General features: G+C 32.8%; 15 protein-coding genes across 19 annotated transcripts; 5 read left to right on the top strand and 10 right to left on the bottom strand.

Moving 5' to 3' along the window:
* Positions 1-8,162: 8,162 nt before the first annotated feature.
* On the top strand, positions 8,163-9,153 carry Bm4918 (Uncharacterized protein; the record flags this gene model as incomplete). Its single annotated transcript, XM_001898946.1, has 3 exons — positions 8,163-8,380; positions 8,597-8,729; positions 9,013-9,153. The coding sequence occupies 3 exons, from the start codon at positions 8,163-8,165 to the stop codon at positions 9,151-9,153; spliced, it is 492 nt and encodes a 163-aa protein (XP_001898981.1).
* A 3,683-nt stretch (positions 9,154-12,836) lies between these two features.
* On the bottom strand, positions 12,837-18,246 carry Bma-obr-3 (Uncharacterized protein; the record flags this gene model as incomplete). Its single annotated transcript, XM_043074015.1, has 15 exons — positions 12,837-13,004; positions 13,271-13,338; positions 13,573-13,730; positions 14,138-14,311; positions 14,401-14,504; positions 14,772-14,939; positions 15,137-15,373; positions 15,662-15,839; positions 16,066-16,199; positions 16,362-16,459; positions 16,635-16,767; positions 16,922-16,996; positions 17,201-17,407; positions 17,609-17,800; positions 18,142-18,246. The coding sequence occupies 15 exons, from the start codon at positions 18,244-18,246 to the stop codon at positions 12,837-12,839; spliced, it is 2,199 nt and encodes a 732-aa protein (XP_042929949.1).
* Positions 18,247-21,895: 3,649 nt separating this feature from the next.
* Positions 21,896-22,957, bottom strand: Bm13445 (Uncharacterized protein; the record flags this gene model as incomplete). The annotated part of the gene is made up of 3 exons (XM_043074014.1): positions 21,896-21,986; positions 22,452-22,523; positions 22,863-22,957. The coding sequence occupies 3 exons, from the start codon at positions 22,955-22,957 to the stop codon at positions 21,896-21,898; spliced, it is 258 nt and encodes an 85-aa protein (XP_042929948.1).
* A 7,748-nt stretch (positions 22,958-30,705) lies between these two features.
* Bma-daf-38 (Uncharacterized protein) lies at positions 30,706-35,556 on the bottom strand (the record flags this gene model as incomplete). Its single annotated transcript, XM_043074013.1, has 9 exons — positions 30,706-30,810; positions 30,993-31,023; positions 31,106-31,247; positions 31,550-31,615; positions 32,977-33,109; positions 33,253-33,390; positions 33,568-33,777; positions 34,362-34,541; positions 35,443-35,556. 9 exons carry the CDS (start codon positions 35,554-35,556, stop codon positions 30,706-30,708), a joined length of 1,119 nt encoding a protein of 372 aa, XP_042929947.1.
* A 9,292-nt stretch (positions 35,557-44,848) lies between these two features.
* Bm7104 (Uncharacterized protein) lies at positions 44,849-51,478 on the bottom strand (the record flags this gene model as incomplete). The annotated part of the gene is made up of 11 exons (XM_001898950.2): positions 44,849-45,023; positions 45,194-45,247; positions 47,632-47,704; positions 48,362-48,539; positions 48,713-48,937; positions 49,099-49,230; positions 49,418-49,487; positions 49,698-49,849; positions 50,448-50,555; positions 50,777-50,884; positions 51,329-51,478. 11 exons carry the CDS (start codon positions 51,476-51,478, stop codon positions 44,849-44,851), a joined length of 1,425 nt encoding a protein of 474 aa, XP_001898985.2.
* Positions 51,479-59,939: 8,461 nt separating this feature from the next.
* Positions 59,940-72,300, top strand: Bma-alp-1 (Uncharacterized protein; the record flags this gene model as incomplete). The annotated part of the gene is made up of 14 exons (XM_043074012.1): positions 59,940-60,035; positions 61,344-61,489; positions 62,147-62,309; positions 64,214-64,371; positions 64,849-64,982; positions 65,197-65,266; positions 66,571-66,750; positions 67,320-67,445; positions 68,217-68,311; positions 70,992-71,121; positions 71,336-71,522; positions 71,715-71,886; positions 71,946-72,061; positions 72,226-72,300. The coding sequence occupies 14 exons, from the start codon at positions 59,940-59,942 to the stop codon at positions 72,298-72,300; spliced, it is 1,848 nt and encodes a 615-aa protein (XP_042929946.1).
* Positions 72,301-72,600: 300 nt separating this feature from the next.
* Bm15493 (Uncharacterized protein) lies at positions 72,601-74,508 on the bottom strand (the record flags this gene model as incomplete). Its single annotated transcript, XM_043074011.1, has 6 exons — positions 72,601-72,690; positions 72,850-73,053; positions 73,163-73,390; positions 73,613-73,759; positions 73,925-74,115; positions 74,373-74,508. 6 exons carry the CDS (start codon positions 74,506-74,508, stop codon positions 72,601-72,603), a joined length of 996 nt encoding a protein of 331 aa, XP_042929945.1.
* Position 74,509: 1 nt separating this feature from the next.
* On the bottom strand, positions 74,510-76,901 carry Bm6402 (Uncharacterized protein; the record flags this gene model as incomplete). Its single annotated transcript, XM_001898954.2, has 7 exons — positions 74,510-74,533; positions 74,867-75,104; positions 75,292-75,386; positions 75,887-75,943; positions 76,143-76,245; positions 76,373-76,541; positions 76,694-76,901. 7 exons carry the CDS (start codon positions 76,899-76,901, stop codon positions 74,510-74,512), a joined length of 894 nt encoding a protein of 297 aa, XP_001898989.2.
* A 3,315-nt stretch (positions 76,902-80,216) lies between these two features.
* Positions 80,217-80,511, bottom strand: Bm4168 (Uncharacterized protein; the record flags this gene model as incomplete). Its single annotated transcript, XM_043074010.1, has 2 exons — positions 80,217-80,252; positions 80,407-80,511. 2 exons carry the CDS (start codon positions 80,509-80,511, stop codon positions 80,217-80,219), a joined length of 141 nt encoding a protein of 46 aa, XP_042929944.1.
* A 3,576-nt stretch (positions 80,512-84,087) lies between these two features.
* On the top strand, positions 84,088-87,137 carry Bma-taf-4 (Uncharacterized protein; the record flags this gene model as incomplete). Of its 2 annotated transcripts, none has more annotated exons than XM_001898956.1 (10): positions 84,088-84,219; positions 84,460-84,541; positions 84,784-84,953; positions 85,175-85,276; positions 85,558-85,722; positions 85,896-86,068; positions 86,212-86,371; positions 86,457-86,609; positions 86,771-86,920; positions 87,000-87,137. In XM_001898956.1, 10 exons carry the CDS (start codon positions 84,088-84,090, stop codon positions 87,135-87,137), a joined length of 1,425 nt encoding a protein of 474 aa, XP_001898991.1. The 2 variants fall into 2 exon arrangements, with proteins under 2 accessions (XP_001898991.1, XP_042929943.1); XM_043074009.1 differs by having other exon boundaries at positions 84,176-84,199.
* Positions 87,138-92,240: 5,103 nt separating this feature from the next.
* Bma-prdx-3.2 (Uncharacterized protein) lies at positions 92,241-95,430 on the bottom strand (the record flags this gene model as incomplete). Its single annotated transcript, XM_001898957.2, has 5 exons — positions 92,241-92,466; positions 92,600-92,679; positions 92,770-92,929; positions 95,058-95,272; positions 95,347-95,430. 5 exons carry the CDS (start codon positions 95,428-95,430, stop codon positions 92,241-92,243), a joined length of 765 nt encoding a protein of 254 aa, XP_001898992.2.
* Positions 95,431-106,526: 11,096 nt separating this feature from the next.
* On the top strand, positions 106,527-112,200 carry Bm5838 (Uncharacterized protein; the record flags this gene model as incomplete). 2 transcript variants are annotated; one of them, XM_043074007.1, is made up of 15 exons in its annotated part: positions 106,527-106,667; positions 106,760-106,887; positions 106,977-107,133; positions 107,301-107,523; positions 107,597-107,837; positions 107,982-108,150; positions 108,448-108,702; positions 108,929-109,094; positions 109,389-109,582; positions 109,786-109,867; positions 109,983-110,067; positions 110,217-110,318; positions 110,718-110,838; positions 111,026-111,274; positions 112,132-112,200. In XM_043074007.1, 15 exons carry the CDS (start codon positions 106,527-106,529, stop codon positions 112,198-112,200), a joined length of 2,382 nt encoding a protein of 793 aa, XP_042929941.1. The 2 variants fall into 2 exon arrangements, with proteins under 2 accessions (XP_042929941.1, XP_042929942.1); XM_043074008.1 differs by lacking the exon at positions 112,132-112,200 and adding an exon at positions 111,822-111,968 and having other exon boundaries at positions 106,593-106,667; positions 110,217-110,330.
* Positions 112,201-113,637: 1,437 nt separating this feature from the next.
* Positions 113,638-117,935, bottom strand: Bm2576 (Uncharacterized protein; the record flags this gene model as incomplete). 2 transcript variants are annotated; one of them, XM_043074005.1, is made up of 13 exons in its annotated part: positions 113,638-113,745; positions 113,938-114,060; positions 114,189-114,430; positions 114,781-114,954; positions 115,343-115,558; positions 115,746-115,818; positions 115,947-116,048; positions 116,122-116,171; positions 116,256-116,593; positions 116,674-116,809; positions 116,924-117,180; positions 117,320-117,529; positions 117,874-117,935. In XM_043074005.1, 13 exons carry the CDS (start codon positions 117,933-117,935, stop codon positions 113,638-113,640), a joined length of 2,091 nt encoding a protein of 696 aa, XP_042929939.1. The 2 variants fall into 2 exon arrangements, with proteins under 2 accessions (XP_042929939.1, XP_042929940.1); XM_043074006.1 differs by lacking the exons at positions 117,320-117,529; positions 117,874-117,935 and having other exon boundaries at positions 116,924-117,110.
* Positions 117,936-120,704: 2,769 nt separating this feature from the next.
* Bm14016 (Uncharacterized protein) lies at positions 120,705-122,944 on the top strand (the record flags this gene model as incomplete). Its single annotated transcript, XM_001898961.2, has 6 exons — positions 120,705-120,795; positions 120,911-121,008; positions 121,499-121,569; positions 121,805-121,892; positions 122,468-122,720; positions 122,907-122,944. 6 exons carry the CDS (start codon positions 120,705-120,707, stop codon positions 122,942-122,944), a joined length of 639 nt encoding a protein of 212 aa, XP_001898996.1.
* Positions 122,945-127,029: 4,085 nt separating this feature from the next.
* Bma-unc-115 (Uncharacterized protein) lies at positions 127,030-132,477 on the bottom strand (the record flags this gene model as incomplete). 2 transcript variants are annotated; one of them, XM_043074003.1, is made up of 12 exons in its annotated part: positions 127,030-127,340; positions 127,650-127,862; positions 127,964-128,061; positions 128,157-128,349; positions 128,843-129,010; positions 129,143-129,202; positions 129,316-129,478; positions 129,928-130,071; positions 130,287-130,507; positions 130,687-130,917; positions 131,850-131,945; positions 132,474-132,477. In XM_043074003.1, 12 exons carry the CDS (start codon positions 132,475-132,477, stop codon positions 127,030-127,032), a joined length of 1,902 nt encoding a protein of 633 aa, XP_042929937.1. The 2 variants fall into 2 exon arrangements, with proteins under 2 accessions (XP_042929937.1, XP_042929938.1); XM_043074004.1 differs by lacking the exons at positions 130,287-130,507; positions 130,687-130,917; positions 131,850-131,945; positions 132,474-132,477 and having other exon boundaries at positions 129,928-129,996.
* Between the last annotated feature and the right edge of the window lie 812 nt (positions 132,478-133,289).

Raw genomic sequence — 133,289 nt, 5'->3', positions numbered from 1 at the left:
TAGGTCGCACAAATTGTGCTAGCCGTATACCCGACCCGAATTCCTGCATTTTTTGATGAACAAATTATCCTGTTCAGTTAATTATTATATCTGTATATTATATTTTAAATATAAAACAACTGGTATATTCAGCGAGAAGTTTACTGAAAGTTATAAAATTTTCGGAGTTTTTTTTTCATCATACAACAACTAATCAACAATATGGTCAGGTAAAACGATAGAAGCCGAAAATCAAGTATCAACAAAGCTGTTAAATTTGATACAACAGGGCTATAACACTGAGGAACTCATGATTTGACAGTTCATGATCTAAGAATTTTTATAGTCTATCTTTCAGATTTTCAAGTTCAAAAAGGATGTCATCGCTTTCTTATTAAGCATGAATGAAATATGAGAAAATTTAAGCTCTTGATATCTATTTAAATGTTCCGTCAAAATTGTATAGATAGGAAGCAAAAAATTATATTTTCTGGCTTTTCATTAGAAGATCAAAAGCGAAATATAGATCAGAAATGGAGACGATCGCATAGATTTCCATTTACAGGAATCCAGAATTCAGCTCATATTATTGACAAAGGACAGCCTTAAAAGTGATTAGATAATATTCAAATAATTCCTTTATACTGATGCGGAAGATAAATTTCATTTCTGCTGAATTTTCAAGTTAATAATTAAAACTGCAGAGTACAGCATTGGGTGCAAAAATTTCGTACGTACGCTTTCCAGCGATGAACAGGAAATATCCACAAGAAATAACAATGCAGCAAAGCTACTGCATGCCGATGACTTAATAAAACTTTCCGAACGACTCATTTCCATATGTAAGCTTACCAGTCAACACATGTTTCATTTGACACGGTCTTTTTTTATATTTTTTAAATATATCTAAATATTTAAACTTATATTTCCAATTCCAGATAACATCTTATTTAAATCCTTGTCTTCTAAATATTTTGAAAGCGTTGACAAAGCATCCGTATGTTTACATATTAGACTGACATATCACACTGTTATTTATTCTAATCCACTAAAATATATATCAGATTGAAATGTGAAACATAGGTCTAATATTTAAATGTATGACAACTGCAGAAACTATATGGCTCATTAAATGCACTTTTAACTTCATCAGAAAATTAGGAAAAGTATTTCGAAGATTTAATGATGCTTTCCTATTTTTCGCAAAAAGTACAGTAATTGTATTAATGGTACGGCAATCGAAAAAATTGGAGACCACCTTCTTTGCTATATTTGATGGAGAGCTGTAGAAACTGCAAGTGCAATTACGTAAACTTTCTTCATGAACACAATAGATTTATCAGCTTGAATATAAAGTCCACCCTTTTTTCGGCTCTAAATACAGTCGGATTCTTCATTTTATTAAACAAACCTCGTTGTAATAGACTTATAAGATTTTCAATTTTTAAGACATCATTTTTGATAATCGATCGATTGTGTTAAATATTAAAGACACAAGCAAGAAACACTTTTTTAACATTCAATCATCACTGTCCTATGCTTTACTGAGCGCCAGTGGTTTGTAGTATCCAAATCGTAATATTACATGTGAGAGCCTTATTGTTGGCATTGTCAAAGCTGCATTGATCGATGTGTATATATTATTAGAAATATTTTTATTCAGAATATATCGTTCAATCCTCATAACTCATATTTCAGTTTAGTCTGTTAAAGAAAGGAACAAGCATTATAGACGAAATTTCGAAACATATTTTTTACTTTTGCTTTGACAAGATGATCATATAGCGAAACAAAAACAATTATGAGAATACTCGATGAACGCACAGCAATAGTAGCATTATTTTCCCTTGGCAAATTAAGCGTTACAAATGACAACAAATGAAAACAACTGAGTCGCGAATTCACGCTAGAAACGAAGCAAATGGTTTCAATCTGTAGTAAATTTTTCTGAATTAAGATTTTTGGTTATCAAAATAACTTACATTTTCTTATATATATATATATATATATATATATATATATACTTACATTTCCTTAGTTTATATTTTGCATTTCTAGTGTGACTATTTGCTGAACTCTGTTTAACAAACTAAAAAGTAACTGTAACGAGGCAAATCTTGTTGATTTTGGTCTTGACTTTCAAACTTTCAGACTCATTCACGCTTCTAATTTGTATTGTTTACTTTGTGCGCACTTAAAAATTTTAAGATCTGAAGAATAATTTCTGGCTTGAAAGTTGTTGGACGTGGTATCTTCACAACATTCTTAAAATATGCTACATGCAACAGGTGATATAATATTACAGTTCCACACGATACATGTGATATGATGTCCTATCAAAGAACTTCCTGAAAAACTTAAAATTAAGGTAGAAGAAAAATTGCATTTGACTCATATTTATAGTATTATAAGAATCCTGATTTGATATCAAACTGCTTCACATGTTTTGAATACGATCGTTTACGATTTGAAGAAGAAAGTACTTTGTCGTGATTGCTTCATGGATGGATGGTTTGTTACTTTACATTTCTGTATCACATAAGAAGTTAATAAAAAAATTTGGTTTGGTTAAATTAGCTCCAGATTTTTTTTCTGTACAGCGCTACTTTTAATCTTTTATTATAAGGCAACAAAAATGATTCAAGAATCGAATTTGAGAATTCCTGTAATTAATGAATGTAGTAAAAAGTCGGTTATATTTTGTACTTGGAAGTTATATTTTTCAAGCTTTTAGCATTTTAAGAAACTGAAAGGAAATTGCTAAAGTATGCTCAAATTTGCTGTTCTCTAAATCTTTCAAATTATCTACTAGAAAATTTTAATTATAAAAAATTAGGCCGCATTAAAAACAGATGTGGTTGATTTTCTAATACTAATCAGTTAGATTGATTATCAATCAGTTATATTTTCCCATTAATTAATTGCCAGTGAATTATTATTTGAACTACCGTTAACTGAACATTGTTAGCAAATAGCGCTACCCTAAAAAAGTTACTAATACTGTTAAATTACTATTTAAGCCGTGCTAGCAGTGAGAAAAAGAATCAATTTATGGCATGACTTTTATAGAAGATGTAAAATATATGTTAGATATGGAACTTGAAAGATACTCGTCACTAGTGGAAAGGTATATATGCAGGAAAGAAATAACGTTGCAAATAAAGAATATAAACTAAAAACACTGATAGTAGACATAAGACATTAAGATTGCATCCACTAATTTATTTTTTTTCAGAGACAGAGACGCTTATTGAATATACTTGGCTCTAGCCCTGGTTTTGGTGATCATTTGCTTATGATAATGAAATTCCAGTTGAAACATTTTTATCATCAATAGTAGAGGCTCTGATTTATTTTAGAATTCAAAATTAGGTAAATTAAACTTTTTTTTTTTAAAGAAAAGCAATTTTGACTAGCAGATGATTTTTAAAAGACTAATTGTACAAAAGTTAAAAAAAAAACACCTTTTAAATTATTGCATTCTCTTAGTCTAGAATCCTGTGCTTTGATTTCATAGTGTCGTTGACTAGGAGTGTTTTTTGAATGTTTACTGAATGCATTTTTTATGATCAAATAAACTTGCTTTTCAGTTTGATTTTTTTAAACTAAAATTATTTTAGTCCTTTTAAAATTATTTTTAGTCAAATTAGTATTGTATTATTGTCATTTATTGCAGAGGGTATTAAAATAATATCAACTGCAGGAAAAAGTTTTCAACCCAAGCTTGATTCGTCCACAGGACACTTTATATACAATGAATGATGTGCTAATGATTGTGAAAAGTACACTGAATAACTCTGAATGTGCAGATTATCTAAAGTTATTTTTATACATACACTTGAAGTCCGTTACTGTTCAAATTTTTGGGAATATGAAAATATACTTAGAAATACTCCGCACAAAAAAATCAATTTTCCAAAAAGCTAAAGCAATAAAATACCAGCCCTTCAGAAATTTTAAGATCATATAACCATGTAAGAACAAAAATCATTTGAAAAACCAAAACATCGTAATCCTTCATGATCGAACATACAAAGTATTCTATACGTTCAAGCTTCTCAATATGACTTGATATACTTGCATAGATATCTGATTATGACTTTTGCTAAAATTCCAACCTTCATTATTTCTCAGTTTTATGTACACTTTCAGGCTAATTTTTTTGCACGTGCAATTTTACCAATTTAACAAGACTTCTCTTATCATACAGCTAATTTCTTACTTACGTGCCAATTAAAAATTAGTATAATGTTCCGAGGATTTGAGCAAAACCAGATTACTTTTTCAAGATACGAATCAAATCAGCTAACAAACGAAAAGAGGCAGTATTTAATATTTTATGAAGAAATCAAAAAAATCACGACACTACCAAATACCTTTCCTATCCTCCTTTTCGAATAACATTAGTGCCCTCGTCGTCTTCCCTATCAATGAGTCATCAATATCTCGGCGCTAGATTGCCGATCCCATCTCTATCATCGTTCATCTTTTTCACGTGTACTGCCTTTCAGATATAAATACATATAGCATAGATATAAATACAGCACACAAACACACACACATAAAAGACATAATACAGACAGACAGACACGGCACGTTCTCATTTGATTTTCAGCCGCTCCCAAGAAGAAGGCTTTTCATTTTCATTTATTCATGGATTAGTGAATCCTTAATGACTGTGACATGCTTACTATTTGTGTCAATTACCACCTTTTATAGTTACTCATTTAATTATAATGAAATTAAAATTGAAAATAGGACTCCGGAAACAGCTCTGCTGTCTGAAGAATCAACCGATAGTGTATACTGAGGAACGGACTGAGTTTACTAGCATAATCTTGGAATTTAAAAAAGGGGAAATTTTTCGTTTTACTTCCACTGCAGTTATCATTCGAATAGGGATTGACAGACAAACGAGATTAATTTCAATATGAATCATTCATACAGATGCGTGACCTCATTATTTTGATCTTAACATTAGATTTACTGCCAGGTGTTTTAAATTACTTATTAACAGTATCAACTGTTGTTTGATGGTAGATGATTTCATAATCAAGTATGGGATCATCTTCCACTTTGTACGTCTATACACTGTCATACACTTCCAACAAGCGTTAATCGACAGTGACAAACCGGAATATGGCACTTATTTGATGTTCAAAAAAAATGGAACGAGCTTGAAGCGGCTTATTCCCTACAGTGCTTATATAATTTAAAGTCTATTTCGAAGTATTCCGCATAACTATTCCACTTTGTTCAGTTCCATTTCTTAAAGTTCATTACCGAAACATGTAAATCTGTAAACTTTGAATTCAACGCTTAATTCATCTTCACAATTTACGCTTTTAATTCTGAATTATTTGTAACTTTCACTGGAATTATGGACGATTTACAATTTACAAATTGAACTGTTTGCAAAAATGCGAACCAAAGTCGTATTATTGAAGCGTTCTGACTCCTTAGAAGTTCTGCATTACTTCACATTCACCCATGCAAATTAAATTCCTTTCTTTCATTCTCCAAACCAATGGCAATTATTACCTCCAAATGAAGACTATTGCACTCTGAGATATCATTCTTCATAACACTGCTTTGTCAATCCAAACAAAAAGTGTTCTTGTTGTGTTGGTAGGAAGGGATAAAATCTGGATAATTCACAGTTGAAATATCTTCATAGTTATCCATATCGAATAGCGTTAAAGCAGCTTATCGCTTCTCTCAAAAAAATTCATTATTTCACATTTTTCAAATCCCTTTGATATCCTTAACTATACTTCCTCATCAAATTAAAAAAATTAAAGTGCAACACACTCTTCATCCCAATTTTCCGTTTGAGTGCGAATTTTCACTTTGATGTGTTGATTCTTGCATAAATACATGCTTACTACTTACAACAGCAACTGTGAATTTCTCTCATTTCCTCGCACTATTAGTTCTAAAATAATTCAACTCTTCTTATTACGTGGAGGTGATAGTCGTTGGAAAAAGAGACCAGCAGGCAAGATGGTCAGATGTATTCCCGATGATATCAAATTTTTGCTCTAGAAACTGACATTTCAATTTGCAGTTTGTAGCGTCCATCAGACTATTTGTACAACGTTTGTTAATGGTATAACAGGTTACGTAATCTTCATCCAATGAGACTGCTAAATAAATACTTACATTAAAAAAATGCTTTGAAGTCGAACGAAACTCATTTACATATTAGAAGAAAGATATCCTTCATAAAAATGCACTCGTCTGCACTACTAACAATTTTAATGAAAGTTTGGTGATCATAAACATTCAACTTTTCTGACCACTGGACAGTTATGATTAAACGGCCATCATATCAGTTGACAAAAGTTAGATTTGTCTTAGAGATTTCGGATTTTGATAGAAAAAGTTCTATTTCCTTTTTTGGAATTTTTTCTCTACATTTGTTATTACTTCCCCTTAAATTATATCAAAAAAACTGAAACTTATCAGAAACGAAAAAAGAGGTATAATTTGTCAAATATTTAATGTCTCACTAGTTTTAATGCAGTGCCAAAAATCTCGTTTATCTTTTTTTTAGCTGACACAGTCAAGAGGTCGACTAGCTTTTTAATGCTTAATTTTCTTTTACATTTTGATTTTTTCAGTCATTTGCTTTACTTTGAGCACTGATTTCTAATCCTTCTTTAACTAATGAATTATTTAGTTACTGACCATCTTGCTGCCGTGCTATATTAATTACATATCTTAAAATTGATCGCTTGTTTCTGTCTATATTTTCCATTTCTTATTTCCTTTCCCTAATTGTTGTTCCCTTTACGGAAAGCAATCTTTCACTGCTTAGTATCAGCTTATTTTGATCTAAACGACTAAGCACTTTTTTGAAAATTGATGAAAAGCAATTTTGATCTTATCGTAAATAATCGATACGGAGGAAGCAAAAAGCAGATGGTTAAGCAAGCTGCTGCTTTGTGATGCGTAGTCAAGCAAGCATTTTTTAAAGTTTGTTTCATTTTCTAAAGGTTGGTACAATACTTAGGGAATTATTTTAGGTACCATCGGTTATGTCACTGACTCCACTGTATCAGTCGTTCCCTGTGTTTTTTTTCATCATGAATGAGGAGTCTGTTTGGGCTGCTGGCACTCTTCATTTTGGAACAACAATGTTTTCAGGAAACTCAAATTACAACAGCGTACTTAAAGTCTTAAATAGTACTTTTAAATCCATGTTTTTGGATTTTGATAAGATTAGGGAACAAACAGTTTAAAACTGTAATGGAGTGGGAAGTGTTAGTTGGTATGCATATGTCTTTTTTATGATTAAGAGAAATAGAAATTAATAAGTATTTTAGGAATCAGTCTTTAAATCGATTTTTATTTAGGCATTAGAATGAAAAGAGTGTATCGAGATGTGGGAGTACTGAGCACGCCATTCGTCAATGCTTTCGTAACTGGCATCATTGGTAAATTCTTGTGATTTTTTCTTAAATGCTTTTTATTTTAAATTTCAAATAAAATTTGAATATGCATGCGGAGAAACGACATTCAGAAATGCAAAATAAAAAATAAATTAACTGGACTGTGGGGTATTCATCAATTTTGAAAAGACGTTTGAAATTACTTACTCAAAGTTAAGCTTAGAACGTGAGAAGAGACATGTACGCATGAAGAAGGACGCGGAGCCAGTAATTGAGGCCGTTCTGCATGACATCATTGGTACGTTTGTTATCAGTTTTCGTAGTGGTTGCTGTAAATGAAAATATCTACAAAGTAGGACGTTACGGGAAGAAAGGTAATTTAAATCATCTTCCCATAATGGTAGGAATTTCTCTAAGTTATGCTTCGCCTCAATTACAAAGCGGTATGATCTCTTCTCATAAGGTAAACGGAAAAAGCATCCAACTTTGATGCAGAAATCATTGCTGATATTGCGTTTTTATTGTAAGACGAAAACGAATATCTCGTGATGTAGAAGTCGAGAACAGCCAAAAGTTTCGAATTCGAAAACTTTAATGTTCTGGAGTTAGAACTGGTTTTTGGACTCAAAACTTTTAGATTTTAACCAAATTGTCGATTCTATTAGCATTGTGTACTTTTTCACTTTATTTTGTTCAGGTTATTTTCTTTCCCTTCAAGTTCCGAAAGCACCTGTTATTTGAACTAAGAAAAAAATTGATTTGAGGAATGATAGCTGAGGAACGGAATCGATGACTTATCGTCCATATCCTTCGGATGGTGGCTGTAAGTGGTTTGGTACAGCTCCATTTTGTAGTGGACACTGTCAAGCAGAATATGACTACATCCGAAATAGCAATGGACGTTGTAGTAATTGGTGGTTTGCTGGCGTCTGTAAACCGGATCCAAGTTTTGGCGAACCATGTAGCACTATTTTGGGTGGAAATTTTAAAAAGCATTTTTGCTGCAAGTAAGTTTTCTTTTGTTAGAAAAGCAAATTTTAATATACAATGCCAGTAGACATTAACACTATACTCCATTAAGTTTTCCAATATTTCTGCTAATTACACATTGCTAATTCCATTTAACCACTCTTTTATATCAAAAGACTATCAAAATAATTAAATAGTAGCTTATTATCAGTTTGTTGTTTTTTGAATTCACAATTTCAATTTCCCAACTTCAGAAGTGATCCGTCTGAATGTACGTGGAGTGGTCGCTGGATGAGTGCATTTAGTGCGCACAATATTTACTGTCGATGCGATAATCATGGTCATTGTGGTCATCTGGAATGTTCCGTAAATCATTTCAATTATCATGTAATTTCTTCATTATGCTTTAAACGACTGTCTTTTTTTTTTTCACTTTTTTTTCTCCGTTTCACTTTTTTATATTTCAATTTCTTCACTTCCTTTCAATCAAAAATTTTCAGATTTCAAAAAGTTCCTCGTACTGAACTTGTTTATACATTAAATGAATGTGAAAGCAAATGAAATTATCCACAACCATATTTGTTCGAACTATACAATTTATTTTATTTCATACATTAAATTGTTTAGGAAGATTAAATGTAAAATTCTGCTTCGTGTTGCACCACTTCAGGCTCAAAATTCAACAGAAATAAGTGGCGACCGTTGCGATCAGATTTCACTGTTTGGTTTCGAGGGTAAAGCAACATGTGGTTATATCGCTTGGTTTGATAATAGCGAAACTCTTGTCGATAATTGGTATAAAAGCAAATGAAATTATTCACAATATTGTTTTATGCATTTTACGTATCAAATGCCTGTTTTATGCATTGTGTTGACGGCTTATCTTACAGTAATGAGGATAACAATGTATTACTTTTGAATTATTAAACCTTACGTACTACCTTCAATGTCGTATTTGTAATCTTTAATGCTCAGATGAATTATAGGACCTCAAAGAGTAGAATGAATGCTTTCTTCGTATTTATTACATTTTGTGTATTCTACTTAATTCACCAATTCCTGAATTGCTAATGGATAAATTTATTCACAAATTTACTTTGACTTATACTTTATCCTATTTTCTGTGTAGATTTTCAGTCTGCAATGTTTTGTAAATTTTAAAAAACTGATAGTGAGCAAACGTTGAAAGATAAAGAGATTTGAAATTCAAGTAGTATCTCATCAATAATGACTAAATCTCCAAATAATCTTGACTTTCTAGTAAGAGCTTTTCAACCAAGTCGGTATTAGTGCAACGGCAAAATAAGACTGAAAATTAGCTTTGGTATCTTACTGTCAAGAAATAGGGAGACGGGCAAATCTGATAGGTAATTCCAATACTTACAATCAAAAAATTACGATAAAATGGTAATAGAGACAAGATAAAACGACACTTTTTCAAGTTTGTTCAGATCTATGAGATCGTCTAGAAGAATTCTGTAACGATTTCGCTTTGATAGGAAGATTAGTTGATATTTTCAAATTCAAATTTTCCTCAAACAGAAAAATTAACTGTTATATATTTATATTTTTTTAGTTTGCAACAACGACAGTGTAGAAATTTGCTTCACAATTTTGGTAATTATACATGAAATTTTCAGTTAAATGAACAAATGTAAAGTACGGATAATTCCAGCGAAATTAATCTAAGCTTTGTTGGTCCAACAAAAGGAATTGGACCTTCAGTTTACTTAAAGTAAACTGAAGCTGGCTTAAAGTAAATTTTATTGTTGGACATAACGATGTGATTTAAGTGTTAGGTCTAACTTCAATTTCAAATGAAGTAATAAAACGACATATAAACGAGTAAGTATAAGGCCAAGATGTACTGGTTTTTTTGAAAAAAAAAATCAATGATCGATTTAACTAGTTCAGCGAATCAAATCTGAGGAGTCTCGTAGCGATTTAAAAAAGTAACGCAAATCTGATAGCTGACAGGATCATGTTCAGCAGTTGTTACTTCGCCAATTAAAAAAAACAATATCGTAAATAAGGTACTCTCTTAAATCCTCTGAATTAAAAGCTCGATCCAAATAAATCTAATTAATCAGGAAGTTGGTAACAGTAAAGAATTTTTTTTTTCATTTTTTAAAATTTTTTTTCTGATGTTATATGGCTAACTCATTAGTTTTAAATTTGAATTGTTGAACAAAAAGTTGACTTTAATGTTCAAACTTATTCAGAACTTGTTTATGACAAACAAGTGATATTTTATCTCCAATTATTATAATTGTTTTCACTAACCCAATAGGATCCAAGACCTACTTCTTCATAATGCTGATAATTGATTTAGTCTACTCGACTTAATGAAAGCTTTTGGTTCTAATTTACAGCTGGACATTTTCGAAATCTGGATTTCCAACTAATTAAAAAAATGACTCTCAACAAAATATGTTCGCCAAATAGAAGTAACTCTTTTAATGAGAGTTGTTTAAGTCAATCTTTCCTTTCTTCTCGGGCTAAAATCTATCATTTCGGTGAAATCATTGTGTATTAGATAATTTTGCACAATCGTACTAATACCATTACAAAACGAAATAAGCAGAATTTTTACTTATAACCTAATCTGACTGGCGAGTTTCTTTAAGATTTCCTACAAATTGTTTTTTAGAGTGTTTGCTGGTATGACCAGTAAGCAACTAATAAAAATTTTCCTTATCCCACTCATCTGTAATGGAAAGAATACTAGGTATGTTTGCAATAAAATTATATGTGGAGTAAGTGGACCGAAAGTGACCATAAGTTATTGGAGAGAGGTTTGACTTGACTGACCTCACATAATCTGAGTTTGCATTCTAATAGCCTAGTACCGAAAGATGAAGTTTTTAGTGGTATTGTGAGAAACAGTTCGGAAGGACTTGAAAATTTCATTTCATAATGATAGCTAGAAGATTATGCTAATTAATTATCACTTTTATGCTACACATTAGAGTGAAATGGACGGTAATGATTTGGATTGCTATTCCATAACGCGATATCGAAATGAGCTGATTTTGTAATGATCCGGGCATTTACTATCACTGCACTGCATTTGCTTGTTAAAAGTAATTTCAAATTGGAATTAGAATTTTTACTTGGAGATAAAACAGCGAATCTTTTAATTGGCATCTATTGCTTATTATATAAAGTGGATTTTGGAACTACGACGACAGAATTCGGAAACATTAGTTAATCGTGGTAAATCCATTAGCCGCTTCAGCTCGATTAAAATTACTAAGATTCACAGTGTAACACTGCTAATAACCATGAAAGTGGGAAATCTTAATTCATTAACAAAACTGCTTTCGTTCGCAATCTTTTAGACGAAACAAATAATTATTTTTAGTGCATGTCAAAGAACTATGCCAGCGTACCTTTTATAATCGAGTCACTTTTGGAAAAGGTGATGTTAACAGGAACTTCTAATGAAAGTTCTAACTTTCATCATTTTTTGAAATCATCACTTACCAATTCATCCTATATATATATATATATATATATATATATATATATATATTAATACTTAAGTTTAAAAGAATTAAGTTTGTCAAGTTTTTGCTTTCACGTATGCAAGCGTCCGTAATGCACTGAACGCATATAGTCTAAGAAAGTCTAATAACCCTTAGTAAGTTTTAAAGTTTACGAAATAGCTATATTTCGTGCTCGCCAGGACTTTTATTCTGAAGATTAAAACTTTCCGCAGTAGACCAATTTTGTTGACAGAAATTCCCAGACATAATCAGCAATTTAATTTTTCTCCTCATATATCTTTCAAACAAGATATGAAGAAGAAAATAGATCTGCGCTCCCGTATCGCTTTATTCTAGCAGCGAGCAACTCTCAAATACAACTCCTATTCCGGACACTCTCAACCGGCATAATAAATATCGGGCGAAAGATGTCGGAAACTACAAATTCCAATCAAATTGAATGAAGCGGGAATTTTCAAATACACTACATTAGAAATGTTATGTGTAAACATATTTTTCATTTATGAATAATTCTTCCATATAGCACAAGAATTATGTAATAGAAAGATAAAATGAATTCATTGTTTCATTACGTGAACAAACAGTAACTCAACCAGAAGTGAGAAACACTTTAACTGATGTTGAAAAGTAATTTATCAACAACTTTGGAAACATTCGTCCAGATAATGGCAAAAACAAAATCCTTTTTAATATACATCAGTATTAAAATTCCAATAAAGCAAAGGAAATTTCCAGAAACAGAAAATTTTAGGAAGCCATAATATAATAATGACTATAAATAAACAAATGACTTAGAAATTAGACGAAGTTATCCTTATATATAATGCAGCTGTAATAGTTATATCAATGTAAAGATTGATATATGATTAATGAACAAGCAACTAACATGATTTGTATGATCAAAAACACTTTTATGAATTTTATAAATTGGGAACTAATACTATTCATGATTAAAAACGTTCAAAGGTCCACATACTCACAGGAGTTATAGATTACGTAACGACCCAAAAAAAAGAGGCAAAATGACAGCATGAAGAATTACGAAAAAAATCATAATCACAATTAGTTGTTGTTGTGTTACGGCCACGCTAGTTCTCTTCTCAAAGCTTGTTTCCAGATGTTGCAAGAACTGTATAGTACGATCCAGAGTGTCCTTTAAAAATATTAGTCAAAAATTTTCAACAAGGACAAATTATGGAACCAACGGCGTAAAAATGCTGAACTACCATAATTTTTTTTTTAGAAAGATAAACATCAAATTTCATTTCTCATTCAAAGAAATTTAGATAAAGAAAATCTAATTTTTATTAAACTGTGACCTTTAAGGATTTAAAAGTTTAGGTGCATGGAAGCAACAACCTAAATAATTAAATGTGTAGCGGTTAAAAGAGTCAAAAAGCAAATAAAATAAGGCTTTACCTGCATTTGTTGTAAGCGATCGAAATCTCGTGAACTAAGTTGTTTTTTCTTTTCGCAATACTGCTTATCTGTAAAATTAGGACATGGAAAAATTTTCGTGGAATACAAATTAAACAAAAAAAAAAAGTAGTAAATTAAACAAAAAGACTTCGAAAAGGAGCGCTTTTATTATGGAAAATTAAGACGCGAAGAACTTGAGACATTTGCTTCAGAAATTTTCCCGATAATTCCCACTACTTTTGAGAAACTATTTATTTACAAAGATTCGAAGAGTTATTCAGTCTGCACTTAATGATTCATACTTCCGGGTGAATCAGAATCTTCAGACTGTTCTTGATGGACTGAAGTTGAACTCGGCGGTGAAGCAGTCCGTTCTTTGGTCCCATGTTTAGTAATTGTTCGTATCACGTAATCATGTTCAATTTGACGAATATCATCATTTTCATCCCATGCTTGATAACTATAAGCTTTTAAAAGAAGTAAATGTTTTTAAAAGATCTGCATTAAGTTTAGCAAGAAATAAGACGTTTACTAGCATAAACTTAACAATATCGAGTTCCAAACGTTTGCTTCAGGTACAACTCATTATAAAAAATGTTAACATAAGTCTTTGCAAATTTAATATCAATGTTGCATTAATGTGTAATTTTAAAATTATTATCCTTACGTTTCATAACAAATTGCAAAAAATTTTGACATCATCGCATTGGCAATTAATTATTAGCTCACATCAACTTTTAATTTTTTCAGTTGTAGTTCAACATCACATGCTTAGGAATCATGGAAATACTGCCATACCACGATATTAAAAAAGCAAGACTAATATAGCTTACAAAAAAAAATTGAATGAATAAGAAAATTACTAACTCAGCATGTATGTATTCATAATTTTTCGATAGCAGATCCTGTTTGAACCATTTAGGTTTGTGGTGTACTCCAGATTTAGCACGAGTGCGTTGTTCATCCTCTAATTTACCTTTTTCTATTGTTGCAGCTTTCTGATTATCTTGAGCTATCGCTTCACTTACTTTCAACCATAACCTTAATTGGAGACTAATAATTGCAATCCTCATTAACCTTATCACCAAATCGAAGACCAAAAACTTCTACGAAGAAAAAAAAAAAAACACTTCTTTGATTCCCACTCAGCCTGCTCTTCCAAAAGAACTTCGTAACGTTTAAGCCGTTTTGCAATTACATCAGGTGTTGCTGACCATAAAAGTGTCTTTATATCCTGCAAGAAAAATGGCGAAAAATTATTCATTTCACATAAACATGCCAATATCATTATTAATATCCGCTACAGGTCGCTGTGATATTGCAACTTAGTTACGATTCTGTTCTATCTTTAGCAGTTCTTGCGTCAAAAGTTCAAATGCTTTTAACAGCGGTATAATAACCTAAAGACACAAAAGCATTAAAGATGCTACAACTTACAGTCATATCTCTCTTTTGATTAAATGATTTGAAGTATATGATGTCTTCAGCAGATTAATCTTACCTTTTCACTTATATAAATTTCGCCATCCCAAGCCCCTTCAATATGTGCCACCAATTCCTTCCTACATTTGATATCTCCGGTAATAAGATTCACAGCTCCTCCAATGAATGGCTTTAATTTGAAATCAAGTTCGCATACATAATCGGTACGATTGCACTCTATTCTTACCTTAAATGAGCTCTTTTTGTATGATGTTTTGACAAAAATAATTGGCAGTTTTATGAATCCATTTAAAAAAATTTCATTCAAAATTCGAAACATTCTTTTAAAAGCTTATAAATTCAAATGCTACCTTTTAATCACTCTTATTCTGGATTCAGATTAAAAATAGCATGCTGATATATTAAAAATGAGAAGAGATTCACTTGACCACCGTACTCCATTGACAATGTTCCAATCATGATACCCTTACAGTTTGCATATGGAAGGGTAGCAATATATGTTTCACCCCGTTGCAAAAGCGTTATTCGTACGTCACCAATCATCATGGCTGATAAACTATTCCCGTAATATTTACTTTTTGCCAGTATTGTACTCGATATATTAAAACCTGCTTTTCGATTCGTAAGAAAAAGTGCCGAAACTGGCGGATGATGAGAGACCTAGAGCGCAGAAACATTTCAGTCAGTAATGGATTTCTATAAATAACGTAATTATATCTTGATTAGCTTAACATTTGCATTAAATTTGATCTCTGAAAAATTCAACAGGTCATCGTCCAAGAGTCCAGACAATTGCTAACGTTTTATGAGTAAATTTAGTGGACGATCAACATCTATATGGACCAGTAAAATCAGAAAAAGCTGTATAAAATGATTCGAATTTACAGTTCAAGAAATTTCTGTAAAGAAGCATTCAAGAAGTGTAATTATTAACATCGGAAAAGTAACCTGTTCAGCAACATAGTATGATGTCGAATTGTCGGGATGTTCCCACTTACATCGAAATGTTTCTCCTAATATCGGATTATATGGTTTCTTCAAACCTTTTGGTTTCTTGTAAAATCCGCTCAAATAAAATTTCACAATCATCTTCATCCTTTGTAAAGGATCATCCTCAGCAGCGGCTCTAGAATGAAAGCAAGAACGAAATAAAGAAAAAAAAATCAGAAACTGTAGTATTTGAAATTTTTTATACAAATTAGATAAGGCAAAAGGAAGAAGTAAGCGCTACTGACCACCTTATCTTTTTTTTATGACAGCAGATCTTGTTATCTTTGATGAAAAGATGTCAGAAAACTTGCTCGGCAATAACATATGAGTGGTAATAGAAATCTGCAAGTTTTTCGAGGAACGAACGCGGCTCCAAAATGAATGTTGGCAAGGTAACTTTTGAAAGGTCCATTCCAGGTCTTAGTTGTTTCAGTAAACTCCATATAAGACTTTTGTTTTCATCAGCAAGATCTTCGATTTGTACTGCTGGATCAAACTAAATAAAGCCTCAGAGTTAGAATCACCTGAACAACAGTGATTCTGAACTCCTTTTATAGAATCTTTTGTTTTTGTCCTTTACAAATCAGAATCATTTCAAATCCAAGTTATAAATTTTCGCCGAAAATGATAACGTTGAAATGACAGCTAGAAAGCAAACCTGTTCTGGATCTGACTGGATGTAGGAACTTTCTTCATAATCAATAGTGCCATCATCACTGTCTGATACTGTCTTCCGATCAATATCATCATTCAGGCCTTTATAAAAAACCTCAATTAATTTAGTAAACATGAAATTACGAAATGAAAAGTGCTTAGTCAACTGAAATACATCATACTGAGAGTTGCATAATTTGATGCCGTAAGACTAAATGTGATTAATGTTTAAAGCAGGACCTAACAATTATGAGTAAAGCAAAAGCACAAAATTAACCATCAAAATGTCTTTCCGCTTCAACTTCGTTAAATTCTCGACAACTTTCAACAGTATCACTATATGTAATGTTGTCAGAGATGTTCTGTTCATCGATGGTTGCTTCTTCGCCTTTCTGATTACAGCCAGAAAGCTAAATTTTCAACAGAAGATACTACTCTTCAACAGAATTATTTCCGAAACTTGCACATTAAATTGAATAGCTAGACAGCAAATATACAATGGACTACAATATTTTCTTATACCGACCATACTCACTTTGAAGATTTTAAAAAATAAAGTCTTACTTTGCACATGGTCCTTATTAAGAGACCACTGCAACGGAGAGTCAAATGCAAAGCATCCATCCAACAGCCGCCTGCCTAAACACAAAAGTAACCGTATTAAAATAAAATTTTCATTCCTCAACAAAATCGATTCGTCCATTTTAGGATTCATCAATGACAAAGACATCCAACTTTTGGAACCCCAATTAAGGATGAGTCAGCATTAAAAATCGAACTAACCCAGAGCTGTGAAATCATAACGTTCAAGACATGTCAAGCGTAAAACAGTTAACCCATTACCTGCGCCGATGATGCTCGACAAATCAAATAAGTAGTCGGTAAAGGTTGAATTGTAACGGCACCATGGCTTTCTCCCAAAGGCCCACGGGTTGCCCATATACTCTGATCCATTGGATGAAATAGTTTGAAGCAAAATCCATCCTTTTTCGATGGTCTTTCGATCAGTTCACAATTGTTCAACAGCACTGTACCAATCCATTGACCCGACTTCAAAAGTAACAAAATCTGATGCACAAGAAATCACAGAAAAAGAAACTTTAAAATTCCCTGAGTTATGTAAACTGATGTTGTCTCTTGCAAGAAACATATATTAGATAAGTACCTTTTGAAAACTAGAGTTAAAGACACTCCCCGTTTTTTCAGTTATTTGTCAATGGGGTTGATAAATAATGATTATAAATGGAACACCTTATCGACTTTGCTACTTTTATAAACGAGCAATAAACCCGGCTTCAGTACACAAAAATAGCGATTCCATTTTTTTAAAGTTCCACGAACTTTTAACCAATCAGCCATAACAACAATTGTCGGATCATGCAAAGCTGTAAGTAGCTCTCGTGTAACTCGTTTTTTCTCATCACGATATTCTCGCTTTTGTTTCTAAAAAATTCAAGTCAGTCCAATTTTCTAGCCCTACATTTAAAGCTAAAATCTTTAATCTTATACCCCGTAATCATCTTTATCGAACGTTTTATATACTGTTGGATGACCTTCAGAACTGCCTGATTTATCTATATGACCAACTGAAGACCAACTAAAACCAATATCAGCTGTTACAAAGAGGAAGTTTTGTTCCTTCTTGTAAATGACAGGTGTTTCGAAACATAAATGCATCAATTCTGATATATACATTTAAATCACGAAATCTATATGTACTATATAAAAGACAAGACAGGAATTGTAAGCCCAACTTCTTGATTCTCAAGTCCGAAAAATGAAACCTTCAAGTTTATTTTCCGATCATCAGCATTCTCATTATCATTGATTACACTGGATGACCTCTGCTCCAAATGTAACAAAGATTCCGTTGGGGTCAAATTTGTCATGACCATATTTGATGAATGCTTCCTTAGCTGTTTCTAACCTTCATTTACGTGCTAATTTGTTTTCACTTCAGCGCCTAAAAATGTTTCACTATCGTAAGACCCGAAATAAATCAGCAAAAATACCTATCTAAGGAAATGAAGAAAAGGCAGAAGACACGGCGCAATTAGTTCACATTTAGCAAAAACTATTACTAATATTGCATATGAATCCGCACAATTCATACCTACGTTAGAACACGCTGACCAGGCGCACACAGGATACACACACAAACATAAACGTACAAATACATGCACTACATACATACACATACACACACACACATATGTATATATATATTATATACATACACATACACAGCAGGAGCAAACATCAGCGATACACAGGGAGCAGCGAATATGCTGTACATGTGTGTGTATGTATGTATGTATGCATTATGTATGTAGGTGTGTACGAGCGCGTTTACGCGGTTGCCTTTGCAGGGTTACGTGCGGAGTTTCATTGACCCAAAGGTTGAGGACGTCACGACTTAAGCATGTCTTATGTTTAAGGCCTACTGATGAGAAATACTGAATGTCATTTCAGCCAGTTACCTGAATGCGTACTGCTTGATTTAATAGCAGTGATGATAATATGTTATGAAAGGAGAATAGAAAGATGAGACTTTCTGAATTAGACTAAAAACACTACAAATAATAATGCATACCCTCTGGAAAATGCAAGACTTTATGGTAAATCGATACAGGCCCAAATTGTTCCTTTTTTCTTTTTCTGCATAACGGTTGGGAATTTTAATTTTAAGAAACAGTTTCAAGTTTAAAAAGTCCAACAAAGCATAAAGGTTTGGAAGTGTAGTTGTAAAGTAATGAAAATGTCCTAATCGGTGAGACAGGTCAGTTTTGCGTACTGATCATCTGAGAACGTGAACGTTAATGGGCAGTGGTCAAATTAAGTTTATGTTCGCGACGTAAGTATCAGCGATATATTTGAAACTGACATTCCACAAATTCTTTTCATAATTTTTTGGGGAAGTTTTGAAAAAAACTTTATTTATTTTTCCAGATATTTACACTTCAAGAAACATTGCATAATGTCGAGTCAAATCTAGTAATAAACTGAATCACATCCATTTAATAATTTATAACTGAAATGGAAACGGTTATTTCATTTCCCAGAAAATCCTCAAACATGTCGATATCATTCGTCAATTTGACTTTCTAACGACAGTCCAAGTTAGATTTGCAACAAATTATTTATTACGAATTATCTTCTATTCCTCTCAATTATCTGTCTTCAAATTTGCTTCATACTTATTCATGCTAGATTTTAAAGACAGTGCAATGCTGAAAAAACATATTGTTTAATTTATTTCAAATGTTTTCCTTGCTAACCTAATTAGTGATATTAATACCAATGCCATAAATATTATAAAGTAGGTAATAAAAAAACCTAGCGCAAATATAGGGCGATGAAATTTAGTGTAAATATTTCAGTAAATATTTCATAAAACAAAAAAAAAAAAAAAAAAATCACTGGAAAAAATCAGATATTAGTAAATCTAGGATGCATCAATAGTGCAGGCAGAACTGTCCCACTTTCATCAAATTCAAATTTGCTGAGTTACCACATGCTATTTATGAGTAAAACCAATCGTTGCTAGGCTATGGGTAATTCCGACAAATTATTTCACCAAGGTTGTGAGCTTCTGCTTTAGAAGAAGTCTTTCAAGTTCAATTTTCAAGAATCAAGCAGAATAACTCGACCTCTTCAATGGTAGATACTTATGAGTTGACTGAGCACTGTTCAATATCTCGGACATATATCATTCCTTTCCTCCTTTGATTGTTCTATAATAAAATATGATAATGTCTGTTTCCTTCAACTCTGTGAAAATGCTAGCCCACAATGCATTTTCATTGTAGTCAAAGGGATAAAAAACTGAAAAGAAGTGCATGTTAGTAGTTATATTTCTGCGACTTTATGACAAGGCTATTTATTCAATTTAGAATTTGCTAATAATAATAATTCTTTCATTTCTATGGTTTCAGTATTCATAACTATTGTCGTAAAAAACGATACATTTAAATTACATTCAAATTCTAATACTTTTTGCCAGATGTCTGATAAGTCGTTCACTAAATAATTTCGCATTTGTAATTAATCATTTAAGCTATTATGCTAATTCCTTTTTCTCACACAATAAAAAACCCATTATTAGCAACCTTTGTTTCACGTCATTTAAATGTCCTCTGCCGGATATCTGGTCAGTTCAGTTCTAACCATCCTCCACTACGGTAATTCATTCTACGTTTTGGGGTGGTTCTTGATATTATTTTAGTGTTTTATAATTATCTTTTATCTATTCGTTACGCCTTGTTATAATATTGATTTGTTGGTTTAATTACCCAAGTTTGAGGCAAAATAAAATATCTGGCAGTCAATACATTCCATGACAACTATAGTGTCTGCTAAAAATTCCAATTATGATTTTAAAAGCGGAAAAGGTTAAGTAGAGAAGCTGAAGAAATTACACTGTAACAGAATTGCGATATGAATACTGTTGCCCTCTATTTGTAAATAATTTTTAAATTCATTTTCACTTTATCTTACCTGATTTCTACTAATTAACGATTATTTTTACTGGAGTGCTCTCCATTAAAATTATCCCGTTCTATGTTATCATCTTCAGAATCATTTGGTGCAACAAAAAAATTTTCCTGAGCCTATTTTCTTTTGTATCTCTACTTAAGTATATATTACACATGTGACGAATAACCTCACATCATTACAAACTGGTGAAAATTTTGAATAAGCATCGTTTTATGCTTCAACATTTCTTTACGGTGTTAACTGTGCAATTCCCTTAATAAGTTCCAGAACAAAGAGTATTTAAAAGTGTAATGATTCATCAGAGCTACAGCGATTCACCGAATAAGTGACACAACGACCTGGCTTAGTAAAAATTTCAACGCCCACTTAAAAATTTCATTAACAATCAGATCTTCATGCGAAATATTCTTCTTTTTATTGTTTCAGATTATTAAGGTGCAACATGACTTTTTGCTGACTTTTTTCAAATTTCACTTAATGAACTGGAGTAATTGATAAGGTTGGTAGAAAATTTTCTCCTGAAATATTGCGATCAGAATATTCCGAAGTATATTCAGTCAGAAACCGCTCTCTGGGCTCACTGCCTATCTCGGTAAATTGAATTTGCTCCATGTTTTTGGAGATGTGCTGTAAATAGACATTGCAATCAACACAATTTTAAATAAATTCACAACAAAGTACGGGCACTGAAACATTTGTTTACTCGGATGATCTACGGGATATCACAACTCGACTTAGTCGGATAGGAAATTCAGTTTGGATTCCAACTACGAAGTGAATCTAACGCAAATAATCATCATCGCACTGTAGTCATTAAATTTTTGAAAGAATATCTTTGATATATAATTCGAATGCTCAAAATGATGAAACTGTACTGAATTTGGACAGAAATTATTATTCATGCCAAATCATCAACATCATAGTATTTTCAATATTATAAAAGTGAAGAGATCGACATTACATAAAGCTCAACTTATTATAATTTTCGGCAGTTTACATCGTAAAAGACGTAATGAACTAGTACAGTTATTTCATCAGATGTCAAAAAGAAACTTTACCGGACGGATTTAGAGCCGTAGCTCGTCTATTTTCTGCATCTAAGAAATACATATCAGACATCCGCTTTCCAAACCTAAAGTAGAGTTAAGACAAAAATACATAATCCTTCTTTATTTTTATCAAGTGTGACCTCAGTATTTTAGTCTGATATGCACGTGAAAAAGAACTGATGCTAAGATAGAGGCGTATGATTTGAAGCTTCATTACGATTTCTAACTCTTGCTTACAAGAAGCAGTTAAAGTCTGCTTGTTCAATCAGAGGAAATGGTTCAATCCGAACATCACGAACTTTGATTGGGAAGCAGATACACATACTTGCATCCTGCATGATTTCCTAGTCATTGTTTTTTTGTTAAATGGTTAGGTGTTAGTGTTTCTTCCCTTAAAGCTTAGCTAAATAATCTTCGATTCCTCCTGTTCTGTTTTTGGCAAATAGCTTTCCTTTCTCAAAGCTGTGATTTCTAATGTGACTCTTTGTTCACACTACTTCTCACACAGTATCAGTTACTATTTCTTCAATGATTTAGTTGAAAATAACCTGACGAGGGCGTTTCTTATGCCCGATCGATCGAAGCGTACCAAAGCATTACGTATTGCACGTTTTTCTCCTCTGAAACAATGCTTTTGTTAGAGAAAAGTAAATACTGACAATAGTGTGTCGATTATGATTTGCAAACTTAACAAATGAATTCACAACTTCGTATCTTCCATATCTTTCCACGCTACACCGTCACACCTGAGCACTATTCCGGACCATTTTTATGCTTGGGAAGGTATCATATCACCTTTTCGGTTATTTTGAATACCCTTGACTTATATGACGTGAGCGTTTAAAGCTGTCCATTTTTTTCATTTTGTAATTCCTTTTATGTTATCAAGGCTGGATACAATAGGCCTATAGATTAAATTATAATTCATATTTTTGTTTACAAAATAAAAAATTGCATACAATGCTTCGTCATTATGAGCACTTGCTACTGTTATTGTAACAAACTGTACAATAAAGCAGTAAAAGAGCAGGAAATATGTATGAACGAAGTGCATTGTACGATTGTTAATAGTGCTTTTGTCGCGGCTTGATTTGACCTCCTTTCATTCACCGGGAAGAGCAAAGTATTTTCTAAATATTGTGCAATTAAATTTCTCGTATCAAAATGAACTACGTTCCAGATTAAAAACAAACAAATATCTTCTGCTGAAATATATTTAAACTTGGCTATTAAAATTTTCTGATCTCTTTCCGAGCAATGAATTAAAAATCTTCAACAACGGGCACATAGGAATGCAAATATTAGGAATTTGCTACATAGAAACGGCATAGAAAAGATAAGAAATATTACGTCTCACCAACGACTGGTAGTTCTGGCTTCACTTAACGATGAATATAATAAGTGCTTTCTTCACTCATTAACTCCCTTTACTTATGTCAAATTGTTAATTATGTTAATAATATGGTAAATGAGGAACAACACTAGACATTTTGTTTTCAAAGCATGTCAGCGCTAATAAGCTTATTTATTTGAATCCATTAATTTGAACTTCGCGAAAATTTTCTGAAATTAAACTATTAAGATTTACTTCATGATTTTACTTTTTTTTTTTTATTTCATAAATATTTTTCAGTGCTGCTATGGTACCCTTACAAAACGAAAAATTGTATTCTTAAAACGATGAATTCCGATCTAGCCAAGCTTCTACGAAAATACAAGTGTGCTAAGCCGTGTTTTCGCGACTGGGTTAAATATCATTCCAAAAGCCAAACATTATTGTTATCTAGTAAGTTAAGAATCTACATGATACCTTATACCTTTAAGTGAAAGTCATACTGCATAATTTTTGGTGAAATGTCGTGAAGTCAAATGTCAACTGTGGATGAGTACAAGAAACAAAAATCTAGAACGATTTTGAATGTTAAAATGGAAGGATTCGAGCCTTCTTTGACTCCTATTAGTCAAAGCTCATCAACTAGGAACCAAGACAGTAAGGATTCTTTGTGACATTCTCGAACGAAACTTCTTACTGTGAAAATTCTCAAATGACTTGTAAAACAGCACTTAACACTGATTTGTAGCTACTGTATTAAGTTAACAGAAAGAAATTACGCTACTTCTCAAATTAATCTCTTCGGCCAGCTTATTAGGTTCTTATTCTGCTAAAGTATAATTTCGAATAACTAATATTTTTGTTATTGTTATTGTTCTGAAACAACGACAGTAACAGAAATGACAAAAAGAAAAAAATTGTAAGTTCCTATTTCACAGCAGAAGACAAGGGAATGAATTTAGAAATGAATCAGTGAAGCACAAAGATAAAAGAAAGTTTCAACAATCCATTTCGACATACTTTTATAAAAGCATTATTGTGCAAATGTCACTTAAAAATTTCAAATTTTTTTCAAACTGAAACATTTTTCAAATTCCAGGGAAAGCAAACTTTAAGTTAATTTGAAGAAAATAGTTGACTTCATAAAAAGGATGTCATATAATATCAGTTGAGAATTTGATACATACTAAATTGGTATATATCATGTTCCATAACATGTGAAGTGAGGGTTGTCAACATACTTGATGACCGAATTGTCGATAAGTCACCACTACATAATTGTTGTCATTTACGGAAGGTAGTGCAGAAGTGCATTGTTACAAGAAAAATTGCGCTGAGTGTTGAAATCAGAATATAAAAAATAGTCATGAAGTAATCAAGGTATCCAGTATTATTCATTGCACATTACAAAACGACAAATATGATCTACAGGAAACGCTTGGTGCGATGTACTGCGAGGAAAGAAATTTTTTATTAGAATAACATAAAAATTTTCTCATCTATATTCCTTCCCTTCGCTATATACACATACATTCTGATTGCTTTTTAAAAAAATTATTCTGCTAATTACTGATTAGAGTATAAAAAAATCTGTTATCATTTTAATCATTCTAGTTTTACTGGAAGTGATAGAATTTTAGAATACCTCTTATACTATCATTTAGAAGTTAATGACATTTGTTTTTCAACATCTCAATGAAAAATTTCTCAGCAAAGCACGATTTTCGCATTATACAGGGATTTTCATCGAACTTTTTCGAATTCCAATTTTGGATGACCATTTGGCATTTCACCAACTTTTGTTTAATTTGATGTAAATTGAATAATTGGTATGTGCAGTCCAATTTGAGCTCTCATGAAGGTATATGCAGAAAAAAGAAGAAAATAACTGCATTCTTTTGTGCTTCGATTGTTCAATGTTGATATAAACGACAATGGGACGATTTTAAAGTGTGGTTTCTCATTTGGCTTGATTAAATACGGATTTCATGCCTGCTTTTAGCTGCGACCGAGAAATAAGAAAGTGCAAGTGGGTGGTCCTTAATTTTATCAAGCAAAATTTATCTCAGTTTCGTAATGAAAGCTTTTCCATGGAAAAATATAAAATTAAAATTCAGACTCATTTTTAAAATGATTTAAATTTTGATTTTAAATTTCAAAGCGGAACTAAATTTCCATGTTTGCGAAAAACACAGAATTCCCTATGGAAAGAAAGTAAGCAAATTTCGAGAATTCCAGAACACTCTAAAATTTGAAACAACTTTTCATAATAATAAATGTTGTTGTTGTTTCAACGGTCCCATTCGCAATAAATAGGCACGTGTAGATTTTTAAATTTATAATTAATTTGCCATTCCTAATGAACTATGATTTCAACCGTTTCATCTTCAAGTAGGAGTTCTGTGCTAGTTAGTAATTAAAATCATCAGTTTTATCAAGGAATCTGAGCTGACAGTAAATTTCGCTACTGTAATTTGTGCGTTATACTTTTTAGTCGGCATATTAATAGAAATACTAGAGTTCTAATCCGTGTTTGGCATGTGATACGTCAGGCAACATCGACAGTTTCAGAAGTCATAAGGCTTCTATAGCTGCAAAAACGATCATTAGTTTAAAGTTTTGTTAATTGAGAGATGAACGAATTTATAACATTTTGCTCATAAAGAGAAACAATGCAGTTTACATGATATAAAATAAAAGGAGTTGTGGAAATCATCATCTGACAATGAATCTGTTGGATGTGAAATAAATCGGGTAAGGATTTCTGCCTTTCTAGGCCAAAATTTTTGACTTCAACTATAAATATTATTAGCACTTTCTATTAAGCCCAAATTTCTGGGGTAATAATTGAGGTAAAAAGAAAGCTAAATGTCATGAACCACAAAGTTGTAAATATGAACTGTATGGTCTTCTACCAATTTGTATCTGCAGTAATTTTGATATTTTTATTCGGTTTAACAAACGCTAACTAATGAGTGAATAAATTTAACAGTGTTTGAAAGATGTTATAGGAAATAATTTGCAATGACATGAAAGGAATTTGATTGAAAAATGAAACAAAAAGACAAGATGCAAGAAATGTAGAAATGTATGCTAAAATACCGCTAACGAATAGGGGGAAAGGAAATTCTTCACAACAGTGAAGGAAAGCCATGGTTTTACTCCACTACCACTTCCTCGTCATGGACTTACGGAAGTAATAAATAACAAAAGTGCTTGGGTTGTTGAATGTTTAGAAACCTTTTAATATAATGATTATATCTGAGTCACACATACTAGTCACATGCTTCTTTTAAAGCAATTCCTCAATTTCACTTTTCTGTAAAAAAGGATCAATCTTAAAGATGATACTATGTGATAAGATAAGGAATTGCTTTCATGCTTTTCAGATCAAATATCTAATACATTGTAGTCTGATGAAGGTATATGAAGTTCTATATTTAATAATAACTACAATAACGATAGTAAGAACTTACTATGATCAATTGTATCCTCATTGAAACTTTTATGCAATAAATCTATAAAAATAAGAGCTGGCATGTGATTAGCTTTCATCCAGGTATATAAATCATACAATTATCATTGCAATATATCATAACATTTAATTAGCCATTGAACTTCACATGTTATCATTAGACAAATATTGCACATATTTTATTCTCAATTTTCATTTCATATATATGAATAAATGAATAAGCAAATCGCTAAGTGTATAAATAAATAAATAAGCCGATGAATAATTGTATGACAAAGGATGGCAAGAAATTCTCAAAATGAATGCTTGCTTTGCATGTCGAGCGAAAAAGACGGAATAATCTAATTCATCCTGTTTCCTTGCAGGGAATTATTCCTTACAAATGAACATGTTAGGAATTGTAACAGTATTTATCACAACGTTCATTCTTCTAAATAACTACTTCTTTCAAACTATCAACAAGTCAACAGATGCATCATCCGGAATCATACCGTTTCTTCAACCACAGAATATCAGGAGTTATTTCAAAAAAAATTTTAATCTCTTTTAGAAATGAACATATTGGTAATTAATAATATGCAAGAATTATACCAAAAAATGGTTGTTATATCAAGTTTTATATGAAAGATAATTATATTAAGGAGTGACTGCAAAAGAATTTTTATGTTACATAGAGAAAAAACTCATTGAAAGGAAATGCTTTGGATATGAAATTAATGTGCAAACTTCTATTTTTCTTTTTCATCTCTTATCTTCTCTTGACCGGTCTGTTTGGATGTACAAATTTCTTCTCAAAGTGTTGTGGCGTTTTTAGATAAAGACTATAAATTGGAGAAAGTTCGCTAAGATCTTTTCGCGTTAGGCAGGATCATGTGTTGACTGAAAATGTGATTACCTAGGAATACAAAGTTTCCTGAAACTAACAACACCCTCAAATTCCTAAATTTTTTCCAAAAATTAGCTTATCGTCGGAAAAGAAAGGGGATACTGGTACGAACAGAAAATATCAATAGTTTTCCTTAAATCGTAATCTGCTTTTTAAAATTTATCAAAGTCAAAAAAAATTCAGTTTTAAATCATAGTTAAAGAATCGAATATACTTTTATGATTTCAAAAAACGGTCCAAAAATCAAGTAATCTGAATTATAATTGCCTAAATAAATTATTTAATTAATTTGAATAATAAATATTTGAATATTTCTCTTGAAATGGAAATTTGACATAGTTTGAACAAATCTATATGGGAAACATTCCCATCATTTTAATGATCAAAAATATGAGAGCTATGCATCGTTCATTTTCATCTGCAGCGTTCACTCCATCATTTCATTTCAGTCAGTTCTGTTCATCATTTCCACTTAAATACTGAAGCAACCTTGTTGATTGCTGCAGACATTCATTTTATTCAAACAACGATAAAAAGAAAATATTATTCTATTTCCTCCAAAAAAAACTGATTTATTATACAATTAAAAAGTTGAAAATCGCTAATAAAACAAATGTCTGCAGCAATTAACAGCATGACATTATCGTTGAGGGATTACATCGGAACTTTTCCGAATTTCTCTGATTCAATTAAGCATAGTCGGTCTTCCTCGATTGTTAAATAAACTCGTAAAAATACAAAAGTATTCTTTTTTTTTTTTTTGCAAAACCAAAACTTTGAATTAATGGGATAAAGAAAAATTGAGTCCATCTCTAAATCAATTCCTTTTGTTAACTATTATCGAGTATAAGTTGAAGAATCATCCTTCAAACATTCAAAATGATATGAACTTTAAATTGTTCTAGACACAATGAAACATGAAAACTAATTTGAATAACATTTACTTGAATACCACCAACTAAGTAAATCTTTATTTTAAAGCTACATTAGAAACCAAAATCTTCGACCCCAACATCAAAAAATAAAGAACAGAATTAGCAAAGTCATCCCTGTCATTCTTATTACGAATTTATTTCGGATCAAAATAAAGCAACAGCAGTGGGATGCATCAATAATATATTTGTAATTCATATCGATATGGTTCTCGATGCAAGCGACAGGCATATTTTACTGCAAATGGAATTTACATATGATTACTAGTCATCACCACTGCCATTATTATCCATCTCATCTCAATAAATTAAACAAAGCAAAAGCAAGAATGCTCATTTTTTTTTTTTTTCTTTTTTTTTGCTGTAAAACTGATTCTCTACACTGTCTCATTTCAAATTCTTACCAAATCAAGTTAAAACCACATCAACATGATATATTATGATTATATTTATTTTTAGTTAAAAGGGGTAATTGCACATGAGAATTATTTGAGTCAAACTCATGAAATGATGAACCTTTAAACTTTAACAGTAGGAAGAATATCTCAAAGATCAGCAGTTATCCGTTAGTTTATCAACTCTACTAGCATTTAGCACTTTTACAACTGTTGTGAGATATGAGTTGCAATAATTGAATTTCTTATTGTCAAATTTCTAATTGTACATTCCAAACAAGAAAATTTTTTATACATTTAAAATAACCAACGTTTTATATGAGAAATAAGCATAGCAACGGTATTCATGCTTGATATGGATATTATAGACTTATTTATTGAAGATGCCAAAATAACCAACAGAGTTCATTAACTAAAGAAATATTGCAAAAGAAAACTTGTAAAAAAGATTTGTTCTAAATATGTTCTAAAAAAAAGAAACAGAAAAAAGAGTCGTTGTTTCAATTTCTGAAACAATGATCTATATCCACAATACGATCTACCACGACCAATCAACTTATATGCTAATAGCATGGAAACGACGTAAATGAGAATGGCATGAGAAAAAAGCAGAAGTAAAATGTGCAGATTATATCTCATAACCAACGTACGATTCTGCAAGCCAACTACAGAAAGACTGTTAGTTTAGGTAATACGATTTGAATATCAACGAGCTTCTATAGTGACCTTAAGATAACCATGTTCAAAATCCGACTGGTGCCATGTGGAGATGTTAAGAGGAAGGGGTAGTCGGATTAGTTGCAACTTAGCTCATTCATATCTTCACGGTTGTTGCTGCGTAGTTCTCCCTAAAAATTCGAACATATTCTGCAAAATTCGACATGCTTTAATTATCCATGATTGAGATTTATATCATTGAATTTTATCTAACGGATCAAATTATATTGAATAAATCATTTCACATAATATCTTCAAATTTGAGTTAAATAAATGAAATAGAATAATTGATTGTATAATTGTAAGAAATGTCTCTCAATTTAGTCAAATCATAAGCTTAACAGCTAGCTCATTCTCGTGAATATCTTTCGACTCCAAGCCCAATACTAAGGATTGCTGTGCCTTTTTAAAGTCACCTTCTTTCGAAAGATATATCGGACAAAATAAACCATTATACAATTCTCAAACGGATGTTTTATTGAATGCACATTAATAACAGTAATCTTATCTTGAGTGTAATAACGTAACGACTGCTTACATCTCATATTGAATTTATTTCAAGTTCCATCAGTTGTGAAAAAGACGCATACTGTGCTTTTATCTGCATATATTCCAAGTGCGCATTAATACGGGAATGAAATTTGGAACCTTAAGCTATAAGATCAATTGCACTTCACTTATTCGTTTGCGTCATCCCTTCCTACCAGTTCTAATAGTTTCTAATTGAATTCAACTTTCTTCAGGAAATCCATATATAAATTCAGGTCTTTATAAACTGCAATACTTTTACTAGTAATAAATATTACTAGTAAATTAGTCTATTCGCATCTACGTGACTATAGACAAACTTCTTGAGAGCTCTATGCGACGCCGCTAGCTCATTTTTTTTTTAAACTTGGTTTAAAGGAACTTGTGCACGAAACGTCGATTTCACCGTCACAAACATTTGAAAAAGCTTTTTTTGAGACGATCTTCTCATTATGACCAGAATGTTATCAAACTTTTTGTTATAAAGGGAACACGGCTATAACAAAAGTTTTAGATTCATAAATGAATGAAGTACATTAGTTTGTATCAGTCCGTCTCGGTGATAAGAAATTCCCAAATGGTCCATAAAGATATGGATTGATTACTGCATTGAAAACCATAATGCTATGCAAACAATAGACCTGGAAGATCATTTTAATTAACATATTTTCATATAAATTTTTTGACTGTGTTTTGGTCCAAAATATTCTAAAAAAAAAAAACTTGCCTTATTAGCATGCGCCTCAAAAAATCCTTGAGGGTCCATAAAATGATACAAACTAAGCCCATTGTAGGGTAACCAACATATTATATAAGCAGCCACCAGTTGAAAACTTACTCGAATCGCTCGACTCCTGAAACTTTCATATGTTAATTAAATAAAGCTATATAATTTAAAGACTGTAAGTTGGGAAATATACTTAACAATAAACTCACCGTATAATTTTAGTGTTGTACGACCGATAGTTGATAACGTAACCATCTGAGCCGCATTCGGCACTATTGGTTTTCTCTTGTTTCGTTATCGGTTGCCTCCTGGCTGCCTGACCATTTTCACTAATAACGATGCGCAGATTCGCTAAAACTACACTGAGAGTATGAAAGTATAAACTAGTCAAGAATGACTAGTCAATGGATAAATTAAACAGAATGATTCCAGTGATCGGCTTCATATATCATTCAAAATCCTCATATAGGACTGCATCTAGCATGCAACCACAGCATCAGCAGGGAGATGCGCTGCTATGAACGACAAAACAACGATCACTGCGATTTAGTGCAGTTGAATGACCGTTTCTCTTCTTGGGTCAATCAACATTTTTTTAATTTCATGAAACATCTCTGTAAAAAATGATAAAGCAGTGACTGAGAAAAACGTACGTCTTAATGGCAACGATGTGTTTTCATTCTTTCCGTTCTTTGGCGTCGGTTTTATAGCTTTCCAACCTGCAGATCGTAAGTATTTTTATTGCGTTATGTTATGAATTACAGAATGACTGTTGCCATTAGGATGATCACGTTTGATTTCAAATCCAATTTGAATAACAAAACCCGGCCCATATTTTGATCGCAAACAATTTTATAGTTATTAAATTACTTTATGGATTGTTCATTTATTTTTAGTCTATAAACAAATATATTTCTTTTAGTCCCGGTTACAAGCCAAGATATGCTTGATGGGTATTCCTTAAAAACTTGAGGCGTAGATGGACTTCAACCTTAGACAATCTATGAGTAGCAATAATCCACCCCTCGCCTCATTTCGACAGCTATCCATCACCATGACCCTTTCTTTATTTTCTATTTCACATAGCGCGTTACTTCTCTATGTGCGCTTCATCCCTTCAAATAATAATGATCAATAATACGCTTGTACGTATCAGACGTACAGGCTAATGAGAAGGAACATCTTGTTAATGGTTTTTTTTTTCGTTTATTTTGAGTAATAATTAAATGAAAGATGTATTTCCTTTCTAGATATTTACATTCGGTGGTATGAGCTGTTCTCACGCTTATTAATTCGATTACTTTAAGTTTAGTGACTCATACTTTATATGTTTCTCGCATATTTTCAGTTTTATGACTTGAGCTCTTATAAGGTCAACAGAAACAAAAAAAGATCTAAGAGCCTGAAGGAAAAGCCTTCCAAATACAAAAAGGAAGTTTCAAAATAAAAATGGTTCCAGTTTGCTCACAAAAATTACACACATACATTTACGCAGAAGTCGTGGATAAAAAGCATTTTTTTTAAAAAAAAAGAAAAAAATTGTGCTTATCTGAATGCTTCAGTATATCTCCATGCCCGAACCATACCAGAAAGAAAAGTGGAGACGTCGGAATAATGAGCTCATTACGAACCGCCTAAGAATTTCTGCCTTTCTAAGCCAAAATTTCCGACTCCAACTACAAACACTATTAGCACTTTTTATTAGGCCAAAATTTCTGGCGAAAACAAGTAGTGGATTTCCGAAACAATCTGTTCCAAAAATTTTGGGTAATATCTGTTGTGGTAGCATAAATAACTTTTTAGCCAAACAAAGGATAAGTTGCTACTATTTGTTATTTAATGATTTATTATTATTATTATCAGTGGTAGTATTAGTAATGAATACTGTACAATCTGTTTTAAAGGAGAATCCAAAATTGAGTAAATAGAGCTAATTCAAAACAGAGGTCTTCTCTTGTTATCCTTTCGTTTCATATTCGTTTGGTTATATTTGGACAAGTCACTTAGGTTTACAGTTGGTTACATTTTTCCAGTGATCAGTGATCTTAACTACATCTGAAATCTGAAATTTTCCACATACCAGAAGATTTCTGTTGGCTCCTTATGCACCGTCTGCTGCCTTTGTAACCGATAGCATTACGCGAGTACATCACGGTCTTTGTTTTGGGCCGTGAATTTAGGTAAACCCAACAGGATACAATTAGATAACACAACTGCAAAACATTGCAGTTCACTTTACTACAAGAAAAATTTACCTAATATCATACATTTATTGATTTAGTATCTCCTTTTATTCAAGAATTTACTGTTGGACAAAGGATAGAAAGATGTAGTTGAAAGAAACAAAGAAACAAACCAGAACAGTAGTTGCTGGAACCCAAAAAATCAGCATCATATGAACAACAACATAAATGTTTTCTTGTTCCATCAGTTGACGCGATATCCCGACACTACGATTTTGCATAGTTTGTTCAACGCGAATTATTTCCCAGATCTGTAGTTAAATTCATTCAGAATCTAAAGCGAAGCAATCAAAAGGGAAAAATGAAAATTTAAATACAACTAAAATAGATATACAATTACGAAAATAATATTTCATACCTACCATCAATGAAACAGATTTTCAAAAATTCTCAAAATTTTTGAAGTCACATGTTAAAGCAATATTTACCTGCATACACTGACTCCAGTTAAGCTCCTCAAATGCAAGAAATGTTTTCCATACAACAAACTGTGGTGTGCTAATAATAGCAGCAGCAATCCATGCTACCATAAGCATGGCTCGAGTCCTTCGCTGGGCTTTTTCGGATGAATGATGTTGTGATGACATTACTGATAATAGTCGATCAATTGCTATACAAACAATCACATTTGATGATACCTGAACTCAGATTTTTAATCATAATATAGTGATTTCAAGAAGATTGGCATCTATCGATGACGATTTTAATTACTGATTATTTTTAGCGCCAAACTTTAGACGAAAAATCTCCAGCTGTAAACTGATGAAATTTTATATTGAAAAACTATTGACGTCAATTCTACTTTCCGAGGTTAGCACCGTCTGGACAGAAGTAAAGTCATGCACTGCTCTTTTTACTAATTTCGGAAAGCAGAATGGATATCTAAAATTATTGCCACAATTCTTCTTTGCTTTTTATACTTTATTAGAATTTATAAAAATCCTTCAGGAAGATAGATATTTTGTTGCCTAATTTAAAAAAAGAAAAATTCATCAGCAAAAAAAAATCATCAAGACATTAAAACTGCTTCCAATGATTTTTCTGTTAAACAGAAAAATATAAATAAAGTGATTGAAAGCCACACAGTAATTCACTTTAGACAAAATCCTATAATATAAATATTACTTAAACATCATTTCTGTAACTAAGTGGACTGACACATCCGAGCTTTGATTAATTTTTTAAAGGCAACAAATTTTCCTATAAATTTTGAAATTTTCACCTGAAAAGAAAATGTATGAAGGAATTTGATAATTTTACATAAAGAATTTCCACCTCGCCAGTCATACGTCAGTAGCCAACAGACTCGTGATGGTACATATATGAACAGTACTAATAAATCAGAATAATTCAAATGTCGTTTTAAGATATCAAGACGTGTAGCCGATGGTCGCTCTGTGATCTGAAATCTTGTTAAAATTTTTGCTTTTTAATGTTTTGACATTGGGGTGGAAGACATGATGTTGTAACAATTTGCGAAGATTTTTTTTTTGATGTATCAAGGGATAAAAAAATTTCGCTGCTGATTTTTTCAGTCTTCAAAAAAACTTTTGCAGCCTTCAACATTGTTGAGTTCTTTGATTTAAATGTAGGTAGCTCCCTTTAGAATTAGGACACTATTGAGATGAGGTCATATTATCCAGTTTTCGGTTCAGGATTCCTAAAATGTCAGTACGGGAATGAAACAATATTGTTGTTGTTGGACGTTGCCTTGACTGTTATGTTTTCTTCAATGCCTCTGATTTTTTTGTGATTTTATGACAAATAATTTTATTTAAGTAAAACTTCCTGAGTTAACTCTCTCAAATATTTTTTATGACATAATGAATCCTCTTACTTAGTAAAGGTCAAAATCAAGATGACCTACGACCGACAAAGAATAAGAAATTATATGAATGATTGGAAAGCTATTCGTTTTTCGGCAATAATGATGTAGCCAAATTTATCATAAATTTAAAAATTTTACAATAGTCAAGACTGGTTTATTTCAAGCATATGTGAGACAACTTTTTCTCCAAAATCTGTCATTCCTGACCTTGGTTATTCCTTATATTATCAAAATCAGGAATTACAGATGCTAGGAACCACTCCTATACCTGCAGAAATGAAGCCATCCTTCATTCTAAAAATCAGAAAAATATGCAAAAGTATGTGATATCAGAGATAATTAATGCTTTTTTTTCCTGTACTACAATTTTGCATAGCACATGAATTGAAATTGCCACAAAATTTTATTTGCATTTTTAATTCTTAATGAAAATTTTGAAGCTTCAAAATGATTTTTGTGAAATAAATGCATTTACCTGAGTATGTGCCGCAAGATTTAACGGTCCACCAATAATAAACAAAATGAGCAGCGTTCCTAGTTCAACGTAATCACTTGCAATGGGTTCAGGTGGCCGGTCATTGTCAATCATCATCTAAAAAAGTGTGCAATAAAATCAGAAAAATAAAATAAAAAACCCAAGCCATGCTTAAATTAAATTAGACATCAGCTTAAAAAATTGATAATGATTCCTAAAGACAGAATGAACGACTATAAACATTACGATTAAGAACAAAAAAATCAAAGTTATGAATATTTTCTAATGATCTAGGCCTGTTTTTTGCTCACAATTATTGAGTTTAGAACGCATTTGTATTGTAAGATAGAAAGTGGAAGAACGTAAAGGTAACCGAACTGTGAGATACGAAAATTCACATACATTATTGGAAAAGACTTTGGGATTAGCACAAAGGTCAAGTGACAGCAAGTACTGACTTGTAGTTCATTGGTTGTATTGAGACGTGCTGAACAGTTGTGTAACAGCAGAATGAACTTTTGTCAATTGGTTTTTGCTTAAACATTGAACTCATTGGCTTTGTTGCTCATCTACTATCATCCTATTTTGACGCTTGTCTAATGCAATCTTTCGAAAGTTCCTTTCTATCAATTTCGCAAATATGTAGTGTAACTTCTCAAAAAACTTACTAGCAACAGTACGTACTATGCTGCCTATAATCAATTACTCTTCGAACAGCTCCATTTTATGTAATAAAGCGAACTAAGAAGAAATTTGCTCCCAATTTAAAGCTTATTACGGAATTAATCTATATCATCATTATTTTAAATAAATACAAATCAGCAATGATATTTTGCATTCTAGTCATGTAGCAACATTTCAAAGGTTGAGAAAGATTTCCTTCTACTGACTATCGATTTATTACATAAAATATCAGAAGACGAAAAGCTATTCATCACATATGTTTATAGTTGCAACAAGCTTAAGTTAAAAAAAAATTCGAAGGAAATAGACAAAAAGAGAGATGGAAAAAGAAACGTTTCTGACGTAAAAGTTTGACGATATCCATCAAATTAATAGAACAAGAGATAGTAAATTTACATAACACAATAGATGGAGTGAACTCTTTGAGAATAGCATTGCTATAAAAGATTGATTTATCTCTCGAGACCAACTGTGAGAGATTTCACATTGTAATAAATAGTGCGAAAATTTTTACCGCTAACCCAAAAAACTCATAAATATTATTACCAGTTTTTACGACATAAATCGTTATTCGTATAAAAAAGCAACGTTATTAATAGCATCAAGATTGATTGATTTAAATAACAAAAAAAAATTTTTTTTGTTCAAGTCGACTTTTATAAAATAGATTAAACAGGACAATTTATAATCAGTGTTCGTTTATCGTCATCTTTTATTATTAAACAAATTCTTCAGTATTTCTCAGATAATGGATAAATGAAAGCTGAGTATTTCAGAATGATTTTCTGTAAGGATCAGTATTAAACCGACTTATTTTCTTGTTGGAACTGCGACCTACAAATATTCTCCTTTCCTGGAAACTAATGAAAGCCTAGAATGTAGAAACAAATTGGGGAAAATGATATTTCATTGGTCAGCGCAGCACTCTTTCCAATTTTAAGCTTTCTTGGATTTTATATCACACTAGATTGTTTTGTTTGCATAACATAATTATTAGTAAATTAATAAGTGAAAATTCAACAGTAATTCTTATGAACATATTGTTCAAAAATAAATGGGCAGTCGATTTATATTGCTCTCTCTACGCTCTTAAAATTGAGAAGAAATGAATAAATTGTCACAGAAAACTTCCTTATTGAATTAGTGCTAGATCAAGAGCTGCATAATGTGATATTTGCTTGATGTGATGTTTAATAGTTCAATACTTCAAAGAATCAATGATTCGACCAGGTGCTTTTCCGAACATGGTATACTTAATTATCTTGAGTGCTCTTAAAAAATTTTCATGCTATTATGCGATGATGTATTAAGATGCAAGTGAAATAAAACAGAAAATTGAGTGTTACATTCTGTAATGTAGCATTTTCAATATTCTCAAATTAGGAAGAAGTGACGACAACCATCAGCGTTTGTATTTAAAGCCTTTTAATTAAATGCTTCAATTCTTTTAGTAATCAAAATTGCATTCTATTTATCATTCAAATCATTTCAAAAACGTATAATTTTATGCGCAGCTTATTGCATGCTTTTAAATCTGTCTGGTCGAAATTATACTATCCAATTTTTTGCAAATAATAGTAACTTTTTTCTGAAATGAACTGAATCGGAAAAAGATTGTAAAGCTGAAAAATAAGAAATAAGTAGTTCAAAAACGACAGTTGATAATTATTAACAGAGAGTGAAGCAATCCATTTAAAGCAAATTTATAGAAAAACGACATATGGTAAGACTAAAAAACATATAAATTATAACGATTATTAATATAACAGTTCTACAATTACTTTTTCGACTTCTTCATTACAGTTAGCAATGATTCCAACTACTAAAATTTTAGGTTTATTCAACAGCATCAAATGTCTTCGTATTTGTTGAAACATAAAACTAAAACATATTATGCTAAGTTTTCAAATCCATGTAAAGCATTTCATCTCCAGTGATATATTCATGTCAGTAACTTTTTGTCGCGTTTTTTAAATTTGAGAACACGAAGTTAATTAGAATGCAAAGCTTCAATAATTTACAGCAAAAAAATCTTATAAGGTGAATATTTCAGCCTGAATAATATGAAGGTTTGAATATAAATTATGACAATTTTTCTACAAAACTCCAACCATAAAATTTTGAATTGATGACACTAACTTGAAAATTGTCGTAAACAATTAACAGGAAAAAGTTTTGTTAAATCAATGCATGACGATTTATGTAGTGATTTGATTAAATTTGTATGCTTTAAATGAACGTATAATTACTGAATATACGAATAAATAATTCAGAAAAGAAAAATGAAAAACGAAGTTTTTCAAATTTTAAAACTTAGAAGAAACTGGAGAGAGTTTCGATAATATAGGATGAGGCTCTAAAGCACCAGGCTTCTTATTTGTCACTATTTACTCCCACTTTCATTTTTAGCTTCTTCTGACTCAAATTAGTCTCGATAATTTTTTCTTCGTTGTTCGTTGTTACAATAATTGTTTAAAAAATATGGAAAAATTTTAAAGAGCAGCTGTGGAATTAAAAATTCAAACCTTCTTGCATAAAAACAGAAAATGATTACAAATAGTTAGCTGAAAGTATTTTAAAAATGGTTAAATTCGTTATGGATAGAAAAATGGTGATATTAAGATTAACTATTGTACAACATCATTCATAGCCCAGCTTTTTTCAAAGAAAAAACGAAAGAAAATTAAGGACAAATTTGCCAAGAAATTAGTCTATAGGCTTTTCATATTTTCATAACATTCTTCCTTTCATGCCATGGATATACGAATTCGTTCGTTTTTATAAATTAGCGATAAAAAAATTAATTCTATACCTGATATTACGCTTCTGCCATTTAGATTTTTTAGATTGAACGGTGCTCTTTTTACGACTATATGGATTTATATTGTATAAATATGTACTTGAAAATAAATGAATTAAAGGATTTTGTTAAGATGATTGCTGCGTACGCTGGAAAATATGTTGCTTTTCACATAGATTTTCATAGAAAATTTATTCCTGTTTTTGTGATTACATTTAATTGTTGAAGTTTTATATAAGGCCGAAAAAACGATTGTTTTAACTCATTTTACTTCGTATTTAATTTAAAAAAAGCAAAGAAAAAAGACTAGATATTCAGGTCCTTATACTTCAAGTATTTCATTTAGCAAGAATACGTTGACGTAGTTTCGCGTTGTCACATTTTACTAAAAATATGACTATACCAAGGATTTGATCACGCTCTTCACTTGGAAATGAAAAATTTATGGATTTGCAAGATCTCATCCTAAATTCATTGATGTATAATAACTTTATACCTGACCAAGCATTACTTTGATACTTGGAAGTAAAAGGATCAATGAGGATTATTTGCAAGATTAATCATGCTAGGCAACAAATGCATTTTTTCGCTTTTTCTGCCCAACAGTATTAGTAGTGTCATATATGAAAAATAAATTCGCTTTTTATTTCCGCAAAGTTTCTAAAATTAATTACGAATACTTCAACACTAGAAGGAGTAAAAAGTGAAGAAATAGGAAAAATGAGCTCATATTACTTCATTTTTCATTTTGCTCAACGCAGTTTAGAAAGTATTGGTAAGTTCTATTTTTAATATTAGCTATTATTATAAGCCTTCATTAATGATGATTCATTCAACTTTATGAGCATGTGATGTATTAAAAATCATTGCGTTTCATAATAGAAAATCAAATTATATTCAAAATCATCGCAGAGCAAATTGATTCTTCTTTATAAGGCATAACGACGAAACAAATCTAATGTTTAACTTGCTTAGGAATTGTGCACAAATGAACCACTCATGCACTAAATTAATAAATATAAAAGATAAATATGTTTTCAGAAACCAACAAAAATTGAAAATTTGATTTCAGAATGTTTTCTTAAAATAATTCTTTAAGTTAATAAATAGGTAAAAGCAGTCATGTATGGATATTAAAAGTTAAAAGTCAAAGTCATTAATTCACTTTATTAGTTAGTGAATTTACAATTTACAAAATAAACATATGCGACAACATGTTTATCGTATTTTTCCTAATGTGTTTTACTTTATAAAAATTTTTTTAGTGCAAAAATTCTTTTTTTTTTTTTTTTAAATTTACATTTTTTAACGAAATTATTTGAAGATTGCATTTGTTACCTGAAAGATTATAAACTCAAAAAAGTTATTTAAATTTAATGTGATAACTTTACATCGTATCATGAGTTACATCGTGATTTTTTACCAATTAACATAACTTTCACTTACACAGCCACTTTAACTATTTTTTTACTTATTGAAAAATAACGGAAGTGAGAAAAAGAGAATATTTGAGACAAGTGCATAAACAGGAGATATTCTAATTTTATGTATATAAATTATTGATGAAAAGAAATTTGTGCATTTGCAGTTAGCTTCAATTTTTTTTCCAGAAAAATAAAAAAATTATGAACAAATCCCAAACTTATACCTTAATTTTACGTTTATTATCAGAAGATTGTAAACTCAGGAACGTAATTTAAATTTGCTAACTTTACAAAAAATGCACACAATCGAAAATTAATTTTTGGAAAAAATTTCAGCTTTTTATTAAGATTAAGCTTTTATTTTGCTCAGAAGGAATTAAAGTTGTTGGTGGGTTAACGATGAAATAATGCTCGCTTAGTGTTTGTTTAAGTTTGTAGTCATATCATTTTCTTCACATTATGTGAAAATAAACTTTTGGAATTTAAACAAACATAGTTGTTTAAGAGACAACATTGGAAAGTATTTCAGGGAGATACATTGAAACAGTCTGAAAGATATCAGTTAATCAAATCTAAATTTGTGAAGTGAAAAATGAGGAATTCAAACACATGATGTATGAGCGTGGAAGTGCCAAATTTCCGCTTTTTCCTTCAAAAACTGATTGAGAACATGACAGAAAAGTTATTTGCCAAAGTTGTATCGCAGTTCATTTATTGAGTACAGTGACAAGCAGTAACGAAGATTTAAAAGGCGAGCAAACGGTATGAAAATTGAGGAAGTGACTTGAGTGTAATGTGTAAATCAGGGAGAGAGGTTAAATTGCATTTTAAATTTAGTCGAAAATGAAATTTTGATGACGCTAATAGATTTAAAAATAAAATGGAATGGTTTACTGTAAAAAAATAGTTGCACAACCTGCCCAAGATATGATTACAGACGGTGGAAAACATCAGCATATAGATATATGTGTGCAGTCTGGTAAAATTTGGTCCAAAACTGGATAAACTAATATTTTTGGAAAACTTTACGAATCCAACAACCAGTTATTGTCCTTCACTTCTGTTCTACTTGCCAGTTGAATTGTAAAATCAACTGGAGACATTTTCTGAATTTGTGGTAGATCATTTTATGTGCTTTAGTAATAATAATTGCTACCTGTTTTTTCATTTCCAACTCTCATTTTTAATAACAAATGTGAACATATCAAATCTGATGTTTTCAAAGGCTAAATTTGGAAGCATTGACAATGCAAACCAATTGTTATTTTTTCGTTATCAACAGAAACTTTCGGTTCTACTCTACTCACATTGGTGCTGTTTTTGTTTTTGTTCTGTTTATATTCCAGGGCTTTAAAAAGGACTATTTTTCACCAGATGTTTTTCAAAAATGATTCCTAGACTGAGCTTCATCTAATGCACTATCAATAACTAGTAACTATCAATAACTTTTCTTAAACTTTCGATATGAATACTAACAATATCTGATTGTAAGAATAATCTATTTAGAAATGTTATGAAATAGGTTTAAAAACTATTGCAATTCATCAAGACAGTAAGCAGATGAAATTTCGTGTATCGTTAAAATGGAAAAATGCACGCTAAAAAAGTGACCAACTATGACATCGGAAAAGTTAAATTTGATCTATTTTAGAGTAATAAAGGACGGAATTTAGGGCATTAATTTTACTTTTCAAAATACTTTTTTGGAAATAAAAGAGCAGCTACAATGCTAGAAAGTGAAAAACACCAAACTTCATAATTGTTGCAGTTTCCCATGCAGTATAACTTAAAAGTCATTATTTGCAAAGCGCATTAGGACAATAATGAAGAAACGCAGAAAATGTTTCCAATGGGAACGTTTCGTTGGTACGACGTTTTTTTTCCCGTGCAGTAAATACAAATTTAAAGAAAAAGTAGGGTTATTTTTTGATCAGCTTAGGAGGAAAGATGTGTGTGGACGATAGATGAATTAGGTGACAAATGGATGTATAGACCAATGTGTCGAATAACGTCATATGCTTACACTATAACTGGCATTGATAAAAAATGAAAAAATAAAAATAAAAACTAGCGAACAACGAAGCGGAAAGGAATAATTATTTTGCCTGCAACAAATTTCGGAACATTCAGACAGCTCTCTTTGGTTAAGCCTCAAAAGTGAACATTGTTAAAATTTTGTTTCCCTTTCTGTTTGACAATGTTATGAATATGTTTTCAATCACAGAAAAAGTAAGATGAGGGATGCGAGAAATCTTCCATCACATTTAGCAGCATTTTTTACACATCTTAAATTCAGTAAAAGAAAATAAAGATATTAAATAATCTTTGTGAAAATTTTACTCAAAAATCTATCTTTACCGCAGGAGGGGGTAACTAAGACCAAGTACAATCAGTAGTTCCAGATTGGCAGAAGGAACGCTATGAGGAAACTAAACTCCTTCAGTTACTAGCATCTTAATTATCATTTGAACTAATGAAAGATCTTACTTTCATACATTTCAGGAGGCTGCTCGCGTATTCTTATAAATAACATGCAATCAACTTGTTCTATATTGAAAGATCCGCTGAAACGGAATTATCCCTAATGGATATATTAGTAATTAGAAAATCAACTTCAGCAAATTAAATTTTATTTCAGAAGTTTTTTTAAAAAAAAATAAATTTGTTGATTTTTCTGATGTAGTTAACTAGCGGAAAATAGGAAAATGAAACAGGAGAGACTAGTTACATTAAGGATTCATTAGAAAAAAGTAATAAATGGAATAATAAATTAGATATATGACACCTAACTTAATATGGTTGAGAAAATGACTTTATCAAATCATCAGAATAAAATATAAGTTCTCTTTCAGATTTAATTACGCATCCAGCATTAGTTACACAAAAGTTCAGTAAAGTATAATATAAATTTTCACGTAGTTTTTTCTAAATGAGAAATTAAAAAGCAAATTTTCACTATGTATTACATTTTATGTGTTCTTAAACAACAGTGCAAGTCATAAAATTGAGAAACACAAAAAAAATGAGGAATTAACAAACATTTTTAGGAAACATTAAACATTTTAATAGTTTTGATTAAGAATAGAATAGGTATCAGAGAGATAGCTATTCTAAGCAGTGAATGTAGTGGGCTTTTGTTACTTAAATGTTTAAATATGCTTAAAACCTTTATGCTGCAATTCAGGAGACCGACTCAATTCTATTAATTAGAATCTTTTTCATATACTAGTAGAATCCAACACTATAATGTATCCGTCAATGGCGAAATACAAAATTCGAGATTTCCAGTATATTATGATAGAATCCTAATTAGTTAAAATTGCTCTGATTCTCTTAGAGCATAAATAGAGTGGATTGAAATGTGAATCTTGGCATCTATATCACACTATTTGGATTTAGCAACCAAAATAAATTTGATTGGTGTTAAGACCAGCACATTTGAGTAAAATCCAAAGTTAAAAACTTTTGTGCCGGAAAAGTTTTAACAAACAGTGCAGTGTTTTTTCTCCAAACTGCTAACATAAATAATAATTTACTCCAAACATGTCTATTTCGAGACGAGATGAAGTTTCCTACTTTTTTTATTTGTTCTCTAATCATACAGATACCAGTGAGAGGTCATTGTTTAAATCAATAAAATCGTTCTCTCACGACAATTCCGTATTGATTTGTGCAGTCGACAATTCAATTTTTTCATTCATCCGTTTTCCTTCAACTAATGTGGTATTATATCTTTTAAAATGCTAAGAGTATTTTAATTAAATTCTGCAATTTTGTTTCGGTAGTTTTAGTTTTCCAGCTAAGAGTTAAGCCTTTCCAAAACTTTTTCGAAAACTTTGAAAATCAAAATTCTTTCAAAATCTAAGCAGCAGTGTAGAAAACAAACAATATATCACTATTAATACCTTCTAGAGATGTAATACTGTTAAAAATATACTGCCATCAAATTTAAAAGCGGTTATATAAAATCTCAAATTTCTGTTTCCTCTGAAATCTTTGAAGGATTTTCAACAATAAACTGAAGAGATAAGAAAGCTAACGCTATTCAGCTATAAATTTTATTGGAAGCCAAGAAAATTGTTGAAAATACAGTTCTTGATGTAGAATTCCTTAAGAAATTGGCATAAAGGTAACTTGAACTTGGAGCCACAGCAAGTCTAACTTCATGATTATGTTGAATGAACAAACCGTGTGGAATAAATTTTACAAAGCTATTAAGCTTTAGTTAAGCTTATTCAAGACATTTGACCGTAGTGATCTTTTGCAGACTAGCCACATTAATTAATATCATGTCCATTTTTTTTTTGAAGTTTGTTTTCAGCATTAAGAAGAACAGAACAGTTTAATTTCTCAAATTTTTAAAAACGTCAAGATCATAGTTTTGTAGAAGTACTGTTGATGCTTCAGTTTCTTTTATGGGACAATTTCAAGTACATTGACAAATCGACCAACTGGTTAGAGCGACCACTAATTCTTAAAATGATTATAAATAATTTTGTTATTGCTCTTCAACAAGCACACATTGAATTGGTGAGAAATAACAGTTCTTGAAATGATTGGTCGATCGCAACACTATGTGATGTTTTGGTTGTTGTTGTTGATGTTCAAGATGACGAGTTTGCTCATGTGATATGGTATGCCACGGAAATAACTGAGACATTGCCAAATTCTCCCTGGAAAATATTTTTAGGATGCAGAAAACATCAGAGCAGATCAGCTTTACACTTTCAAAAGGAATTTTCGATTTTTCGAAAATTTTGCCCAGAAAAACTGCCATATCGTAAACGTTTTGGAGAGCATTTCAACAGTATATGCGAGAAACGGAATATGCTTGTAAAGTTACCATTCGCTATTTCGTAATTCCTCGTCCCATAGTGAAATTCTGGCAAAGTTTGCCCTGCAAATTCCTTTTTTTCTCTATACTATCATTAATAGCACAACTGGAAACAACTCCTAAGTTTTCAGTTGTGATCATACAAAAAACGTTTCGCATATTTGGAGAACGCTTTCTCCTCTGTTCTTTGTCGATAATACTTCAGAATTAGTTCCTAAATTTCTATGATCCTGAATTCCTACTTTATTTCCGTATTTCATCAAAGACAAATAATTTCAAATTGACGAAGCTTAAACAGTAAAGTTGAATTGAAAACACATAAAAATACCATTGTCATTGCTAGTTGATGAGAAAATTTTCAAATATATATATATATATGGATCTATAATATGTATCCGAACATTTTCTTAAAACTTCACTAGAAACCACTCCATTCCTCGTGATTGAATTCAATTCGGTTACTATCATTATAATTTTTCATATTATCATGGAGCACAGTACAGTCCGATGAACCGACTGCTTTCGTTAGAAATTAAAACAACTTCCTATTTTAATGACTGTAACTTCCCACTTGTATCATATATATGGTTCAAGGCTCCTTTCAGCAATAAATTTAGGCTAGAGACTCAAAATACGACTCAGGCCAATTTACGGATATAAAAAGTAAATTATTGGAATGAACAAATAAAATGAATAAACAAAACGCTACTGAAACAAGGATAAACAGACAAAGATAAGTAATAGACCTATCGGGATATCTATAACATAAATAAATAACTGCGACAGGCAGAACCAATTGCTAAAATTATACATGACGTAGTTTCCCTCTTCCCATACCGAAAAACTACTTCCAATAACTGCAATTGTAAACATATCCTGCCTGTTGCCAGTATTTCTAAACATCCCAAGCCTCACCAATCTCTGCAAGCTTATTTAGTTTTCTAGAACTCTGGATAGATGAGTACATTTTGAAACTATAAAACTGCAAATGAAAAAAAAAAAAAAATCATTTATTCATTTATAATACAAAATGAATCAAAAATCATATGAACTGGAACTTTCAGTCTCAAATTAGTAGATGCAACTAATGTTCTACTTCAGGAAACTGAAAACGAAAACTAAACAAGTAATAGGATAAACTGACTCAAATATTGCTCGTCATAATAACCAAATTTCTATAGAAACATATCATCAGAGCATCATATCTTCAATGGATTATACTAGCAAAACAAGATCTTAAAAAGAAAATGTAGAATTTTTTATAAAAATTGTTAAAATTGTTAAGAAAATAATAACAAGAGGGCCAAGTTTTTCTGAAATTTTTTCTGAAAAATAAGAAAATAATGGATATAGAAATGCGTCAGCATGTCCACTAATGAGTAAATTAACAGTTCAATGCACAGATAAATCCTATTAATCTGCACTGAAAAAAAGTAGTGGGATAAGATGGATTAGAGCCAGAATATCTTTAGCTAAATATTAAGTTATATATTGCCATCCTTTCTACAGTGATTTAGTGAAGTTCGCAGAAATTAAAAGAAATTGTCGATAAAAATTTACTAAATGTATGACAGCGTTCATAAACAGCTCACCTGAAAATTATTGCAGAAAGAGTGATAAGAACGGAATAAGCTTGACCGCAAAACATCCAGTCGCACTTGAAAAAACGGAGGTAACCTACCATCAATGGTAACACTAAAGCTATTTATATGCAAGCACCAATTTTCGATTTAGTGAATTGGATAACACTTTTTAATTTTATGGGAGCTCAAAAAACTGAATAATGGAAGCAAGTCGCCTTTAGCACAGAATCAACAACGTTGGCACAAAGCAATTACTGGAAAAGGTGCTTGTGTTTGTATGAATTCGAAATGGAACCGCTAATAAATAATGAGCAGTAGCTATTACTAGTTAAGCAACAAAGTGAGTCTCTCCGTTCCGACAAACACTAATGAAACACACTGCCAAAACTGCACACAATTATTTTGAACAGATTTTTGAAACAGTAGGTCAAGTGTTTAAGAATAAATTTAAGCAAAAGAGTTTATCGAATTAATAACGATGATCTTAGACCACTGAAATCAAGATAAAGTGCACGGCAAGTATTCCTTAAATTTCGCAAATGAAAAAATTTTATACATACACGGTTAAGAAATTTTAAGAGAAGGTACACATCGCGATAACTGTAAAGCAACCAATAACCCACAGGCCAAGATTCACTAATTCAGAAATCTAGACAAAGAATTTTATTGAGTTATCTAATTAAGAAAACATCAATACTCATGATTGGTTGACAGCAGACATCTTGTGCAAAAATGCTCTCATAAATAAGATTATCCCGAAAATGGAGGCACAGAACTCATACAACTGGAATTAAATGAATTTGCTTTTAAAGGAGATAGTAGACATAGTAGACATATTCATTTGCAATCATTTGAAATATTCACTGAATATAATTTTCTCTTAGCTTATCCATTATTTCCATTGTTGCATTCACAACTTCACTCGTCTTAGCCGTACCTATGAAACAACTTCTTCAAGACAGCAGAATAATTTCATTAACATGAAATTCAGTTTCTCTTTTTTAAGTTTAATACTTTTAACAATTCACTTGACCATTTCAGTAAGAACGAATAAGAAGTTAATTACAAAAGATAAAAACGGCGTGTGACAATGATTTACTCTAGTCAACACAATGTAGGATTTCTTGTTTTTTTTTGGTAATAATTCATTAGTAGTAATTTTATGTTAACAATTCATTTACTTCACAAATATACAATAAATGAAATGTAACTCACAATAGACTTAAAGCGAAATAATGTTCGAAACAATCAATTACATTATTTTAGAACTGTAACCAAAAATTACGCTAAAAGTAATTACAAACTATTTTTAATGAAACTTCATATTCAAAAAAAAAAAATTACTGCTGATACTTCTTTTCAGCACTCAGTAAGTGTTACGCCAATAATTTTACTCGCTCATTGCTTTATAAATAATTTTCGGAAAAAGTAGAAGTTCTAATTCGTTTGCAAATCAAATCAAACAGGATTATGAATATATATATATATATATATATATATATATATATATATATATATATATGTCACCTATCTTTGATCCCAATACCAAGTGATATGAAAATTTTAATTTCAGAACCTCAAGCAGTAATCTTACCTCCAACATCAGCAGTATGCATATGTCGTTCTGTGAGTGCAATAAACAAGGAATCACTAATCAGATTTGCATAATTATCTAGTCCCAAATATTTCAGCATATCTACACTAGCCCGAATAAAGGAAGTTGGATTCGCAATATTTTTACCAGCTATTTTAGTGCCACTGCCTCTGGTTCCCTAAAAATTACATACAAAAAATCATGAGAGAATCTCAGGATTTTAAAATTATTCGAAATATATTGAAAAAAGTGATTTTTTAAAATAATAAAACTAGAATTATCTTGTTTCGTATTTCCAATTATTGGATTACATAAGAATGCAGAAAAATTCCTGTCAACTAAAATACAAACCGTTTCAAAAACAGCATACTTGGAACCAATGTTGACACCTGATACTAACCCCGCTCCACCAATGAGGCCACAAGCTATGTTCGAAATTATGTTACCGTAGAGGTTAGGTAAAAGTATAATGTCAAACTGCTGCGGGCGAGAAACAAGTTGCATCGATGCATTATCAATAATCATTGATTCGAATTGCAATCGTGGATATTCATTCTCGGCTATTTCCTTGCACACCTAGAAAATTAGGGATAAAAAAAAAAAAAAAAAAGAACAGTACGTCCTAACGAATTCAGCACAATTTTAAGAAATCCTGTGAATTACGTCCAAATAATTTATCAAGGAACGAACTGGGCAGATCTTTGCAACTGAAACATAAAGAGTGTGTGAATGCTTACTCTCAAGAATAAGCCATCTGCAAGTTTTTGTATGTTAGCTTTATGAATTGCTGTAACTTTCTTCCTTTTGAAAGTTACTGCATATTCGAATGCAAAACGGGCAATCCGTTCAATATTCGCACGTGTAACAATCTGTAAATTAATGTAAAAAGACAATAATGAACTGAAAAGAAAATAGTGAGCTACAAACTTTCCTGCTCCCAAACACAACTCAGAAGAATAAGTATGCTAGGAATGTTTTTGAAAACTACAACTTTTACCAATTCAGTCTATTCAAAATCACTATCAGAAATCGGTGACTGAAAAAAAAAAAAAAAACCTTCAGACTTTCAACGACTCCTTTTTTGGCCTCATGTTCAAGTCCTGAATACTCACCTTCCACATTCTCTCTGGAAATAAAATTAAAAACCCAAACAGAAAAACGTAACACTAAATATTCTATTATTTAAATAAATAACAACAATAACAAATTATTGCTCGCTATTAATACATTTGATCAACACAAAATATCTTTTGAAAACGAGCAGAATATCCTTATTTTGTGAACTGAATGTTATCACCTTCTAAACTGAATTTAGAGTACTAAAAAGCAAATTAACCTGATGACCAATATATCCAGATTACTGTGTCGTGATGGAATTGAAGGTATGCTTACACAGTGCAAAATATTAGCATAAAGATCCAAACGCCGCCGTAATTCAACATTCCTTGATTTAAACTGTGGAACATCAAATTTAGTTTCAATATTGCCCTTAAAAAATTCTAGTTTAAGTTAGCGAAACAATAAGCATCATTATTATGATTCTACAGCATTCAGCACCGTACCAAATAAATACTGCTAAAACTTTTTTGTATAATTTATTGTAATAGGCATTATTAAAACTTGTGCTGTTTTTTTAAATACGTAAATTTATACTGATCAGGTAAAGAAACTCCAAAAAGAAAGAATCTGCTCACAAACTGATGTTAATCAAACTATGTCTATTGAAAGACTCATTAATAAATGTTCAAAACTGGATAGTTTAAAGTCAAATTCTCTATGCTTTACTAAGCAAAATTTTATTAGTGTTATGTCTGTTGTCTTGTCTATCAAAAGAAACTCAGTTTAATATTTATGAGTTTGCATGAGGCTAATAAATAGTGCCAAGCTCTTTATCTGGTCAAACTAATACGATTGCAAAAATCGAGCTCAAGCTTATGATGAGTTAATCAGAAATGTCACCAGGAAGACGAAACACCATTTAGGAGAAATTTTCCCTTTTTTTTTTCTTTTTGCAAAACAACTTGTTTGTATACCAGAAGTATTAAATACAGGAAATATCTCAAAGAGAATAAAATTAAAAATAAACTTTTAAAGCTACTCCATTTCGACGAGTCGACAACAAAGCATACTCCATACCAGCATCCGAATGACTCATATCTGAGCTTAACGGCGTTTCCTCAAAATCTACCGGAACCTAATAACAATGCTGTTATGAAATATAAGACTACTTTTTCAAAGTACTTTTATGTAATTCTAGAAACAAGAATAAAGTGATGAAATATACTGTTCATGTTCTCTGGTGAACAAACAAACTTTTATAAAAATCATTTTCGCAGTTACAGTTTGGATTTAAAACCATAAGAAACTGCGGGCAAACGATAATACAAACTAGACTGCTTTAATTTCTGTGCTCACATCAGCATGGCCAAAAATATACTTGACATGGTTGATCATCTCTGGTCCCACACCATCACCTGTAAGTAACGTCACCATTTGACGTCCACCATACTTGGCTAATTTTGTCTGAAATAATTAAAAAGCGAAATGTCTTTAACAATCCAATAGTTAATTTAACAAACCATAGAGGAATATGTACATAGTAACAATCAGTTTAAGTAAATGAGTTGTCATCAATCAAGTGGAAAGCAGCAGTCATGTTTATAGGAATAATACTTTATGCAGTTTAGTAGCAAATAAAAAAGCCTGAACAACTTCAGGATTAAAATTTTTACATAATTCTTTTGAAACAGAAAAGAATGACACTTTATAAATAATTCTTATTTCACGTGATACTGTTTACCAACAAAACCCAATTATCAAATTTTCAAAGCTGTCCAGTGCTTTACACTTTTAACACAACACAGCATTGCACAAAGAATTTTAATCCTTTTTCGAATTTGAGCTCTGTTAAATCGACACATTCTAATAAACTGAAGAATTCAACATTAAATAATAAAAGTTAAAAACCTGTCTTTGTTGAAGGACATGGGATCGAAAACGATACATTTCACTGCTCGAAGCACTCCGTGAACTGGCAGTTAGCCCTCGACAAGCACACTTTAGACTCAGAGCATTAGTTCGAAATAACCACTGCACCGATTGAGTTGCTGACAGCATCAGAGATACGGTAAGGAAATATAAGTCCTTTACTTCTCTAAAAAATTCTGCAAATTTACGGATAAGACATACAGTTATCTTTAGGTTACTTTATTACACCCACTCAATAAACTATTTGGATAAAATATGACAGCTATATAACAAAGCGCTCAATAAGCCGCTGTATAAAAGCAATAAAATGAAATGTTATGTCTCACTAATATCCCAAGCATTCACCCACCAATATCACCTATCCTGCAGATCCCCGCAGCGTCCACCCAAAACACAGAGAACAAAGCCCGCACTCCCATCCTCCTAACTTGCCTTTTAGCCTGTGTGAAAACAGCTGTCCCTTTCAACGAATCACATTTTTTTTTACTCTTCATTTTATGGGTTTTATCATTATTTCCTCCCTCACGCCGGTCATTCGTCGTTAACTTTCTCGTTGTGACAAATTGTACGACACTGGAAATGTTGGTCGAGAATTATTTTTAAAGACTACCTCAAATGTTTGTTTAATTTTCACATCCATTTATCCAAAGCACATTAAAATTGAAGCACTTCAGTAGAGACGTGGGGAGGGAATAAATGAGTAATGAGTTGAGAGAAGAAGCCATGAAATCGATGAAGGCAAATGAAATTAGAAATCTAAAATTTCTTTTTAAAGACAGCCATTGATTCTCACATTGATCTATTTTGAACATGCTATATCATTCTTCACACACTGTTACTGTACTAATAATACACATTAGTATCTGGCTTATACAACAATTAAGTTGAAAGCATTTCTTCTGGAGTTTTCTTTTCCATAGTAGTTACAGATGTCACTATTAATCATTCTGAAAGGCTTGTAATTATGAGTGAATGATACAGTGAGTGCAAATAAAACATCCGTATATTGGTAGCCGTCAAAATTGCCCAGCAAAGCAAATTATTTGGGTGACAATACAAGCTCGACAAAATATTATACATTAGTGTCTCATTTATTCTTGTTGAGAAATTGATAATCAGTCTGAGCAAAGTTGGGTCTAAACACTGCCAACAAATGACTACTCATTTTATCTACGAGTTCTAGAAGTTTCTCATTGACCATTTTCGCAGCTTCTCGGAATATTATATGAGAAGGTTTCAGCGATCATTCCTTTCATTCATATCATTTCTTCAGCATTCAAGGTCGCCCTTCATCGCGAAATATTATGTGTGGAGTTCTGGTAGGGATTTTGCTTTAATGATTTCTGTGAAGTTCGGGTAGCCTTAAGCTGATTTCTACCCGGCTTGAGCATAGCTTATTACTGTGACACGGGTGTCATCCTGCCATTGAACAGTCATCTAATTCCATTAAAATCTTTTAGACAAAATAACGTAGGTGTGAAATTGGTAACATAAGAGTTGATTTTGTCAAAAAGCAAATAGAAATGTGGGATTTGTTTGGAAAACTTTTTCATTGCGTGCTTTTAAACAATGAATCAGTCGAAACATTGCAATGAATCTGTATTTCCGACTTAATTATCCATACTGTGGTACACATATAGGTATGTCAGTAATGTAAAAGTCACATTACTTATATCTGTATCGCAGCATAAAAGTGTCCATTATTGCTTGAGTATGCTTGAATACTGATTCAAATTCGGGAAACATGATGTGGCGGGCACGAGATATTCTGTTCCTTAATAACTATAAATAAAATCCCGAAGGTCGTTACAAACAAATTTTCCTTTAATAGATCCACTACTTCGAACTAGACATTTTCGCACGAGCTACACGAACGGTCGCTTCATAACAGCACAAGCTTTCATCAGCTAATCTTCAATGGACTTAAAAAGCTATGTCGAAAAGTAATATTTCCTGAACTGGAAAATGGATTGAGAAAGGGACTTATCAGATTTGCAAAATTAAGCGAGACATTAATCATTCATTTGAAGAGATGGCATTCGGGAACACATATGATTTTTATGATGATTCAATTCTATCACTTACAATAAACAGTTCAATTCGTTTCGAAGGGAAATCAAACACGGGAATTGCAATGAATGATTGCAGGGAAAAGGGGAGGAAAAGGAATGACATTATATTTCTTCAATTAGCTACTTAAAATTAACGGAGAGAAATTAAACTTTCTTTTGAATTTCGTCACTTCAATTTTTAATGTCTCAAAACTTGCTTTCTCCGTGTAACGAAAAATCTGTTTCACCAAATCATCCTGAGTAAGGCTTCAGCTAATTCACACAATGGTATTCAATCCGAAATAAAATAGAGCTACTACTTATAATCAATGCTTAGCTAATTTTAATGATGAGTGACGTCAAAAAATCTGAATTCAGTGGGTAACATTAAAAGACTTTGTTGTGACTAATACTGGCTTCAAAGAAAGTTAAAGTTGATAAGAGGTGTTTTTTGTTTTCTTTTAAATGAAAAAGTATGCAAACTTATAGAAATTTATCCCAGAATGTGAATTTATTAGCAGCAATTAATGCACATCATATAGGATCTCTCCAACTCCTACGGAGCTTTATAGTCGATCCTAATGATTTCCAATCATTGTCAGATAATTATGACTGAGAAGTAGATAAAACGATATTCTTTTACAGCAACAGTCCCAAAAAACTTTAAAATCCAACTTCATTTAAACCAATTAAATGAAAGTTAGCGGGTGGAATTCAATAATTTGCGCGCTTAAAAAAAATTTCTTGACTTTGTTTACATAGTTGACATACATGTTAAAGCCTTGCTCCGCAGTACACAACTTCAGGTCATTCAACATCATTTTTCTTAGTCGCAAATTTCTCACACAAATTTTTCTTGATCCAGTAAGTCAACCATATAACAACTTCATGTAATAAACTGATAAGTTTCCCCATTAGTGCGTATGCCAGTATGAAAGTGTTAAATAAACATCACCCAAGACATAGTTTTATGTCTTGAAAGATAGTTTTGTCTTGATGAAAACAAATGTTTCCTTAATGACCTCTCTCATTCTTTCTTAATCAACTCACAATTCCAAAATATGTCTACTCAGTCTTTTTCTAAATCTTACTTCTTGTGCATTTTTGCTATTATTCTAGACTGTTGAAAAAATGATTTGCTGATTCTGGAGTCGTGGATTAAAATTTTCTATGTTATTCGGAAATTTCAAGCACAGGAGAGACTAGACAAGTTTAGGAGGGCAAACACGTAAAAGAATGTTTGAGTGGTACTAATCTGCCAAATCCATGAAGTTTTTTGAATTCAAAAATTCAAAAAACTTCATGGATTTTTAATGTGAATTTTCAAAATTATCAAATCAGCTAAGTCATCTATCAAATAATCGATGAATCGATTTTTTATTTCTTACATAATCTATCTGGGAATAATAGCCAGCTCCTTTTATCTTTTTCACAATTTTTTAATAATTATTTAGTTGTAAATTTTGTAATTAGTAATTGAAGTGTGCTTTTGAACTTTCGCAACTTCTAGCTGATTTATTCCTCGGCAGACCTCGGATTTTTTTTTAGATCTTGGTAATAAAAAAATTAAATTTTATGAACACTAAACACTTTTTTCGACGAGTGGTTAACGTTTCATATTTCATTCACTTTTTACGGCTGGGAAGGTGTAATTTGCAAGATTTAATACAGTTCTAAAATTTTTGGTTAAAAATAGCAAATACTAAGAGGCATGATTGAATTGGTCAATCAGAATTGTATAGATTACTACTCTGATAGAAATCAATACTTTTCGTCCAGATTTTTCTAAAACAATTGTAATAATGTTACTAATGTTGATCATTATTTCATTCTCTCATGGATTACCACTCCTCCTCTTTTCATCCAAATTACCAAATTACTGTTTGATCTGATTTGTTTCACTTAAGTGATAACATCTAATTGGAAATTGTTCTGAGGATTTAAATAATGTCTCTTGGATGACGAAATAGTCTTTTATTGAAGGACCTCTTAAAGATTACGGAAGGATTCAGTTATGCTTTGTACTGTACAAAAGATTCATGAATAGAAGGGAACTTTATGCTAAATGAAATCAACCAACATTTACAACTTTTTTTTCAAATAAAAGAAATATCAGAATCATGCTTTTGATTCTGAAATAAAAGTTCAATAGAAAGAGTAAAGAGAAGAAAATTTCACATTCTTCGATTTTTATACTAATGTTCTCGGATGTTAATAACAATAAGTTACCTAACGATATTAAAAATGAAAATAATATATTTTTTTTTTCCAATGGAATAGTTCTCTTTTTTTTAATAGTATTTATTTCAGTGACTGATTTTCGACATTACTTTAGATGACGCAGACTTCTCTAATTCCTACCACACTAATTTATAAAAATTGTTAATCATCAGTAGTTTTGTGGCCACTCCAACATGTGCTTCGTGGAATCGGTAGAAATAAACCGAGATTTTTAGTCGTGAGGTAATGATCTCCATGGATGATAGGTGTAGCAATATTGAATAAAAATTTCTCAAGTATTACTTCTGTATTTTAAATAAAAGTTAACTAAACTTCGCGGATACTTAAAATTATTGCAGCGAATGAATTTCAAGAACTAATAGGTTGATGGATAGCGTGTTACAATCCTCGAAATCATTTAATCAGATGCAGTTACAAAGTATTCAGAACAGAATAAAATAAAGTAGTCTGAAAATAAAAGTTCTTTTAAGCTACGTATACATTTTTGGGGAGCACTCAAAAATTCAGGCTTTGTATACACTGAAGTCTTTTAGTGCAAAATGATGTAGATTAGAAGCAGAAAAAGAAGAGAGGTCGAAAGCTAGTTTTTGACTTATAAGCACTTAGTTGTAGTGATGCAGTTGTTGGAATAGATGGAGGAACAGCTGCGAAAGCTCATTTCTTAAAACACAATTCTATCGAACGAAGCTATTTAACTCTGTACAAACTCTTCATTTTGTTACCCTTCAAACGAAGCTAATCTAATATTTCAGCTATTAAGTTTCGGCATTTTAACAACTTTTCAATCCTTTGATGTATTTGTTCATCTTAATCCCAGTAACCTTCTTTTCTCTGTGTACATAACAACCATTTGAAATGCCACTAATGTATCTGTAATTTTTCAAACAATGCGTCATATTTGTAACCTTAACCTTCTGCAGACTCCTCATTTTGTCACATCATTTGTATTCACTACATATCACAAATATCTAAAGGGAAGTACACTTATAATAAATCTGATTCCCGATATACCACTGTTCTAACATGATACATGATTTCTTAAATATGATAGAATCGACAATCCTCCAGCCAGTACAAATCAGATTAGCTGAGTAATGTGTACGTATAAATTCCCGCACGAATGTTGCAGTCTGATTGATCAAAAAAACTGTCTTCAATGCTTAGAAAAAGTCTTTCAAAACAATAAACAGTAGTCAATGCCAATTTGCTTCATCACAAATAAAATTAAGTTTCATACACATTTCGAGTTTTGTTCAGCTTGATCAATCATTATTTCTGTGTTGCTATTTACCAAACCGAAAAAGCGGCACTTATTGGAAATTACTAGGAATAAATCGGTCTGGAAAATTTTGAATGAAAATACAATGCATACTATGCTTAATTTGTCAGTTTATTGTTGATAAAATTAATAGTTTTAAAGATGTAGAAATTGTTGTGTTATCACAAAGTCTATTGCTTCCGAAATTTAAGTTTGACTTTTTTTTTGAACAATTTGAAGTAATTTTGTAGATCTCGAAGTTCAAAATGTCATTCACCTGTGAGCTTTAATAATAGAGCTTAATAATAATTTGGTGCTTGACAATTCATTTTAACAATGCAAATTTTAAATGCTTATAATGCTTAAATAATCCCATCATTCATTATTTTCAAATTTTACAACATAATATCTTCGTCTTAGCTTTGTAGGAAAAATCATTGGGCTATCTTAGTGAAATGCTTAAGCAAAGCATAGTTCCAACAAAGAGTCTATTGCTGACTGGATAAACTTTTTAATAACTATATTGATCGTCGATACTGTCTTCTGAGCTTCCTCACTCCTTCCTTCCATGTATCACATATGCATTGTATCGCAACCACCCACTTTTATGTCCTTTCCTACCTCACACACACTCATCCATAGCCTTTCACTGTAGAAAACTTTAAACGGAATGTGAATTCATTTCATCTGAAAATAAGCAATTAAAATTTTGTAGTAAGTTATCTAAATAGAGTTATATCATAAAGTATCTTCTATGTGGCATATTATCACGTTGCCGTAAAATTTTATGCAATTAGTTACATAATCAGTATAAATGTTGTAAAGTGTTGGTAGAGTAGTAATTTGCTGATAAATATGTCGGCAAGTGCAGTTTTGCTTCATTTATAGTGATAATGACTCAAACACATTAAAAGCTGCAAAATTTTTGTAGGATGGCTTTAGAGCGCATTTGTTTAAGTCTACTATGTTGGTCGAATATGAAAACAGTTTATCTCTTTACCAATGTAATATCTGTAATATTTGCGAAGGCGAATGAATCTTTCCATGTATTATCTATTTGATAACGCTGGGCTATTTGTTATTAAGTTATTCATTGTAAACTCAAATAATTTAAATTAATCCGTTCATATATATATTTGATAGCTGTAACTGCAACATCTGTTTGAATATTACTGCCAATATTTTTCGACATCACTGGCTTGCTGACCAGAACAGTTTTACTACTAATCCAAAAACAATAAATTTTCCTAAATTATTATACAAGCATAATATGTGCTGTGCTGCTACTTTGTCTTAATTAGATCGTTATTTAAATTAGCAACATTTGTTTGTAGTGGTGTGTGCGAACATCAGTGTCGAAATGCCTCAGTAAATCGTAAACTAGCTAATCAAGTTCTAAATTATTTAGGTTACGCAATTTCCTTACTTTCCTAACATGAAAATATCAGTTCCAAATTATCATCTTATTTGTATCCAGTTTTAGGGAGCATTTGTTGATACTACCCTTAAATACTATATGAATTTATAAGCATGGGGCAAATTATAGGAATACGATGAATGAAATGATAGTTTACTGTGAAATGTGAAGACGAACATCGTAAGGTGCTACTTATGCTATTAAATGCTTCTTCAAGCGTTTCATTCATGCTATTTTATACTATGCAAAAACTATTCTTTTCTTCAAATTTCTTTCATTTCTCATGCTTATGTTTCAGAAATTATTGCCTGAAAGTATTATTAATAAATAATTTCCAATTCTCAAAATATCACTTTTTGAACCTTAAAAAAAAAAAAAACTAATGATTCAAACTGAGTATCTAACGATAATTATAGGATCAATTAAGTTGTCTATTGTGTACTACTTCGTTTGTAAAATATCGTCTGAATTGGCAACATAATAACACTGTCTGTTGCGATGGTTATTTAGCTTTCATTTTGTGATTTCCATCACCACCACCCATAGACCAACACACACTCATCCACCCACTCACATCCACTTGCAACACACACACACATATGAGGAGGGAGTGTGAATACAATAAGAACAACGTAAAGCACTTACATTCAGAAATCATGCTAAAAGCATTGGGGTGTTGTTTCCACCCGTACTCAGTCACTTCAAACTAGATGTCGTCCACAGCATGAGTGTTTGTCCTTTCGTTCCCTTCCCTGGCCATTTAGAAATGTAGGTTTATTCGAAGTCAGTTGATAAGCATGGTATGATAACCTCCATCTCGTCCCACTTGATAAATGATTAAGTAGTGATGATGCAACCAAACTTAAAAATGAAATAGTCAAAGTTTCGAAGATGTTATATTTTCCACTTCTAATTTTATTGAAATACAATCTTGCGGAAATGTTTAGATTACGTTTTTTCCCTAATTTTCTAGTTACAAAACCTCACTTAAATTTGAATTCAACTACTTAGGTACTTAGGATATCTCTTAATTTTCTTCACCACACTCGCTCATATACAGCTACAAATCAGTACATACATCAGATTTATTAATATATAGTATTTGATTGTGAATGTAAATTTTTTTCCGAAATGTTACATGTTCAACACCGGTCTAAAAGTCCTGGTTTTTGATCGAATTTCTGAATTCTTCATTGAACATTTCTAGGATCCTCGTTGAAAGCAAGCTTTCTATTTTGAAATTCCGTACGTGCACTTGCAAGTATTTTGCAAGAAAATACTGTGCTAAGAAATGGGAATATTTGCCAAGGTGTTTTTAATATCACTGTCATTATCAAGATTTGTTTGCGGTTGACGACTTTGAATATGGTTGAGGAAGTTGTTGAAATTCTTTATGCAAATGGCTATTGAATACTTTATAATTTCGATAGATTGCTGTTCGTAAAAATAAGAAGTGGACAATGCTTTGAATAGCTTACTACAGCTTATTATTCAGAATGCGTTGTTATTACTACTTTGACGTAGAAATTATTCGAAATTTTGTGGTCGGTAGATTTTTTCCAAAATTATCTGAAAGACTTTCAGAATAGTTCGGTGGTTGAATTTGCTTTAGAGGATACAACAATGGCTCAGGCAGAAATGGTGACGGTGCGTATGTCGCGGGGCCAAATGAATACGCCGTGGGGTTTCGATATTGGACCTGAACTCACCATCATCAATGTATAATTATCAAAAATTGTCACGTAGATAATTTGTTTTCTAATGTTTTCAAATTTTATGGATGATTGCTTTCCATTTTTTTATGTTTGTATTACAATCTTGCATCAGATTGTTTTGAGCAAACTTTTGAAAAGACTCGACAATTCACTATAAGATGTAAATTTGACGCACTTCATGGTTTAGAAACTGAAAAGCTAAAATTTGTTACAAAATGATTAAAATTTTTACCGAAGAAAAGGTAAAACGATTTCATATAATTGTATTCTGAAAATTCACAAAATTCGTCTTTTTTGTTCATCGAATTCTTACAGTTCTTCCACTGTAGATTTAATGAACGAAAAATATTTGATGCTCAATATTACACGTTCTTCATTGCCATTTACATGAGGTGTCATTGGAAAAGATAGTTTTCTGACTAGTTAGTTCTGTAATCCTGAGGATTATGTGCTTGCTAAATTTCCAACCTAAGAACGATCTGAATAGGTTACTTGTCAATTATGACTTTATTATATTTTCGCAAAAATATTAGTACCAATCCTCCGCGTAAAGAAAAATTAGACTAGAATTACATTTCGACTGTGAATATTTCCCTTTACCTTTTCATATTCTTAGTTAAAAAAATTTCTCCATTTCTCTGAATCCAACTTTTCACACGAAATTCTAATCGTATCCTTAATTTTCAGAACCCAACTCATAGAATTAAGTGCTACAAAAAAAAAATGTTGCTATGATGAGTTGACTCTCTGCAACTAGTGCTGTTCACAAATACGCCTAACGCTTCATTTAAAAAAACATCGCGATAGAGAATGTTTGTAGATCATTTGACTTTCTTTGCATCTTTTCTAGCTATTGGAGATAAGGAAGAGAAACAGTAGTCCTTTTTTCCTTTACCAGAAATCGTTTTTTCTGATCAGCAATTCCGCTACTCAGAACTTTACTTTTTGTTCCATTTCTGATAACGGAATTTTATCATTACTTATCCTACTACTTTCAGGTGCATACCAATTTTTAAAAGATAAACATGTTTATGACGAAATAAATAGAAACTTAAAAACTTATTGTCAGTGATAGGGTTTTCTAAAAGGCACTGCCGTTTTCTTCAAATAATCAAAGAGTCACTAGCTGATTAAGTGATAACTGCTAATTTACTTGACATTTAAGTAGTCTAATTCTTTTGTATCAATGCTGCTGATAACTAATTAAAGTATGTTAAGAAAATTACATATATACACTTCAAAAGTGTCACTGAATCTACAGTTTCTAACTCCGTTAAATATATTTATATCGTAATATGGAAATTTTCTTCAGACAATCGGAGGATCACTAGCTGATCGTGCTGGTTTATTAAATGGTGATGTTTTAGTAGAACTTGAAGGTCACCAGAATTTAAATATCGAATTAGCAAAACAATTGTTGTCGAAAACAGAACACAGAGTGGAATTGGTTGTGCATAGGTAAGTGATCAAATTAATCAGTCAAAACAGTGGCAGTAATAGTGACAACAGCTTTTATTATCATATAATTGTATATTCATCTTTTTCATTAAAGGTGTTAATAAGCAACGTTTGAACCACTACCGATCTTTCAGTCCAATTTAGGGAGCTAAAAACTTTCATGTTGATCATTTAACTAGTTTCTTTTTCCATTTTTAAATTAAGTCGAGATTTTGAGGTTGTGTTGATTTGTAGAATAATGCAGAGTATCTTTGATTTTGATTTACTATTCATAAGAAGTATAAAAAATAATTTTAACAGTAATTGCGGCAGAACGGTAGAACAGAGGAAGTATCAGCGCGTTTCATGTTTTGATAAGAAATTGTTAGAATTTATTTGAGCGTGTGTCATTATTTTCGAGGAAATTTTTCAAATTGCACACATGGCAAATGTCAAAGTGAGCTACACATGCATTGCCCTAATTTTGAAAATTTTTCGTTCAGTTCAACTAAAAGGTATCCTTTGCGCTCGTTCTATTCGAACATTTCAGTTTAATTCTTCTTATGTATCAACTTGCCTGTACACCTAAACCGTGGTAAATTTTCCCTTTTTTTTTTTTATTTCTGCGAAGATCAATGCAATTCAATCTTCAATTGTAACAAAAATAGATGATTTTAGGACAGGAGGCAACATGACTCATCGAATTTGGCAACCGTCGGTAACCGAAAATACAGAATATAACAAATTTCAACATTCTGTATTCAGTGTTGCTTCGACCAATACAGAAAAAATGGGACCTCCGATTGTTCCTTTAAAAGTTTCTCTGGAACACCAAAATCCGGTAATTTTTGCTTCACTTTGATTAAAATTATAAAAATCCAGTCAAACTAGCATGTTCTTTCCTTCGTTTTCCTCTTCTTTGAAATAGGAATTATGAGAGTGAGGCATTATGAGAGTAATACGGTGAAACTTTTGAGATAACAAAGCTTTGTCTTGATAGAGTTATGTAATAGCTTGAAGCAACAAAATTTTCTAAGTCGATTTAAAAATGTATTTCATCAAAATTTAATTTCCACCTTTTATTCCATTTCATCCGCATTACAGTCCAGAATTTTACTTATTTTCCAATTGCCCGAGTTTCAATGAAAATTTTTGTGCACTTTTTAAATTTTTTGAACAGAAAGAGACCAGAAATGATTACATTACAAAGAATGTTCCAAACCAGTTAAGGTGCAAATTTGATTTCAAATATCGATAATCATGATCTTACCCTAATTTCAAAACATTTTTCCTTATGACATTTGATACAATAAATTTGTTCCCTTTCCAAACACGTGAAACGATAGACTGACACCTCATCTTTCTTAATGAGATGCTTAGAAATTGAAAATGGGAAACTTCAACTGTTTTTGGTTTGAAGTTATTTTTCGCTTTTAATTGTCACTAATTTGAGACTCAGTTAACTTATTCGTGGATTAATTAATAAGTTAAGCATGTGAAGGAAGTGCCAACCAATAGAATAAAGATTATTCAAACCTATTTTGTTGAAAAATTCTAAAGTTCTTAAGAAATTTTTACTGAGAATTCTCCAGTACGATAAATTTATCTAATAAGTAAATGGAATTTAGCTGTCTTAAATCAAAATTCTGCATAGTTGAGGAATATGAAGATTTATAAAAAACAACTAGATACCAATATTAAATAGCAAACTTATAATCTGAAAACTGTAGACAACATTCTCCACAGATCTGAAATTGCCTATAAGTTGTTTACAGCAATACACGCGACAGTTAGAATGAAGTATATCTTTTTTCCCGCTTATGACTGTTTGACATATTTGTGTTTTTCCATATCTAATTGTATTTGTTCGCAGTTTTCTCACAAGTTTCAGTTGGTCCGAGTAGCTTTCTAGACTGGTGCACTTCCATTCTATTTCCAATTTATTAATTTTTCATCTTTGTCAGATTCCGATTTCAAAAATTCATAACAATCAGTGGCACCGATTGATAAAGAAAGCCATAATTTAAGTTGGGTTCCAGTCTGCATTTTAAAGCTCCAGAGTTTCTTTGGTTATTTTTTTGCATCTTTGTCAGCAGGCTGAAATGGTTCAGCTGGGCCACTGCTCAAAAGATGCTGTCTTACTTGATTAATGGTTTTATATTCAAAAGCAATTTTGTTAACAGTACTTTATTTACTACATAAATACTATCCACACAAAAACATAGTTGAAATTTATGTCAAATATACACGTTGTTTTTTTAATGTATTTCAGAAAAAAATATATTATATATATAAAATATGCATTAGCCGTTATTTTTTTCGACCAGATTTGTACTGAAATTGATTATGGCATTATTTCATTTTTAATTTAGATTTAAATTTACCATTTTACTCTTTAGAAAACCAGTCAGTAATTCAGCCCTGATGTACACGGGATTTCAATTTTGAAAAATGCAGTCCCTGCCCATTTCCTGTGCCATAATTTACAGCAGCACAGAGGAACTAAATAGTTTTGTTGATCGTTTCTTTTTATTTCGTATTTCTATTCTTTCATTTAATTTCTAGACGATTTAAACTTCTTATATATGGCTTTTCCAATATGGCTATTTTGAAATATAAAAGAATAATTTTCCTAGATTTGAAACCAAGGATCCTGTTAATTCAAATTAAGTAATCAGTTACATACTGCTGAATAAAACTAGTTTTGGTGGATTATTCGCCATTTGCCAAATATAATTTTTTCAGGAATCAATTGCAATTCCGGGTTTTAATGTTGCAGCTCAACCATTCGGTGATCATCAGGAAGTGAAACATTTACAGTACAATTCACCTATGCCTCTTTATTCTCCTCAAACTGCTGCTGAACAATATCTTCAGCAAACAGGTGGATTATTTGGGACTGAGTAAGCTTTAACTAAAGTAATCAACATTTTTTGATCTTAACATTATCAAAAACAGTAACTTACATATATTAAAAATTTGATTTGTTTGCAAATCAAATTAAAATTTAGCTTGCACATGCAGAGAAGTGAAACCGAATGACTTAAACGAACTGTGTTCATCACGGACATCCTGATTCTGACCCCATATGTTGCAATAACTGACCTATTTTTTTCGTTGCAACTCATAACTGCTATATAATTTGTTGTATCAACGGAAATTGGTTTTTGCATTAGGAACGGACCAGAAGTATGCATAACTAGCATTATTGCGGAATGAAAAGCTAGCATTTAAATGTGTTGAACCGTAAAACTTCCAAGTTCAATTTGTCAAAAGCTTCCCACAACTAAGATGAACTGAATTCTTCTCATGAAGCAGAATAGCATTCAAGACTTTATTATCAAATTACTATTACTTATAATTAAGTGAAAATATTTGAGCCCAAATTTGACTAAACAAATGGAAGTTCCGTCGTATTTACGGTCTGAGACGCTTCGCCTTATCCAAGAATGCGAGCGTTCTAAAGAAAATGGTGAACAAATGATACCAGTTAGGCCAATTAAAGCTGGTTATGGTATGCTATCAGAACTTTGATTTTTTATTTCTTTTCAGTTAAGCTCTTGAAATTTTCATAGGTCTTGGTGGAAATTAACCAACACTCATGTAGTAAAGTTTCAGAGTTTTTAATTTCAAACGGTACTGCAGCCAATGTAGTGCTTTAAACAATTGAGTCAGGTATTATAATGTTATGCAGCAGCAAAGAATTTTATACTGAATTCAACTTCCAGAAACAACTCGACCGAAATTGAAAAATATTTCCGAAGTACCGATGTGTTTTATTTGTGGACGCAATATAAAGTACGTTGCTTGTACATTTTCCATTTACGTTTGTGATATTAATTCTAGCAGAAAATCTGAATATGTTCCGATTTTGCTCAAAAATTTTTGATGGAAATTCTTTCTTGCAAATCCAAACATAAATTACGATATTATCGCTTTAGAAACATAATTCTGTCGGTGTAATAAGCTTTACTCAATCGACATTGTTATCAAATTATGTCTGATTAGTTAACACATTCAAGTTTTTCTTTTTTAATAACCGCATTTTAATGTTGTATTGGAAGAGAAATTTTGGAGAGATATAAGGACTTCATTTTTCCTCCAGTGAGGTCGTATTCTGAAAAGTGATTTTTATCATTTTTCCTCCAGTGAGGTCGTATTCTGAAAAGTGGTTTTTATACCTCTGAGAATACAACCTCATTGGAGATGCAGCAACAGGAGGTGCTTATGTAATTATTACTCTAATCTTTTGCTGAAAAAACGAACCTAAAAGTTATTATAATGTTATTGTAATGCTCCGGATAACCTAAAATTAACTCAAAATACTATCATGATATTTAGTTGGAGATTTTTGAACATTGTATTTCTTCATGTATTGCAATTTTTGGACTTTATTTAGAGTGTTGATACTCAGCATAATACTTTACCATATCATTCTCAGTTGTATGTTTTCGTTAAATGATTTTGGTATTTATAATAAAAAACCCACTCATAAGAAAATTCATTTGAATTAAATTGCATAAGGGAACGAAGTCATTTCTATAAATCTTGTCATTTCATCCTGCTTAATCTATCTGATGCACAAATGAAATGATATGAAAAGATTTTTTAAATGTATTGAATATATTAAGGAAGTTGAGGGTCTCATGTTCTTCTCCCACCATCCTCTTCCAATAAAGCATTAAAATAGTAAAATTTAAATATGCTAAAAATTAAGCAAAGCTTATTGCGCCAATAAAATTATGAAATTTTTTTTTCTATGAAGAAAAAACAAAATTTTTTCATTAAAAATTTTTAATAGCTAAAAATTTCCAATTGTAAAAAACCACTCAATTATAAAAAATTGCATAGTTTCATTTTTCATTCAGTTATGATTTATAACTCGTTACTCTGAATCAGTTCCTTATCCGAAATAAATCCTGCCGTAAGCATCTAAAGAGGCAGGACTTTTTATAAAATAAGGTATGATAGACGGAGCTGAGCTACACTATTCTTGTCCTTGTACTAACTACTAATTTTTAAATGAAAATAGTACCTAGATAACAGTAAGAGGTATCATGACTTCAATCACCGTTATATATTTCAAAATCTGAACATTTTAGAGGAGTGATGTGTAGAGCATTTGATCGTACACTACATAGTGATTGCTTCCAATGTTCGACATGCGGCAGCTCGCTGAAGAATCAAGGACACCACTTTATCAACGACAAGTTTTACTGTGACGTCCATGGTCATCAGCTTAGAGGAGGTGGTGGCGTTGCAAGACGTAACGAGATCCATTGGTATGTTAATTTTGTTACCCTTCGATAGTAATAGATTCTATTGTAATCGATTAGTTCTAAATTCGTTTCTAGGTATGAAACTCAGAAATATCTTGTAAAAAAAAGATTTGGTGCGCAGCGAAAAAATATCGGCGATATTTTTTTCTTCCTTCCATTTTTTTATTTTCGTTTTACCTGCTCTTCTCTTATTGTTTCTCCGTTACTTTCCTGTTACAAAAGTACATTATGTGATTCTGGATTAGGATCTCACAATAACAGATTCCAAAATTTGGCACAAAACATCTAGTGTGTACAAAGAATGTCTTTAATTTAAATAACATAACAAAAACGTCCATAGTGGTTAGCAGTGATGATAGCATTGGTATTATATTTTGATACGATAATGTGACAGTATGAGATTACCTCGAACGAATTCCAAGCTACTCAGCTTTGCTTAACTAAATTGTCGAATAGAATGCAGATACAGCGAGAAAAGCAGAAACAAAACAGAAGAAACCAATTTTTCATGACTATATAGATTTTTTTAAATTCTATGAAATACTCAACTATTTTAGGTTTTTCTTTTTCAGGGAGAGGTCTAAAATGGTTCCAGCTTCTGACAAAAATACTTTGCTAACTCCGTATCATCCAGAAATTACAACTGGGCAGTCAATTTCAATCAGTCCAACACCGTGGAAAACACAAAGTCCCATCAGGTGCTGAAAAAATTAATTTTTCTACAGTTTTTTTCATTTTTAAAGACACGTTTTGTCAGACCCAAACCTTTTGCCTTTATCAGGTTTGCTTACAATTGAAGGAAAGGATATCTTATTTACCTCTCCAGAAAAAATATAATTATTTGGTTTCTGACCGTTGCCACTGACATCATTTCGATTTCTCATCAGCTTTAAAGTCCACTCGAATTTATTATTATATGATCAAATAGTTGTAAATGACAAAACCACCAACAATCTGCTAAAAGACATTTAGAAAATAGAACTAAGTTTTCAACTTTTATTTCTATTCTTTCTTCTTTTAAATAATTAACAATTCCATATTCACTAGTTTGAAGATGAAATTCAACAGTGGTGTACAAATAACTTCGATCAATGTTTTCATTATTTATCGATTTCAGATTTTTTCTTAAAATCAACTCTTTTGTATAATTTGCACCAAAAAAATTGTTTAACATGGATTGTATTCAAGCTAAAACAAATTTAAAAACAAATGTTTGAATTCTTGAGTGATTAAGTGATTAGTAATTCGCTTGTTTCTCTAGTATAAAAGGAAATCACTATGTTAAAACTAAATGAGGAACCATGTCTTCTACTGTCCAATTTTTAATAATAATAAATGCAAAAATAAAAGAAAATATAATTCCATTTTTGGTGAGTCATGACAGACATTTTTTCTTTTTCTTGATGCATCTTTGTTTAAACTTAATATGTATTATGTTAAAATACCCACAACTTAAAATAAGATTTCAGTCCTAGCAGTCGAGGTGTGCCACCAGCGGCTACTCAGTATGGCCACGAATTAAATGAACTGAGGAAAGAAATTTACAGTTCTTCAATGAGTTCAGGTAAATGATATTACCGAAGCTGCATAACAGCAAGAACTTAATCGGCTGAGAATAGACGATTATTGAGTGGTGGCCAAAAAGTGCCAATCAAAATGAAATTGGAAAACAAATTGAAGATTACAAATTCACCAATTAGACCTTAATTTAGTTTTTAATACCAAAAAATTTACGTAAAAATGAAAATCATGTTTCCTTGGCTTTACAGATAATACGCTGCTACGAAATAAATCTAATAATTGTATAGAAAGTAACATGATGTTTTTATGTGAATTCGAGTTTTGCTTATACAAATGTTTGAGACTTAATTTCAATCAGAGTTATTCATGCCAAATTTTGTTTCGTAAACTTGTCAACGTCCCTTATGTTGTACGTCATCTTGTCTTCACGCAGGCAACGTGTCCGGTCAACGTGTCCCACCAACCTTCGCGAATGTTGTTAAATCGTGTACGGTCTTTACCGCTTGAAATTCAAAAAGTGACGTCGCTACGTCGGCTTCCATGCAAACATCACTGGCCTCCAGCATCCCATAAAATTATGAGATATTGGCAATGCAATCATTTGACTGCTACTACTTCTAACGATTTGACCTCTAACAAACTAGAACACTATGAATTGTTCTTTCCTTCGTCAAAATTTATCAAGGGAAATGAGGTTAAGCGGCTAAAATTGTCGAGTCCAAAACGGTACTTGTTAAGAGATGAACAAAAAAAATTGTCGTCTTAATCACCTGGGAAGAAACAGAATCACTGAAAGTAATTTTAGCATGCAATGCAGATACCATCTGACGCCATGTGATAAACTTTTCCGAAATCCGAATTATCCAGGACATATGAAGCAACGAAAGTGTTTTTCAGATGGATTGAACTATCATAGGGAAGAAAAGCACAAAGTAGAGGTAAAGGACATGACTAGTGCAGGAGCTTTGAACAGTAGAATTATTTGTAGCTGTGAGCGTGGTAATGATTGTTCAACGAATAATATCAAAGAACAAAAGCAACAACATATTCAGAACAAGAAAGGTTTGGTTAAAACTCCTTAGGATATTGATCATAACACAGAAAATTTGGAAACGCAAGAATATGGAAGAAACAGAGACAGTAAAAGAAGGAGCAAAATCTCGATGTTGATGTAGAAACAGTACACAGTAGCAGTACTGTAAAAATGAGAAGTCTTCCCATCAAGAAAGTACATGATGGTCAGACGTCGTCTAATGGAACAGAATCATCGAACCATACAAGTCAGTGCGATAAAATTGGGAATATCGACCTAGATACAAGTGAAAAGAAAAATACAGCTACTGGAGAAAAAAAAAAAAAAGAAACTTGATGTTTTGGGATCAGGGAGCTTGTTTTTCTCAAAATATTACTGTGGGAGATAATGAGATGAATAAGGCAATTAAAAGAAATAGAATGAGAATATGCGGAAAATGAAATTTGTTTGTTTTTCACAATAAGGGCGAACAGTTAGTGAGAAAAGGTCGAGGAAGAACAAGAAAAATCCATGGCTTCGGATCTTATTGAAGAACGTGGCAAATAGACTATTACTGAAAGTATTGCTCGATATCAGCTGGAATTATGTGATCCGGAAAAGGAACTTTCATATATGCTTGGAAACGCTATTGATTTCCTCCAAAATCTTGACAAGTATGTAGAGACTTCATGCTTTAATGGAATTTTTCTCGAACACTTATAAAATAAAGCTTTGGAGATTTTATAAAAATTTCTGATTCTAGAAATCTTATGTCTTCAACGAACTTTTCAAAAGAAAATTCAATTATGTTAGGTCAGTTATACATTTTACATAGTACTACGGTGCTCTAGCATGGAAGACAAATTAATGTATACGTAAAGTAATAAAAGTAATGGAAAATCGATTAAACAATTGTCAAGATTCTGATGGTGATGTTTTTAATGTGAAAATTATTTGGGTGTCGTAAACCGTTACACCTATTCTTGAAATATTCCATGAAACAGCATTGGAATGAAGATGTGTTCCCATGTCATTCCTTGGTGCTCTTTTACGTTCCTTTTTCCTTTTTCATCTTTTCATTCCAGTAATTTTATTACTTTTGAAGCAAATATGCATGCAGGTGTATGCTATTTTCTGGTTACTTTACTAATTTAATACTACTAACAGTCGTATAATTAACGTTCAGATAAATCTAAATTTTTATAAGTGATTGTTTTATTTCCATATATCTTACTGAGTGCAAATGTTCTTCATATCAAGAGCTTTACGACGGGTAGTAAACTATGTTTATAGCATTACAGTAATATAGTAACATCGAAAAGTATCGCAAACGACATTCCGTTAGCCAACATTAGTTTATGGGCATTTATGAGTATGATCCAAAATAAATCCATTGAGGAATCTGTTAACTAATTTTTATAGTCACTCTTTTCTATTACTTTCTTCATTTTTTACGTTTATGCATTTTTCTATTTTCACAGTATTTGAAACGCTTATTCCGACGATGCCAATGACAGTTTACATCCAAATTCCAATTTTTGTAATTCCACTTCTATAACGCACTCATTTATCTATGATTCCACATATACTGGCGACATAACTCGCTTCTATAAATTTTCGCTTGCTTCATTTAAAGTTTTCAACTTTTTGGCTTAAAAACATGCTGCCTTCCCGTTTGTCTCTCTAAAATTAGAGTTGTGAAATCTTGCAGTCAACAGGGATTCGTATAACAAACCATCAAATGTACATGAACCGCAAATTGAGTTGGCAAAAAGTCGAGATATACTTCATGCTCAAAGTAATCGTGTATCTTGCTGCGAAGACTGCAAACAAGAAATAAGGTAAATGTAAATTCTCCCTTTCTGTTATGAAATAAACGTTTGCACAAGCAATTCCAGTCAAAAAATTAACAAGAGATGCATAAGTTCTGAAAGTAACCTTGAATTAATGCGGGCATATTGATATTATTCATTGTATATTAGCGATTACGACGAAGGATATCAATTAGATCGGCTTTCAAAAATCTGACAATTTGGAATTGGCGTTGCTTTGCAGGGATGCATACGTCTTAGCCAATGGATTAGCATATTGTCCAGATCACTTTATATGTTCTAACAAACTATGTGGTCGCAAACTGTTGGATATTGGTTTTGTAGAAGAAAAGGGACACAAATATTGCGAGCGTTGCTTTGAGACTGAAATTGCTCCACGCTGTGCCAAATGCAATCAACCAATAATTGCTGTTAGTCCTTTAAACTGTTTAGAAAAGTATGCAGCGTGAGGTCGATACCGTCAAAGTGCTCAACCAGAACTTTGATGGACAAGAAAAAACCGTTGCTTTCATAATAGGAAGTCGCTGTCTAAGCTGTCAAAGTAATAATTCCAGAAGTCGTGTTGATAACTAAATAACTATCCATCTAATCTCTTTTTATAGGATTGTCTCAATGCACTCCAGAAACAATGGCATCCGCACTGCTTTGCTTGCACGTACTGTCACAATCCATTTGGAAATTCTGCATTTTTCCTCGAACAAGGACAACCGTATTGCGAAACAGGCAAGCTCGTCACATTATTCTACTTCTTAAATCTTCATAAAACAGCTGAGCGTCGACTTAATATTCTCTCAAATATCAGTTTGAGATAAAAAACGATCTCTGGATTCTAGACTGGAATACATTATTCACAACTAAGTGCGTGTCGTGTCATTACCCGATAGAAGCTGGTGACAGATGGGTGGAAGCACTTGGAGTTGCATTCCATTCAACCTGCTTTAACTGCACGGTAAATTTATCACGCTACATAGTTTTATTGATGAAATAGAAAAGTTCTGAATTTTAAAAATACAAAAATAATCTTGCCAAAAAAAAAATCAAAGATATAGAAAAGCAATATTCATATGTTAGGTACATGCTTAATCTACTGTTCTCAAATTTAATTCACTTCAGAGCTGCAATGTGAACTTAGAAGGAGAGAGTTTTTATGCCAAGAATGGAGCACCATATTGCAAATTGCATGCTTAAAAGGGAATTATATGAAAAAGTTGGATTCTTCTTTTCCTTTCTTCCCTACTGTAACAATGCGATGTAATATGATGCTGTTTTGTAATTTCACTGATTCAAGGATCACTAAAGCTTATTATAAATTTCATGCTATTATTACGAAGTTTTGAACTTTTCCTTGACTAAGTCTAAAGCGATATCATAAAAAGATTCTAATTGTGCAAATGGAATATTAGAAGCAACAAGAAATTTATAGAGGTGAGCAAGTCTGCAAAAGATCAAACAAGTAGACGAATGTAGCTTAAGATTCTAACTAAATATTCATTGCTTAAGCCTATATTTCTCCACTATCCAGTTAAAATGACCGATATAAATCAGCATGATCCCCCGCAACAAGCCACCAAGAAGTACCTAAATAAAGAAAAAGTATGAATAAAGTCTGCAGATAATTTTACTCTAACAATAACAATGATAAAATGAAAAAATAGCGTTAACTGCAAATGTACTTTGATCATTTGTTGAATATTCCAAGAAAGTCCAAAACAGAAAAAACAAGGCTAAATCAATCACCTGTGCAGCAGCTTGCAAAAAGCTCTTTTCCGGTGCAGCACCCGCTGACAATACTCCAAGTGCCCAGCCTTCCAAACCAATGCATGTGTGATAATTACCACGAGAAAGATTATAAATGAGGCATTCAGCAACCATTTCTGGTTCAAATAGTCCTGCGGTACCACTGATTTCTTTTAATTCTTTTGGCATTGTCAATATTTCACGCTTAAAAATAACGGTCATCAATGATATGCAAAAAAATTCAGTGACGAATAAGATCCCAATCATTGAAACACTACAACAACCGAAAAAAAAAAAAAAAAAAACTTGGAACCTGATAGCCTTCGGTATTTGTATTTGGAGGATAGATTACCGATACTTGAACACTATATGGAAGCAGCTCCATATACAATGCTTCAGCGAAACCACGCATTGCGAATTTTGTTGCTCCGTAAGCAGTATATCCCCAAATTGGACATTGACCGGCTGCAGAATTCACAAAAATGATTTGACCATCTCGTGAATTTTTCATTTTGGACACCACTGCTTTAGTTATATAAACCTGAAAGCAAAAATATCTTGCCGTTGTGCTGGCACTTTAATTCCGCGAAGGATTAATATTTTACTTATTTAACACATTGAAAAAAAAAAAGATGTATATAGATCTATAATGAAATCATAAAACTGCTCAGATCTCGAAACAAGAATTTTATAGAAAAAGAAACAGTATGAAAGGAAAGAACGAGATAAAGACGGCCTTTTCCACCTTACATAAAAAGCATACCGCGCTCAAAAAATTCAGATACATTTGTTCCTCATATACTGATACATCAACCGAATCAAAAGCGCCTTGCAGAGCATACCCCGCGTTATTCACCAAAATATTGATATCACCAAGTTCATTTTCCGCTTCTTCTACCACTCTTTTCAGCTAAACAAAATTCGTTTAAATTCAAAGGAAGAGTTCAGAATATTTTATCAAAATTTATTAGGATTGATTAGAAAATTGAACAAATACTAGGTTTTAATTTTTGTTCTTACTCCTTATTTTGTTCTTACTCTAAATGACACTCGCTTATTATACAATAGTCCTCACCACCGTGTAGGATGAAGTGACATCAACACTGTAATACTTTGCAACTGCACCATTTCTCTCCGTTTTTGCGAGTGCGTTTAATTCATTACACACGAATTCAAGCTGTTTCACGTTACGTGCAACCAAAGAAACAGAACAACCGCGCCGAATTAAGGCTACGGCGATTGCCTTTCCAATACCTTTCGATCCACCTGCAAAAGTTGCGTTCTACTTTTTGATTTTAGAAAATTTTGTACTATTAAAAGAAGAAAAATTTACCGCAAAAAAAAAAAAAAAAAAAAAAAAAAAAAAAAAAAAAACAAGAATCTAAAAACTCTGAACAAAACAATAGCTTATTGCGAAAGCTGTACTCTAAAGTGTTCAGTGTTATTCTCTGATAGCAAAGAAGTAGGGATATCATGAAAGTTCATAGCAATCTAAGAGAAAATTAATTCAACATGTGATCTACCTGTGATGAATGCATGCTTTCCCTCAAATAATAATGGCTTTTTCCGTGGTAATGAAATGTAAACCAGAACCAACAGTACGGCATACATAAAAACTATGCCAAATGTAAGGCATGATATGCAGAAATAAATATCCATTTTACAGCACTCGAACTTCAGTTAACTGAAAAAGAATAAAACAACTGTTTTAGTAATTGGAACTTAATTTTGAATTATTCGCTTGAAATAGGTTTAGTATATTACAGTTTCAGCACCAATAACAGTAGGATCAAACAGTACATCAATATACTCGACTTGATGATATGTTCAGCAAAGTCATTTAAAGCGTATTTTAAGTTACTTTTCTACGTGTATTTTTAACACCGCTACGTTATTAACACGACGACTAGACCTCTTTCTAAGAATAAAATATCGTCTTAGAAGTATTTCACGAGTCCGAGGTGAAACCAAGTAAGTATATATAAAGCCAAGTAGTACACAGTACTAAAAGGCCAACCGAATTGAAATGCAAAGCGATTGGTTTGCCAAAAAAACGTCCATATACTGAAAGTGCTGCCCAAATAAGATTCACGTCCGATGCTTGAACAACCACAGACCCTTTCCGTTCAATCTCGTTAAATAGACCCAATGAATAATTCGGCGCACTTTGTCCTAATACTAATCGTACTGCTTCATTGACCAACACTTCAAAATCCTGTCCAGTGAATGCACCTCTCACTGGTATTCCAAACTCTCTGCAGTTTCCAACGTTCACAAAGGCTCAACGGGACTAATATAAATGACCCGAATTTATTTAATCAGAATTCCTTCCTTACTGAAATTTGCGAAATCTAACGTGCGAAGGGAATGAAGTTGGATTTTTAAACTCTCTTCTCCGAAAATTTCGCAAGACAAAAAAAAATACTGATCACAATCCCATACACTTTAAATGTCAAGCGTCTTTGGCCTGTTAGATTTGTCTCTTCCGGCATATAGTACTCTTCGCAACAACTTTGAGGTAGCTTTCGTTGGAAATCCTAAAAAAGTGCAGATTTAGCACTAATAAAAACTGAGATAAATAAGGTTAAATTAACACCGGAAGGATGCAATTCAAATTTAATGACTATAAATTTAACAGGCCAACCGCCTTTCCGTTACTTACCGCATCCGCATTATCTATCTCAAATTTAGTTTTAAGAGGATTTCAAATTCAATGAAATTCAAAACGGTAAGATATATCATAGCACAAACTTGCTTTTCAAAATGGTGGTTTTATATCAAATTTAATGCTGTTTGGTTTACAAAAACAACAAGCAAATTATTACTTTAACACCGCAAGCAATTAAATGCACCTTAAAGGCAAGACCGGTTTTAACTTTGTATCGAGAACCATACCAAAAATAAATTGAAAAAGCGATGCAGAATACACAAAATTAACGAACACAAAAAAAAAAAAAAACACAAAAAAAAAGTCACAAAAAATTGCAACACAATAATAACATATTTTCATATTTTATCGTGTCTTCTTCAAAACTACCATCCCACGACCTCTTTTCAAAACTTCCAGACCAAAAAATTGCAAAACTCGACTAACCTGCAATAAAGTCCCATCTGAATTTTAAATGGTCAAATAATTATGCTAAAAGTACAATGTGCCAATGATCATAATATGTTAGGCAATGTTCCAATTCTTAATCGCTTGTACATCATACATTAGCCTAGTCACATACAGCATAATTAATCAATGGTTTCATAATTAGTTTCTGGATTTTGAGTTGAATAGTTTAAGCTACCTGCTGATAACCGGTCCAGTTTTTCACAACAAGTTCACGTTGACTATCATCTCGAATAAACCGTTCAAGCTTTCGTTGCAGAGCTGCTGATGCAGTACGCGTTCTGAATTCCAATCCTGTTTAAATTATGCTCAAAGGAGCAAGCGCTAATCCAGAAATCTTCAAGTCCAACAGAAAGGAGAAATACCAGTCAGAACATGATTATCTAATATTAAAAATCTGAGAATTACTTAATAAAGCGCTGTTGCTTCGTCGATATCTGCGGAAGAGGAAAGTTTTGGTCTTCATTTATACGACCAACCCAATCTGATTGTTCATCGTCCGCCTCACGACCATCGGAGGAGCAGGTTTCAGAAGATGACAATTCACTTGCTGAGCACAGGCCATCCCAGTCCATCCCTAAATTATTTTAATCCTTTAATTTTCGTAGTTACTGAATACCGTCCCAAACTTAGGTCATAAAAATTTAAGTCATGTAGTATACGGAACCTGCACACTGATAAAACCAGAAACACTTCGTTGCTTAAATCAACTGATCTGCACAATGTCACCTCTGTTTATGATACTGAACTGAGAAGCAATAATATCGACATCCATCTTGTCATTAACATTTTTCCGTTTCACAATCCTTTTCTTCCGTCTTATACGTCCAGATCGCTGTTGCACTTCTGCTTCCACCTGACTATCCGATTCAATCGTAACGGACGCAACGCGCTTAACCACCGTGTATTCAATCTCGCTTTCATCGTCCGTGTGCATCTCTTTCCCTTTGAATCTCGTGATAGTCATATAAAAAATTAGCCAGATATAAATCAACTTCACCAAAAAGCAATGCCTGAATTACTTCCTAAGATTCCTGGATTCAAGGTTAAAGACTAACAGTTGTCACGCATATATATTAAGTATATATTTGGTTTTACATGCACAAAAAACAATGTAAGAAATATTTAAAATTTTTATTATAAACTTTATATCAACATGGAAATATGAACAAATATATGCCACATGAAAATTCTAATATAAAAAGCTGCTTGATGAATAAGCTCTTGTACAAAGACAAATTAACACCACTCTCAACATAAAATACATGATCAACAAAAACCGATTCGAAAAAGACACAGTGCTAAAATAATTTAAAATTCACGAGATCCAAACTAAGTGATGGATGACATATACTGACCACTATCCTGTCACTACTGAGAAATATGTTACAACCCCAGCAAAAGTTGATATCATAATATGGGACTAATTTACTAACTAAACACTGATTCAAACCAATAATAATTTGAAGCTACTACAGACAAAACAGTAAGATCAACAGAAAAAACTTAAAAACCACAACAGTGATAGGTACTTTATTATATGCGACAAGTCCAAGCCAAATTTGTTTTATCACGAAAACTCAGCTCAAATCCGCTAATTTATTTTAAGTGACAGAAAACCAAACAACATGAAAAAAGTAAAATGGAGGGTGTAAATAAATGTCTATCGAAGAAAGTTGAAGATGGGATCTATATTACCTAAGGAAAAAACCTCAGCAAATAACACAATTCAACCTATCCTAATTTACTTCGAATGCAACGAGTGCATTTATTGACATTCCTTGATTCTTTAAATTCTGATTGATTCCAAAAAAAAAAAAAAAAAAAACCATTCAGACAAGCAAAAAATGCAAACGAAAATTATGCAGTTGAGCAGTTCCACTCAAAATTTGAAAACCACTCATGGAAATAATGCCACAAATAATATGACATGCACCTTTAGAATTCCTTAAATACTTTGAAATCCTTGACAAATATAGAACATAACACCCGGTAGCTGTAGCCAAACTTCACCATCGCATTGTACTGTAATGTTCCACCAGAAATTCTTAACTTTACACTACTTCCTTGAGTGAGATACCTTGGGAAATGCCTATTTGCATCTGTGCAATGTGAAATGATGACCTTACCGCAAAAACTTCAAATTTCCCTGAAACTCAGCCAATAATTTATGCTGATTTCACTAATAATGAATAGCGCTTTGAGCAAATTTATATCATTTACATTCTATCATAGGATTCTCGCATGCATAAGACTTGTATTTTAAATGTATTCTCAAAACATATTTTTTACCTTTGTACCGAAAGTGAAGAACAGGATTTTATTTAAAAAGCGTGATAAACTATCTTGCGAATATTGTCACGAGTTGATTGTATACCTGAAGGTTAATTTGTCATATCGATAAAAGCAGCTTTTTTGCCATTAGGTTTCAATTATTTCACATATTTCAATATTTTGTTTTTGAAAATTGAACGGGTCCAATGATTTCATCTGATCAGTCAGTATGTATTCCAATGAATAGAAAAAAATGTTAAAATTCAGATAATCTAAAACTCCACAGTTTCTTTTTTTTTTTTACCACAAGCAATCGAAACAAATCTAACATTGTGTTTGCTACGACTTTTCTTACTGTTCATTAGAGTTTTTTTTTTTTTTTTTTGAGAACCCATAACGTTCATTCATAGAAATTTCTTCAGTGTATAAACAGATGAAACTGCATGAGCACCAGGAAAAATGAAATATTCTAGCCATAAGTAACGCAAGTATCCACACTACATGTTACGGCAGATCTGTGACTAACTACAAAAGTATATTTTGATTAAATTCAGGTTCTTTGATGAGCAGTAATCAAATTTCCGATGTTCTAGGAAACTGTAAGAACACTACCAAAAAACTAGCTATCGTCACTATTGTTAGTCAAAAATGCTTTAAACTAATGCTAAAAATCACTAAACTTTTATAGTTCGTTACAATAAAACACGGTCCTTAGAAATAATTTTTGTAAAAAACAACCTCGACGAAGTTTACGGGTCCTTTATGACAGACCCCATCCTAAAGTCCTACTCAAGTCGTTACCAGTACCCAATGATAACATAGCTACGGGTAATTTCCGCTGCAATTCGTTAATAGCATCCAGAGATAACGAAACTGTACCATCGCCGTCAGCGATAATTATACGACAGTCGATTTCAGGAAACATATTGGTCCAACGTAATGCTGTCCCTACTCCGATTTGTTGAATATTTATAACCTGCAATCACAGAACTTTGCATTTTGTATTTTATGAAACAAAACTTGCACAATAATAAGATTGTAGGCTACTTATTGATTATTTATAATTTCAAAACATTAAAATTTGCAGATAACATCTAGATAAAATTTCAATTTAAAACTCACTACACTATCTTGAATGAGCTTCATAATTCTTTTACCTGGACCGGATAAAGAAAGAAGCTTGCAAAATGTCCGTAATATATGAGTCCTTCAGTTCCTCCACTTTTTGGATTAACGATGACGAAAAGTGGCTTCCATTACAAAAAGTCAACATTGCTTGGTCGACAAATCGTGTCAACAATTAGCTGCAAAATTCATCGAAGTACTAAAATTCGAAAAAAAAAACAGGTAAATTGAGACTTAATTATTTCTATTGTGATTAAATTTAATACTCCAGTTTCGCAGAATTTCATGTACAAGATATCCAAAACAGTATCAAGTCTGATTTTGTTAATATTTGAAAAAACAGATATTGGACCACAATAAAAAGAGATAATAGAACAACCGCGAAAGTGCCGTGAATTCACAAAAAAAAAAAAAAAAAAAAAACGAAGAAACCTAGAACAAAAGTGTCAAGTATTCTGAAAGTGCGATCCGAGCGACAGAAATCTCGGTAGCAGTTGAAATCATAAATAAATTTCGAAGTGCCACTTCTCAATGTAGACATAAAAAGACATCCTCATCCTTCACAGATCAAGAAACAATCATAATGCAGCAGAAACAATAAGGCAATAACGTGATCGAACAGAGTTGTGGTTATCATGTGGATGTTTCGTGAATGTTGCCGAAGAAAAACAAGTGCCGAAAAGAGGAAGTGAAGTTTTGTATATGAGATGATATAAATATACACTTATCCCTGTATTCATAAGCGAATTTTACGAAATTCATTTAGTAATTCCAGTCGACTGCAACTATTATGATCACTTCCACATTTTTAGAATTATATCATTGTTTAATAGTTTCGATTCAATACCTTTGTCTACTTTTGTATAGTCCCAAATATCATGAGATTTTGCTGAAATTCGTTGTTTTTTAAACAATGCATAATTATTACGTGAAGCCATTTTCACTACTGCAATGTTTCTGATACATATAAAAAGATATTGTACAGAAAATGTCACTGCGTCGAACATAGGTGCAATTTTTTCCCGAAAATGCTGAATCCTAACCTGTTTGTTGCAGCGACTTCTAACTTTACGTACTATGACACAAGTTGGTGGAACAATGAAGTCCCAATTGATGACCATAGTACAACGTTCATTCATCAGCTGCATACAGCGCGTATGCACAGTAAACTGAAATCACAAAATTAATGACAACTTAAATTTCTAAACTGATTTATTACATTATAGTATTTCAGCTGATAAAAAGCACATCGAGAATCTACCAAGCCAACATCATAACCACATTCCTCATTGCATAAACCGCAGACGTTATAAGATGGTAGATTCCCGCGGATCGATATCGAACTTTTAAAGTATGACTGGTATACTAAATATAATATTTATATATTTATAAACATACTTATATTTATGTAATAACAATTATAATATTTATGAAATTATGCAAATAATAACCGTTGGATAGGAATTTGATATATTTGAAGCAATTGAAGCCTAAAATAAATAATTTTACCCAGTGATGAATAATTTCCCCATTTACTCATGTAACAGAAATTTTACAGTGGAAAGTGCTCGAAAGTGAATGAAGGCAAGACGTGCAATCGACTATAACTCCACAATAGTCGCACTACATGCCTCTTCGCATTCCATTCTCCCAGACATTGCAATAATGCCTTATATAATGGAACAAGCTTACGAAGTGATGACCACCTCGATAAGTATTACTTATTGCGCGTAAACTTATTTAGAGAAATATCTGAAAAAGAGAATTTGTTGAAATCTGGGAAAAAAGATAGTTTACTACGCGAGTCTATTCATATCAACAAATTTCCACAGAAAAGACTTACTGGAAGAAACACCAAAATCCTGAGAATAATACTCCACAATTTTTGGTCGTAAAACTTTTCTCAATATTTATATGATGGTTAGTAGAAGTACTGAAACGACTAACAGTGGCCATATCATTGTACTGGAAAAGAAGTGTCTGTGACAAAAACAGCAAACATTTAATTTCTTTGCTTGCAACTTCAAATCGCACTCCTATTTTGCACACTTAAACAACAAGCTAAATTTGTAGCAGAGCGAGTACTAGGCCTGCAGACATCTGAGGTGGTAAGTCCATTCGCTTTTATTCCTTTCCATAACAGCTTTACCTAATCCACATAATAAAACTAACATACAAGCACAAATATTAATAGTCAAGAACTTCCTTGGTCTCAGTTCTACTTTACTTGGAACCATTATTTTCAGGTCCCTTCTGTTTCGAAACCTTTCTAAAAAAAAGTCCCATATAACACTATGAATTAATGACAGAATGATGTTAAGGTTTGGAGCAACTTGCCGTAACCACCGATCAATAAACCATTTCAACCCACAACAGACAACACTGGAAGCCTGATTTCACACCGCGCGAGTGTTATGTTAACGGACCGTGATTACGTACGCGTCTGATCCAACGTGATTTAACGGTTCATGGGTTAAGGGGGAATGTGGCTGTAGTGTCGTTGTTGGGGCTTCTGTACCTAATACTAGACTGCTGATAAATTTGGTATTTTTTTTTCATATTATTCTTGAGATGGAAAAGAAATTTTTGTAAGTGTCGGGAGGGATATAAAGCTTCGCTGCTGGGTCGAAATTTGTTAATTAGACCTTTTCATTAAGGAAATATGTTACATTTTTTAGTGGCAGTCCTGCTTCATGCAAAGATTTTGTTTATTCCGAGTTTTCGAAACATTGTAAGAATGACGTTGGTGTCTGATTTACATTGCCTGAGACACAAAGTAGCCGATTTCCAGGAAAAAAGTCTTCATCTGGTTGAAGACTGAGGCTGTTCTGGCACCCTATGCATGATGCACTTTTTCGGTTTCATCAAGCTTCAGTTTATTAATTTCCTTTAACAATAAAAAGGATAACATCGAAAATACTTGCTTCTTGCTCGCCTGAACGGATGAATTCCACTTCATTGATCACGAAATGAAATTTTTTTTTTCTAACGGTTCCACAGGTGCACTGCTGCTATAGTGATGAATGATTCACCCCATCTATGTGCATGGTATAAAATTGGTTATACAGTTATGTCAAAAGGACCTTTCATAAGCAGATTTTATGTTTACACAACACTAAAACATTAACAGTTGCCTATTTCATTTGACGTTATGCTTTTTGTTATGTGCACGTAGTTGGCTTAGATGTTGATGTGTCGTGATTAAAATGAAACGTGCTTGAAAGCCAAATAAAATTATAACTCAGTGTCACGTTTGTCGTTGTCAAGATGTTGTGCTGTAATTCATGGTGAATATTCTTAAATATGTTTCTACGAGAGACTGTCGAATTCGCACTTAATTAACTGACCAAATCAGATAACTTTTTACTAAGGGAATTACTTCAGCAAGCTGGAGCACTGCAGTCATAGCTTTACTTTTTTACGTTCCTTAAGGTTTATAAAGTGTTTTGCGAATATGTTAAATCATTAATATCATTAAGGAATAGTGCGAGCATTGATAAAAATTGAACCAGGACTAAATAACTTATTAAAGAAAACAGTTAATTGAATAACAGTAGTTTTAACTCATTCCACATTAAGATCGTTTGTTCTCAATTTTTCGTGCAGGGATTGGTTTCACCCGCCCTGTTACCACTATTTTCCAGTTTTCCAAACTCGTTAAGAAATTTGCATAAAGTTAGACTTGAACTTTTAATCAAAATCTGCATAATATTGGTGTTGACCGAAGAAAGCCTTATTTTGCTTAATTACTGTTCATGTTGTATGTTCACTCTTGATAACATGGAGAGCATGGATAGTTCGCATGATTATTATATGTCAGGATTTTTGCCCCTTTTTTATCGCCAGGTAATATGGTTTTCTGTTTTCTCAAATTTAAGTTTGTTTCCGTTCGGACGATTTTGCATCCTTGCTATTTATACTTTATCAGATTTCTTTATTCAGAAGTCATGGAAGGAATGCGATTCTCTGTTTGCCTTCAAAAGGAAATCTTGATATTTCTTTCTTAACTTCTTGACTGTTTTGAATCTTGAAATCTTTTTACTCATAACGTGAATCTAGTTCGCATTTCAAAAGACGCAGCTGACTTTTTAATTACTATTTACAAAAGTATAATATTTGTGAATGAATCCGACGAATGAATCAAACTGACCAATGCACATCTAGGACTCTGTGATTTGCATCTATTATACTTTCATTTATTCATTTCCTTGATTTATGTATGGGAGCGTTCTCCCAGGAAATTCCAGTTCTACCGCTTTAGCTCGCCACGATAACTAATAAGGCTGGATTATACCAAGGAGTCGGGAAAAATATTCAAAGTAATTTCAGATAAGTCGAAAAACACTTCCCAGATAGCTCACTATTTCCGATTAATAAATAAGAGATGGTTTGACTTAGCTTGCTAGACCATACACATCTAGGAAAGAGGATCGAAAGGGAATTTGGCAAGCCAAAGTCCTTTTTCGGTTTGTCTTGTTGGTGTTAGTATGAATCTTTTTCTATGTTATCACCAAATATTAGAAAATTAAAGCTGATATATCCTCTGTACAAAATCAGCGATTAGCCATAAAGTTGTTAGCACTTGAGGTCCCATTGGCGCTCATCCTAACTTTTTTTGCATTAATGCTAGGTAATTCCCATCTAACTATTGCAGCAATATGCTAAATTTTGAAAAAGTAACATTTGTTTTCCTGCAAACGACTTTTTGATGTTTTCAGTATTTTATGGGCGAAGCAGTACCTGCGCCTCCGATTTCAACAACGAGTAGTGGACCGCGTTTCCGAATCGTTCCAGGGCCTGTTTTGGGCGAAAATGGTCGATCAAATGTTCCTCGAAGTACAAGCATTACTTCTTCGGTAATACCATAGATCTCAATGGTAAAAGAAATGACATGCAAAAGAGAATAAAGAACTGCTGTAAAGATAAATATAAAAATATATTACTACTTAGTATCAAACTTAACATTAACATAACGAATCATTTTTTTGTGCTGAAAACTGCGATTTTAATCCTTTTTTCTGTTTCTTATTCTTACACCTCGTTCTGAGTATGAGCTGAAACGTTTAAAAAGCTACAGTTATATGTGTTCACTGCAGGCTTCAACGCCGTCCTTTGTCTCGCAGGTGAGCAGTCAAGACATGCAATTACGTCCCGTGCACTATGTTATGTTGAATCAAGGTAGCTGATCCTTAATTATATATAGTTTCGGAAACTCCGCTCTCGATTCTTGGTTTTTAAGTGATTTGGGCTTTCCAATGGTTATCCAGAGTTTTGGTTTACTTTTTTATATCAGTTTATTCCATCATCTTGCAGCGGTATAAAAATTTTTCCACCATATTACTTAAAATAGGAGTGCAGACGTATGAATAAGTCGGATGAATTTTGTTTTTCACTTCTATTCAACTGAAATAGTTTTTAAGCTAACAATGCGCAAACTCAACAAAATCAGATGCGTAATGCTAATGCAGCTGAACAAGCAAGCATGGTTTCAAAATGTGCGCGGTTCTTCAAAACGCTTATACACCTTTCACAGCAACCTGATCAACAACAAGGACAGCAGACTGCAGTGCGGGTAACCGAACTTGTTAAGGTGAGTTTCAACGGTTTATATATAATATAATATATATATATAAAAGTTGTATGATACAACTTTTATGGATGTTTGGGAAGACAGGGAAAATAGGCAAAAAAAATTTTTTTTTGGGAAGATAAGCAATAATTTTTTTTTAGTTTGCAAGTAATATAGTTGATTTACGATCTTATAAATCAATTCACATATATTTTAAAGATGATCGTACATTTGCTTTCCAGTTAGTAATATATGGTTCAATGCCTCCAGAAGTGTTTACCAGTCGACTTCAAGAAGCGCTGCGCTCTCAAGCACAACCGCATTTACTTCCGTTTCTTCAGAAGGTATCACTTTTATAGAGTTTACATTGAAGTGATTTCTTCCGTTTTTTTTTATCTTTTTTTTTTAAAAGTATAGCGCGTGAATATTATTGGAACTCTTCGGTCAAGTTCTTTAGTTCATCTCTTAATGGTTAGGTAGACTGGCGGCAAGGTTATCTTTGCATTGCTTTTCATGATGTCTATCTTCAGTTTATTCATTCAGTTACCATGATGAAAGAATGGCCAATTATTTCAGACAACTTAAATACTGTTATAAAAGCCTGATTAATACTATTTCATTGAAGACTTTACCAGCGCTGAGAGCAGCATTACAAAAGGGTGAAGTTATTATTGAAGGAATCGATGCCACTGCTTCACAACATCCACCACTTCCTGATATGCCTCAGCCTCCTACACAATGGGATACAAGTACGCAACGAACAAATAATGAAAATTCTTACATGTCACAGGTATGTTTTGTTCCTTTTTATTTTTCAATGATGTTTGTATCTTCGGCTTTAAGTTGTAAAGATGTGTAAATGCTTCGCAATCAAATTTATATGTCAACTTTTTTCAATATTTATTTTTTATCTCCCAAGTGTGTACTACGATTTGAACTTGACCAATGTTAAATTTGTTGAAGAGGTCTTCAAGTGTTGCTCCGCCGTCATCATTGATTAGCAGCGCAGGAAGTTATACGAGAACCGAAGGGAGTGATGAATTCTCAGTAGAAGAATCGTCTAGTGAAGTTGAGGTTCGTACATTACCTTCGAGTCAAACACAGTATAAACTTTTGAATGGGGATGTCATTGCTCGGTGAGTTTTCTCGCTTTTGTCTATTTCTTTAGTTTGTTATGTCATTATTATCAGTTAAGTTTTTCCTGTTATCAAATAATTTATCGATCTCATATTTGTCTATGGATAGGGTTAATTTTTTCATATTGACAGTTCATTTTCAGGAAAATTCAGCGGATAATGCCTGATGGAGGTATCCCACAAGATGATGTGATCGCGCTGATTTCCCAGGCTGCGGAATTTAGATTGCGGGTAATGCTTGCCAAATTAGCTATTGTTGCGGAGCACCGTTTGGAACCTCTTCGAAATCATCCTTATTATCGCGTATGCAAATTTCGTACTTACCATGCTGACAGGGTCTTTGGTTACAGTTCATTTATTTGTTCACGAATGTTATTTGATTTTCTAGCCAATTGATGATACTCGCCGACAGCTTCGTTTCGTGGAAGAATTGGAACGTTTAGAATATGAAAGAAGAGAAAATCGTGAAAAAGAAGCATTAATTCGACTCAGTAAAACTAAAGGGAAAGACAAAGACACTCTAGTTGAGAAAGCAAAACAGGTTGGTAACGTTTTAACTTTCATCATTTTAATTGGTTAACTGGAATATTCATATTTCTTTCCTTATAATGTTAAAAAGACTTGTATTTGAACCGCGCATCTTTATTTACATTGAAGAATCTCCTTGTTTGTTTGACTTTTTCAATGAAATCATTTTTCAAGTTGCAAAGAGCTGATCAGGAAGCTGCACGAAATCGGGATGCCAATGCTGCCGCAATAGCAGCGTTAGGTGGAGGGAAGATAAGCAAGAAACCTTGGTCCGAAACAAGTAATCCTTTCGATCAACCAATAACTGCTGGAGTTTCACTTCAGGTTTGCATCTTTAATAAATTTAGCCTGTTGTACACGAAGTTCATCTGTCTTCATTTTTATTTTTATACTTTCTGTGCAGACTCATCGCCCTCGCACAAAACGAGTTACTATGCGAGATCTGCAGCTGGTGATTGCTCAAGATCCGATATCTCGAACATCGCAACTGAGACATCGTTTAGCTTTATTCAATTATACAACTGATACTGTTTCGGCATAAATTGAGCGTAAACATAATTTTGAGCTAATCAAAGTATAATTCCAAATCAAATCTTTCTTGCTGGTTACAATACATATTCAAGAAGATAACCTGAATAGTGTTTATGGTTGTCTGCTCAAAAACTTATTTTCTAATGTCGGGAAATTCGTCACTACATTTTAAATGTTACTAACGAACAGAAATTTGAAGATTAATTGCAAGAATCGTTGCCGAACAAATAAGAAGAATCCAGATAAAAAGGAAACATTCGAATATAACAGGAAATTAAGTATAATTATAGAGAATACAGATTCTTTTCCTTTGTTTTGGAATGCACGGATAGATAGACCCTGTTGCTCTTCTAGAATATGTTTCTTTTTTATCTGGGTGTTTCCTGTGTATGCATTAGTGATCTTTCCATTTACAAGTTTTTGGTGGAATTGTAAATGTGGGTCTTCGATTACTTTCCTACTTGCAAAAAAATTTTTTTCGGTTGTCATACATTTTATACCGCTATTATGTATACCTCGTAGGGTTGCATTTCTTTACTTTTTTCTTTCTTTGTATAGTGACATACGCTTCCTTATTATACTTTCTTCCTTTGTATACTGACATATGCTTCGTTATAAAATAGTTCGTTATTTTGGTTTTTCTTTTTTTGCAATGAAAGAAGACAGGAAAAGGTAGTAGAAATTCAAAATGGTGATTTATTGTCCTACATTCGAAAATGGTGATTTATTGTCCTACATTCTATAAAATTGCTTAATAACTCATTCAAATAACATTTAATTCGGAAGAAAAAAATTGATGTGTTCAAGTTTCTAAGCATTAAACAAATCATTAAACAAAATAAGGGACGAAAAATGCTGTATAAATTTTGAAATGCAAGGTATAAAATAAAGCAAATCGAACGCGTGAATCAGCAGTCTCTAGTTTGGATTTTTTTTTCACAATTTCGATTATGGTATAAAATGAGGGTTTTAAATGACGGTTTGAGTTTATAAGTTGTTTTTTTACTTGTTTTTTTTTTTTTTATTTTGGAATTTAATTGTTTTTTGGTGTGATTTTTCGTTTGTTTTCTTTCTTTCATTTTCATAGTTTTTTATCATACTGGCGTTTTGTTCTTTGTAATATAACTTTTTTATTGTTCTTAATTTTCTATTAGAAGACTGTGTATTATAGATATTCTAAACTAATTTTGAATTTTGCTCACCTATTTTTATTCTTATTTTTTGTTGGTTTTAAGTTTGATTGTGAAGTGAGATTGCGAAGAGTAAAATTTTAAAAATGTTTTTGAAAGTAATTTGCAAAGATTGGCGTAGTGATGATGAACGAAATACACTTTTCAATAAAAGAAATGCACTTTTCGACTCGAAACATGTAGCGTCTTGAACATTTTAAAAGCTATTTCGAAAAGTATGTCTACTCAAAAGTTATAAATTTTTTTATATGCTTGAACAGATTTTTGGTGCGTTAGAAGAAGGAAATAATCACAGCATGGGTAATTTATCAAACGAGAGCTGCTGGTCTGTAGCAAATATATGTTCGCATTCATTTTTAACAAATTGATAAGGAACATAAAATTCTCATTAATCAAGGTTTAGTTCACTATAATCCCCATGTTCTTCCTTCCGAAGGTCTTCATCTCTTTCAGTTGGAATTCAGAAAAGACGAGGCGATTTTTTAATATGTCGAAACAATTTGTTTAAGTCTATAAGATAGTAATCTATAGACTAAAGACTACTGAATGACCGTAACAATCGGCTTGTATGCATCATAAAACATTTCCAATTTGCAATTAATCTTGTGTGTATTGATAATATGCTGTAAAAATGTCATTATGCCTGATAATTTATTCACTCATCTAAAGGTCTCCTGTTGGAAATCAAAGTCGACTATATAGAAAAAAATCCACTGTCTAGATCAGTCTTTAGTCACAGCAGCCTTTACTCGATTAGTCTTCAGTGGCTAAGCCAAGAGTACGCAAGTAGAGAGCTAATCCGTCAACAAGAACTATCCCGATTAGCTTCTCACACAAAAGTAAATTTACCTCATTTATCACTACCGATATACAGCAGTTACCTGAGATTATGGAGGAATTTTTGGAGCAATTTTGATGCTGCAGTACATTTCCAAAAAATTGAATTATCTAATGTCCTGACTAAAAGAGATGTCTTACATCATCATAGAAAACTATGACTTTGTAAGAAAGTTTTGAAAGAGAAATTTGAAAAATCATTTATCATTAAGAAATTGCTCTACAATGAATAGCACTTTTTCAAGAAAAACGATAGGGAAGAGAAACTAACTGTCTAAATAATTGAAAGAATACTTCGGCAGCTGGAAGCGATAGGAAAAAATCTAGAGCAGACGAGCACCGAAATTATTGTTGTAAACAAATAGTCTGTTTGGATACTAAATAAAGTATCCAACAAAAGGAGGAATAAGAACTATGGTCGGTTAATAAACTCCGGCACTTTCTAGGAAAACTGGTTGCAAGAAACAAAATGACTTATTTGTTTAGCAAAAGAAAAATCAAACTTTTAGTAATAAGAAGAAAAGAAATCCAGAATCCAATTCAGACATAGATCGACGATTCTAGGAGATAAAAGGAAAAGAACTTCGGCTTTATTTGCAACAAAACCACAGAGATCAAGTGGCAACAAAGTTCCAGGAGAAATCAGAAAAGAAGGTCCAAACCAGCATTTAGTTAAGAAAAGATTTCCTTGTTCATTTCGCAGCAATGCCCGTTGAGATGAGAGTGTTAAGTTTATCCCATTTATCCCACCGCCAAGCAGCGGATAGAGCATCTAAGAAAAATCGAAGCATGCCTAAATTGTTTTCAAAGAAGCAATATAGTAAAAGATTGCAGAAAACTAAGGAACTGCAAAGGACACTATGTATTATCCACTCCAAGGACGTTAAACCAGAAAACTTAAAGAAAAAAAAAGGATGGAAATAGTAACAAATAGCACAGTAACTGATCAAAAGCGACCAGAAGGTAAAATTTTGCTTTTGTGTAAAGAAATCAGCGTCATAATTCTAGAAATCTGAAAAATTGAAACGGGAACATTCATGCTGTTCTATACAGGGTAACAGTTATCATTCATCTCAATGAACTAATCAACTTAAAAAAAAGAACAGAAAATAAGGAATTGCCTCATTTGGTAACAAGAAACATAAAAAATGCTATACGACGAATGCAGAGGAAAGAAGGAACAACTTAAAGTAATCCCCATTATAAGAACAGCTGAATTTTAAAAAACGAGGCATTTGTCAGAAAAATCCAGGACTAATGATTATCTTAATTGAATATTCATTAAACAAGAATTGAAACTGTTTCAAATTGCATCTCATGTAAGCAATCATTTATGCAAACTCATCTTCCCGTTGTAACTGAACTTACCTGCTTGTATAGAATTTTTCAACTGTTAACAAAGGGCATGTGCATTGTTTAATATGTTAAAATTTACATCTTTGTTCTAAGCCAAATTTGCCTGCAATGTCGAAATACTGCAGAGGTTTTTTAACCTAATAATCATTCTTATGAGCAACTGACAATAATAAAATCCAACTCTTATTACATAAGAGTAAAGATCATCTGATAGCTCTTTAGCACTTGTTGCAAATCAGTTTGCCTACGATATATGGATTTAAATCCTTTATTTTATTCATTTTTTTCGTACCAGCAAGTTACAAATCTGCTGATCCTTTACGCTCATTTAATTTCATTCATTTAAATCTTAGGTTTTCCCTCAGTTTATTTCTTCTTGTTCACCTCACATTCGCAGACTTTCAAATTCTACGAAGTTATCAGTATATTGTTGCTATAGATTAATACTTGCGTATAGCGAATAAAGTCGTCAGAACAGACTCCTTCTCAACACATTTGTTTACACAAACTTCAAATCAAACGAACTAACAAGAATTTACAATTTCTCGACAACATTACCGTCTTCAAAATGTATACAAATTTATACATTAAATAGTTTGAGTGTGGTCGGTTTTTAATGAGAACCGACTGAACAGCAGAGAGTTGAGTGAGAATTATAAATGATTTACAAAATACTTGAAAGGATAGCAGCTGTAGAAGAGTTCAAAATATGGGTATATTTCTTGATTCGGACCAGTTATTCAAAACATGGTATATTTCTTGACTCTTCAGATCAATTTGACTTCTCAAATGGATTTATGTTGGGAAGTCTTTGGTGGATGTTGAAAACTGTTGGATTTTCCAGCAGAAATCTGACCAGTTGCTAGACGACGACGACACACGTTCTTTGATCTTAAAGAATAAAAACATTTGGGTTGCTGGCATTGACACCCCCCGAATAAAATTTATACGGCGCAAGACACTTTTCGTTGTTTTTGGTTCCGCCATTGTTTATGCACCATGCATTGGGTACATTTCAATCACAGTTATCAGCAAAGTACTTATGTATTTTACAATATTTTAAAATTTGGCGCCATCAAAGGCGAAAATGACTGGTGATTTCGAGCGTAATTGGTTAACTGGACACCACATTTCATGCTGTTACATCTCTTTACAACCACAATTTCGCTCCTGCAAACAGTTTTCAACACAGAGCCCTCCTCTCTTTTGTTTCCTACATCCTGTTTTAACCCGGGAATTACCACAACTTTTTCCTCCCATTATTTGTGTGTGAATACAATCACTTCCCTGTCTGCCATATTGAATGAGCAACTCATATAAAAAGATAACAATTCCACTTTAAAACTCGAAATACAACTTCCTATCCTTATGTGAAGCTACCTACACCTTAGTTGGTGATATAATTGATGTGTTATTCTCACAGGTTTTAAACCAAATACCAGTGCAGTTCACTCAAAACAAGCATGATTCATGTAGGAACCATATTATGCATCGAAAAACGTGCTTTCTCCAAACTAATTCAGCCGTGTAGTGTTTGAATTCTGTGACTTAACAGATATTAGCCTTTCTCAGATATTTATTATTTAGAGTAAATCGCATACATATAACTACAGAAAGCAACTAAATTATAACCTTAACATAAACAGAAACAAAAAACTCTGTTATTCAAAAAAAAAAAAAAAGAACTTCACGTCGTCCAAATAAATCATTTTTAGGTGCTACTGGATTTTTTATGTATGACCATCGACCTTTTTGAAATACTCCTTGGACTCCTTGATGCCGGGCTTAATTGTTGGCTTATCATCGGACCAGTTTGCCGGACATACTTCACCATGTTTCTCCACAAACTGAAAGGCTTTTAGCGTACGAAATGCTTCATCCACACTACGACCAACCGAAAGATCATTCACGAGAGAATGACGGATTTCACCACTTGGATCGATTAAGAACAAACCTCTGAAAAGAACTAGAAGAATTAATAACTAAAAGAGATACATCCTCAGTTTTGTTTAAGAGACAACACATTTGAATTTGTAAAAAAAAAAACTCTAAAATGTCCTAGACAAAGTGTCAAGATATGGCATCTTACCTATATGAGATACCTGTTTCATGATCAAGGACACCGAATGCATTCGCTATATCTTTATTAAAGTCTGCAAGCACTGGAATCTGCAAGGAAACTTTCCAGCCTATTTAAGAGTATTGAAATTAAAACCGGAATATTACTTAAACTTGTAAAAATTTATAAATACCGGGAACCTTCATGTCACCGAGACCACCTTCACTACGTGGGGTTTGAATCCATGCTAGATGTGAGAAATGTGAATCGCACGAACATGCAATCAGTTCTGTGTTTAATTTCTGAAACTCCGCACATCGATCGCTAAAGGCAGTAATTTCGGTTGGACAAACGAAGGTACTGAAACTAACATCAATTTCAAGACCAAGGTGAAAAATTAATAAATTAACAAACAAATCATTATCAATATACAAAAAGTTTAGTCTACCGTTTTGGACTGCTGAAAATTTGGAATAGAAATTAGTCCTTATAATTCATCAGCATCTTTTTGAAGAGCTACTGCTAGTACTTAAGTATGTTGCAAGTTGGTTTTTCTCGGATTGCGTGTTTTCGATCTGACATCGAAGTTGCAGTTTTGCATGTGTAATTTATAGTTTCAGAAACAATGTTATCTGTAGGCAAAGTTGTATCATGTAATTAGTGTAGTGTTATTAGAAAGCTTATTATCTTAGTGTTTAGGACTGGTTATCTATACAGTGTTAGAAGTATTGTATTATGTAGGATTTGTTATTTTGAAGAATTGAGAGGCCCCGTTTAACAATCATGAGACTGAAATCATGAGCGTTGGGACCTTTGAAGTCGATTTTGATCTAATGGTCATTAGGTACGATATAATTCTAAACATAATTAATGTCACTGCTTTTGTAAATGAGTGTAAGCAAGTACGAATTAAAAATTGTAAAATTTCAGAACATTGATGAAACTGTATTGAGAAGCTAGGCTGTCTTTCTGTTGGAGTATATTTCTACGGCATGAATCCCAACTTCCCTGTATAAGCATTTCTTAGTTGCTTCCTTTTCGTTCCATAAAACAATACTAGTATTCGTTATACATTTCCCACTTTGTTAAGACAATGGCCGTACTGTCGTGATCTGACACTAATCCATTTCTATTGTAGATAAGCATTTCTCCTTTGTAAAAACAAAATTTGTTATAGATTGAGATTTAGTTCTTAACTATTCATGTAAGTACTATATATCGTTGTTCGTTATCCATTCATTAAGAGTGACTTGTTTCAAAAAAATTCCATTTATTTCCATTTGATTATCTAAATCTCTGCAGAAACGCGAAGATGTGGTGGAAGTAGTTGTCTTGCCAGAAATAATGGATAATAATAATCTTAAGAAGGTTTTAGTACACACTGTCCGGGTAATGTTGTTGAATCTCATTGCAGGTATCCGCATGTCGGTTCGAATGTATACAACAACCTTGGTGGACTTGAGATATTGTTCTGTGATCGCCTCGCAATTTCATTTTTTCTTTTTTTTTTCATTAATTCCTTCGTATTGTGCGTGACTACTCAACACCCATTTCGCTAATTTAAATTTAAAATCTTCCGGTGTTAGTCTCTATCGTGGAAGGTTTTGATTTGTTTAATTAATAATATTGGGAGAGGTGTTTGATCGCAGGGAGATTGTCTTGGATGTAAATGTAAATGCGTGAGGTAACAGAAATATAATCCAAGTTCTTTATTAGCAGAAGTAATGGGACAAAACGTTGATAGAGAACAATTGAAATTGGAATCGTCGGTCCTTGCGATAATTACACATATACTAAATGTTTTAACAAGGGTGATCCTTATATAGCAGTTATCTTACATTATATGTGTTAAAATGTGGGAATGTTTATAATTAGCCATTTTTGTACAAAGAATGATAGTAAGTAACTTTAACAATAGGTTTAAAAATGGATATCACGAAAGAGAGTACAATGGTTTGTCTAGGCATTATGATAAATGGCTGCTATGAGTTGTAATAGACATTACATGATAGATGCTCATAGTATATGAATTGGTATAAGATCAAAAGTCAATTAAACCATTACGATGAATTGTAAAAGACATCAATTGATTGCTATATTAAGCATTGTTAACATTTATTTAGTGCTTCGCGATGTTAAAATCCGCGACAGTCTCTTCCCTTCAACTTCAACTCGTTGTAACCGTGCTATCTTCTCTATTGTCATTTGCTTAATAAATTTGAAAGGTCGAATAGTGGTTTTAATAATTTGGACCATTCGCTAAATCGACTTGCATCTATAAACAAAAACCATACTTCCTGGATTGTTTGAATGAATACCTTTGCAGTGATCCGTCCTTCCCTTTCCATTTTTTCTTCATGTTCTTCTGTATTTTGATATCCACACCAGGGCTATTCGCTTTTGGGTTGCTTTAACCACAGTGACCCTTCTCATCATAATTCATATTGTCTGAATTTTGCGGGAGGAATCCTTTGATTGCAATATCAACCGGGTCATAATTACATGGGATGTATCGGAATGAAAAGTGTAAATAGCAACTCCGATCGATTTTGTATCTAGTGCAATGCGCACTTTAAATTCTACCACAGCACAACTGATAATTTTTGCAATTTCAATTATTGTATAACAATTGGCAACTCCTACCCAGTAAGCATTGCAAGTAATTCTAGTCGTGGTATATTCATGCCTTTGATTGGAGCGAGTCTTGATTTAGCGAAAAGTAACACTCTTCCTCTCTCATTGTTGCGCTCGTTCGAAATCTATTACTGCTGACATACAACACTTGAAGCATCGGTGAATATATGAAGTTGTCGTCGCTGTGAGATATCCGTTGCTAGCTTCGGTATTTCGTTAACGCCCATTCGCCACTCCTTTATGAGAGATGTCCATGTTTTTTTTATCATTATCAGGGTTTTGATTCTAAGTACATATATAGTTGAACTGAGAATAGTGATGATAAATTCTTTGTCAGGCTTGAAGAATGGTTATAGTCATAATATAAACGAGGAAAGAGGGACGTAATTTAAGGTTCAGATATCAAGTAGGAAAGAATGTATGAAGGATTTACGATAGAAACATTAGAAACAAGGGATTTAAGCTATAAACATTATTGGAAACAATGTATAAAGAATGCACAGTATAAACATCATTTGGGAAGGGTTCAAAAATTCGAACATATTTTTATCCTTATTTCATTTATATTTTTATTTTTAATATTTTAGGATTTCGCGACACTTCTGACGGGGAAGTCAATTAGGAAATTTTGGATAGGAGGAACTGAATCATTATTCGTCTTTTTTAGTCTTGTAACACGTTCGTTGAGCTATCGATACTTTGAATTGATTTATTAAACACTGTTGGTTGAGAATTCGAATTTCCCTCGTCGTTGATTTCCAGTGGGTGCAGCATATTCACTGATCTGTTGAGAATTTTTCCTTGTGGTAATTCTACTGAGACACTTCTTACTTCTCCATCCCTTTCTCTTTCAATTTCCTTTATTGTGGCTAGTTTCCATATACCACGGGGAATTTCTGGTTCATTGACTATCCTGGGAGCCCTTCTTTTACTACATCTTTTGGAGAGGAATGTGCTGTTTGGGTTCTTTTTCGAAGACTGCTCAAATACCCATTTGCCCATATGTTCCAAAATGTATCTAAGGTCTTGAGGGTGTTTGTCCAATATCTGATAAGTTCTCTTTCGTATTTGGTTTGTGTGAAGAAAATTCTTCCGGATCATTTCGTTAAACACTGGAACATTGAGCGAAGCGTTAGTGAAACGAAATAAGTTGGGCATATGACTATCTTCAAAATTTACATAAGTTAGTGGACGTATATTTAATATACCTTGTATTTCTATCATTAATGTTATTAATTCTCTTTCTCATTAACAACTTCCTCCCCATGGCTTTTCTCATTGCACTTTTGGTTATTCCAATTATTATTTCATAAAATCCTCCACCCCACATAGCTATTCGTATGGTATTTTTCCATACCATTCCTTTATTTGCTATGAATTCTGTTAGTTGTACATTTCATTCTGTAATAGTCTGGAGATAGTTCTCTGGAAAACTAACTGAAATTGGCCAGCATTATCATTCAAGATTAATTTAGGGTAACCCCTTCGGGCAACATATTACCGAACTCAGTTTTAGTAGAAAGAAGACTCACATGATCTAATCCAACGTACACAAATGTTCGAAAACGTATGATTTCGGTTTTTAGAAGACTCGGCAGTTTAAATGGTTTCGATTCCCATCTCTTGCAAATCATACATTTGTTTAATTAATTTTGGTTCTACATTTGAATATCCAGAAATCTGTTTGCAATTTCGATAGTGTATGGGCATATTTCGGCTTGGTACAGTTCCTCTTATTGTCGTTGTATAAATATCTCAGTTATTGAGTTGTGTATTGGAAGGTAAATAGGATGTAAACTATCTTCATTCAATTCGGAATTTTCTAACCGACTTCTGGAACAGTAATTTTCTTTGTTGCAATATAGATTCCATTTACTTATTTCTTTTTCAGTTATTCCTTACGATTGCGCTTGTCTAATCAATCTTTCTAGCTAATTTGTAATTATCCCTTGTAAGTTGATCCTTTATCGTTGATAAGGATTGTAACCATGGAATTTTTCTTGTTTTTACTACTCCTGACCACTCACTAAAACAGCTAGCGTCTTCAAGTTTAAAATTTCTCTTTATAACAATTTTGTTGTGACGACAAAAATTTCGCTTTCTTCTTCATGTCCAAAATTTCCGTCGAACTTGTATTCCTGTTGTAGTCAGTTGGTTTTCTCCTTTTCCAGCTATGATGGCCCTTTCCAGCATATTTCATAATTCTTAAGTTTGATTGAAGATAGTTTTTTTGTTACAATATCGGCCGGATTATACTTGAAATGTAACGAAACATGAATATTGCTTTTCTTATTTCTACTCATTTTTGCACATAATTTGGTGGTAGTTGGGAACGGTTGTGGATGCAATATAATGCACATTTAGAGGCGGGCCATGACATTACTAGTGTATTTTCAAGTTCTAACTGATTTAATGCAAATTGAATTGAACTGTACTCCAATAAACATTGCTAATAACTTCAGTCAGGGTGTAATGATACCTTTAATTGGTGCGATTCGGAATTTAGCGAATATCAAGGACGTTTCGATTCCTTGAGTATCTTAGCAACGCTTGTGTATTGCTATTGAATATGCCACGCTTGATGCATCTATAAAGACATGAAGTTGCGTTTTCTCTGAACATATCCATGTCTTGGTGTTCCTTACATCTACTGACCATCACCAAATTTCTTTATCTTTATAGAGCGATCCCCAAGTACTGTTTTTTCTCCATAAATTCTAAATAATTTTAATTGTATCATAGATGGAACAAGGAATCCCATTGGGTCGTATTGAGATGCTACGAATTGTAAAATTGTTTTTTTATCTCCACTGTCCCTATGTTTTAGGGTGGCTTGAAAGATATCCTTTTTGTGATTCTAATTAACTCCAAGGATTTTCTTCAGCTAGTATGATTCTGCTGGATCGTGTTCAGGAATGACATTTTGTTGAATTCATTGTCATTTGAAAAAAATTCTCTGCTGTTCATCTTTGAAGATACATTTGGTTTCTTCGTGAAGTTTGAGTGCTTCCTGAGTTACTTTAGCCGGTAATATAATTTTGTCAGCGTAAAGGTTTTTTTGAACCTTTAAGGAGGCCGTTTTGCTTCCATGAGCTTCTAAATAGTAGTTGAGTGCTCGTAAAAAGGAATGATATCGCTCCAAATGGAACTCTTTGGAAACTATAACATATTATGTTGTCTTCGATGACTGATCTGTTTATGTTTTTCAACCAAAGAAAACGTGTAATTCCAATTGTAAAAATGCCTTTTCATTCTTAGCCGAAGCAATATGCCTGTTAAATCTGGAAGTCCGATCAGACCAGATATAGAACATACCTTCGGTGTGAGCGGAAACATCGTAAACAGTTCTTAATTTTATTGCCGATTTATTTGGTGTTAATATCTCATGATGCGGCAAATTATATATAAAGGCAACCTGATTCATTTCTGAGGTTACTTCTTCCACTGTTTTGGATCCCATTTGTTCTTGAATTATTTCGTTGTAACGATTGAGAAGTAATTTGTCACTATGAACTATCTAACTAATATTTTTGATCTTCCGATATAAAGACTACAATTATCATTTAGACAAACATTCGAACTTTTCCAGAGCCAAGATATTTGATATCTTCCATTTTTAGCGATTGTTCCTTTGAAATGTCTTAACTCTTGCTCGTCATCATAAGTATTAGGGTTTTCTATTTCTGAGATCATAGTGACACTGTTTCATCGCTTTGATTTGAAGCAACTATCCCCAATTTATATTTTCGTCATAATTGTGAAATCTGTTGATATATCCTCCTCCACTTATTATAGGACCAACCTTTGTATGGGTTACATAGAATCCTGATGCCATTTAATGAACTTCATTTAGCAAGCTTTTCTTGAGCTATTATTTGTGGCAAACGCTGGCGGTTTAAGTTAATTACTTGTAGTTTCTCTGTTAGGTAATTTAATTCGTAAGTATCAATGATTATAATTTCGGAGTTCGTAAGTATCAATGATTATAATTTCGGAGTTAATTTCGTATCAATGATTATAATTTCAGAGAGACTTACTCCGATTCCTAATTTTGTAGTTCGATATGATTTCGGAGTTTTGCTACCAAATGAGAAGAGTTTCAGATTTTCTCTTTTGGTTCTGTCTCATCTCAATCGGTTTGCCAACTCTTTCGATATAAAGAATGATTGTGAGCCAAATGTCAAATAATGCCAAAGCTTTTTTGTTGAATTTCTGAGTGGTATGGATTAGCTACCCCCATATCCTTACATAAAAGTAAAATTCACAATTTCTTTATTGAAACTTACTTGTTGTGAGAATTCTCTGTATTTCAGTGGACAATGTCGTAGCAATACAATAGAAACAAGAAGGTTTCTTCTTTTGCATTCAGTTGATTTATGCCCTATTCGATGATACTTGAAACATGTCCTTGTTACAAAATGCGCATGGTTTTCTAGTTTTTCTGCCAATAGTTTCCTTTAATTTTGAAAGTTGACTTAATTGATTTGATTGAATTATTTATCCATTGTAGATAAAGCTGAAGTTTCATCATTAGCATTAATTTTAATTTCTCCCTGGTTATAGTTTGATTTCGAGTAACTTCTTTGTTTCTGGTACTAATTCTTTCAAAAATTGCCAGGTTTTATGAATTGGCCATCCTGTCAATTTCGACTTTAATTGGTACACTTTGTATAATATCGAAGCGTAGTTTGTTTCCAATTGCAATTTCAACACTGGGTTGTTCCAAGTTTTCATCGATGGCTTCGAAATATTCTTACAACTTGTGGAAGGTTTACTGTTGCGCTATTGGTGATTATTTTCCCCTCTAAGGTTGACACTCCGGTATCTTCGTGGCTTAGTCGTAGAAGTGCCACTTCATGGCCTTCAAGATAAATGTTTAGAGTAATGATAGCTTCTCTTATGTCAGCTGTTAAGTTTAAAATATCTGTGGATTATCGACTATTTTTGAGCAACTGTATCAAGCATATTAGCATGATAATCAAAAAGTCTGGTCATTTTTTTGATGATCCGCAGTCTGATTTCGTACTGTTGTTTAAGTTCTCGTGAAAGTGTTTGCTTCAGTTGGGTTAGATCAAATTCATTTACTTCAGCGAGAAGCTTCTGAATCTTTGATTTTGGCTTCTTTTAACAAAGTGTCGATGAGGAACTTAGAAAAATTAAATGAACTATGAGTGAGGAAGAGCAGCCGAATTATAGCTTGCTGCTAAAAAAACTGATTGAGAAAAAGGATTTTTAAATGCTCTATAATGGGCAAACTGATTTGCAACAAGTGCCTAATTACATTGAGTAAAGAGCTATCAGATGATCTTTACTCTTCATATAATATGAGATGATTTTAATATTATCAGCTCCTCCAACAATGACTATTAAATTAGAAAACCTTTACAATATTTCGACATTGTAAGCAAATTCGATTTGGAACAAAGGAGTAGTTTTTAACATACTAAACAATGCACATACGAGATTATTTCGAGTTTCGCGATAGCAATGTTTTTTCATCACTGCCAGTTCCACTTTGTAAATGATCTAAGCCTGTATTTATATTATGCATTGGCTAGATGAGCATGGTCCACTGATATGGTTTTATTGTTGTGAACTTCGTTTATATATCCACTTCCAGCTAGCGTAGGTCCAACTTCCTATAGATCAAAGAAAATCTGGATCTTAAGTTTTCTGGTTTGTCGAAATGAATAAGCTTAACGAAGTAATCAGCACCTATGAGAATATTTGGTTGTTTCCATTGATCTGTGAAATTTTTTAATTGATTTTGTTTATCTTCGATAATTTCTTTCTATTAAAATTATCCGCTTGTAATTCATTGGTCAGGTAGTATTGCATCTAATCAGATTATTTCCTTATTTCCAATTTCTACTCCGATTTCAGTCTTAGTAATAAGACACGCTTTTGGTGTCGTGTTGTCAAATGAAGCAATGTTTAGCTCCATTTCTTTGGTTCCTTGTAGAATTTAATCAATATGCCAATTCCTTTGATATGGACAATTGAGAATCAGTATTGAATAAAGCTAAAGTCTTTTGTTGAATTTCTGGGCGGCTTGAATTGATCATACTTATTTTCTTAAATAATAATAAGGTTCGCTTATTCTTTTGAATTCCCTTTTCAGTAATAGAATTAGCGATTATGATTGAATCTAATTTTCCTTTGTTGGAATCCACTGTTTGCATGAACTCCTTGTAATTGAGATGACACAGTGCCGTATTGCGTTGACCTTTATAATGGAAACACAAAAGTTACCCTTTTTTACAATTACTTGTTGCATGCCCTGTTCAAAGACATTTGAAACATGCAGTGATTTTCCTCAAACGTTCCATCTGGAGTTTGAGTGTGGGAAAAATGTTAAATTCATTATTCCAGTGGTCTTTATCACAAAATACGCATGGCCTTATTTTTCCGCTAATTGGAGTTTCTTCTGGAATCTTTTTTGATTTTATTGTATTATCTCCCTTTGGTGAATTGTTTGTGGCTAAGGCTGAAGTTTCATCCTTAACATTATATTTATTTGCTTTCTTCTCCCTTATATTCGCTTAACTTCTAACAACTACTTCATTTCTCAGTACTAGTCTTGTCAAATATTGTCCGATATCTTTAACTGGCTTACTCGTCGACTTCTCTTTCAGTTGGTATAATTTATCCACTATCCACGCTGTTAATTTATTCTCTACTGAAATTTCATTATTTGAATCTTTAAATTTCCACCTGTAGCTTCCAGCTGTCAAAATATTCTCTTCTGTGGCTTTGACGATTGCTTTCCAATCACGATCATTTCTTTTGGTGGAATTCAGTTCATTATAAAGTGGTTTTTTTACAATGAAAAGTTTACCATACTTTTCCATTAGTAAACCTATTGTTACATCGTAGTTTCTGGCGCTATATCAAAATCCCTCACAGCTAGCAATGCATCTCCTTTAAGACAAGATATCACGTAATTCAACTTCTGAATGTCTGGGATGTTTTGCTCATGAACAGTCGCCTTGAAACTATAACAAAATTGTAGGAGTTTTACCTCCTCTTGATTCGTGAGAATCATACTATCATACTATTCTTTAAAATTTGCTTACAATGTCGAAATATTGTAAAGGTTTTCTAAGCTAATAGTCATTCCTTAAGAAACTACAGTATTAAAACCCATCTCTTACTATATAAAGAGTAAAGATCATCTGATACTCAATAATCATGCTGTTGCTGCAAGTCAGACCCACTATATAAGGGTCTAAACCTTTTGTCTCAATCAACTTCTCAGTTTTATCAGTTTTTTCCTTACCAGTAAGCTACAATTCTGCTGCTCTTCCTCACTCACAATTCAGCTCATTTCCCGACCAATTTATTCATTTATCCATTTTCTTCATTTCATTTGTAGATATTCTACAAAATTATCAATATTGCTGCTATAGATTTACCTATATATTAATACCTATATATTATTGTTGTTAACAAATAAAATCCTTACAACAGACCTATCATTCAACGCATTCATTTATGCCAGCTACAATAGCAAACAAGTAAGGCTGTTGAGCATACAAAAGTTCAATTCGACTCTAAGTCACAAAGTTATATTCAGACTGGAACCTTAATTTTTACGACAAAGTTTTACAGTATAAGCATGGTTAAAATAAAATTTATCTACAAGCATTATTTGCGAAGGGTTCACGGACATATTTTCTACCCTTATTTTACTTTCATTGGTATTATTTTTAATATTTTAGAATTTCGCGACAAGCTGTGTCTCTATCGTTTGTTCAGATGACGCTAAGAATTTTTGCTGATGCTTCCTCTATTCGATCGTGTTTGGCTATCGCTTTATTGAAGTTTTTGTCGTTGGTTCCTTTGTTTCATTCATTGACAATGTAACATTGTCTACTTATAAGTATTTTCTGATTTGCCTTCCCATAGTTTCTACACGGTGCTTGAGTGTAGCCGGTAGTAAAAATGGTGACGATATAATTCCAAAAAGAACTCTCTTAAACCGATAATTTTTCGGTTTTCTTTTGTCACTAAATATATAATACTTTTTTTTTCACCTTCCTGTGGTAAGGATGCAGTTCCAATTGCTAATAAATCCGGAAGCATTATGGTTCCACTATATAAAGCTCCATTCAAACTTCTTGTTCTTTTAAGTTGGGCAGAAGCATCTTGGACTACTCTAAGTTTTGTTATGGATTTATAAGGAGATATAACTTCATGATGAGGCAAATAGTGAATTGTGTCTTTTCAATTCGCGTTTGAATATAAACTTGCAGCTGTTCTTTGATTGTTTCAGTCTATAAGATGGCAGTCTATAGGCTAAAGACTATTAATGACTCTAACATCACCGACTGTTTCATTTAAACTTGTGTCATGAATCATCATAAAACATTTCCAATTTGCAATTAATCTTGTGTGTATTGATAATATGCTGTAAAAATGTCATTATGCCTGATAATTTATTCACTCATCTAAAGGTCTCCTGTTGGAAATCAAAGTCGACTATATAGAAAAAAATCCACTGTCTAGATCAGTCTTTAGTCACAGCAGCCTTTACTCGATTCGTCTCAGCACTCCCGCCTCACCGGAAGAATCTTTAACATATGGAAACTTCCAACCAATTTCTCTGCTATAAACTGTCTGTGATATTATTTGATACTATTTAATAATTCTCATAAAGCCGAGCAATAAAGTTTTTATTCGAGTATTCGTTTCCATCATCTAAAAAACTACAAGGACATCATCATTAGTCAAAGAAATTCCTGATAGGACATATGTTCTGCTCTAAATTATTGAACATTCTGAAAGAATGCAAAGTAGTGCTTCATTCCCAATGCATTTTTAGATTTATGCAAATCCAAGTGTTATGCGAAAAAACTTATCCAGCTATGCCTAGCCTATGTACTGTTGTGAAAAATTTGAAGATTTAAGAATATTACTTTTCGGGAGACGTTGTTGATTTCGGGATGATTCGCTGGATGAAGTGTAAATTTGTAGAATAACAGAGGAATATAATAATTCCTTTATTAGAAGAAATAAAGTACAATGATTTGACAGAGACGAGTCGTAGTTGTATCACAAACTTGTCGAAAGCGAATCCGTCGTTTCCTTTACCAAACTTGTCGAGAGGCGAAGACTCGTTGATCTATCTTTGTTCTTAGATCAAACAAACAATGCTCCCTTTTTTGGCGCTTAGTGAAAACAATGCCGCCTTATTGATAATACAAAATAATGGCACCTTATTAATGATTATAGCAAGCAAATATGAAGAAACAAAATATATGTAGTAGATAAAAAATGTTACATGATAGCACTGCTAAAGAGTAATCGGTCTTAAAACAAAAAGCTCAAAGTACAAACATTACTTGTAAAATTTCATATATCGTATTTCTTACTCTCATATAGTAGTTTAGTGTTTTGCGACACGTACGGTACCACTGAAACCAAGCAAAGTATCCTCTATCGGCCTGACAAAACCTAAAGTAAGCTGTGTTATCTGCAATGTACATATTTTCAGCAATATTTCTTGTAATGGATGAATCAGTTAGCTAGGCAAATATTAAAAAACAGATCAGTTGGGAAATTGATAAACAATTGATGCGAAGTTTATTTCAGACAAATATTGCAAGGAAAAAAAGTAGTACAAAAGCAAACAATTCCATTATGCCGAGCAATATATTTTTTTGACGAAAGGAACGCAAAAGAACTTACAAGTATCTTGAAAACCAACGTATATCATAGCTCACTCTAAAATACTGATAACATGATTTCAGGTTGTGTTACCCAATCTTTTTCTATTTTTAGTTTCTTAATGCGATTCTTCAAGGACGACTCACGACATTGTGAACTTTTTGAAGTGGGTCATTTTTATCTACACTTATCGATTCGATTGATAACCTTTCTTTACTTTAATTTTATTTAATAAATGATTGACACCAAATTTAAAGAACTGGTAATGTACAAAAACTTTAATTCTGATAAATATAGCAAAAGTATTATTTTGTGCTAACATTATTGCATGAGCGGTACAATGAAGTTATACTGATCCTATTGGAAGAGAATTTAAGTGATCTAATATAAGAATCAAACCATAGTTTTATTTCAGATTTTGGACCAACTAAATTAGAATTAGACCTTTCCATTGGTACAATTATATATATCACAAGAAGAGTCGGCAACGAATGTTAATGAAATGGGCAGAAAACTGCTGCAAAAGTACTCACCGAGTAGGAACCTGGGAGCAACTTAAGTCAAAAAACCAACGTACGTTTCTGCAAAGGTAATTCCATCATTACTGCTTTAGAAAACGGCGGAAAATCTTTTCAAATGTTCTTTAGCAAGATTTAAAATTTCACAGTGCGTCTTATAAAATTTGCATTCCAAAGCCAAAAATGTGGTGTTTGTCTTCGTTGGGGATGCAGATTCGGACGGGTTTGTTCCTGCATGTTTGTGGTATCATGGGACAAGTGCGCCTATACTTTTTTTTTTTTTCAATGCATTGAAAGATCTGTTATATTACCTTGAATTCCCTACAATATGTACACGGAGTAAAGATTTTTTCTTAACTTTATCCTAAAGTTTTGAAACTGAATGTGTGAGCGATTCGGAAAATACTTTTTGCTTAATTCTCAAAATATCTCAGTACCACAATAAATTCCTTTAATTTTCATGAGGTGATTTCAGGGACTATTGGGAAGTGTGTTACGGTGACTTATGTGCCAAAACCGCATCGTTGTGGGTTAGTGCTAATAATAAATCGACTATCTTCCAGAGAAAAATTTTCCAGTGAGGGGAATCTTCCACAAAAATTTTGGCGATTTTTAATTTTTTTTAGGTAAAAAGTTCAAAAATCAAAAAATGTTGGTGAATTAGACAATTCTCAGCGTTTCGTATTTTTCCTGTTTTTTCTTTGCTGCTTCTGGCAAGATTAGTCACAACCAAGGAAGTGGCTTATTGATTAGGAAATATCGCTGATGGACGAGAAAACAGAAAATTATTGCATTTTGTGAAATTTGAGAAAGCTAAATTTTAAGTGGATTTTATAGATCAATTAGAGGCCATGTAAATGCAAATTTTTGGTTTTTACTACTGTAAGGCATGGTCCACGGAAGGTAGGTACGAAAGTTGTAAGTATTGTAAAGTGGTAGGATTCGTTGGTTAACATCTATTCGAGATTTTTCAGAGTATCAGTGTCGTACTAACTTGTGATTGTATTCATAGGATGCACTGGTTTACTAATTATCAGGTTTTGTGTGTTTTGATGCATGACTTTGAAAGTATTATGTTGTTTTTGCATCATGACTGTCATTAAAATTCTAAGTTGCAATTACAAGTCCACGGATACATGAGAGTCTATACGAAGAATTTGTTATTTGCGACTTCCATAGTGGTCACACTTCGTTTGTTATATATGATTGGAAACCGACCATGGATGCGAATAAATCAGTGTGAGATGACTTATATGTATCGTGTTATGAACTTCATGGTACACGTTTTGCAGATTTTCAAGATTATTTTGTATATAATTTGAAGTTATTTTCCGAATTTAAAAGTGCTTCAAGTGATTTGACATTGTAGCGCATTAATATTGGTCTCACAAAATTGAAGCATGATCAAACCGAAGATATTAAATATCTGTTTTCGAATGATTTTAGTGGTTACTCGACGATTTTATATGGTGAAGGGGAATATGCTCGCAATTACATGTATAGTTTACTTTTTAAAATGCTAATTTATTAAGGTGCTGGGAAATGCATATCAACTATGTTTGGTTTGACTTCATTTTTTATTGTAGGAGGACCAGACAGGTTAGTGGAATTCCTATCATTTTTGTTCCTGGCAGTGCTGGTTCTTCCAAGCAAGTTCGTTCTCTAGGGTCAATACTCCACAATAAGACCGAGAGTAGGAATTTACCGTTCACATTCGATGTCTTTGCCATTGATTTTAACGAGGTTCGTTCCAATGAAGTTTTGCTTTTACAGATTTCATTTCTGGGTCTTATGAAATATGAATAATGATTTAACGTCGTATATGCCAAGAAGAAAGGATTCAAGTTAACTTAAAACTTGATTTCATTTATTTGTTAAAGTTTTTTTTTTCGGATATTTCACAATTTTAGGAGTTGTCAGGTCTGTCTGGTATGTATTTGGAACGGCAAATCAAATATCTCGATTTGGTGGTAAGACATATATGGACCATGTATTCACCCCCACCTCATGGTATCATATTTGTTGGTCATTCAATGGGTGGTATTGTTATACGATCGCTGTTGCATAACATTCGTTTCGATCCTAGCCGAATTGCATTTATTGTAACTTTGGGGACACCGCACAAAAATGCACGTATGTTTAGAAGTTTCTATTAAAAAATGGTAGCATCTGATTTAATTGTATCTTGCATTCCATGTCTTTTCAGCAATGGTTTTTGATTGGTATTTGGAAAATATTTATGACCGAATGCATAAGAATTGGAGAGAGCATGAAAAAAAATTGGCCAGTCTCTTAGTCTTATCAGTTTCGGGTGGTTTGAAAGATCATCTTGTGCCAGAACATTTTACTCTTGATAATGGTGTTCGCCATATTTCGACTACCGCTATTGATGGCATTGAACTAGAGACCGATCATCTTTGTATTGTTTGGTGTAACCAGTTGCTTAGGTTTGTTATACACATTTGGGTTATCCAACTATCATAACTTATTAGTAGTTGTTCTAGTTTACAAGATTTTGAGCATATGATGTTTTCATCGATAAATTTCTGGACTAGGCTAAATTTTAAAGATGTTTTTCAATTATTGTCCAGGTATATCTCCCGCCTGGTGGTTGAATATGCTTACGATCCAATTTCGTTTCAAAAACATGCTGATAACATTGTTAAGCAACTTTTTGATGCCGATGGGCTTTTTCGGGAGCTAACACGTATGAAAGTTGGTACAAGTACTGCGATTGTCATCAGGAATGATTTGATCTTTGTAGGTATAAAAAACTGTATAAGTACTTAGTTATGGATACTATATTCTTATAAGTTAATTAATTATTTTCATCTGTACTTGTTTATTGAACCCACTCAGTATTTCGTTTTTATTAAATTCACTACCCCATTCTTCTATATTATGTCTTTTCTTTATCCTGGACTAGTTATCATTTTCAATACTCTTTGGCCTGCTACGGTAATAGCCAGCTTTAATTGTAATCATATTTTTGAATGTTTTCTTATAATCGTGACTACATTCATACACTTGTGAATTTAAGCTTATTTCACCTGTCAGGTAAAAAATAATGGTGGAGATCTAAAAGAATTCGTCTTATCATTTCCAAAGAACAGCTGGTTGTTCATTGAAAGAAGTATTGGGAGTTCGTTATGGACATCATCCGGAGAACCTATTTATAATTTGAACAGTTTGCGACAAACGTTTTACACACTTGTACATTCAAATGTTACAGAACAGATTTCGGTACATCTGAAACCTGGAAAGTTTTTTAAAGCCGTTGCACTTCAAGAGGATCCTGAAAAGTTTAACTCTGTATGGTATCGAATCGTTATGCATTTGTTGAGCATTGATTTTTTTTTTTAATTGAAAAACTTCGGGAATATTTATGGTCTCAACATATAAGTTTTTGAGGTTTTTACACCATTTTGGAAACTTATGTTAAAATTCAGCTCCAAATTAATAAATTTTTGTGGTAGTTTCTCATAAATACGTCTTATTAGATTCAGTATTAGACTTCAGAGACTTTAATATGTTTTAGGTTGTGCATATTGAATTACTGTCACTACTGAAAGGTTGCTTCACATTTTTATGGGAAGCCAACTTTGAAGAGCGTGCATCTGCTGTGTTATTGCCAGTTTATTTCGGAACTCCAGTTATTGCCATTGTTATATCAATTGAATTAGAATCATGTATGCGTACAAATGGTTAGTTTTTGTTATTCTTAAATTTTTAAAGAAGCAGTTACATATTATTCATCGTTACTAAAGCTAAAAAAATGTTTTCTATCTGATTTTTCGAGCATCACTGTTCAGTTCTTAAACTTAGCTAGCAAGTTTTGAGTAAGTCAGGCATGATTTTCCTCATCATTGTCTTTCATAGCACTGAAGGTTTTGTTTTTGATTGACCTAGTTTATATACTTTATGGCTCACCTAGCTCCAGAATTAATTTGATTCCTTTAAACAGTTGCAAAAATTGTTGTTAATTTAGTTTTTAATAGAATGGTTCGCGAAAGTTGAGTTCCGAGGTCAGGATCTACGACGTATAAGCAGTCTTGGTTCAAATAAGGAACTTCATGTAATTGGGCATTTGCTTAGTAAGGAAGAAACAAAGGCGGAAATATTTTTCATATTAAGTCAGCGCTGCCGCTTCCATGCACGCCTGGATATCAGTTATTTAGATACTATGATTGTGGTATATTTTATATAATTACATCAGTGTGAAATTAAAATTCATTTTAAATTTTTTCTAGGCTCTTTAAATGGGCAATCTTAAATTATTTTTATGCATTCAATTATAAGATCATTTGTAAGATAGGTAGGCAAGAACTATTTAGAATCAAGTATAGAGTTTTTTCGTCTCGTCGTTCGTTTGCCTTTTTTTTTTCAAAATTTAAGATGCTTCGAATGTATGGATCCATCATCCCTTACATGTTAAGTATATATATCCTCAGTACATTGTCGATTTGCACTTTAACTGGTATGTTGTTTTAAGTTATGTTATATTATGTTAACTAAATGAGAATTTCAGTACTGAAATATTTCTTGTGTAGAATACTGATGGTTGAAAAAGATATTCTTACTCTCATTTTCAGAGGAATATTATTCGAATATCCGAGATTGCAAAATAATATGCCTTGTCTTGATTTGTCACACATCCATGATTTATTGGAGTAATTTGTTGGTTTTATATATATATATATATATATATATGGGAAATTACGTGAAATCATGCCTTACTGTTTTAATGTTAATAAGCGCTTTTCCTGAGGGAACGTGAAGAAATCTCTTTTACCTAGTAACCCTTGTAATTTTTATAGTATTTACAGAGTTGATTGGTTTACTCTGTTGATCTCGTCTTTGCTGATTTCATACTTTACTTATGTTATTCAGAAACTAACAGATTTATTTATTCGACTAATGAAGAACAGGTATTCAGAAAGGTGCTTAATTCGTTTTCCGATGAATTCATTAATTTTACTAATAAACACTTGTTGAATGTGATACGATATGCGCATACATATATGTAATTAGGTGTCCATGTGTGCTTATTAATTGCTGAAAAATATGATAACGCAGTTAGCAAACTAACTAGGTTTATTTAGCAGTATGAAATGTTCAAAACGTCCTCTTTAACAAATTTGTATCTTTGTTTAATTAAATCCTCGAAGACATTTCTTTGTCTTGTTTGTGTTTTATACTATGGAGGCTATTGAAATCGTTAAAGCAGCTTGCATAACTCCGATTAGTCCTAAATTTAGTGAAAGATATAGTTTTTCTGAATTAATGATCTGTCCTTTGGTATGGAAAAGCTGCAAATTTTATTTCAGATTTGTGAAATCGACATGTTTTGACTTGAATGGATTGGCAGTTGTTGCAATATCATTATTTATAAATTATTCATACAACGGTTTTTTTGCGTTGTTAATAGTAGTCCTGTCCAGTTTACTGGTAAATTACATATTGCAGCATTATTTTGGTAGTGAAATGAAGTTATGATCTCACAGCACCAGTCCTTTTAGAATCGTTGTAAGTAGTAAAAAAAACAACACTTTTATTTCCACTCATTTTAAATTTCCTCAACTTTTAATATTGACTGGAAAATTTTTATTTGAAAATTTATTTGTTTCCTTTTCAGCAACTTCTGAAGACAGCGATTTCTTTAAAGACTGTTAGTCTTTCTAGTTTCTCGCAACCAGTTATATTGGTTATTTTCCATTTTTATGCAATTTTGGTTTATACTCCATTTGGTGTCTGTTCACTATGGAATATAATTAGATATGGTTTATTTGCTGTTTATGAAGATCCAGCTCGTGTGCCAGCATACTGGATGGCTTTCTTGAAGCTTATTCGACTTTCGGTGGGCAAAATCCACTTCTTCAAAGCAGTATGTTTCATTAATTTTATTCCTTCATAAAAATGCACGGCGATATTGAATAGACTGATTTTTTCTCTAAATTGTGTTGTTTGTTTCAGTGTTATTTGTTTCTTTTGATTTATATTCATTACTTTTGATGTAGATGAAATAGCTACATTCATCTCCACATTGGGTTTCTGCTTTTTCTAAAAGAGTCAAGATTTATAGAATTACGAGCGACCATGTTAACTATTCTAGAATTATTAGTGAGTTTTTGTTGATGTGGTCTGAAGTCATTATTTTTTTTCAACTAAATTTTGTGTTGTTTTTTTTAATTTTTGTCGCATCAAAAAAACTGAAGACTGAATCTTAATAGGTTCATCTTGGTGTATTGTTTATGATTTCTAATCATCCTTCAGAAGTAGTATGGATTTGATATTCTTTTTTTACTATTTTCTACTATTACATATCATGTTATAATCAAATCTTTTTGAAAATTAAAGTTGATTCTTTCTAGAAACCAACTTTGTGGTTTATTAAATTGTTTCTTGTCTGTTACGTCTGTTCACACTTGCAGCATTACATTTCTGTAGCTGTTTTAATGTATACCTTCCTCACCCAACCGTCTACATGTATTGAGCAGCTGGGTTTTTCATTCATTGCAATAATTGGACTCAGTTGGTTTGTGACTCAGAGCGAAAAAAAGTCAAAAGAGGAGCATTAGCTGGTACCACTTTTTTTTTAACGAGCTATGTTCTTATACAGTATTAAGAAAATTCCTATTCTTTTAATTAAAATTCATGTAAGTCATGCAAGAAGTCAATATTGTGTTTCTTGCAGTTAAATAGGTCTTAGAGTTAGATTATAAATTTGGAACTTTGTTGCAGAACGTCGAGAAACCAGTTTCCCACGCATTCTGCGACACACGCTTGAAATATTGTCTTCTGAATCTCTGATTTCACGGAATATTATCACGATGACATTACGAAAAACAACAGCTAACTTGCGTACCGTAATTTTCTTTCTTAATCGCCGCTGGTGCGACTTTTTGTTGTGTATATTGGAGCAACTTGAACTGTTGTTTTTTGACCTCTATTATTTATGTAACTAGTACTTCTGTTTAAATTTATGCATAATTTTACCAGAAGTCATGTAGGAAACCTTTAGCTTTTTCCTCCAGCTAATTAATCTGGAATTAACGGATAATTTTGTGCGAGCAAAATTGCTCGGCTTTACGTATCCCCAACATTCCTCCTGATCGCCCTATTGCTTCCGATTGGTCTTATCACAAATGTATATGGATATTTGGCAAATATTCATGATATTTAACCAAGCACTATGGAAACCAGAAGCGCGATCAATATACAAAAAACGTAGAGATTTACACGATCCTTGGGGAGCAGGTGAAACTTCCCAAGGATCCTAGGATTTGCTCCTAAGCATTCTCACGCTCTTCGTATTCTATTCTTCTGAACGCACTGTAGAAACTCTTATACACCTAAAGCAGAGTAAAACTGAATTCGCCGATGAACGATCCGGTTTCAGTGATATCTTGACTTGCATCTAACAGTGGAAATGACGCGAAAGGGGTTGACTGCGTTCGAAGTTCATGAAGCTGGAAACTGCATATACTCACAAAACGACGGTTTATTTTAAGTAACAAATATCCGAAATCCGAACAATCACATATTTCTATACATGAAAAGGACATATCAATCAGTTGTAACAGGCAAAAACCTAGATTTAAATCTAAAACTGTTAAGACCCCTCTGCTCCTGCCCCACTCCAAAACATTTGATGGCATGTAATTTTTAATTACATCTCCTGATTCATTGGATTTTAGGACACCGTAATTTAGTAAATCTATTTGTAACCATTACCTTAAGAACCAGTCTTGAAAATGAGTGAATAGATAGATAACACTGACTGCCTCATAATTCTGCCCTAGTTAATTTAGTGAATCTACATGTTTTCCGCTCTTTTGTATTTTCCGATTTCAAAGACGGCGGCACTACACGAAATCCTGTTTGACCAAAGAAATTATCGGATTTGACTGAAGTGAGATTAAATCTTGACCGCCGCATTACAAAGCGAATGATGGATGATAAATACCCTACTGGAGAAACTTATGTACAATAAAGCTTTTCACAGAAGTAAAACACCTTTTTGAAAATAAAGTTGGGAACAAATGAACAAGTTAAGAAAAAATCAAAAGGAAAAAAGAACTGCTTACACGAAAATAAGGAAAAAAAGCACCGCGCAAGTTCACAGAAAAGCTAAAACTTTAAATGTATTTACTTAGTCAAGAAGGGGGCAGGAAGGGAAAGTGTAAAAGACGTTTTAAAAAAAAGATTATTTTCCTATGGTTACATATACGGAAATTCTGTTGAAAATCAACTACAGCAAAGGCGGCAAGAAGGATTCCTAGAGTCGGCCCTTTTTTCGCGCCCACAACGTGCGCATACCGGACCACCGCTTTCGTTCTGAACATCGGTTTCAATCTACAAAAGTAATACAAATTCCATAATTAGATTGGAAGGTAACACGGAATTCCAGTGATGCCACTGGAAATACCAGAGATCACGAAATGAATTAAGAGAGGTCCAACATTAAATAAACAACAGAAGGACCATTTTCCGGTGTGTCAAAAGTCGGTTAAAAAATAAGAACATTACATTTAAAGTGGAACTCACCGGTACAAACAAATTGAATGATCCTAGAGATGAGAAATTTTGTAAAGAATCTATCGGTGACGGCGGTCGAACTGCTGTATTTATTCGCAATTCACGCTTGAGCAAATCAAGTTGTAACAGTGCCTATAAAAATATATTTACCAAAAAGAAAATCAGTTATAATGAACTCACCAGTCAACAAATAGCAAGAATATCAAAATACAGTGCAGTTAAAATCAGAAATTTAAATTTCAAATCGGTGCAACAACAACCTGATCCCGTTCATATAACGCTTTTGACTTGTCAACTTCTGCTTGCTCCGCAACACAACGATAATATTCAGCATCTTTTTTCCATGCTTCGCAAGCCTGACGTGCTTGTTTCAGACCTTCTTCCCATGCAGTTAATTTCTGATGATGGGCAACGAGCTCCTCACTTTTCCTCTTTAATTCTTTTTGTAACTCCTCTTTGCTCATTTCGTGTTGCGGTATGGATAAATCCGTTTTCAAAAGATCTAGAAAGATCAACCAAACCGATTTTTGTTGTTCCCACACAGTCTTCATTAACGTACTCAATCAATCACAATAACCAGAGAAAGCAGGCATCTATAGAATGTTTTTAAAAACTAATGAAAATACTACCAAGATTCCCTTAGATAACAGATAAATAATTTTAATACATAGGAGACATTGGTTTTTCATAACACAAGTCTGTGAACGTTGACGAAAATTAAAAAAAAAAAAGCAAAGTTTGTCCTTATTTCTTTATTAGAAAAGAACTATTTTAAAATTATCAACGTGTTCGATGCTTAATGTACAAAATGATATGGATGTACATGAATAGCACAAAACAGGGAAAACATACCTGAATTCAGCGTTCCTGGTAATCCCATTAACCCCTTCAACTGTGTAGTAGCTGAAGGTAAATCGATAGTCCTTTTATTCTGCTGAAACAGTGACTCGCCAAGGGAAGCTAACGGTGGAGAGCCAAATGGAGAGTTCGAATTGGGGATTTGCATTGGTGAAGAAGATGTCATAGCTGAAAAAAGAAAGAGTTCGAATTGGGGATTTGCATCGTTCTGCTACTTCTATTCCTGTCCTAACAACACTTTCGAAATCTTATTTTCATAAAACGTCTAATATCATGCTTTACACTAAATACAGTCCATCTCGTCCACTAAATTTATTTTGAGTAATCAAAAATTGGAGTGCAGGAAATAAGACAGAAGGCTATTTTTCAGGCATTGTTTTCAACAAATCTAAAGCACTCATATGCAAATTTATGGCTGAATTATTTTATCATCGAGGGCACAGTGTACGACTTTCTTTATGCTCAGATTGTTTTGGTAACGAAGGCAACACTGATACCATAGCAGTTCAAAGATTCCTAACGAAAAAGTAACACTCAGAAAAAAAGCAAAGCTTACGCGGACTGGTGAAAAAATCAGACAAAAATTTGTGTTCCTTTTGTTCGGATATAGGAGAAAGTGCATTGCCAGACAGTTCATCCAAAGAAAGTTCATCAATCGCTGCAGGCAATGTGCGCATTGGTGCATCTGATGTGGAACGAGCAATAGCATTCAACGACGAAAAAGTGGGCAACGATGACACTAAAGCTTCGTTAGCACTTGTTACTGAATATCCTTAAAAAACTTCTTTACTTCATCCAAACAACCTGATAATTATTTACAATACCAGTCATTAACTGTAATATGAACTTGTATTCCATGAATGCCGAAAACTGAACCCTATCCGATATAGTGAACTTTAGAAAGCCAAACAGTACTAACCAGGACTACAATTAACATTAATATTGGAAAGTAAATTTACCTAAATCTAACTGCCCCATATTTAATGAAGAAGTTCGTATGCGACCAATAGCGCTATCCGCTACGCATTGCGGCTAAAAAAAAAACGAAGTAAAAGTAATCCGGTACAAACAGATTAGATCAGTGAGAAATGACGGATATAGGCTACCATATACAATTCAAAGACTAGGAAGTTAGAATTAAGACTTGCCGAAATTTGAACACGTTCAAAGCCTGGAGCTTTCGGATAACTGCTTTGAGACCCCTCGTCGCTACCACCTGATGAAACACTTTTTCCTGGTGTTTGCCTCTGCTTCAAAACTGCCTGTAATCTCATTTTGATTTGTTGTCATTCCTTATCAGAACAGGGAAAATATACCACAATAGGAAGTCCTTACTGAATAGGTAGGTGTTGCAGCTGATGTTGTTGTTTGCATCCCATGATTTTCTGAAATGATCATTGGTAAAAGTTTTAATTAAACGAAGGAAACAAATCAAACTTCTTTAAGAGCGAAAATCACATTACTCCAACCTGGTCGGATCGTAGGAGAAGCTGCAGATTCTGCGTTCCCTGAACTAGTAGAGCTGCTACTCTGTTTCAGCGGCATGGGTGCATCTGGATTGTTACTTGACCGATAATATGGGGCACGTTGTACATGCAACTCGGAATCGTGGTGCGCAAATGCGCAAAACACGGCACGTGGGCAATAACCGTGATCAAGCATATCATTACATTTCGTTGACTTATATATTTCAGGATGGAACTGTTGTTCGGTCCTTGTATGACAGTATCCACAGTCGTCACCATTCTCACATTGTTCTGGTTCTAACCATTCATCTGCTGACTTCGCTGTCGGACATGGAGTTGATCTTAACAGAATTTGAGATAAAATAGAAATAAAACAGCAATCCAGCAATTTTCTCTTGTCTTAAAATGTGCAGAATCTCACCGATACTTATGCACAGCTGGTGGTCTTCGACGATCTTTCGAGTTGTGGTAAAATGGACATGCATAGCCTTGACGGCAAAGGCGAGCTGGTTTTTTGCACTGTTCGGTTTTATAGCATGACAAAACATGAACTTGGTCTGTAAACACTCCACTTTAATGAATGAAACCATTGTGATTTTAAAATAAGACATCGAGAAAAGAAAAGAAAAAAGCATGTAAAATGTTTATAATTCAGAATCCAAGTACATTACCATGCCAAAGAGGGTCTTCCACAACAAAACTAGTTCTTTCGCGATTTTCTGGATCTAATAAGGCGCCATTCTGACTTTCCTGAGAATCGTGCACGGCTTGTCGAAGATCCTGAACACTATGCGCAAACGCACAGTGAGGACCGTTTTTGGCGCAAATACCACGTGCATCTGTTGGATGTACACACATAGCTGTTTTATAATATCGCAAGTGATATTTGCGTTCTACATCTCCCGCTACGCGGTGTAAAAAATTACAACTGTAAACAAAAACGGTTCAAGTAATATATAAAGACTTCACATTAATTGTCTTACTCGGTATTTTTCAAGTATCAACAATCCACGAACTTCAATCGAGGTTCAAATAAATTACATTTTACTGAAATTTCTTAAATGCACCTATCTCCATCCGGGCATATACCAGTATTTTCGTCGTATTTATCACAGTACACATCGGCCGAGTAGTTAAAAGTACCATCCGATCGTCTTACAGGACGACGTCTTCGCTGATTAGCAAAATGCCAGTTAAAACAAGTATATGGGCGATGCTGTTGGCACTGGTGCTGTTTAAACTGCGGACATGCTTCTACTCGAAAATCACGGAGATAACTAAAAACAAAAATAGAGTCATTCAACGACAGCTTATGGTAAAAGACAATTTCCTATAGCTAGGGCAACATTCGGTAACATTTATTTGTTACATGCTGTCCAATCGGTAAGAGCATGGAAATCCATAGTGCTTTTATACTCCGCAAATTACGCTCAAATTACGTCAAATCAAGTAAGATAAGGTAAGAAAGATTGACTAAACGATAATTAAGAGACAACTATAAATTAAAGATAATATTAGGAAAGTCAAAACCATTATGTTTTAAAAGAACAAAAATTGAAGAACTGGAGAATACAATGAAGGGGAAGAAAAGTTCATGAACTATAGAACGGAAAGTGCTTACTGTAAGTGATTCGGTTTCTCGGAGCCGTTAAGTGTTGGGCGGACAACATCCATGGCCACCATCCATGGAAGGGATTATATTCATAGAATTTGGAGAAAAATGTAAACAAAACACAACGCGCCCTTCCCTCCAGCAAAGATACACACTCACATAAGCCTTCCAGAGTATACTGAAAAATCAGCTGACAGCTTGGCGCTTCACCAAACAACACTCGTTCTAAGACCTATATTCTCGCGCGCAATTTCAAAATATACCCAACAATCATTATCACTTTCCTGTCACAGTGCTAAGGAATACTATTATACGTCATCTTCGAACAAATATCTAAACTTTGACAATGGATTTAAATTAAATATCTTTTATATATATATTGGGGAATGTATGTATTAGAGCTACTTTCAGTTCAGGCATTTAACTTTAGTGAATACTAAAAAGAACTTTTAAGTAGTTATTGCTTTGTTATCTATCCGTGCAATATATATTTCTGATACAGTTCAGACCAAGTAAGCAGAATTTCAGTTAAACTAAAACAAACATACTTTAGATGGGGCGAGTGAAGAAATACTAGTGACAAGAAATTACTGACCATTCAATCCAAAAAAGACGATTTTTGAGGTTAAGATTTTTTGTGAGAACTTAGTATAAATAGAGTGGTGAGACACAATAAGTGTAAGCACAGGGAGAGTATTTTCATTAAAACACTGTCGATTTTAAAATACAACTTATTCCGGAATTTGATTTCAACGATTATGAATGTATAACATAACGAAAAACATGGAAGAAAATCGATCAACTCTTCAGATTGATGTAATTATTGCTTTCTAGGGATAGCATTGTATAAGAAAAAATGGATTTGCTTTAATTTCTATAGACATTAAACCCAATTGTTAATCAGTACTGAAATTAACTTCAACGAATTAGATTTCATAGCTTACCACATGTTTTTCCAAAACATTATTCTCTTTTCTGTTTTCAGTTTACGAATGTTCACCTGTTTTAGTTTTCCATAACTCATTTAACTCATACATACCAAACGAGAATTGAAAGAATTTTTCTGTGTATGAACCGGCACAGAAAACGACGCTTCAAGTCAATACCATATGTACTTCCATTCTTGACCAAACACAGATAATCCATAATATTTTTGCAGATATTTGGTCTCCAGCTTTTATAAATATAAAAAATCATATGACATCTGAAATAGCATTTTATGACACATGCAACAGAATGTGTGTCATCAACTACATTTTCCTTAGTGTTTCCATGACTATCCTGAATTTTTACAGTTTAGGAACATTATTTTCATAGTTATTGTCAAAACATGGTTATATGCATCCCTACTTACCCGTACACTAGATACAGCTCTGTTTACCTTTGAAATTTCAAAAATACAGATTTCTGTTGCTGATAAACTATTGCACAGTCTTCTGTGTAAATTGTCACTTTATGGTTTATTTTTGTTTTTTATAATTCCTGGTGGAATCTAAATAGCCATATGAATCATACCGTTTATTTCATTATATTTATTGTCTTAAAATAATAATCACAAGTTTCAGCAATGGAACATAATGCTTGGAAAGATTTGTCGATTGGTAGCCCTCAAATTTTATAATTTTTTTTTTTTTAAATAGGCTACATAAAACTTAAAAATGAGCTATATGTATACATAAAAAAGAGTCGGAAACATTGACTTAAAGTGAAAAGGAGTATGTAATCGTCACCTTGAGTCAATGACGAATCCCAGTGGTGTCGGTGGATTGGTTTGTAATTGCACCCTTGACCAACTTGGTATCCCTCCCGCTGTTGTTGCAATGTGACCGTTGTCTTCTATGTTGCGTGGCGCTTATCGTGTTAGTTACGGGAGTATTATGCATTTTTTTTCGCTGCTATACTTATTGTATGGTTGGTAAAATCCATGGACTTATATTTGTTATGTTAAAATTGGAGATTTGTCTTAAGATGATTTATAATCATTCAGAAATGAGAAATTCAGTTTGCGGTTTGAAAATTGATTGGAGTTTAGTTTGTATTTAAACTTGGATTTATCAAAAAAAAGTGAAAGAAAGCCGTGTGTTACCTTTGCTGAAGCCTTTTTTTTCGATGAATTATTATATATAATATTATATAAAAAATTTTTTCGATGACTTATTATATATAATATATAAAAATTTCACTTTCTGACACTTCCGTATATCGTTAACGCTTCGTTTTAAAATCGACGTTTTTTTTTATTTTAAGATTTAAAATATTTTTAGGAACTTTAAACCACCGTCATTCCGACAGACTGCTGTATCGACGAGCTAAGATAGGTAATCTAGATAATCTGGAAATGCAGTCACAATGTCTCCCCTTCACTATGTTTCCTTTAATTTATCGGGATTTAAATTTTTCATTCGTTCCTCGGTATAATTTGGAGATTTGATTGGACTGTTGTTGAGTGTTTTGGACTATGAGATGTTGTGTTGTTGTCGTTTTGTTTCGTGAGGTAAAAATAATTGCTTCTTTTAGATGTCTTGTTCGTTCAGATAGGATGAATGTCTTTGCCAGTACTATTTCTTTCTGTGGAGTGTTAAGTAACACACAAACATCCATTGATCATTTATTCTGTTTAGGTTTTTTAATTCTTTCATTTTTAGTGTATTCCGGAACACATATGTTATTATTCCGGTGTAATCACAGCGCTTTAGAAAATTACTGTTATGTTTGAATTATTGATTGACACTTTTCTATAAATTAGGAATCGCAATTGTCAGTTGTAAAGCAGGGTGTCGATAGATAACTTGTGCAGAGAGTCTCACATCCCATATAACAGATTTTATTATCTGACTAAAATGAATATATTTCGTTTTGCGGGTGATTCTTCTCATCTTATTGCTATTCTAATAATGATTGTAAAAATATGGAAAACACGTTCTTGTGCAGGTTTGTAAATTTAATAACTTTGTAAGTGAGAAATTTTTAATGTAATCGAAAACTTTATCAAGGTCCTATATACTTTTGGTGTTGCTGTGCATCAAAAGGAATAAGATAATTTCAGGACTTTCTGGAAAATCACAGCTTTTATTTGCATTCGTTTTCACATCGCGTTATTTAGATCTCTTCCATTTCATTTCATCATATAATACTATTATGAAGGTATGCAGGTTTGATTATTGGCAGTACATTTTGCATTCAAATGTATTAGAATTGTTAGTAAATTATTATGACTAAATAATGGATAATATCTATTTTTTAAATGATTGGTGAAGTCTTAGCTAATAGTTAGAGATGGACAGATCCATTATAAAGAATCGATAGCGACTATATAATTCTTTTTTTACTTGTACACTATAGCAGAACTCGCATAGGTCGAGATTGTAGAAGTCCATTGATGTAGGTGCATTATATGAAATTGCGACTCAACTTTCCCATGAAACAGTGCATTAATAATAAATGTATGGTGTGAAGGGGCAATTTATATTAATAAGCAGATGTCTTTCTTATTTTTATTATTTCTTTTCACTCGTTATATCAATTTTTTTTACTAACTCTGTTTCGTTCTAAAGCATTTTTCTTTATTTTTTTATTTCTGATTATCATCAGTAAGATTGTCAAAATCGTTTGCCGGCAGGTTGCATGTTTTCAGATCTTTTTCCTTGTATCTTCATATGGAACAGTCTATCTGATGTTTTTCAAGTTCAGAGCGACTTATGACCGGTAAGATTTTTTTTCTTTGAGAAAAATCCTGTAATTTTAATTGAATATTGTTGAATTCAGTGATGTCTTATTTGTGAATGAAAAGTCTAACAAGTTTCCATAATGTTGTTCCGGAAGATGTGATTTTTTGTTCTCTTTTTTTATTAGGTGTTTGCTTTGCTTCTAATCATTTAAGAATTTTGCTCAGATTTTGTCTCCGTAATTTAATTCAAAATATTTTTTTACCTCATTTCAGGAGTCACGATACATTTCGGATTGAATTCTTGGTTATTCCTGCAGCAATACTTGCTTTTCTCATCAACCATCAGTTTTCATTTATGGAGGTGAATTGTGTTTTCTTGATGTTTTAGAAAATGTATTTCAGAGTTGCACCTGTTTTTCATGCAGCAGTTTTGAATTTATTTTGGATAGCATTTATTAGTTTCTTGAGATTAAGCTTAATTTCGAAACTTTCCTTACTAATTAGATCTAATTTTAGGGTTGCAGAGAGGGGGCACTGGGCCAAAGAACTAATAATTTTTGGCGAATTATTAGGAATATTCTCAGCTTGAATAGGATGAAATTGAGATATATGCGGTATCAGTTGAAACCAAGAAATACAATGATTACTAGTAATAAAACCATTGTAATCAAAATAGTAAAGCCAAAAAAGTAATCTTTGTAGGTTTTATCAATTACACTTCCAAAAAATAGTAGTAAGCACTGCGTGTCATCATCATTCCTTGGTGAAGTTTTCCCTCAAAATATCACTAGGTATTTAGATTATAATTTGTAATGAACGGTATGCCAGCGATATACCGTTCGATAATGGTGAATCGGATTTTGTTGCAGTATGTAGCCAAATGGTTTTATAATTGTCGTGTTTTATTTTTTATTATTACTAATTTTTGTTAACTAGATTGCCTGGTCATTCTCCATATATTTGGAAGCAGTTGCCATTATGCCTCAGTTATTCATGCTTTCACGTACTGGGAGTGCGGAAACAATTACTGCTCATTATTTATTTGCATTGGGGACATATCGCGCTTTATATATCTTGAACTGGATATATCGTTATTACACTGAAGAATTTTTCGATCCTATTGCAACTGTTGCTGGTGTTGTACAAACTGTACTTTACGTCGATTTTTTCTATCTGTATGTTACACGAGGTAATATTTTAAAGTTAGCTTTTTTGACAAATCTTTTTCGATTTTTTTTTTACTAGACGTAGTTTTAATTTGTTCCGTTTCTTCTTTTCTTTTTATCCCTTATCTGTTACGTTTTCGGAAATTTCACTGTGAATTTTCATCGTACATTTCGGTTTTCAGTATATTTAACTTGTTTATTTTATTTAGTGATTCGAGGATACAAAAATCTGGAGCTTCCCGCTTAGTCTTTTGGTTATCAAGGATCGCTTCTTCACTGCTTGTGTTTAATAGGAATCTATCTTTATTTGCTTAAATAATTTTAAATCGGTGTTAAATCAATTGTCGATGGTTTTTTTTTTTTTCTTTTTTTTTTTTTTTTTTAACTTCAGTGCACATATCTGCAGTTAAAAGATTTTAATATTTTAACTGGAGTGGTTCGGTTCCAAGCAGTCGTTTTCGATACGTCTTAAAACAATAAGTGCTTGGAAGTTTTAGTGCTTGTGTGATATCTGTGAATGTTTTAATATTTCCGTAAAATATATCATTTAGCAGGTTGTAATTTAAATTGGAAGTGCTTATTAATCACTTATTTCGGGAAATTGGTTTTATTCTTCTTTAAAAAGTGAATGTAGGTTTCTTGTCAGTTTCCCATTTTTTTACTGATTAACAATCAATGCACGTCGTCATCAACGGTTCTTATACCCTGAGGTTGAAGTTTTATCCAAGTACATGACTTTCGTATGTCAATAAGGTAATATATGCTGGATTCCAGAGCTGTTGTTTTTCTATTTCCTCTTTCTAATATTGTCTATACACCTTCACCATAGTGAACATTAACAAACATTAGCTTAAAAATTCAGTGAACCCTAAAAGTCACTTTGAATTCAGCTTCAGAAATATAAGTGTAATTTCTCAGGAAAGAGGACTGGATTCAGTTGCAAGCTGAAGTTTTGAAGAAGCTATCCAGTACTAAAATTGGTTCTTTAGCGATGGAAAGTTGTGGCAGGAACGATAACTTTTGAATCGAAATTTGGCCTGATGCACCTAAAAACTGTGTCGTCATTCCTGCTTGGTTCAATGAAATGCACGAATTATTTTGGCTACTCACAATAGCTATCGTAGATCGTTAAAACGTATGCCAAGACTCTCTTGTGATACTTCGATTCTTCGATGAAAATATATTTTGCGCGAGCTCAATGTCCCAAATGTGTCGTTATAAAAATAAGATTTTGGTTATGGATGTAACAAATGTATGTGAAAAGACTTATCTACAAAGGATAATTTATTCGTCTTATTTGTACTTGCTTCATAGAATGTAATAGCTCGTTTTCAACAGTACTACCATCGATGGCTCGATCCGAATTATAAGTCATTCAATTATCTATTTGGAATTTGATGTCCCAAGTGTTCATTATTCCTCGGAGGCGTACTTGTCTCATTTCGCTCCATGTCGCTTGCATTTTCATTGCTTCTTTCTATAAATCATCTTTAAACCAGTAAATTTTACTTTCATCAAGTAACTAAACGTTTTTCAGGATGTTATTTTGAATTTTTGGCAATGTGTATAAATAGAAAGTTCCTTTAATGCTTTCGCGATAGGTTTCACCCGTATGAAATAAATTGTTCCGTTCTACTGAGCAAATGTTTTGTATTTATGTTTACATGGTCGTAGTAACAGTGCACTATCAGATGCATATTTATCGGGGAAGATATTTTCAGTGGTCTTAAAAGGCGGGTTTTCAGAAATATCGAGGTTTTCATGAAAAAGTGATTTCCATAGGAAAGATTGCTGAATAGGATTCCATTTAAGAAGTTGGTCCGCAAAAGTCCAAAACATACTGCAGACAGTATTAAAAGTTACATATTACATTATAGTCAGATTCAGTGCTAACATTTAGGAATATTTGAAAAGAGATGTAGATTATTTGCAAATTCTCAAACATTATCCTTTGACAGTGAAAAGTTTTCTTTCTGTTCATGAAAGCAATTTCTTTGTGATGATCTTATCGGTAAAATTGTGCTTGTTCACAAAAATTTTCGCAGGATTTGCTGATTAATCTGTTGACGAACCTGTTTTGTGAAAAATTGAAATCATATCAGATTGGGAAGAATTTTATTCCTTCCTCCGGTGGTAATTCACATGAACAAAAGTTCCTCCAAAGCCTAGTAATTCACGATGTTTACCTGTCACCGTAAAAGAACTCGAAACCTGTACATCCTTGCCAAGGGACGAAGTTATACGTTAGAGTTTTGAGGGAATGTGGATGATGGAAGGGGACGGAACAGGTTGCAAAAGAAATTACGGAATAAGCCACTATAAAACATCTAAGGATCCGTGTTATATACAATGCCACGGGATCTCAAGGCTCGTTCCACATTATCATTGAATACAATAATGGCTTCGTTTGTAGCTAGTTCCGAGATAATCTGGAGAAGCCTATACGCTCCTCTGACTTTCGATTCTCTTCAACATCCCTGAAGCTCAGAATTCCTTTGTAAAATATCCTTTCCGACTTTCTTTTAGTTATTTTGCATATACGGGGATAGATAAGAAATCTCAAACTAATCCCGATCTCAAACTAAATGCATGACCATATTTCATGAAAATCAACTTATTACCTATCCCGGATACCCCCTCAAGTTGTCTTTTTCGGCTAAAAAATCGGTGATCTAAACTCAAGTACGCTTCATCCTGAAATCCCAATAGTTATTGGGAACTCCCTCAATCTTTGCACTCCTTTTGAAAGAAAATTATAATGAAAATGGTTTCGGGTGTGCAGCACTACTTGCTTCCCCAAATTTGGAACAGATTGCACAACTTTATCTCATAGATGATCACTATATTACAGCAAACGGCATTTTTTTTCAAAGCGCAAATATTTGGCATGTGGAACGTATATGAATACTAATAATAGAAACGCAAAAAAAAAGCACACAAATCACAAAAGGCCTGACAAAATATAGTTTGTAAAAATCTCGCTACTACCACTTAACATTTTCTGATTTTTATACTTTTCAAAGCTCTAAAAGTTCCCAAAATCTAACAGCAAAGGCTTGAGAGAATAAAAAAACTGTTCCCTATCTATCCTTCAATAAACCGACCACTGCATTTGTTAACCCCTGTACAGCTTTTCTTTCCCCCTCAATCTCCTGGAAACTAACAGTTGTATCGTATGATATGTTTCATTCTCCAATCGTGATAAAGAATTTCTGAGCAATTAATGCTGTTACGTTTTGCAGTAAAAGTAAGAACAGTGAGTGGTACCGTGAATGACAAAAGCCCTTTGGTTTCACAATTTGGTTACCTTAATTACCACACTTTTGAAATCCCCTGCCACATATATAAAATCACGCGCATAAAGCTTACGGAAACTAAAAAATTTGAAACTAAGTGGTGTCATGGAGAGCCAAACATTTCTTGGACCGCTGGGCTTCTGGACGGCTGTTTCTTCAGCAAAAGCTATCTTCTATCACTTTTCAAGAAACTTCAAAAATGACATGTACACCAATAAAAAGTGGGAAAAAATTTACGAAGCTGAACTGAAACAGTTGTTATAGAACGACTTAAATAACAGAAACATCAGCAATAACGACCGCATTGGTTCGAAAAACAACCTTCGAAAGCAACAGTATGTGTTCAAGTCAGACGAGCAATAAGCGGACCTGCCCCCGGCATCAATCGTGAAATATTTCTTGACAAAATTAAAATAATAATCATAGGAACTCTGAACACTACCTGATGGTGTGTTCGCCATCCCTGCTAATTATGACGTCTAGATAGAAGTTTAAAGATCATCCGCTGTACTTCACCGCTACACTAGCACCGTGTTTCACATGACAATCTCAATCACTTCAGAGAAAATTAACGACTACAGGAAGGACATTTTTTTCAACCATTTTCTTAAGCTAATGATATACATCAAAACCAGTGCACAAAGAAATCAAAATTCTATAGAATGAAGAAGCAAACAACAATTCTGAATTAAAGCAAGTTTTTTGAATTAAAAAAATATATAACAACTCAAAAATTATTTAATTTCAACAGAGCATGAATAAAAATGTACTCACTACTCCAATAATTTTGAATTTTGGAAAAAGTTGGTCAAGTTACAGAATTCAAACTAATATTATAAAACTAGCACAGCAACCCTCAGAAATACGTAAAATGCAATCACCACAAACACACAAAAAAAAAAATCAATGATTTTAATAAACCACATTTGTCTAGCGCTGTAACCCAAAAGCCTAAGAAAAAACAAGACTTTCATAACCCTTTCTAAAAGAGAAAAAACCCCATCACTGGTTACTCACTGGTTACTAGATAAAAACTTTAGAAGAGTTTCGCTTTTCGTTTCAAATTAATTCTTTTCCACTCCGGTAACTTATAGAACTCAATAGGACTCATGTTGAACGTCTCTTCAAACTGGTTTCTGTTCAGATGCCGTTCTAGATGTGCGCGATCCACATCATCTGGTAATTTCTTGTTAGATGTTTGCAAAACGTTCAGCGGATAAATTTTTGCTGGTTTACTCATATCTGGCAATGAACTTCTCAAAGTACCACGACTCCCACCTGTACCAGCACCGTTTGTGGTACAAGTACGGTAGTCACCTGGCAAAGTACCACTACGTCCCAGCAATTCTGAAATGGGTACAAAATAGAGGAAAACCTAGAGACTAAAATAGAAACATTGCTAGATGTCTCTTCCTGTACTAAAAACTTGTAGGAAATCCAAGATGATTTACCGATTTTCGTAGAAGCTCATCGTCTGCAACCTAAGTAATAAACACATAAAGAGACTCATTCTCCAAGTTTTCAGAAGCAAATATTACAGTTATATCGCGAATATGAAAAGATAAGGTTTGGGAAACATCTCCCAACAAAATTCGTCAAATGTAAGTAAGTATCGATCTAAACTAGTGAAACTTAATTTCGAATACTTAAGCTTACGGTCAGAAAAGTGAGAGCTAATTGTCGTGTTGAGAACATCTAAGGAAACATTTTGCCCATAATGATAACCATCCGGTAGCGTAGCTGATCGACCAGTCATTTCGACGCATGCCCTCGGAATGTGGAAAAATGGTATTGATGTTGTCGCCGCTTTATCCGTTTGTCTCTGCCAATAAACCCATGGTTTCGGTCGATTCACATGACGAGAAGGAGCTAAAAAACTTATGACTTTTTCAAAAACGAGTTTCTGGAAAGAAGTTTTTTAATTTATAACAGACTAAGACTAGAAAAAGCACTAGCAAATACAAGCATACATGCATTTACTGGAGTGTCATAACGAAATCGCAAGTGAGGCATCTTCTTGGCAGATGGTGTACGGCTTGCATTTCTTGGATCCCAGTGCAGAGGCAATCTCAAATGATAATGGTAATTATATCTATTATGCAGTTATTAAGAGAAAATAGGAAGGCAGAGCAAACTTTAAGCAAACCGATGTGGAAAGATAACCTTTGTTTCTTATGCACTTCTTCGAGATTTTGCTTAATAACACGAGCAATTGACGAATCTTTGTCATAAGTATCTAACTGCTCCACTGCTCGCCGTAACTTCTCGTCATTAATTCGATTTGACTCTTCATAATCATCTTCATCATCGTCATCATCATTTTCAACAGATGACCATGAAAGGTGGCGTTTAACATCTTAAACGAGGTATTTAACTAAAAATCAGTAAAAACAATGCATGGAATTTGCTTCCACTCAGTCAAAACTTAGTAAGTATTAAGAAGAGCATTTTCCCCATATTCTGGCAGGTCGATTCAGATTCAGAACATATTTTTCAATAAAAAAAAAAAAAAAAACTACAGTCAGCACAAACAAAAATAAACGGTTCAAACGATTAAGGCCTAAGTAAATGCAAAGTCGTAAACATTTTTTTGAGCGAGAAGAAAGAGGAAAAGCAATGTCTTCTACACAAAAAAAGTCTGCAAAAGTCACGGCTAATCAATTTTAGTTTTCCTCCTGGATACTTGCTCTAGACATCAGTTTACACTTTATTTCTAAACTTCTTACTTGAGTAAAACGACTTTTTCAGCTATAACAAAAACTTCGTAATCATCGAACTGTTACTAGATCTTATCAAATCTTCAAAAAAAAAGAAAAAAAAATCGTCACTAATTCAATACGAAAACAAACCGTCCAGTGCATAAGGGTATGGTGGCGCTGGAAAGTCCGCTCGCTCAATTGGTGGGACAATACCAGGTTCCGGAGCATGCCCAGCCGGATAATGGGCCATCTCAATCGGTTCTTCATTATCCATATGCGGTGATCGTGGACGTGGAGCACTTTTTTCGAGATCTTCCGCTTAAACATAAATTTCAAATTATAAGTGATTTCGACCCTTTTTAACGCAAGCAATAAAAAATATAAAAAGTAATATGAAGTTTTCTTATAACGTGCTTTAAAATTCCAGCCAAGAAAGAAAATAAAACTCACTTAACCGTTGCATTCCTGTTTTCAACATTGAAAGCCGTGATTTCCGGATTTTAATTGGACCTGGAAAATAACGATCAAGAAAATACCTTTTATTTCATGCAGCACAAAGTTACAGAAATTCTAACTAACCGCAAAAATAGCTCCACGATCTGATTCAAATCAAGCATAATTACCCTGAGGAGTATGAAACTGCGCAAGCTGTGGTGGATGGGGTGGGATCGGTTGCTTCAAATACGTTTGCTCAGCCTCTGGCAATAGATACATGTATGTCAAATGTTGGCCAAAATGCGAATGATATTTTGGTTCCTCACGAGCATCATTTAGTAGACCTGTTAACTGGAAATATGGGCATCAAACCAAGTACACAAACTCACAGTAATTTAGAATAGTTGTTCAAGGCGAAAATATTATGCTATTTTATTTGGTTTCCAAGATATGACAAGCAAAGATCAGTAGTTACGTCCAGTATATTGTAGTTATAATAAAAGTGCAGGAAGTAAGCATCAAATCGATTATTAAAGATTATTTTCCCTTCTGGAAAAAAGAATATCTTAATTTGTGTTTTCGGACGCACGAAATGACCAATTCTGGAAACTTTCCAGCTTTTTTTTGTTTGCAAGGAAAAAGGTCCCATATCCCATAATAACATTACACATATGAAACCGAAGCAAGATGAAAAAGGATGCTATGCTCGTCCGCTATAAGTGTTAATTTAACTCATAAAATTCCACCTGCAAATAATCCAAGTCACTGACATAAGTACAAAACATATCAAAATAACATACTGCAATACTTTCTGTCACTTTAGTCTGCTCGCAACCTGGATGCCAAATTTCATCACCCTGCATGTACATTTCCTCTCCATCACCAAAGCGTTCACCGCAACGTGAACAACGAGCACAAGTCGGGTGAAACTTGTAACCTCCAGCCTAAAGCTGTTATTGATATTTGAAAATTTGTAAATCTGAATGTAATCTTCAATATATTTTCACACACAAACGAACCAGCTTTTTTAAACTACATTACGTTACACTTCGCGATTATAAAATGGTCTAAGTATCAAACACCAATGAAATCTGAAAACCATCTAATGCACAGAATACACATATTTCAAAACAATTTAAAAGTCCGCTAAACTACACACTTGCAATACTTTCCCAGCAATGTACTTATCACATTCATAGCACCGGACACCATATTTCGTATTATAATCTCGAATACAAAGTGGTTTGCCATCATGTGTCATGTATTCGCCTTGTAAAATGGTAGTGCATTCAGAACATTTAAAACACCAAACATGCCACTGTTCTCCAAGTGCCAGCAACACCTGACCACTCTGCAGTGGCTGTCCGCAAGATGCACATCCTGAAAAGCTTTGAAATTTGATCTGGTATTCGCACCAACCACAATACCGATCTTGATATGCACAATAAAATTGATCACACTCGAGGAAGACCAAAAACGTGAGGCAACAAGCACATACAACAATAAATCAAAAGCAAAGGCATCAAAAGTTAAAGCAATTCTAAATTAAACCACGACACCTGCAGCAGAAACTTGACGAATATCTGCAGGAGAGATGAGAGGAGGTGATGGTTGACCTGGCGGGATAATCGGAGAAGCTGGTGATAAGGAAGTTTCGTCAGCATGTTTTAGATTTTGTTGTTCAGCTTTCACTTTCAAAGGCACAGATAATGCTCGAAAATCTTCGGCACACAAAAACTGTCCTTCTGAACCCGTGTAATAGCCAGTTTCCCTCAATGATCTTGAACACTCTAAAAATATTTTTCTTACTTCGTTCGTAAAAGAATAGTAAAGAAACTACGATGCTGAAAGAAAGTCACATGAACTGATTTGATATTCAAATAAATTCAAATAAAACTGGAGAGAATAATGTAACACATGAACCACAAACAGTGATGAAATTCTATTTTCATGATTTAGAACAAACAAAACAAGGAGTGCTATGAAAACTTCAAAGAACACACTAAAATATTTTAACCGGCAATCCAACTTCTCATAAATCCCTTCATTTCATACTTACTTAAATCTTCTGGATGATTTATCTCAAATAGAATAATTCAAAAAATGACATTAAGTCATTTAGAAAATGGTAGACAACAAATAGGTGAAATGTTGAGAGACGAAATGAAAAAAGAACTACTTAAAAAGAATTAGTCGATTCTATTATTCCTTCGGAAAATAAAGGGATGTCTTTCCGTCCATTTGCGTGCACTACAAATCTCCAAGAAAAACTTTAGTCTCAAAACAAACAAACAGACTGGAACATATTTCCTACAGGCTACTCATTTCAAGCAATTTCAAATGAATTTACATCTGTACATGCAACCTCACCACTTATTATGAAAGAGCTGCTTCTGCCTAGAAATTAAATCGCCTCTAAAAAAAAAAGTGAAGAATGCAGCTATAAGCAACTAAGTTTCTTGTCGACGGTATTTTTATATTTGTGACCAAAAAATGAATAACTGAAGAATTATTGCACTTTTAGAGTCGACAACCTCAATTTTGTTAAACAAAATATTGAAAGCGAGCGTTTAATCAAGAACTTCTACAAAAAAGAGGAAAAAAAAAGAATCCGAGAATCTGAAGTTCAGGAAATCTACTTCGTCCCACACTCTCCAGTGTGAACAATTTAGATGTAGCAAATATTTCGTGTTACTAAAACAGATTGATTCTAATGACTTACTCGCACATTTAAAACAAGAAATGTGAATATATTTCTCGCCATCTGCCTTTAAAATTTCGCCAATACATTTCTTTCTACATACGTAACACTTCTTTCCTGCAAAAGTAGTCGACATAACTTTCGTAATCCGTGCAAACGTATTATATGAAACAGTTAGGCATGCGGTTTAGTCTGGAATCCATTGAAGATATACACCCCCTTTTAATAATCCCACCATTTAAAATAAAAGATCACTATTGAAATTTGTTTAGCTACTTTAACAGAAACACATCACTCAGATGATAGCTGATGGCAATTTACAGACCACCGTAGCTGAAAGCAAACCGATCATTCTCAACATAACAGAGATAATCAGTGTCTCGAATTATGAAATAAATTAGAAGACAGGAAGAAAGGAAAGTATAAATGAACCAAGTGATAACCTCACCAATTCATGTCTTGCTCTTCGATGCAATTGCAATATAAGAGAAACATAATATTAAATTTATTAATTCCTCTGCCAAGACTGTACCATTTTCTCAGAAAATAAGGAGAAAATGGGAATCTATAGGTGGTAATTGTTAACATCTCTAGTTTGAACGTTTGACTATCAATTATTACCATTTGAAAAAAAAACTGACTAACCCATTGCGACACACAGACAGCCGAGCCACTCACCCACTACTCACTCCACTGGATGAATAGATAGATCACTTGGGTATCGAACTGTGTGAGGATGCGATGTGGAATGAGCACTGCAGTTGCAGTGGCAGTAGCATAGTTGCAGAGGCCAAGCAACATAACCTAGTGTGGAAGAGGGCGGCGCAGAGGTGCACACTGAGAGTGCTCAAAAATCGATCAATGGATGTTGTTGGTTGGTGTAGACGAGCAGCAGGCGGTGGTTGTTAACCAGGACAAAACGATTTCTGGTAATAGGACAGCTGAGCAGTGCTAGAACTCGTCGAAGACAGTGGGGATTTTGGCATATCAGTGCTACGGTAGGTTTAGCAGCTGTCCACTCTCGGATGATTGTGGGAGTAATGGGACACAAAATTGTGCCCGAGGAAGAGCAGTTCCGGGTTCTTCTGTTCTGCTGTCTATGCAGTGGACGGGACACATTTAAGAATATCTTTCGCGGGCCGTAAATTCACTTTCTTTTGCACTTTCAGTTGTTCATATTATCCGCTCGCCCTTCCGTTTTAATGCAGTAGTTCGACGGAGCGAGGTCAAATTATTTGAAAAACAATACTAAGTTTCTTTGGGAACTTTGGAACTAGGCCTTCCTAATATCAGAATGAGAATAATTTTATCTTTTGGCGCTTAATTTATTCGAATTAACTTGAATTGCCGGCATATGTTTTAACTTCTATTGTCATTTCTTTGAATTTGATTCTTTCTTTGTTTATGCTCCTTTTTCAGTCATACAGATTGGTTGGTTGCGGTGATTTTATTCCAGATGAA

This window comes from Brugia malayi, assembly GCF_000002995.4.
Source record: "Brugia malayi strain FR3 genome assembly, contig: Bm_v4_ChrX_scaffold_001, whole genome shotgun sequence".
Taxonomy (NCBI): Eukaryota; Metazoa; Nematoda; class Chromadorea; order Rhabditida; family Onchocercidae; genus Brugia; species Brugia malayi.
The sequence above is the reverse complement of the archived record's forward strand: the minus strand, read 5'-3'. Positions and strand labels throughout refer to the sequence as shown.